Consider the following 144,179-nt stretch of genomic DNA (forward strand, 5'->3'; position numbering starts at 1 on the left):
AAAAATTCAAATAAACCTGAAATATATGAAGTAAAAAGTGAAAGTTCACCCCTCTCTTAATGCATTAGCCACCCAGTGCACTTCTCAGAGGTGACCACTGTTAAAAGTGTGAAAAGTAATAAAGACAAACCTCCTTTAAAATGGAGTCGGGAGGCTAGGAGAGAGAACTCTCAAGCCAACGCCATTCACTGCAGACTACTGACCCTGACAGGAAGTGGCCCTGACAGGAAGTGATGTGCCTTGCATCTCTGGTAGGAAGTGATATTACTTTACTATCTCAGCAGGAGGAAGAAAAAGAGTCTTTCCTACCAGTAACAGCCCAGCCAATGGGAGACTGCCATAGTTCAGCCAATGAAAAGTCACTATACTTGGAACTTTCAGATTCCTCCAATGGACTCTAGGTTTACAACAGCCCCTCCCAAGTCCATAAAAGAGTTCCCAGGCTTTTGTTTCTTTGGATTTGCAAGTGGTTCCCACCTTATTGCATGTCCTGCATTACAATTCCTTGTTCCCAAGTAAACCCATTTTGCTGGAGAATTATCTGGCTGTATATTTGTCTAAACTTAACAGAAGTTTTATGAGTATCATCTCAGAATTCCCCAAACATGTAAATATCCTATCTAATAAAGAGGGAATATGCTAAGTGACCGTCACACCCTCACAAAATGGCAGCGCCCACAGCCACAAGATGGTGGCGCCCAGTCCCCTCAGCCCCACCTCATTCAGCCTCAGTCCCCCAGTCCCCTCAGCCTCGCAGGGGAAGGCAGTTGGGGGCAATTGGGCCAGCAAGGGACAATCATGCCAGCAGGGGAGCAGTTAGGCATCAATCAGGCCGGCAAGGGAGCAGTTAGGCATCAATCAGGCCGGCAGGGGAGCGATTAGGGGGCTATCAGGTTGACAGGCAGAGTGGTTAGGGGCAATCAGGCAGGTAGACAGGCAAGTGGTTAGGAGCCAGCAGTCCCGGATTGTGAAAGGGATCCCAGATTGGAGAGGGTGCAGGCTGGCCTGAGGGACAACCCCCCCTTGTGCACGAATTTCGTGCACCAGGCCTCTAGTCTACACTAATAAAAGAGAAAGATACAAATTGACCATACCTTCGTGACGCCCACCAGCCAATCAGGAGTATGCAAATTAACCCAACAAAGATGGCGGGTTAATTTGCACACACAGGTGCCGAGCGGCCGGGGGTGGGATGCTTGCATCGTTGCCATGGTGACGACACAGGTGTTCTGCACCACCCCAGCCGCTCAGGGCCTCTGGGCAGCGTGGGTGGCAGACAGGCGGCTCCAGCCAGAGTAAGGTGGTGCCAGCAGCCAGGGGAAGGAAGGCCCGTTCTTGCACGAATCTTCGTGCATCGGGCCTCTAGTCCTATTAATAAAAGCCTAATATGCTAAGTGTCTGGTTGTCAGGTCGGCTATTCAACCAATCAAAGCATAATATGCTAATGATATGCTAAGGCTGCTCAACCTCTCACTATGATGTGCACTGTCCACCAGGGGGAAGACACTCCGACCGGTAGGTTAGCTTGCTGATCAGGACTGAGCCAGACAGACCGGACACGCCCTGGAGCCCTCCCATGGTTCCTCCCTGGCTGGCCAATCTCCCGCATCCCTCCCTGGCCCCAATCGTACACTGGTGGGGTCCCCTGGCCTGGCCTGCACCCTCTCACAATCAGGGCTAAGGGACCCCCCTCCCCCATCAAGTGCACGAATTTTGTGCACCGGGCCTCTAGTGTATACATAATTATCATACATGTACACAAGTGTATTCATATGCAAATTTGAGATAGTATTTTTAAGGTAACACATGATTATGAAGAAATTTCAAATAATATAGAAACATAAAAAAATGGAATGATCAATAGTCACATACAGTTTTTGTGGGGGTATTTGAAAGTAAAGTTAACACATGGTTATAGAGAAAACACAAATTTTGGTAAAATACAAATTGTAAAATCTAAAGTGAAATCTTCCTTACCCCACATTCCCACTACCTAAAAGTGACAACAAATGTCCAAAGATCTTTTGTATATGAGTGTGTATCCTTTGTAAAATTGGCTATGAATACAGAGATTATATATCTGCTTAATCTTATATAATAAAAGCCTAATATGAAAATTATCCCCTCGGGCAGTCGTTTGACCAGGAGTTCACCCAACTCACTATGATGTGTGCTGACCACCAGGGGGCAGCGCAGAACATGGCGGGCATTGGCGATGTGATGCTGGCAGCGGGTGGCAGTGGAGGCGCTGTCAGCCCAATGGACCCCGACAAGAGCAGGACCACATTGGGATGATGGAGCAGGTGAGCGGGCGGTGCCAGGCTAAGGTTGGTGCGAGCGGGGGCCGATTGCCCCACCGATCGCCCCACAGACGGCAACCAGTGGTGGTGGCGGGGGGCAGGGCCGCTGCCCAGCTCCCAGGCACTGAGGGAGCTGGGTGGGGGGACCCAGCACCAATTGATTGCCGCAAGTGGAATGGTGAAGCAGGTGAGGGGGCGGTGCCAGGCCATGGCAGGGTGCCAGGCGGGGCTGCAGGGCTGCAAGGCTGGGGGCACAAGCTGGGGCTGTAAGCCTGGGGGCACAAGCTGGGGCCCGATCCTTGCAGGCCACCCCGAGGGACCCCACCCATGCACGAATTCATGCACCGGGCCTCTAGTATAGTTATAAAATGACAGTTTTTATTTTGAAATCTAATATACACATAGATAAGTGTCCAAAACAACAAAGTAAACCCTATGGCCATCACCATCTACCCTCCCTCTCAAAGGTTTCCACTATCCTAACTTTTAATCAATTCCTTATTTGTTTGTTTAATTTTACTGCCGAAGGATACATCACTAAGCACTATAACTTTTCCTGTTTTTAGGTTTTCAATAAGTGGAGTTATATCATATGTATTCTTCTGTGTCCAGCTTCTTTAATTTGAAATCTTTTTGTTTATTTTTAGCTTAATACATTTTGGGCATCTTAGTCAATATATATGGAATTACCTCATCCTTTTAATTCCATAATATAAAATTGAACAAAAGTCCTGATAAATAACCAAATTATTTTTACTTGGTCATTATGAATAATGTTGTAAAAGAACATCTTAGGCATTCATCTTTATAAGTCAATTTTTTTTAATTTAAAATGAATCCTACTGTTAAGGTAAAATAAAGTGGCATGTTAATTATTTCAGAAGTCTTGAACAAAATTCAGTTTCAATACAATAAAATTTTAACAAGTAAGTTCCTATCTTCTAAATTTTATTTTGCTTAGAGGCAAGGAGACAACTTTAGTTGTGTCACCATTGGGGACTGAAGGGTACATGGGAATCTATGTACTATTTTTACAATTTCTTGTGAGTCTATAATTATTTACAAATAAAATTGGGTTGTTTTTATTTTGTTATGTTTTTTTGAGGGGGAAGATGAGGATATGGAAGGGTGGTTCCAAAACCACCTTTTTTTTTAGATTTTATTTTATTTTATTTTATTTTATTGCCTTTATTGTTTAAGGTATTGCAAATGTGTCCTTATCCCCCCATTGCCCCCCCACCCCACCTCCCAATCCTGCTCTCATCCTCACCCCCTGTTGCCAAGACCACCTTTGACATCAGCTGGGAACTTGATAGAAATGTAGAATCTCAGGTCCTATCCCAGATCTAAATTAGAATTGGCATTTTAACAAGAACTTTGACAAGGTGATTCGTATGCACATTAAAGTTTATAAGCATTGCTATACAAGAAGCCAAAGTGATATTCAAGTATTTCTTATTCTTTCAAAAAGACAGTTTCTTCATTTTCTTGTCAGAAAGGATTTTCCAGAGGCTCAGGGCCTAATTCATTAGTATGCAGTTAGTTCAGCCACACTGGGTACTGGCCCAAAAGACTCTCCTCCACACAGTGAGGTTTAATAGTCTGTCTTGAAATTCTTAATTTTATTTTTGCCTTTGTGTTTTTTAAGTGAAGTTCTATGAGACCACAGAGCATGCACTAGGAGCTTCACACCTCAGCTTACCCAATAGCCCACTTCCCTGACTCACTGGGATGGGGTTCTAAGCTGCCCTGGCACTTTGGAACCCCTCAGTCTCCCCTCTCCCAGTCCTCATCTGGTGATTGCTGCTGACCTTCAACAGAGGTCTGTGCGTAGACAGAAGGGTTGCTGTTGCTCCCTGAGACATCTCAGGGCGAGGTTTGACAGCACCCATTCTTGTCCCAGACTGGCAGCACTATGGGGTGCTTACAGGTGACTGGTGGGTGGAGAAGAGCTTCTTACCCACCTCCAATACAAGTACTTAGCACATTCTGGCATGGACGTTACACTACCCTCAGAGGGTCCCTCTTCCACTGTGGATTCCCAGGCACTGGGCCCAGGGATGCCTGGCATGATTTCTCCATCTCCTGCCAGGACATGAGCTTGTCTAGAGGCTGGTGGAAGGGGAACCCAGTAGCTGGTGGGTGGCATATGTAATAGGGCCCTGTGACACTGCATTTGTCGGGCAAGTGTGACCATGCCTGAGGACACAAAACATTAAATAGCAAATAAAAATGCCATTACAGATGGAGAGAAAGACTGCGGAAGACAGGAAACACTTTATATTTTAATTTTCTTGGTCTTTATATAAGGAGCTCCACATTTTCATTTTGTGCTTGGCCTGGCAAATTATGTAGTCAGTGTTGCAGAGGCCACTGGGAATGAAAAGGTGAACTTCTAACACCCTGATGAAAGAAATGTTTAACATCTCTGCAAATGGTGAACTCTAATGGGTACTGAAAGCAGCCTTCATTACAAGATGGTTTCAGGAATCCTTCTGCAAAATAAGGTATGCTTATCTCTCTTTAAAGACTTTCCACCATGGAAAATATAAGCCTGCACCAAGCATTGTCAGCACAAATCTCTGAGTTATTTGTGTTTATACCTAGTATCCAGTTATACTTCCATATTTTCTAAATTTTTAAAAAGATATAATCAGCAGTAACCTTTTTCCACTTTTAAAATTTAAAATTCCTGAGTGGCAGAACATTTAAAAAAAAAAAGTGAGACTTTGGAATAAGTCTGGAAAGAAAAAGAAAGGATTTAAAATTTTAGGAAATATGTTTATATTCCTACTAGAGGCCCAGTGCAAGAAATTCATGCACAGATAAGGTCCCTAGGCCTGGTTGGTGATCAGGGCCCATCTGTGGGGCATCTGGCAGGTCAATCGGGGCCCCCACTCACACCCACATTGGCCTGGCGCCGCCCATTCACCTGCTCCACCATCCCGCCATGGTCCCGCTCTTGTCAGGGCCCATCGGGGCGGCAGCGCCTCCACTGCCACCCGCTGCCAGCGCCCACCGTGTTCCGCGTCGCCCCCTGGTGGTCAGCACACGTCTAACTCCCTGTTGGTCGAACTCCCACCCGTGGGGACAATTTGCATATTTTATTATATAGGATGTATTTAGCTCTTCCTTAATCCATCCCTACACTAATTATTCATTGAGCCACTCCCAAAAAGATTACTGGTGAACTTAACCCAATTTTCTCTGAAGCAATTTTGAGATCCCACACTTTTTCTATATTTTAAATCTCTGCCTTTTTCAACTCTTTCCCATAAATAACTTATTATTGAATAAAAAATTACACAGATTATTTATTCCTCATTGCTTGTTTCTCTACCTTGAGTAATGTCAATCATCCTTTTATTTACATCCTTTATCTTGAACTTATCAATATTTAGCTTATCTCATGTATAACTGAGGAGAAAGCAAAAGCGTAAAAGTTATTTTGTCTTGCAAGTTTTATCTGTACTAAGACCCCATTTTAATCTCATTAATATATAGGGTGTCCCAAAAAAATGTATACACTCCCTTTGAATAATTATTAAGGCAGTGTTTATTAAAATACATTTCAAAATTGAGCTATCAGTTGTTAAAGTGCATATACATTTTTTGGGGGGATACCCCGTATATAATTGTGGCTAGGAGGAGCTAATACATAAAGTTCTTAATATTGGTTGTTTTAGGGAATAGAATTATAGGTGATTTTTGTTTACTTCTGTTTCTCTATACTTCCCTAGTTTGTCCGCAGTGAATATTAAGGGGACATTAGCAACATTATATGATAGGGCCCTAATGCCTCTGATACTCATTATTCTTTAATATGAACTACTTGGATTAATTTCAGAAAGGAAGGGAGAGGGAGAGATAAAAACATCAATGATGAGAGAGAATCATTCATCAGCTGCCTCTTGCATGCCCCCCACTAGGGATGGAGCCCACAACCGGGACATGTGTCCTTGACTGGAATCGAACACGGGATCCTTCAGTCTGCAGGCCGACGCTCTATCCACTGAGCCAAACCGGCTAGGGCTAATTTGATCTTTTGGATACTGCTACCAGTTCACTGACAAGACTGATAAAGCCAAGTGTGAACTTCCCACATTTAAGGGGTGTTAATTCATTCAATAGCCCAATTAAGTAACTACCTGATAACCCAATTCATTAGAACGTATCAGATTCAAAACACATGTAGTTAATTTACTCTTCTGCTCTACATGAGCATACATATCCTGTCTTGGTTAACTGAATCATGAAGTTTGATATATATTGATTTCAGAGAAGAAGGGAGAGGAAGACAGACAGAAGCATCAATGATCTGACAAAAAATATAGGTATAATTTTGATTACTTCACACCAGACAGCTATTGTTGTATCAGCTGTTGTCATCTTTTAATTTGACAATCTAAGGGGAAAATGGTCAGTGTTCCTGACTAAACAGTCAGGTATTGCATATTTTAAAAAATTCTTTCGGTATACCGGTTGAAATTGCTGATCTAGTCTAGTGGTTCTCAATCCTTACTGCACATGAGAGTTCCGTAGAGAGGTTTTTTTCTCTCCAAACTACAAGGAAAATTTATTTAGAAAGTTACAGAGGTAGTAGAAGTGAGCCAGCTGGGCTGTGTAGGCTCAGGAAACAAGTTAAAGAAGCAAAACAAAGGTCCTCTGAGCTCCGGGAAGAGAAAGGCAAAGGTAAAGAGCCTGAGGGGAAGAAGGGGAAGGGAAAGGCGAGAGCTTACTCCTCAGAGGGAGAGCTCTAGAGTTCTTTAAATATACTGAAGCCTGAGCCCCACCCAGATCAATTTAATCAGAATGTTAGGGTGGGGCTTGGGCATGGTATCTATTTTATGTATTAGTCACCATCCAGAGAGCCTTTACATATGTTAAATCATTTAATACTATACCTCATGACAAGTACTATTATTTTCTACCTTTTACCTGTAAGGAATTGAGGTTTATCGAGGTAAGTTGAAGTAAGTGGCAGATCTAGGATCACACCCGGCTGCATCACAGCCTGTATAATGCTATACAATCTCACAACCCTTCAAACCATCATTCCAGAGCCTGGAGCACTGCCATACAATTCTTGGTACTGCAGAATTCTACTGGACAAGATATAGCCAGAAATAAATAATGCAGAGAATGCAGACTGGTTTTAGGAAGAGCTAAAGGCACCAATGCAAATTGGAGAGATGACAGAAATCTTGTAAGATATCCTGAAATTGTTAAAATTAAGATAGCATGGTCAGGCTGGTGATGATAAGGTCATGCTATCATTTGTTGAGTGCTATTTTATAGAAAAGAAAACTAAGGCACAGAGAGGTTAAGTAACTTGCCCAGGGCCACACAACTAGTAAGTGACAGGGCAAAGATCTGAACTGAGGGAATGTGACAGCCAAACCTATGCAACTGGAAAATAGCGAATGAGAAAAGACATCTGCCAACTTGACAATCCAATTCCCCAATCTTTATTTAGGTCAAGTCAACGTAAGAAACTTCCAAATCTGTAGAAAATTTTTATGCGTTTATTTGAGCCAAACTGATGATATATGCTGGGGAGCAAGATCTCAGATGCACCAGAGAATAACAGTTATGTACTTTCTTTCATGCATTTGAAATTAGGAAGGAACTAAGAAAGATTACATGAGGGTAGGAGAAATGGAGGTGGGGATCGGATTACAGGGTAGTTAAGGTTATGTGTTCTATGCTTTAGAAGGAGAGGTCTGAAAGGGGGCATTTCAACAGTATGTTAACCTAGGTGCACAGATGGGGCTTGCTTAAGACAAAGATAAGCCTTTTATAAAGAAGTTATATGCCTGGGGCATGACTATCCACCATGACAAGTCCCATTAGGAATTTATGATCAAATCACTCTGTGTTTACCATCCACAGGACCCCTTTAGTTGTCCACAATCAATTATGCAAAATAAAGCCGTCTTCCTAAAGAAACTGAACTTTATTAGTATAATCTTATGGTAATTAAAAATGCATATTAGTAATATAGAAATAGCTGACAATTAAGTGAGAGAGTTAAAGTAGAAGCAAGATGAGATTTAAAAATTAGGTAAGTGGCCCTGGCAGGGTGGCTCAGTTGGTTGGAGCATCATCCTGTATATCAAAAGGTTTCAGGTTTGATTCCTAACCAGGGCACATACCTAGTATGTGAATTAGATCCTGGTTGGAGCACATATGGCAGATAACTGGTCTATGTTTCTTTCTCACATCAATGTTTCGCTCTCAAATCAATAAACATATCCTCAGGTGAGGATTTTTTAAAAATTAGATAAGTGATGAGATTGGATGTTCTTTAAAGTACCTTCCAACTCTGGCAGATTCTATGAATGTTATTTGCTTTGTCAAGTTTTGCTTTGAAAAGTTAGAAAAGTTTCATAAGGTACATACATGAACCACCAGCACAAGACTTCCAAGGAGGGAAAAATAACCTCTGCCCTAGCTTGTGTGGCTCAGTTGGTTGTGTGTTATCATGTGCACTGAAAGGTTGCCAGTTCCATTCCCGGTCAGGGCTCATGACTAGGTTGTGGGCTTGATTCCTGATAGGGTGCATGCAGGAGGCAGCTGATTAATGTTTCTCTCTTTTCCCCTCTTCTTTCCCCGCTCTCTAAAAATTTAAAAGTAATCTGTCTTAGTTGTTCTAATTCTGCAAGCTGCTGAATTTAAACACTAGGTCAGTTAATCTTATTTCCTTTGTTCCATACAGGAAAACCAATTTACATCCTATCATTTTCATTTATGGAGCTGCTCTGTGTCCAGAAAATAGAAAAGCTCCATTTACCTAAGTATCAACAAAAAGAAGGAGAAACTCTTGTTCAAAATATATTTAAGCTATTGGTGTGGACAGATGGAACCATCCAATGCTAGATGTACAGAATACCTGGAGGAGAATCTGGATTTGATTATTTGCATTTGGTGGGATTTTTAGATTACATTTAAAAGTAGGTCATAAGTGCCTGCCTAAATTAGAGGAGAACTCTCTAGGGACTCCTGTTGTCCTAGAGAGAAATCTCTTAAGAACTCTCCTTTGGAACACAGGTGTCTTGTCCTCAGAAAGGACAGTACCCTTTGAAGATTACAGGTAACAATTTCTATCTTGTCTCCAATATGACCAGAATGGGATGAAGCTACAGGATTAGACACCCCCTGGCTATTGTCAAGGGATCAATTACAGCTAACTTAATGGGATCCTGAGTAACATCATTAAGGGCACAGCAGGCTATAAATGATTCTAAAGAACCTCGCAAAATTCCCCAGGTATCTATGCCTAGTCTACCTCCCTTATCTAATGCCATCTGTGGATGCATAGATGACCTGGAAATGGAAATTGTGTAACTAATAACTTCTAATTGAAAGAAATCTAACTTAAGTCTCTGTATACTGCTCATTGCATATATATCTTAGTTAGATACCTTTGGTATCTAAACTATTTATTGCTAACCTCTTTGGAACTCTGAAGCTCAGTCATCATTAGGTTTCATAACACCTACTTGTGCTAAGTGAAATAGTATTTTAAAAATTCAGTTGAGAGACAACAGTTTTTGTTTGGAGAATTCTGCAGCTTCTTTAGAGATGACTCAGGGTGTGAAGTGAAGTTGTTATTAAAATGCAGATTCTTGGCCATTCACTACTAGACCTACTAAATCCAAACCTTTTAGGGCTGAAGCCCAGGGACCTATATTTTAACAAGCTCCCCAGGGGGTTCTTATGTACTTTGGAGAACTTTTGCACTAGAATATCACAAACCCAAACCTAAAAATTACTTGTTACTACCAAATGTTATAAAATGTTCAACTTCTGCCCGGCTGGTGTCGTACAGTGAGCACTGACCTATGAACCAGGAGGTCATGATTCCATTCCTGGTCAGGGCACATGCCCAGGTTGCAGGCTTGATCCCCAGTGAGGGGTGTGCAGGAGGAGGTTGATTAATGATTCTCTCTCATCACTGATGTATCTATCTCTCTCTCCCTCTCTCTATGAAATCAATAAAAATATATATTTTTAAAAATCAATAGAAATATTTAAATTTTTTTCTTATATTGTTCTTTCTAGTGTATTAATTGACTGATTGGCACAAAAACTTGTCCTGATAGTTGCAAACTTCTTTGATCTCCTAAGAGATATTCTGCTTTGAAGTAATATTCATAAGTCTATCTGAACTAACATAATTGCAAAAAAAGTGTGTGTGTGGGGGGGGGGGGGGGGGGGCGGGGACAAGGTGAAATTGGCTTCAACAGCCCAAGAGAAAGACCATATCCTTAAGGTATAGGAGGTAAGGCTATCCTCTCAGGTGCTCAAGAATGCTTCACCAAATCCAAAATGGAACAAGACATAAATATTTTGCTCAGAGAATATTTCAGCTTATAAAACTATTAAAGAATATTTATTTCAGGAACTTTTTTTTAAGAAGTATCCATGCATATTCGTTTTTCAGGAAGAAGTAACAGCCAGTACAAACACTTGATGAAAACAACATTTATATATCTAACTGAGCTGACACAGACACTGGAAATTGGAACACACTGGTTAAAAATGAAAAGTCCAATTGCTGAAGCACTAGAAATCTTTCAAAAAGGAAATTCTCCCAATCAGACACTATTCGGACTGGCTCTATTAGCATCACTTCTCAAAAGACAGAAATCTGAAGTGGGATGAATCATAACAGCTCTAGTTAAGTGCCATAGTTCACAGGGATCCCTTTCTACCCAGAGCTATGGCCCATTCTGAGTTTATAATCAATATGTAAATTGAGTAAAGATAGGAGACATTAAAATTGTTGAGAAATAATACATTTGTTTGGATAAGAAGATTGAAAAGGAAATTGACTAGACTGCCATAGAAAACTTGTTTCTACCAGAGATGTTTAAAGTTAATTCTACTCTAAAGCTACAATAATCATGACAATGTGTATTATTAGTGAAAGGATATACACAAAAATCTTCTATGTTCATATGTGTGATATGTTTATTCTCTCCTTTTTGCCATATCATGTTTTAGAAACCATGTTATAAAGTGAGTGATATTTTCCCATGGGAACAAACACTCATTATCAAATAAATCACAGATATAAACAACATGCAATAAAAGCAAAGTTACAACAACTGTAAACCCTTATAATTTAAAATGATATGGAAATTTTCAAATGGGCATCTCTGACTGTATATTTGTTATATCAAGCATTCTAATAGATCATAAATTATCTATGCCACCTATAAAAATAAAATTAGCTTTCATAAATCTCACTAAAGTCAATATGCTAGCTATAATAAACAAATGCTGAATGGATCGTTTTATTTGCCTTCTTATTATTTAATTGTATATCTGATGTTTGTGTAGAGGAAGTGATTCAAATGACTTTAGTCTGGCTTTCAACACCGACAATAAACCAACTCCCAAGCTGCCCAAAAAGGTAGAACCAACCATTTCCTCTTTATTAATTTTACTGTGACAACCTGACATGTTCAGTATAATTTCTCAGAACTTAGAGCCATGTTCAAAGATAGACGGGCTACATGGGAAAAAGGAAATCTTAGGATCTGACTACACTCTGTCACTTACCAATTGGGTGATATAAAGCCTATATGTGAGCCTCATTTACCTCAAAGGTAAAATGAGTACAAAACAATGGCTACCTCACAGAGAGAACATTCAAGGAGACATGTGACTTGATTGCTGTTAAACTGCAAAACCCCATAAAGAATAAGCTATTATTAATTACCAATATTATTCTTGATGTTGGAGTTTGACCCACTACTGATATATTTAAAAGTGAAAAGCTGAAGCTGAAAAGGCATTTTGCCCCCTTTTAATCTTCCTACCTTCTCAGTTTATTGAGAAATACATGTGCTCCTTTTCAGTACAAAACAACATGGAAATAAAAGTTGTGAAGTCACTCTTTATCATTCTTCTCATTCTCAGAGTTTGTTTATCACTTTTCAAGGCACTTTGCAATATGCTGAAAAGCCATAAAAACAATTATATGGGAGAAAAGGCCGCTTTGGTCATTATATTGTGCAATTCTGTAGACCGGATGTTTTTTCAACCTTTTCAAATTACTGTGGTGGGCTCATAAATACAGAGAATAAATTGAGGGGCCCCAGATGGGAGGGAGGTTGGGGGGATGAGTGGAAAAGATAAAAAGGATTAAGAAATACAAATGACCAATTATAAAAATAGTTACGGAGATGTAAAGTACAGCATAGGGAATATAGTCAATAATATTGTAATAATCATGTTATGTCCTGTCTTACTGGGGAGATCACTTCATCTTACCTAATAATAGACAAACATGTAAATTGACCATACCTCCGCTACACCCATAGCCAATCAGGGTGAGTATGCAAATTAACCCAACAAAGACGGCGGTTAATTTGCATACATAGGCGCCCAACGCCTGGATCCTCGGAATATCCTGGCACCCAGGTTACTCTGAGGTAAGCCCCACATGCGCCCTGAGCAGCCTGGGAAGGGCCTGAGCCAGGGGGCTCCTGGGCAGGGCCAAGCCTGCAATCAGAGCTGAGGGGGCGGGGGCAGAGCCAGTGATCGGAGGGATCTGGGGGGCCAGAGGCTTTAGGCCTGGGCAGGGGCAGAGCCAGTGATCGGAGGGAGCTGGAGGTCCCCTGCCCAGGCCCAGAGGCTTTAGGCCTGGGCATGGGTGGAGCTGGTGATCAGAGGGAGCTGGGGGTCCCCTGCCCAGGCCTAAAGCTTCGGCTAGAGGCTTTAGGCCTGGGCAGGGCCCAGCCAACGATTGGTGTGAACTATAGAAGAAACACCTTTTCTGACTGCTCATTGGCTAAGCTTCCTGTATGCCACTGGTAATATTCTTAGTAACTTGGATAATAAGAATCCAAAAAGATGATCTAGGGTTTTTCCACCACACTTCTGGGGGAAAAAACGAAGGTCTGCTGCTGGAGGGCTAAGAAATGTCATATCCTGCCCTAGCCTGTTTGGCTCAGTGGATAATGCCTCGGCCTGCTGACTGCAGGGTCCAGGTTTGATTCTGATCAAGGGCATGTACCTAGGTTGCAGGCTCCTCCCTGCCCGGGGCCCAGGTCAGGGCTCATACAGGAGGCAACCAATCAAAGTGTTCCTCTCACTTTGATGTTTCTCTCTGTCTTTCTCTTTCTCTTCCACATTCTCTAAAAATCAATGGAAACTTATCATCAGGTGAGGATTAAAAAAAAAAAAGAAAGAAATGTCATATTCTATGAAAGACACATCTTGAAAATGCCTAAAGAAAGTTGTCATTTTTTCATGGTGAAGGGACTGGAGTCTGTGTTGATGAAAACACCTTTGTGGCTGTGGTGACTGGCAGTGGCTACAGCAGTGGGGTGATAGGGCTGGTGCCTTCCCCTGATCAGCCTGGTTGCCTCCCCCAACGGGAGGCCAGACTGGGGCTTAGGCCCGCTCCTTGTAGGCCTTGGCATGGGACATCCCCTGAGGGCTCGTCAGTAGGACATCCCCTGAGGGCTCCCAGTATGTGAGAGGGGCAGGTTGGGCTGAGGGACTCTCCACCCCTAGTGCACGAATTTTGTGCACCGGGCCTCTAGTAAGGTTTATAAATGTCTAATCATTAGGTTGTACTGATATAATATTGTATGTGAACTGTAACTGTAAAAGAAAAGAAACAAAAAAGAAAAGAAAAGAAACCTTAAAGAAAAAAAGAGATTTGAACTGGAGGTAGGGGAATGTCAGGAGGATGGAGGGTACTTTACTTACTCCCAGATCACATTATTTGAAATGAATCAGACTGTTCCTAAGAGGGGGAAAGCACTTTGGAGACTAAAGAGTACAGAGGTGGAAGTCTAAGAGTATGATAGTTTCCCCCATGATTGGAAAGGGGCAGAAACTGCCAATCCCAGGAAGGGTACAGCCCAAGTCCACTGTCCTTTCAGCTCCTCAAGAAAGCACACATCTGAAAATGGTGATTGGACCTGGTATCCCAATGCTGCCAGTCTCAGCAAAGTTCTCAGATGAGCTATACCTTTCAAGAAATCATGTAGACCATCCTCACATATGTTTTGGTGCCAATAGTGGCTAGGGAGAGTTTCAGCCTCCCTTCTCATAATCCCTATCAGTTCCACCCTCAATCCCACCACCAAATAAATGTACAATCTAAGTAAAACTGGTATGTTTGCTATATAAACACAGTTTCAATTCAGATGGTCTGGTTTCTTCCATCTAAATTGTACCCAATTCCAAACCCTTCCTAAAGAGAAATTCTTGAACTTCTAATGGATGAAATCAGCAGTGATGGACATAGATCAACGAGACCTCCCCATATATTCTAGGACCTTTGTAAGACCTGTGGATTTATTGTTCTACTACACAGTGAGATGGGAGGGGGGGGGAGATTCCTCAGAGCCAGATTTAGCAATGGTGATAATGATGATAATGTGATATTTCTTACACTTAAATGGAGAGGAATAAAAATAATAGCCATACATAATGCAATAATTGTACAGCTTAAAATTTGTGTGTAGGCAGCATATATTTATGTGTCTCCTGTAGATATTTCACTTTTACTATCTGTAACCATTTGGTGAAGTTTTTGTTTGTTTGTTTGTTTGTTTGTTTGTTTGTTAATCCTCACCCAAGGATATTTTTCCATTGATTTTTAGAGAGAGTGGAAGGGAGAGGGAGGCAGGGAGACAGAAAGAGAGAGAGATCTGATGTGAGAGAAATACATCGATTGGTTGCCTCCTGAAAGATAGAAGACTGGGATCAAACCCGAAACCCAGATATGTGCCCTTAACTAGAAATCTAACACCTAGCAACACCAGCCAGGGCTTTAGTGAAGTTCTTTTAAAACTATCAAGCTCCTACTTCAGTTGTGTATAAGGAAAGAAGATTTTTGCACAGGACTGAGCAAAGTCTTGACAGGAGAGCAGTGTAATGGTGTGGAATCAAACACAATGGGGCAGAGGGCATCAGGGAGAATTCTAAGGGGGAAAAATTTCCACCTGGAAATTCTTCTTCCAGAGAGCTTCTGTGCTATCCTATATAATAAAACCCTAATATGCAAATCGACAAGTGCTGGAACAACCAGCGGAACGACCAGTCACTATGACATGCACTGACCACCAGGGGGCAGATGCTCAATGCAAGAGGGAGCACCGCTCAGCCAGAAGCTGGGCTCATGGCTGGCTAGCATAGCGACAGTGGCAGGATCCTCTCCCACCACAGCTGCAGGTGGGTGGTAAGGAGCAAGGGGCCCAGGACTGTGAGAAGGATGTCTGACTACTGGCTTAGGCCCTAAGCCGGCCGGCGGGCATCCCCCGAGGAATCCTGAACTGCAAGAGGGTACAGGCCGGGCTGAGGGACCCACTCCCCAACCCCCCACCGCCTTCCAGTGCATGAATTTCATGCACCAGGCCTCTAGTAACTCCATAAGATTGTGTTTTCTTATCATAACAGAGGCCATTGCCTTGTATTAAGACATTAGTACAAACTTTTTTATAAGTGGCTTTAAGAACTAACTCACAAAACTATTAAGACCAGTATAAGACAGAATGACCTTTTGTACTGGAAATCACTAAAGTAAAGGTTGGAAGCTAGAAAGTTGTGGGCTAACTAGGCCCAAAGACTTTTCATGCCCACAAAATGTTTATTGAAACTTTTAGTTAGCCAACAAATAAGAATCAAATAAATCTGTAATTCCAAGCTTTTCTTGAAAAATGAGAAGATTGGACAACACTGGACCCCTGCATCTTCTTCTGGCAACAATCAGTTATACCTGAAAACCACTCAGCCCTTCAAACATCTCCAGTTCACAGTCCAGCACCTTCTGTTCTTGAGGCATTGTGTATGGCCTGCTTCAATCATTTTGGGTACCTACTGGCCTCTGAAGGCATCTGAATTGGTGACCTCAGCTCCAAAGGATAAGTGAGAAATGGTCAATAAGTATGTAGCAACCAGGAATGAGGGTGGCCCAGCATTTGAAGGCCAGCAAAGGCCTTGATGTTCACACATCCTCCTGCCTGCATTGTATACTAAACATCAGAGATGAAACAGGCCCTGCATCAGATTACTTGTTTTTTGCCTTTTCCTTGCATTGAATTACTTATTATGTAAGACATATTTTTCTCAGTTATTAAATCAAAACAGTAGCCACTCGGTTAATATAGTGACTAGAAGGACACTTAAACAGCTGATTTAGACTATCTCTCCTGGTTGTAATAAGTTATGTAGTATGAAAATGAATGGAGGAAGCATTCAAATTGGAGTCAGGAAACTATGAAGGGAGAGCTCTGATGCACTAACACTCATGGAAGCTTAAATAGCCAGCAAGATGAAAGATTTCTTCCCTGCATGCCTCAGCATCAGTAACTGCTCTCCACTTGCTGCTAATAAAAAACTGCCACGACCTTGAATTCTCCTTTTCCACCGTTAGGCTCCTGTTCAAAACAACTCTCCCTAATTTGAAACCCAATAAAAGCTGACCTCCCTTATCTTTTTGTACTTGCCTATGGTTTGCCATAGTTTGTAAGTCCCAAATTGCAATTCCTCTGCTATTCTCAAATAAACTCACTCGATGCTTGAATAACCTTTGCTATTTAAATTTAAAGTTTGACAGCTAGTTGCTTTTAAATTAATGGTGTCTCAATTTCCTCATTCAAAAAATGAGTGGGTTCACTTAGGATGATCATTAAGATCAATTTTAGTTGGCCTCTCCCCATCTACACCAACTCCACTTATCTAGAATCTACTCTGCACTTGAGAGATGTTTAAGTTTCACCACCTCCAAAAAAACCTCTCCAGACTTCTCCTTTCTTTGAATTTTTGAGCTTATCACCATTACCACCCATATTAGCATTTACTAATTCTCTACTTGCTTTGCTTTGAGTATTTTCATTCATTTGCTATATTAAACAGAAAATTCCTTTAAATAAAAGACTATATCATTTAAAAAAGACTATATCATTTAATTTTTAACCCCACAGCATTTTACAATTAATTGGCATTCAATAATTATTTGTTAATCATTTAAACTGAATAATAATACAGAAAATATCTACAACACGGCAAACTTCCCAAAGAGCAACTTTCATTAGCCCTCTCAAAAGGAATTATCCTTGTATCTCAACTTGACCATCTGATTCAGTCAGTTATAATGTGTACTATGCAACACTACTAGATTATCGTATTACTTTGTATATGGTCATTGCTTCCTTCCATAGTGGAAAAGCTCAAAAGAGGAAAACTACAAACAATAACCCACGACAATAATTTATTACCCAATGAAAGATTGTTACCCCCTAAAATAGGGAATGACATGAGAAAATTTCTTCTACTACAATTAAGAAAATAAAATCAATTACTAGAAAGTGACTGCAAGTCAGACATTTGAAAACTGCAGTGAAAACCACCCTTGCTCCTCCCCCACCCCGGATGTCATCAGAAGTTCTGAGAAAGAGAAGGCCATATTAAGATGCCATGTGGGAGGGGATTTACCCACCCTCACAGGAAAAGCAGTGGGATACAGGTTTTACTTGTTCTGGTCAAGCTCCTCCCCCTGACAAATAATTAAGGCTTTAGATTTGTCAAAGTAAATAGTTGCCTACCAAAGTAAAGCACACACAAGAAAAAAATTCAAGTATAAACTTATTTTTTAAATTTTTTTCTGATTCCCTTAATTTCTCTATTCAATGAATTTAAGATCATTAACACTCCAGTAAACTAAATTAACAAGTGCTAATCATGTCTTAACAGCTAGCCAATGCTAGTGGTTTGAAATTAAGTCAACTTTTTAAATGCTCTCCTGTGATGTAGCCAACACTTAATACAGGTGTTTCCAACTTAACCCATACTCTATAACTGAAGAATTACTTCTGTAATTCATATTGCACACATACAATGTTTGAGGTTCTGAATCAAGAGGTACTGTACCTGTGGGCTGAGGAAGGAATTTATTCAGGTGCGGGGACGGGGAGGGGGAGTACTGGGGCGGTAAATCATGAAAAATTCCCATTTGGACTTTTTTGGAAAATCTAGCCCTATCCAATTTAAAAGGACGGGAAACACTGCCTGTAATTTTTTCTGGGGAATCCCTGTAAAACGCAACAAGGTTTTTACAATCTGAGAAGAAACAACAAGCGTCCCGATATTTTTTTTTTTCAGAAGTAATCTTTAAAAACTGCTTTTCCACATTTCCAAGCCTTTCAATGGCTTGTTTTTTATCTGGTGTTTCTGATCACCCAGTTGATTCATCCTCGCTGACGCGAAGCCTGTCAGTCGATCCACACACACAGCCTCCAGAGGGCTCCTCGTTAGGTCCCCGCCTCTGGCCGCGCCCACACGCGGAGCGGCGAGAGGAATGGAAAATATGCCCGGCCTTCGCGCACCCTCACACCCCATCTTCCCCACCTCACTTCCATCGCTCAACCCCCAGCTCGGTGTTCCCACATCCCTGTCCGATGAGATGGACGGAACTCCAAAACCAGATCATGAGAGGTGTCCAAGTTTCTTTTGATTTTAGGTGGAGGCTAGTTCTCCTCTCCCAGGATCCTTTACAAGGAGGTCACCACCCCAGCCAAGAACACCCCCCCTTCCCCCCGGTGAAAAGGCACACACCACCCTGCCCCCACGGCGAGCTCCAGAGGAACGGAACCTGTTCCTATGGGATCCCAAGCGGGCATGGCGTGGGAAAGACGCTGACGTTCTCTTGGCTGTAACACTATACCCACCACACCAAAGGCATCCAAGCCTGAGTCATGATATTGCACTTAAGCCGTTCCACACAATCCAACACAAACCTAAAGTCTAGGGTCGACTCCCGAATTTCAGGTTTAGGGTGAAAAGACCAAGAAGGCGTCCTCCCCCAATTCCCTCTGCTCCACGGTGCTACGCGGAGTTTGGAGGAGCAGCCCTCCAGGGACGCCGCCTGCTGCATCCTCCCTCAAACGTACACACCCCCCAATCTCGGAAGGCTTCCCGTGGCCGTCGGGGGACGAAGCCCTTACTCAGACACACTTGTGGGGTTTGAGGGCCCTCCTCTCTCAGGACTCTTGACTCCCAAGTAAACGGACCAGGCTACTTGGACACCCGATTAGCAAGGGACCCCCCCAACCCAGCCGGCCCTATCGTGGCCGAGGAGCCTAGACAACCAGACGTGACGTAAGACGTGATTAAGTTTGCGCGTCACCTCGACGTCAGCCTCTCACCTCTTGGATGTCCCGTCCGGCGAGCAAAACTCCAGCGACTTTGGGCCCCGCCCCTGGGAGGGTGGCGGCCAATGAGGGCGGCTCTGCGGGGAGCCGGGCCAGTGAGACGAGCTGGGGGCGGGGCCCGGGGCAGGAGGTGGGGCGGCGGCGGCGGTGGCAGCCCGAGGTCTCGCTGCGCGCAGTCTATGACAGTACGTCAGCCGCGGGATGGCCGTAGCTGTGGCGGCGGCTGCAGGAGCCCGAGCAGCCGCGGCCGCAGTGGAGACTAGAGCCGGAGCGGCGTCGGCGGCGGCACCCCGGGGAGTTTAAGATGGCGGCAGGGGGGGCGGCGGGCCTGCGGGAAGAGCAGCGCTATGGACTGTCGTGCGGGCGGCTGGGGCAGGACAACGTCACCGTACTGCATGTGAAGCTCACCGAGACGGCGATCCGGGCGCTCGAGACCTACCAGAGCCACAAGGTGAGCTGGCCGGGCTCGGGGAGGGACAGGGCGCCCCTCACAGCCTGGCCGCGCCTTCCCCCGCCCCCGGCACCCGTCGCGGGGCTGGGGGCGCCGTGACTCGCCGCCGCTGCCGTCAGCGCCCGTGGCGGCCGGGCCGGGCAGGGTCGCCGAAGACGCCGTCCTGGGCCGGCCGGGCGCTGGGGCGTTGAGAGGCGGGCGGGCGGGCGGCCCCTGGCGGCGGGGCCGAGGCCGCCGCTGCTCTACCTTGGCTGCGCCGCCGCCGCTGCGGGACTTTCCGACGGCGCCCGCGGGTTTCCTGGCTTTTTCGGTCCCAGTGAGGGAGAGAGGTACCAGGAGTCAAGTGAGGAAACCACATTGCTTGGCCGGGGGTGGGGGTGGGGAGGACCCGCGGGCACAAGCCGTCTGCGTTTGGGGGTGACAGGCACCGTAGACCCGGAGAGACGGGACAGAGGCGGTCCGCTTATGGAGGTGGGACACACCGTGTACTCGCAGGGACTTGGGGACACAGGCGCTTCGTGTCTGGCGGGGCACACCGCGTACTCGTAGAGATGGGGGCACCGGCACTCCGCCTATGCGGGCGGGGGGGAGGGGGACACATCCTGTACCCGCAAAGGCTGGGACACAGGCGCTCCGCGGACGAGTGGGGAGGGGGACACATTCGTGCCCTGCACTCCCAGGGACTTGGGGACAAGGCGCTTTGGGCTCCCGAGACGCACGAACACCGCGATCCAGGGAGCTACACACCCAGCGCTCTCCCAGGAGCTAGGCATCGGTCACTGGGGGCAGATTCGCGGAGGCTCCTCGTACCCGAAAGATGCCCCGCATCTCTGGGGGGTGGGGGGGGGGGGGAAGAAAGGGGGCTCAAGGACGTAGAGACCGAACGAGATTAAGGGTGGGGGGAGGATATACCGCATCCAGCGTCTTACCCCGCACCGCGTTCCGTACACAACTCGAGTACAGCGAAGGCTCTCGTAGACACACACGCCGCAATTGGAGTACAAATCTCACGTTAAAAAAAAAAATGAGGGACAGAGAAGAGCCACTGCAATCTGGGTGCATGGAGAAGCCGTTTATGGACATGTGTGGATGAGGGAGACCGGAGTGGACACATCGCATAAGGGGAGGTATCTACCATATGTGGACGGGTAACATTTACTCCCAAGAGGAGAGACAGTTGGAGGGAGATACAACTCCCAGGGCATCCTAACAAATAGCTCAGTCCATATCAAGGAACCACGCTCTAATTAACTGATGCCAGAAAACAGGCACAGAAGGACACTCAGATGCAGACTCAGTTATTCAGATAAAAGTGGAAATTGAACATCTGTTGAGCTCCCACTAGTGCCAGGCACTTTAAATGCATACAAGGAAGACAGAGGTAGAGAGCCACAGGAGAGAGGTGAACCCTGGATCACGGGGAGCATGTGGACCTGAGCCACGGGAGACTCACACTCAGAGAGGCCCCCTCCATAAACATGCACACAGCGGGAGGTGTTCAGTTGTGCACTGCCTGGGGAGTACATGAACTCACACGACAGTGTAGGTGTAAACATCAGGAGAGAGAGAGGTGAGCGTGGTCTCAGGAGGGCACGCACAGAATTGAGTGGACACATGGATGTACACATCAGGGCACATATGTTACCCTCCAGAGAGGCATAAAATGAGAAACACTCAGACTTGGGAAGGGAAGGAGTAGTGCAGAGGGAGAAAGTTACCTTTACCATGAAATCCCAGGGAAAATGTCTCATGTGTGGCTGAGAGGTCAGCGTACACTCAGCAATAGGAATGCAATGAGAGACAGGAAATACAATACTGCATGTGTTAGTTAGTAGCTACTGCCAGACAGGTGCACCTGCAGGGAAGAGACCAGCATCAGCATGGAGTGTGGAGGCCCATATGGGGGAAGCCAGATAGGCAGGCTGAGGGACAGAGGCAGACAGGAGAGAGAAACTCAGCCCTGCAAGATGGAGATAAGCTTGCCTGTTCCGAGGGGAGGACGTGGGAAGGAATGACAGTGGGAAGAAGGTAGGTCAGGGGATGTAAAGAGAAAAGCACAAAGGCCGGAGACGAAGAAGCCAGCAGGAAGAGGCTAACCTCCAGTCGGAAACAGATCCAGGGAGCAAAGAAAGACTGACACACAGGGTGGAGAGGCATCTCTGGGGACAGTCGGTCAACTCTGGGAGAACAACAGGTAAACTATACAGTCGATTACAGCAAGATTGACAGACATTATACACTTGGCAAGGATGAGGCGCATGAGGAGGCCCATAGGGGAAAGGGATGGTACCCCAGGAGAGTGAGGTGACAGGCCCTCAATGCTCACTGATGTGTATGACCACTGGGGCTCAGGGAGGGGGTGAGAATGTTCATTCCTAATGGTTGAAAAGTAGGAAGAAACTGGAGAAAAAGAAATGAGGGACCCTTCAGGTGACTATCACCCTGTTGGTACTATTGCAGGGTCCTCTGGCACGTTCAGATAACAGTTGCCAGCATTAGGCTTCAGGCTGAGCTTTTATCATCCAGTAGAAGGATACTTATTTGGTATTTTACACCTTCCACCCTTATCAGAAGAAGGGCTCTTGACTTTAAATTGTAGCTGCTGTTTGGAAATGTGTTAGGTCAGTGGTCGGCAAACTCATTAGTCAACAGAGCCAAATATCAACAGTACAACGATTGAAATTTCTTTTGAGAGCCAAATTTTTTAAACTTTAAACTTCTTCTAACGCCACTTCTTCAAAATAGACTTGCCCAGGCCGTGTTTTTTTGTGTGTGTGGAAGAGCCACACTCAACGGGCCAAAGAGCCACATGTGGCTCGCGAGCCGCAGTTTGCCGACCACGGTGTTAGGTAATTGGGAAGAAGTTTCTGATGGTCAAGCCTATTCTCTCTGGGGGGAAAAATGACTTTAATTTCTTACATAAAACTGCCCTTATTATTCCTGTGTTTGGGAAAGTGCATAATGCTTGACAGGTGGCCTCCAAGTGGCTTTGGCCTGTACAAGATTATCACTATTCCTCCTCCTCTTCTAATGACTTTCTAAGAGCCAGAAATTTCAACAGGTTCATTTCCTAAATTAAGCACCAGAGAGTTATTTTTATCCAGATTATTTTTGTCCATTGGGTTTTGTATTCTAAATTAATCCACTGACCTAAGGTTTCAGGGAGGTAAATTCAGGAATTTTAGGAAGACTGTGTTTTAGACAAAATACAGTAGTTCTTTAGATATAATTGAACAAGTATATGAAATTATTAAGGTTCATGAAAACAATCTTTAATTGGAAACAAAACAAACAAACCTAATTGACCTTCATTATTTAAGTTTTCTATTTTTAGACAAGAAATGAAGAATGCTAACTTGAGAACCTTTTTAAGTAGGGATTGGGGTGGGGGAGAGAGACATTATGAGTGCAGGAATGGTAGCTACAGTTGGAGTAAATATCTCCTAAAGGTTGTTTCTCCACTCAGTTTGAATACAGAAATAGTTTCAAATTGATTTTATATAAAAAATGTTAACTGGAACATTATTTTCATAGTTTGCAGAATAAATTTAGACATACTGATACTGATGTGGATATATTGCAAAGTTACTTTCTCTTTTTACTATAGATTATTTTGGATGAGGGAACAAGTTGCTATAAAAAAAATAAATAAAATCACAAATTATAACTTTATAGTCATCCTAAATTGATATCTGTGATTGTGTGGTCTATATAAGTTCTACATTTTTTTAAATGAGCATATATTACTGTAATTACATATTTCTCCAAAACGTATCCTAAAACTATATTTAAAATTAAAACCTAAAATTCTAAAATATATCTTAGCTAAATTTTTTCAGTAATGTAGCTGGCTTTATTTTGACATTTGAGTAACTTATTGGTAGTAATATAAATCTTATCAAGATAGTCTAAGAAGATTCTAACATCACTGAGCCTGTCAATTTTTTTTTAATGTTTACCTAAAGCTTCAAATGTGGTGGTTAAAATAATATTATGTTTATCCAACTATTACATAAAAAGTCTTGCATAGATGCATTTGAGGCTAGGGGCTTGACCATTCATTCTCTATGTCTGAGTATCAGAAAGTAAATGCCTTTAAGAAGGATTGTGTTAACACATTCTCTTGTCAACTCTATTGGCTTAGTTTTCTTGCCTTGATTAGTGTCTTTTAGGAAAATAATCGTGTTTTGAAAGTTTGTACAAATATACTTACATTTAATTTTGCATGAGGAACTCAATCTCTCTCAGTTGCCAGATACTATTATTTACTATCAAAGCAAAAAGTCTTATTTAAACCTCCATAGTAATATCCTTCATAGTACCTCCCTTTAATGTGTTCCTTGATCTTTTAAAATCACTGATCTCACAGGTCATGGATGGCAGGTGATTTCCTCTCTTTAGCCTTTCATTCTACCAGGATAACTTTCCAACATTTCATTAATTGTGGTTCAAGGCAGAGAAAAGACTCATACCTTATTTTCCCCTTACCTGTTCCTTTTTTCGCTTGTCCTCAATTGTGTGTGTATGCGTGTTGTGTGTTCAATAATCTACCTTATAAATACTACAGAAGACCCCGTACTCCCAAAGGCACCATTCTAGCATCCAGACCTGCCAGCACAGAGCTGCCACTGTCATCTGACATGTAATTAAGTAAAACAATGAGGCCTGCATTAGCACATTCCTTTTGTTGCACTTTTTAAATGTAGCCAGGTTTAATTTAAATAAGTTAATCTTACTGGCTTTTAACTTAGACCTATCTTCAAGCTGAACTTGATCTTAAAATGCTTTTTAGCAAGGAAAGTCAAGTTTGTGCCCCATGTTGCAGTATGATTGAAAAGTTTATTCAAATGATCAGGTGCTCAGGGCAAAGGAGGGGCCTCCTCCCAGTGAAAAGCAGTAGCCAGATTGACTAAAAAGATAGACTGGGGATCTTGGCACCAGAGTTGGGAGAAGAAAGAAAGAACATATGTGAAGGATTGGAACATGTTCAAGAAAAGAATTTAAAAGGAAAGGGGCGTAGAATTCTTGGAATGATTTACAGAAAAGCTTACTGGAGGACGGTCACCAGATCTGCCTTTGCATTTGCTTTATTTGCACTGTGGAAGTTGTGCTCAGAGCACGTATTAGGTAATTTGTGATAAAGCCAGCAGAGGGAGGAAAATGAGAATTTCAGCTAAACCAATGCTGGGTCATTTTTAATAATTGGCAGACCACATTGAGGCTCAGACCTGGCACCAGAGTTTAATCACACTTATTTGCCAGTTTGGGCCAAATATATTTGGAGTACTTGAGAAGATGTCCCTAAAATGTGCTTTTTGGGGCATTTATGCATATAAGATGAGCTAAGTTTTAGAATAAAGAAAACAACACGTATATAACCCCACATTTGACTCTCCTGCATACCTTTAACTCCATATGACATTTCCTATGACTTAAGCAAAAATCTAGAAAAATGGGTCTGGAATAGAATACAATAATTTAATGGCCGTGTCTCCATAGCCAAATTGAAGCTGAAATCAATACATGGCATAACTCAGGTTAAATTTACAAGAATTGCTCTGTTGTTTTTTTCTTTTCCTCCCTCCCTCCCTTCTAGTTTATTTACCTATCTATAAATATACTTGCTCAATTATATCTAAATTAATTAGGATATGCTCCTTAAAGATTCATGAATCAAATTACCGCCTTGAATAGTCTCTACAGTCAGAGCTTTTGGCTACTAGTTGCACAGAGCTAGATTGTTAGACAAATGCCATAGTTTGTTTCCTTTTGTGGGGTGGAGGGTCCTGTATGTTATTGGTCTACAGATCATGCTGGGGTCTTAAAGGATTTTATTTTAGCAAGATTTGAGCAGGCAGAGACTAGATGGGGGACCACATTTCCAACAAAGGGAATGGCACAAGCATGGAAAAGCTATAACAGGCTTCGAGAATTGTAAGGAAGACCCTGTTCCACTTAATCTGGAGAGAAGGAGAAAAATGTAATTGGATTTAAAGAGGAAAGGCAGATTGGAGCAGGTTAGATTTTATTTTGTCAAGACTGGGGAGACTGAGTAGAAATTTAAGGTGATTTGAGCTATGCTTTCAGATTATTCTAGCCTCAGTGTACATGATGAATATAAGGTAAATCTGGAAGGAAATAGACAAGTTATAAACAAGTATGTGGTTCAGACCAGAGATAATTTTGGTCTAAAGTAGATGCTTGTGGGAGGCATTAGAGATAAATAGAATCTACAGAATTTAACAACAGGTTTTAAAGGAATAGGGTTGAATTGAGATTTCTAGCCATCGGCACTAGCAGGAGTTAGGTACCCTTAGTAGAAAAAAGAAAATCAGAAGCAGTTGGGAGAGTAGGGTGGGGTTGGAGATAAAAAGATGATGTGTACCAGGTTAATGAACATTCACTCTGTCTTTTGTTTGGTGATTAAGAGACTTAGGTTTGATTAGATGTTTTATATTTGAGAAGTATATTTCGGCGTTTGAGGCTAGTCTAGAATAACACTATATTGTTTACATGTTTTATATAAACTTACATTTGGATAGAAATTTGAGGGAAAATTGGAATTATTATGTGGAAGAAATTTATGGTTTTAAGCAGGAATTTTTAAAGTTTTGTTTGTATTTTTATGGACTTCCTTTATTCAATAACCTTCTCTATAAATTGCACTTAAAACCATCATAGAACACAGATAATATGAAAAGCAAATTTGATTTTAACATGAAGATGAGACCTGTGGTTTCTGTCCCTGTCGATTATTGAAATGTTAACTAACTCTCTATGATATACCTGGATGTACATTTCAAGCATCATTTTGAAATGATTTCTAAAGGTTTTGAAAGGGTCAATGTTTTCACTATTTCTACATTAACTCCATTTCTGTTTTAGTGTTTTCATTATCTTCTTTCTTTTCTGATTGACAGTTTCATTGTGAAAAACAAAATGAAAGATCATCATGAGTACATAATGCTTTTGTCATACATACACATTGTCATGCACTAGTTAGGAGTGCTTAGTTCATGGTCCATGAGATAATCTTGGCTAGAAGACTTTTTCACTGAACAGTGAGCTTGTTCAAGGGTGAAGCCAGGCGTGTCCTTTCTAATAAGATTCACTGAGATACATTAGAATCTAAATATGCTTACCTGGAAACTTAAGTGTTAGCATATTTTAGAATAACATTTACTTAGTATCATTGCTTTTGGTTTCAATTATTGGAAACCCTTTTGCCTCAGAGAACCAGAAAACATATCCATGTAATAAAAACTCAGGTGAATATTTTAAGATGTTTTTTCTTTAATAAAAGATTAAGAGGTAGGAGTCAGAATTATAACTACCAAATACTCATTGATTCATTTAGCAAACATTTATTAATCTTCTGACATGTGCCAGGCATAGAACTAGGCACTGGAGATGTAAAGATTAATGTTATGGGCAGTCCCTGCCATCAAGAAAGTACAGACGTATGGAAGAAAAATTCAATAAACTCTTTCCTCAAAGGGGACATCTATAAAGAGAATAATTATGTTTGAGGATGTGCCTGAGAAGCAGTGTCTGCTTCTTCACTTCCCACCCTCTGCTCAGCCCACTCCAGTTGGGTTGTCTCCACCACACTCCTAAGACTGCAACTGACTAGGTCCCTTGTTACCAAGTCCAATGTCATCTTTCTGTGCCTGTCTTACCCAACCTCAGCAGCATTCCATCCTGTTGTCCAACCTCTCCACTTAGAAACTATCCTGATTTTCCTCCTACCTCCTAGCCCAATCTCTCTCACTCTGTTCTGCTGACTAGCCTCTGAATGCTAGAGGTTCCAGCCCCTTCTCTTTATTCACTCTCCTTAAGTAAGCTCATCTAGCCCTATGAATTTAAATGCATTTATGTTAATGATTTCCAAATATTATCTCTAACTCTGATCTCCCTCCAACTCCAGGCATTTACTTCCAACACCTCATCTCCTTATTAAAGTTTAATAGGTACCCCAGTCTTAGCAGATCCAAACACAGTTCTTGATTTCACTGCTCAAACTTACATTTTCCTCAGTGTTTCGCATTTTTGTAAGTGGGATTAACTAGTAGTCCTTTATGTGTCTCTTTTTTGACTGATCCATCCGCAAGTCCTGTCAGTCTTCAGTCATCTAAAATCTAACTCCATCATCCCCATCACCAAGCAAATGAAGACCAGCATCTTAGCCTAATACACCGCCCCTTATATTCAGGCTCCTGCCTTCTCAGACACAGCTCTCATTAAGTTCCTCAGAGCACATTGTACTCCAGTTCTAACCAATTATAACAATGTTGTTTTGTATTTCTGCCCTTTTTCAATGTGCTCTATACCAGAAATGTCTTTCTCCCAAACTAGCCCACACTCATATCTGACTGTTGTCTGCTTGAAAAATTCCTACTCATCTTTCAGATCTCACTCACTCCCCACAACGATTTGACTACCCTGTTCTTTTCTCATGACACTAAATCACTTCATTTTAATTGCTTGCTTGCATATCTGCCTCTTCCTTACCCAATTAAATTTTATTTTTTTAATTTGTGATTGCACACCATCTGACATTTTGCCTGGCACATAGTATATATACTCAATAAATGTTTGTGGAATAAAAAAAAACCCACAAGAAAAACAAAATAAAACCTAACTCCATCAATCACCACCACTCAAATCCCAGGCACCATCATTTCTCTTGAGGACCACTGCCATAGACTTCCAGCTAGTTTCCAAGTTTCCACTCTTCCTCCCATAATTTATTCTCCACGCAGGAACCAGAGTGATCTTTTTAAAACATTAAGTGTAATCATGTAGTTTTCTGATTTTTACCTTTCTAACAGCTCCCTTGTAAAACTGTTTTTAATGCTTCATTTTAGAAACTTCTAGTATTTTAAAAATAATCTCCATCTTTGAATCCAAGCTTATTTTATTACTCCTCCTTACACTTCTGCTCTAGAGATTATGATCCCAGGGGATAAATCTTCATTTACATTTATAGTCAGATTTGACATGTAAGGTTATTATACCATTATTAGAGGCCCAGTGTACAAAATTTGTGCATGGCGGTGGGGGGGGGGGGGGGGGGGGGCGGGGTAGGGAACGCGCCTCAGCCTGGCCTGCATGCAATCCAGGACCCCTCAGGGGATATCGGGCCTAAACTGGCAGTCAGACATCCTTCTCTCAATCCAGGGCGATGCATGCACCAGTGACCATACTTTTCATACAGGTGAAAGGCATCTTACTGTTGTATGGGTAGCTACATATTTTTGCCCTGATTATAAAAAGTAGTGCATAACATGATCCTTCTGAGGCACCATTTTCCCCATCTTATGGGTAGAAAAACTGAAGCAGAGAGAAGTTAAGTAATTGGCTTTATCACACAGTTATAAGTGTCAGAATCAGGGCTGACCACAAAATGTGCAAGCCAGAGTCCATGCATGTCATCGCTGCATCATCCTGTTTTTTCAGTGTTAGAGTAGCCTTGCCAGGTTTTAATTTTTAAATCTAAGAGACTGTTCCCAATATATGGCGTAGGGTCCCTAGGCCTGGCTGGCGATCAGGGCCATCTGTTGGGCAACTGACGGGCGGGGTGATAGGGTGGTTCCCGCTGGCACCCACGTTGGCTGGTGGCCTGGCGCCGCCCACTGTCCGGCCCCACCCCCCGCCACCACTGCCAGTCATCGCCTTACTCTGCAGGGCAACTGGCAGGCGGGGCCATTCGGGGGGGGGGGGGGGGCCTGGCACTCGCTTTGGCTGGCGACCTGGTGCCCCCACTGTATGGCTCTTCCCCCCCCCCCCCATGGCTGCCGCCGGTCACCTCCCTCTTGGAGGGCAGACACACAACGCAGGAGCGTCTTGTAGTCAATGCACGTCATAGCGACCGGTCATCCCGCCATTAGGTTGCTTTGCATATTAGGGTTTTATTATATACTAGAGGCCCAATGCACGAAATTCATGTACGGGTGGGGGGGGTGTCCCTCAGCCCAGCCTGCACCCTCTCCAATCTGGGACCCCTCGAGGGATGTCCAACTGCCCGTTTAGGCCCGATCCCATCGGGCCTAAACGGGCAGTCGGACATCCCGCTCACAATCCAGGACTGCTGGCTCCCAACCGCTTGCCTGCCTGCCTGCCTGATTGCCCCTAACCGCTTCTGCCTGCCAGCCTGGTCACCCCCTAACCACTCCCCTGCCAGCCTGATTGATGCCTAACTGCTCCCCTGCCAGCCCGATTGCCCCTAACTGCCCTCCCTGCCGGCCTGGTCACCCCTAAATGCCCTCCCCTGCCAGCCTGGTCGCCCCTAACTGGCCTCCCCTGCATGCCTGGTTGCCCCCAACTGCCCTCCCCTGCAGGCCTGGGTCCCCCCCAACTGTCCTCCCCTGCAGGCCTGATCGCCCCCAACTGCCCTCCCCTGCAGGCCTAGTCACTCCTAACTGCCCTCCCTTGCAGTCCTGGTCCCTCCCAACTGCCCTCCCCTGCTGGCCTGATCACCCACAACTGCCCTCCCCTGCTGGCCATCTTGTGTCCACATGGGGGCATCCATCTTTGACCACATTGGGGTGGCCATCTTGTGTGTTCGAGTGATGGTCAATTTGCATATTACTCTTTTATTAGATGGGAGGATAAAGCCACATTAAGCTCTGTTTTGGAAAAAAAGTGATAGGATGTTATACTTCAAGTATTATTGGTTTAAAGGCTGGTTCACAGTAACTAACTTTTTAGCTGGTTGTTCAGATTAGATTTTTGCCTTCTATGTTCCTTTAAGAGCTATTTGAAATAGAAAGATTTAAGACAACAGTAATGTTTGTAAAAATTTGGCCTGCATCAGCTACAGTTTGCCAGAAGCTATCTTTCGAAACAAGGATTGTGTTAACTATATTAAGTTTTTGACCTCTTCTCACTACTGTTTTGGTAAGCCTTTTTATATTTCACTCTTTTCAATGCTATGATGGCCAGAAAAAGTTTAGATTGACTCTCAAAGCAAAATACTAGATTTTGTGGAGCTTAATGACTCTTTTTTAGGGGGTGGGTATCTAATAAAAGATTGGGGGCACAGAAGGAGACAGCCTTTGGATTATCTCTAAATTTCACATTCATGCTATCATTCTAAACATATTACCAGTTTCTGACAAGAGCTGAGTATATTTGATTTCTTCATGAACAACAGTCTGATTTTCTGTGCTGTTTCCTGCTTTAGCTCCAATTTCCTTTCTCTTCTCTCCCTACCTAGATTATTTTTTGTTGTTGTTATAGCAGTTAAAATATAATAGTTGTGTAGTTTTTGCTTTCTCTATTAGGAGATATTTTAAATAACAGAATAAAATAACTTTTTAAAGTAATAAGTCATAAGCACAAGTTATTAAAATGGTATTGTACCTCTTTTAGAAAAGAAATATAGTCTATCTTATACAAATTGTATACCAGGGAAATAAATACTTTTTGCTGTTTACTTGCACAGGTGAAAACAAATTCAGGTGTCTGATATTTTCCTTAAGCTATAGTGCAAAACCAAAACAAGTGATTCCCTCAAAGGCTCTCAGTTCTCATCTGTTATTAATATCCAGCTTTCAGACGTTTCACTTTTTATTTTTATTTTTTAAAATACATTTTTATTGGTTTCAGAGAGGAAGAGAGAGGGAGAGAAAGATAGAAACATCAGTGATGAGAAAGAATCATTGATTGGCTGCCACCTGTATGCCCTTTATGGAGCTGGAACCTGCAACCCAGTCATATGCCCTGACCAGGAATCAAACGGAGACTTTCTGGTTCATAGGTTGATACTCAACCGCTGAGCTACAGTGGGTGGGTAGATCTTTCACATTTTATATAACTGCTAGTGGCCCAGTGCACGAATTCATGCACATTGAAAGGAAATTAATGAGAAGAAATATTTTAATATCGCTATCTGCCCTTTTTCTATAATAGAAGTGTCAACCAAATTCACAATCGACAATGACAGATTGAAACACACGTGCGATTGGCGCCAGCAAGAGCTTTATATGTATCACGCATGTGCAAGTCAACTTAGCCTTTTATATATATAGAATGAACTTGCTTAATTAGACCTGCTTTCTAATGTAGATAAACTTTTTCCAGCCCAGTGAAGCACCCCAACTTCTCTTTCAGGTAATTGTCAGCAACACAGCAGTAAATATCAACATGAAGCAAATTATTATTGTAGATCATGCAGGGAGAACAAAGGGTAAATATTTAACTGCAGCAGTGTTTGACTATATTCTGCACAGTGAGAAAACCTGAAGTCATTTTCAAGGTACACCATTTCTTACTCTTTTCAGTTGTGTCAAGTTTCTAAGCTTTCTAAATCTCCATTTTATGGCTAATGAAAAGAAAATAGGATTCCATCGAATCTCCTATCTACCTACTCCAGGATTTCTCTGAGGATCAAATGAGATGAGGCATGGGAAAATGCTTCACAGACATTTAGTTAAAGTGTGAAATGTTTGCACCTGGCTATAAAGCAAGTCATGTTTCTGGGCTGAAGAAACTCCAAGGAGGCTAGTCGCTAGGGAGAGGAAGCTGGGTGTTGCTACATGACGTCATTACCCGGCACCCACAGCTACTATTTTAGGGCTGGACTGGGCTGTGGGCCTCATTTTGCGCCATGGGGTTTTAGCAGCAGCAATTGCGATTTCATGGTGTGTCGCTCCGGGGTGGTGGTGGCGCCTGTGTCCCACTTGGTGGAAGCTGAGTGTTGCTTTGCGGGCGCCAGGTCCACGTTGCCGTTTCTCTGTAAATGGCCAGTGCACATCATGGCAGCTCCTGCATTGAGCATCTGCCTCCTGGTGGTCAGTGTGCATCATAGCGACCGGTTGGATGGACACTTAGCATATTAGCATTTTATATATATAGATATTAACAATTCTAAGGAGGGGGAAGAGAGGCTAGCTGTATAAAGTGTGGGTGGAACACAGTTCTTAAAGTGAGACAGGCCAGGGTTTAAATCTCAGGTAACTTATTAGCTATGTAACCTTAGGTAATTCATAAGATTTATCCAAGAAGTGGAAATAATAGTACCTACCCCATAAGAGTGTTCTGAGAATTCCCAGAAGTGTTAATAAAAAATGGTTGTAGTGCCTGACACATTTTAAGCACTCAATAAATATGACTAGGTAGCTATAATTGTTTCTTAAAACACCCCACTTAATGTACTCACCATTTATAGAGTTTTCTGGTTTTGGTAAAGTTCCAAAACTATTTTTGACTTTAGAATTTTTTTTTATCACTGTCTTTATCATAACTTATAAGGCAGCTTAAGTATTCAGGTAAATATTTGATATTTACTAGTAATAGATGCTTGTTTGTTGATTTGAAATAATTTAAGAATTCTTAATTAGTTTAAGAATAATTCAAGAGTTAACTGAGTTAAGTCAAAGTTCCATGATGGATTCAAAAGGGAAGCGGAAGGTATTTTGAGTACATCTCTAACCTTAGAGAATAAAGTTAGAAAAAGTCTCTATAATGATTTTCTTAGAGAAACATGCTTTCTTAGACCAAGAATGCCATTTCTTATGTTTGTATATTCACAAAAACAATGGTAGTTGATAGAGTAAAAGTAACCATAGATTTAATTTGTCTACATGCATAAGTAATATATAAACAAACAAGAGATGGTTATAACAACTTTTATAGGATAACTTTCTTTTGTTCAACTCCAAAGAAACCTGAGCTTTGCTCCTACTCTTTTACCCTAAAAGAATTATGTCAGAAATTAATATTCAGTAAAATTAAGATTACCTAGCAAATTACTTATTATTTTTATAGTCCCGATATATTTGAGGAATAGTCCCTGAAAATAAGTGGACATAGAACAATTTTTTGTTGCAGTGGAATTGGCTTGTAACAGCACATGTCAAGAGTATAATCAAACTTTTGAGCATTTTAGCATTGCCTACACCAAGCATGTCAAACTTGTGGCCTGTGGACCGCATGTGGCCCACAACGAATATTTTTGCGGCCCAGCCAATATAAAGATATGTAAGAAACATTTTAATAAAAATTTCATAACTTAATTTTTACAATATCCTGTTATACATAATTATTAATAACGAACTACAACATTCGCTAATGACTGATTACTGTAATTGTGTTGCATTCTTTTCCCTTACATGCCTTACACTCAGGCGAACCATTTCTCTCTACTAATACCAGCAGCGAATATTTTAGCAACCGATTGCCACGCCATTAGTCTTGGACTGACTTGTTTGGTGTGTGCAACAGGAAATATTTTGCTTTCGGGGAACAAGAAAAATAGGTTTATTTGCATTACGCTTACTTGTGCAGTTATTCCGTGTCTGGTAAGCTAATGGTCAAGAAAAAATTAATTTTTATTAAAATGTTCTATTTATGTTAATGATAACTCATTTATTTCAGCCCTTTGTACTCAGCATGTCTCTATCGAAATAAACCTACGTTTCTATGAAAATTGAAGCTTTTGTTTTTTTGCAGCCCACATAAACTTAAACCTTGTTTATTTGGCCCAAGTTAGCCTTTGGACTAAGAACTTAACAGATCTTTTGATTGCAAAACATCACCTTTATCAGGTTATTGAAGCATTTGTCAAAAAGAGTTTCCCTAGCTAGTTCCAATTTTGCATTGTTTCTTGGCTGGATGAAGATACCTAATCACAATCTTACTTAGATTATAAGTTGACTACTCTACTTAAACCATATAGTTACTTGATTTTTAAAAGAGCTATTTGGTGTCAATATTTAATTAAAGCTGAAAAATCAAAAGTTGAAGCCCTGTTGAAATTTATTTGTAATGGGAATGTACTTAGTGAGTTAGACATTATTTTAAAACATGCCATATCATATTTGGCCACCTATATTTACATGATCATTTAAAAAATGTGCAGTGAATTCAGTTGTGTTTGTGCAGTTAGGCTTAAAAACATTTAGATTAAAAATTAACTGCTTGAATCATTTGCTTTTTGACTTTTAGAACTTATTCCTGGTAGCTATCCCATTAACACACTGGTCAGATGCATAAGTGGCATAGAGTTCTAGCTGCCTTTTGCATTTTTTAAAATCTAAAATTGGGGTTAAAATCAATAAAGCATTTGAGATTATCTTATGTATTTTTCTTTTCTAGGTTGTCAGATATCTTAAGGGAGTTTTTTAGTAACAGTAATCTTAGTTTTTCCAGTTTGGATAAGCACACAACTATTTTTATTTTTTTTATAAATGAAAAATGCTAGCACAAATATTTATTATACATGGTCCTTATAGCAAAACAAACAAACAAAAAAAAACACCCTATTATTTTTCTTTTAATCCTTACTGGAGGATATTTTTTTCCATTAATTTTTAGATAGAGTGTGGAAGAGAGGGAGGAGGGAGGAAGAGGAGGAGGAGGAGGAGAGAGAAACATCCACGTGAGAGACTCATCGATTGGTTGCTTCCCACATGCTCCCGGATCAGGGGCAGGAATTGAACTGAAACTGAGGTATGTGCACTTGACTGGGAATTGAACCAGAGACCCTTCAGTCCTCTGGCTGATCCTCTAACCATTGAGCAAAACCGGCCAGGACCAAAACCCATTTTTTAATAAGAAACTGAACTTTAGAAATTGTAGTGGTTTCATGAAAATTCATTTTCTTTGGAAACAAAATGCCAGAATAACTGAATAAGCATATGGGCTTTTAAATACTCAGCACTATGCGATAACCAGCTGTAGAGGCAAGAAAAAGAAAGGGATCCAGGTGGCTGGATTTGAGGTCCAGCTCTGCTAATCCTTAGTTTGATGACCTTAAGCAACACACTTTACCTGCTGGACACTCATTTATCTCCTCCTCTGAAATGGGAATAATGATACCTTCTTACCACCCAGGTTTGGTTTTAGGGGGCTCATTTGAGACGATGGGTATAAAAATGCTCTGTCCATTACAAAACTTTGTAAACAGAATTATCATTTTTGTTGAGGAATCAGCAATACAAATAGAACAATAAGCATATCAGGAGGTTAGGTTCTAAATTCAGTGATAAGGCAAAAAAAAACCACACTAGATAAAGTAAAAATTACTCTTAAAAGTTTCTAAATTGATGTAAAGCATAGTTGTATTGTTTTGTCTATACAACCCTGAATAGTAATCTGTAAGGTATACAAGTATATCATGTGTATCACATATATAAAGAGAACATGGCCAAATAATTTTATAATATTTTTTAGCTGAGCATAATGCAGAATGAATACTTGTAAGCTAAATATGTGTTGGATTCCTCTCTTTCATTATAACTAGGAGTAAGACAATCTATGAAAAAATACACCCCAATGTAGTAGAATCGTAGACACAGGCACCTGAAAAAACAACAGCTAACAGGCGTTAATTCAAAGTGGGTATAGGTCAGAATGAGCAAAATGGTGGCAGCAGTGTTTTATTTGGCCTGAAAAAGATTTAACTTTTAAAAATTTGAATCCTCTCTAGGTTAGGCATTTATTCTTCAGGTGCTTACTATTCCTTATTGCTTTACACCCTGTCTCACATTTACTGCCTTGTGTTATTAAACACATTAAGTCTTCCATTCCTGATGTATCCAAAGGAAGGCCTAGGTGAGGAAATTAATCTTAAACTTGAATGTTAAGTGAGTGATTAACATGGATTGGCAAAATGTGTTTGGGAAGGTATGCCAGGTTGAAGGAACAGGAATAAGGTAGGATAATAGAAAAGAAAATGTTCACAAAACAAACAAACAGACAAAAAGGTTAGCATGGCTGAACCACAGTTTAGAGGAAGTGTAGCATGAAATTGGTTGATTCTGTAGATGGCGGCGGGTCTGTTTTCTATGTGGAGAAGTTTGCTTTGCTTTGATGGAACCCATTGTAGGCTGTGAAACATACTGAGAGTGGTGTCTGAGATAGCTTCTGCTAGCTATTTGAATGATGAGCAGCATTTGGAAGGAATTGAAGGTAGGGAGGAAGGCCTTTATCTAGAGCAGGGGTAGGGAACGTCCCCTTCCTGGAAATCATTTGGTCTGGTCCTACCTAGGCATTAGAGGTGAGTTAATTAAATGTTTGCCCAAATACAGCGGGCTAATTTTTAAGTTGGTAATTTTGCATGGCCTGCGAATGATGTTGTAAGTATCCAAATGGCCCTTCACAGAAAAAAGGTTCACCACCCCTGATCTAGGTACTTGGTGATAGGGGCTTGAAATAGACAGAGGTTTTCAAAGGTGAGACTAAGAGCTTAATTTGAGGAAGTTTGGAGCTAACTGGCCAGAGATGATGATTGGGACCCCTGGAGCCACCTTCACTTCATTTTTCTTTGGTGCCTGGTAGTCAAGCTTTCATCACATTTTCTCTTTCTTCCATCAGAATGCTTGCTCCAGATGAAGTAATACTAATTTAGGCCCTTATCACCAGAGTATCGCTAAAGTATCTCCTGGAGCTAATCCTTTATCCTAGCCCCAATCCATCCATCTCCATCTTTCTTACACATGACTGAAGGGACTACTTTCCCTGAAACACTTCTTTCAGCAACTCCCTCTCTTGTTCCAAAACTTAGATGAGTCTCCAATTAGTTATCAGGTCTAAGGCCCTGCCTGAGAGGGTCATGGAGAGGATTAGGGTGGGGTTATTTCACAGGGTGATAAATCTTTTTAAATCCCAGAGGTCTGAAATTTAAATTACTGTATGTCCTATTTATTCTGTAGTGGATAGAAGCAAAACTGAAGACAAATTTTGAGCCCAAGGAAAGATTAGACAGAGATTTCCAGGTCCAGTTCTTATCCTTTGTGTAGTGTTTCAAGTATGAAAGAACTCTACACAGAGACACACTTGTCCTCTGCCCACATAGTACTCATTCCTGTCTCCTCGCTTTTCTATTCAGGCAGAGCACTTCTCCCTGGAGTTAGTCTTTTCTAAATTGCTACCCAAGATCCACCCTTTCCACAAGATCTTTGGCTTTTCTAGTATATCTTATAACCCATAATCTCCCTTCCTTTTTGAGAGTCCTTATTACACCTCCTGGTAGTACTTAGCCTAGTATTTAATCATTCTCTAATATTCCCTAACTAAAATGTGAACTGTCTGGCATGAAGGAATAGGCCCCCACACTCTTGAATCTCCCATAGCAGATATGTGTGGAACACAAAGTAGTAGAAGAAAAGCAGCATGACAAAATAGGAGGATTGAGTCCTGAGTTCTGGTCCCAGCTTAGTTAGTAATGGGACACATTGCCTAAGGGGAATGGGCATTAACTATATTATCCCTAGAATCAGAATTAGGTGATTCTAGTGGCCTGCAGTTGACTGATAGAATATAGTGGGGGTGAGGAGAGAGAAGACTATAAATTTAAGGTTGTGATCCCGGATAACCAAACAGATAGAAGTACCCTTGATAAAAAAGTAGGAAAGAGGTGCCAATTTGGGGGGTGAAGTGGGGTGGTTTAGTGTTTGCCAGTTTTGCTGTCATTGAGTAAAGGAGGAAAAGTGTAACCAGCTTCAGAGATGTTCAATGTTTGTGGTTTGAAAGGAGAGCCATGAGGTAGGACTGATGGAAATATTGTGAAAACTGGAGCCTAGACCTGTGTTACCCAAATTGTAGGGCAACTTCTACGGAAGAAAGGCTTCTTTAGGCTTCTGCAGGCTCACTGCTATTAGTTCAGGAAGAAGTTTAGCTCTGAAAGGTAGGTTTGGGTGGGGTTTTCTTTCTCTAAGGAAATTCTAGCATTAATCTATAATTTATATATTCATAAAAGACCACGACTTAGAATGAATCACTATTAAAAATTATTTTACAGTTTCAATCATTACCCTTTTATCTTCCCTTTAAAAAAACCAAAACACCCACTTCTCACACACCAAAAAATGAATTTTTTTACAAGTAGTACTTTGAGCCTGCTGATAAGTCTGAAGTTTAGTGATCATTTTAGGGTAGTAAAACAATGATAATAGTATCTATTATAATGGTTTTTTTCCACGATGTTTATCCATTTATATAAATAATAATAGAATGGTTAATGCTACCATGTGCTTTTATATTTAGATAATCTATCTTTTAAGAAATACTCATCATTTCATCTAGCTCTTTAGTTTATTGTAATGAAGCATCCATCTTATATAAAAACTGCTGTTTGAAATGTTAACCCTGCTATTTTGGCTTCTGTAAACGCTTGCTTGCTTAAATAATAAGGAAAATAAGACTACTCCCATTCCAGAGAGGCCATAAACTATACCCCAGACAAAGCTGTCAGTGCTGGCACCAGGCCAGGCCTTGAGATATGGTCTCATGGCCCCTTCCAGCACGAAGGCCTTCTTTCTCAGAAGGCCCGGAAGTCTCATTACAAATTTGGGAGACAAAGAGCTAGAAAAAGTATAAATAGAAAAAGTTTCCTCCATGTTGGGGGGCTCAGTATTTGAAAGACACATTTTTCTCTAGGCCTGCGTATAATTATAATAAAATGTAACTCCCCTTTCTCTAAGCATTGCTTGGTTTTTCTCCGGTCTTCTGTAACAGTAATACGGATTAATAAACCTTTAAATCTGCAGAGCAGTTTTGGAAAGTCACTGAAAGTAGTAGGTAATGTGCAGTGGCTGAAGGGAGGGGCACATGGGTGCCTGGCTCTATTTTTATTGGAGATCAAGATGAGACCAGAAACCACTGTTTCTGTTTTTGTGTATTGTATTTGGATATAAGGATATAAGGAATAGTTTACAGGTTGATATGTTGTTATTAAATGTTACCCATATCTGATTTCCTTGTAAATTTCTGTTAAAAATTTAGAAAAGCATTCCCATAAAAAACATTCCGGTAACTGTAGATATAGGATATCATGCCTGAGACTATGGTAGATATTTATAATTATAGCTTTTCTTAAAATATTAAAGCTATGAGAATTCATTATAAAACAAAATATTGTTGTAGAAATTATAGTATTCTCCTAGTGAGCATCTTGTGAGAAAATTGGTAACCTGTTTGACCCTTAATAAAAAACTGATCTCTGGTAAAATGTGAGAAAATAGAAACAATCATTCAATCTCAAATACTTTAATTTTATATTTCTTTTAATTTTTAAGTATTTCTTTAATTTTATATTTCTAGTGTCCTATTAGGGTTTTGCAAAGTTCCTCCAATTTCTTTCCTATTACCACCTCTTTTAAAAAACATATGAAGAGCCCTAGCCAGTTTGGCTGCATGGATAGAGCATTGGCCTGCAGACTGAAATGTTTCAGGTTCTATTCTGGTCAAGGGCACTTGCCCGGGGTTTCGGGCTTGATCCCCAGTAGGGAGCATGCAGGAGGCAGCCGATCAATGATCAATGATTCTTTCTCATCATTGATGTTTCTATTTCTCTCTCCCTCACCCTTCCTCTCTGAAATCAATAAAAATGTATTTTAAAAAATATGAAGAAACTAAGCCAGATTATGATTTTTCTATGTACTAGTAAAATTGAATCTGTATACTAATCATATTTTTACCAAATTGTATCAGTCATTTAAAAAAACCTGATCAGCTATACTACCAAAAGATACCTTTGGTTGTATTATTCAGAGAAATGTCAATAGTGTGCTTCTGTTCATCAAGGCTTCTTAATAAAATGACGTGTAAACCTATGTACACAATGAAAAGGTATTTTCACAGACTATACCACTGACCAAATGCAGATTTAAAATTTAAACATTTAATTCTGTGTCACAGTAATCAAGTTTGACCTGTTTTGTTTTTTATGTTTCTTTTAACAGAACTTAATTCCTTTTCGACCTTCAATTCAGTTCCAAGGGCTCCAAGGGGTGAGTACTCATTGATTTAGCAAGAAAATCTATTTTTCTCATACATTGTTTTACCTAAGTCTTAAAATTTGTTTTCACCTGTGCCTCTTAATGTACTGTCACTCATATTTTATGAACTTTGTGACTAAATGTAAATTTCTGACACCTTTACAACACTTGAATTATCTTCTTCTTTTTAGTTAAAAAATAGTTAAGATATACTTATTGACAATAGATTTTTGCAAGTCATGGGTTATTGCATTTTTAACTATTTTATTGCAGTATAACATATACAAAGTATTATGAGAATGTCTTGTTTACCACAATTAAGTTATAAGGAGTTATTAATTTCAGGAAAATTCTGATTATGTGATATTGTTTTCATTAACTATTCTATTTCATTTCTTTGATTGTGCATACTAGGAAATTAAATATATAAATAGAAAATTGAGTTTTTCCAGTACACAGAATAAACAAAGGGTTCTATTTTATTGCACATTTAAAAACATAATAAATGATAACTCCTAATAAAATGCACCTATGAATTTTCTGTTCATAATAGATGATAGACTTTACAGTACTGTCAGTATCATTTATTACTATTAATATTTAATATTAAATAAATAGGCACAGTCATTCCTTCATCTAAATTAACATGCATTTCTGAATTTGTCTCTGTATAGGATAGTATGGAGAGTTGGAATATCTGTAAATAGAGTTTAGCCTATAGAGAAAAGGCAAGTTGGGAAGGAGGGGAGATTATATTTCTGCTTACTATAAATCTACATACTTATGACTTTTTATCATGTCACAAAATGCAAAATTCAATGTAAATAAATCCAATCTTTCTAAACTTTATAAATTGAAAACATTTCAAGAGTCAAGAGATTAATTATATCATTCAACACCAAGTAGGAGTACTTTTAAATTTTGTACTCCTGCTGACTTGAAAGAGATGTTTTGTGTGTAGATGTCAGAGCTTTACATGATAGCTTAATAAGAGCATCCTTTTTTTCTCCCAAGTTACCGAGTGATTGTAATTGGAACAAGGTTCTCCTGAATTTTGTTTTATAGCTTTTTAGGTAGTCTTTAGCGAATGCTGATTCTGGGTGTGTTTTTTTGTTTGTTGTTGTGTTGGTTTTTTTTTGTTTGTTTGTTTGTTTTTTAGTTGTTTACTTAAGGCTTCTTGAGTTTTCTGGAAATTTTCAATGGTATTAGTTATATCTGAAGAGATGTTCCAGAGGCAGGCCTGAGTCCATGAACCCTGGAGGGCTCCACAGAAACAGTAAAGGGTTATGTTGACACAAGAAACACCCAGACATGTAAGAATTTTTATGCATTTATTTGAGCCAAACTGAGGACAATTGCCAGGAAGCAAAATATCAATGGATTAAGAAAATGCTCCGAAAAAATGGCAGGTTTTTTGTTTTGTTTTGTTGTGTGTTTTTAGTGTGTGTTTATTAAACCTGGGAACAGTGAAGGGTTTAGGATAGAAGAAGCAACTGGTAAGAGCCTAAGTGGGGCTTCTTGGCCCACTGGGAAGTCAGAGGAAAGGGGGCCTTGGAGACAGGTTCAGTGGGTTAGCCCAGGACAAGCTGCCGCTGCCTTGTGCTCCCCTGATTGTAAGTCTTGTGGGGACCCTTAGAGTTTAGGAGGGAAGAAAGGCATGGGCCTGCTCCCAGGAGGGAGAGCTCATCTAGTTTTAGCACTTATTGTATACATCGGAATCAAAGGGGGAGATGTAGATGGGTTACATGAAATTTGCTGGTGATTAGGGAGACTAGAGAAAACAAAGCAGGAAATCTCTGGGTTTGGATACAAAGTAAAAGGAATGGACATACACATCTTTTACATAGGTGGATGTAGGATAGATAACAACACAATAACAGTAACAATGAGGGGCTCTGTAGTCTCCTGCTCTGGTGGGAAATAGTGCCCTACCAGTTGCCCTCAGGCTGTAGGAATCATTGCAAAGCAGGCAGTTTATATTTGAAACCTTGGACATCCTTTTCTGAATTCTACCTACTTCCCCAAGCTTTTCTGTCTCAGCTTCCCCAGTTTATCTATGTAAGCCCCATTCTCTCTCCCCATTCTATCCTCACCTGAGTATAGTTCATGATAAAAGTAATTTGGATATAAATGACTGATAGGTTTAAATTTTAATAGGTGTTTTCATTTTAGCAGATAAGCTTTTTAACCCAAATGAACGGTTATTGGATTTCGTAGAGTAGAAGGTGGAGGAGTGGAAGGGGAGGAATTTGCAGACTGACAACTGTGGGATATGTGGCCCAATCTTGCTTATTCTGAGTTCTGTCTCCTTGTCCCCTCCACCCCAACTGCTGTTCACTTTTTATTCTAACTGGGAACAAAATATATGGACTCAGCATTGTTTCAGAGCCTGCAGCTGCATTCCATCCACCCCTCCCCCTTTCTCTTTGCTTAGCTCTCACCAGCCTTTTGGGACTTAGTGGAAACAAAGAGTCATTAAGGGGGAGAGAGTGGGTTGGCACTGCCCACAGGGAATACACAGGGCCACAAGTGTGAGGGTCTCTGTACAGTGCTCCTCTGTTTGTCTAGAGAGGCAGGATAATTTAACATTGCCTATGCTGATTGCTCCAGAAACTCTTGGATGTACACTTACAGTTTTCCTATGTGGAAAATGTTTAGGAATTTAAATGGAAGGTTTAAATTTAGGTTTCCCACAAAAGATACTTTTCCTTAATGAGAAATTTTAGTTCTCTTTTACTACAGCGTTTCAAAAACTTTGAAAATGTTTCTAGAAAGGATTTAGCAAATCTAACAAATTTACAGTTTTTACATCAAACGTGATTGAAAATATACAACTATCATGATAATGTCATATGTAGGCATATTTGAAGCATAACTGAAGCATTGTTAAAATATCATTTTAAAAGTGAACATTTACTGTTAAAAATATATCCTGATGCTGAGCACTGCATAGTTATATTGTGCCTTGTTACTAATATAGGATTTCCCCCCACTCAGTAGTGTCTTTAGAAGGTCAGAATTTGAGTTTTGGAAGGTTAGCTTTTAAGCATATTTACTTTTGTGCCTGAATATGTTCTCTTAGGTTGAAATTTTCTTCTAAAAAAAAATGCAGAGTGTTAAAGTATAGCAATATACTGTTAAAGAGTAAAAATTCTGAGAATCATTGATTACCTGGATTTTTATTATCACAGCTGGGCAGCAACTTTTATAGCATAAAAAATGTAAATTGTATCTTTCACAATTCATCTCACCCCTTTCCTTTAACAGGGGTGAGGAACGTCGAGGTGGGGAAATCATTTGGTCTAGCCCTGCCAAGGCATTAGGAGTGAGTTAATTAAATGTTTGACCAAATATAGCAGGTTACTTTTTAAGTTGATAATTTTGTATGGCCCTCGAATGATGTTATAAATATCCTTGGCAGAAAAAAGGTTCCCCACCCCTGCTTTAGAGGAAGAGGGTGCTCAGGAAATTGAATGGTCATTGAAGGCATTTTATGGATTCAGAAAGAGGAGGAAATACCTGTAGGAGCAGTTGATTGTGATTTCTAAACTCGTGATTATCAGGAGCTACATAAATCAGCCACAAAAGTCTTGTTGAGTCAACTAATTATCCTCACAGTTTTAATCCATACCTATGATGCTCACTAACTAAAGGTTTCCTAGGATTATACATCCTGTAGACCATTTCAATTAAACAGAAAAAGTATCTGGTAAGATTCACGTAGGCTACAGTATTGAGGTGTTCAGGTTACAACATTCAGAGGAAAATGCTACATCTTTATTGTCAGGTAAGCTTTATACACATCAGAATAGTTCTGTCTCTTATATTTTAACGGAAATATACTGAAATTGTGACAGGTGGAAATTTTCTCAAAAAGTGTGTCTCAGTGCAGTTTTAAGAACTAAACCCTGTATTTTTTTGTTTGTTGAACATTTCTTGACTGAAGACACAGATATGGAGGCATATAGTATTTGTATATGTAGCTGTACTGTAGGTCTCCACATCGCCAGGGGAAAGTTCTCGCTATTACTGCAAAGTTTTAAAAGGAGAGGTACCAGAAGCAAATTAAGTCAGTGTTTTAAAGTAATGGCAGTTGTAACTGATGAAGTTATCTACTAACATAATTATTTTTCACAATAAACTGTCATCAGTGGATGTGCTAATAGTTCTATTGTTCTGCTTGTTTCTTATTTTAGGACACATTCTTTTAGCCCCTATAGTTCCACATACTCTGCTAAGTGTTTAGTGTGCAAAGATACAGGGGTGGGTAAGACATGGGCTCCGCCCTTAGGGCACTCCTGACAAACATACAGGCTAATACTCAGAAAAGAATAATAAGGTAGAGCATATCCAGAACCCTCCACTGGGAACTTCTATAGAAATAGGGGACTGTCAGGAACGAGGCTTATGTGTATATTTCTGATTGATATGAATCAGCATTTTAAACAAAGTTTTCAGTAGATGCAAAATACTATATCCTGGAGTAGGTATGTAAAATTCCAGAAGGCTCCTTAAAATCCATGTGCACACATACACAAAAAGGTAGATCTGTGGTATGTATATAATTCGGACAAAATCTGAAATGGCAAGGTTTTTTGCAGAAAATAAAGGCCACATACTCTGGTGTGCGGCAGCCTTGCAGAGTGGACTTGCCTGCTGCCTCAGGGACTCAGGTGTGCCGGGAATGATTGCCACAGGGCAATGAGAAACAGTGTCAACTTTGTCATAGCAAATGGGATCCCAAACTCCTGTACTAACTCAGTATTTCCTATGAGAATGTTGTTCCAAATTCTTTCAAATTTAAGCTTATTTCAGACTCAGCAATCCCAGAGGCTTTAAAAAACAGAATTTAGAAATTACTTGTAAGAAAAGGACTGAAAAATAGAAAATATTTTCTATAAGTACCATGTAGTGTCTCCTATAAAATATGGAGTCACACACACTTTTCCAAGAATAAACAAGGAATAGCCAGCCAAACAAGTTTTAAATGTATGTCTTTCTAAAAGGCATAGTGACTTGAAGATTAATCAGCATTTAACTGTTAACTTTAAAGGCTTAAATAGTGCTATAAAATTCTTGAAGTAGAGTCATTGATGCTAAAGAACAGAGGTTGAATTTTTCTTCTCTCTCTTTTTTTTTAACTTCCAAACTTAGCAAAGTGCTTCAAGTTTTGTTTTTTTAATTGTTTATTTTCCTTTGCCAGGCTGGGGAGAAGATTGGGTCTGAAAAAACTAAATTACACAGTATTTGAAATTAGTAGGCAATTTCAGCCCACCTGCAAAGGCTTCCTGAACACTATCCTTCTCTAACCTACTTGATACCTGGGAAGCAAAGATAACTTTCCACTTGAAATAGCAACAGGGATAAAAATAAATCCCCAACACTGCCATTCGTTCTTAGATATGCCTGCACTCTGACTGCTTTCCCTGCTGATTTTGGTTTGGCTAGCCCACTGGTTTTGCCAACAGTTGTGTTTAGTCAGTCTGCTCAAAGGTTGTTGACTAACAGCTACCTTTATACACCCTGCTCTGAATGTAGTTAATACTAGAAGGATGCTAAAGTTATATCCTTTTGTAATGCTAGTTCTGTTTGTTTTTTTTAATACTAACTGGCTGACGTGTAAATAACATTTTAATATTTGCATTGAATTATAACTCTTTAACCACATGTTAATTTACTAAGGTATTAATACAATAGAAAATTATCTAATTGGAAAGAGTTAACTTTGATATATATCAAAGGTTATATTACATAGTATATATTATAATTGTATGTATAATATGTAATATATCTATACTAATAAAAGGGTTATATGCTAATTAGGGTGGATGTCTTCCAGACATCCATCCGGACAAAACCACAGCGGCTGTGAGGCCCAGGGCTCAGGCAGCCATGGCTCAGGCAGCCGTGGGCTCAGGCAGCCGTGAGCCCCGGCGGCTGCAAGGCCCAGGGCTCGGGCCTCACAGCCGCTGCAGCCAGCAGTGGCAGCAGCAGTGGGGTGATGGGAGCAGCACCTTCCCCTGATCAGCCTGGTCGCCTCCCACAGAGGGAGGTCAGACTGCGGCTTAGGCCCGCTCCCCACGGTAAGGCATCAGTAGGACATCCCCTGAGGGCTCTCGGACTGTGAGAGGGGACAGGCTGCGCTGAGGGACCCCCCCCTAGTGCACGAATTTTTCATGCACCAGGCCTCTAGTAAATGTATAATTATACATGTATATGTAGAATCTCATATTTGGCCAGGGGAATGGTCTGACATTCTGGAAACTCATATTACTTCAAACAATAATTAAATCATAGTTTGAAGTTATTGTAAATTGACCAACTTCTCTATTTTATGTTGCCATACTCCTCTGCCCTCTTCTTTCTGTATAAGAACTAGCCATAGGGTTTCTCAAGGAGAGTAGTGAGCTAAATTCACTGTCTGTATCTTCACAACTCAGCCAAGTACCACTACAGGCACCAGTGGCATAAGGGGGACCTAGCCCTCCTCCTGCCATGGAAGAGTGCAGAATGGTGGAGGGTGGGAGGGTAATTTTGTGTGTTTGTGGTACCTGGGGAAACTGTTTCAAAGTACTCATGGACCACAGCCTCACACAGGCTCCGTGTGGACTACAGCAGATCAAGCTTCCCAAAACATGATCAGGAACAGGAGTTGAAGGTGAAACCATCCTGCTCTGCCCTTCACCAAACTGTAGTCACTTTGGAAATCAGCAACTAAAACTATTATTGAAATCTACATCTGCCACATATACCATAAATTACATTCTTAGCAGTGAGTTAAGCTTACTATCATTATTCAGTAAGCATTATGCATTCTCACTGTGTACCAGGCACCATGGTAGACAATGTATAGACCAAGGTAACTGGGACCTTGAAATACTAGCTCTTGTTTCTAATTGACATCACCTGTTTGTCAATAAAATCTGCCATGATGGCTTTGCTTTCTTGTTTCCCACCAAAAACTGAAACTTATGAAGTTGAGTCACCTATGATACAGACATTGTCACTTTAATATCACTAATTTAAGCTTGGAAAATAATATTTTTATCATTCTACTAGAAGCCCGATGCACGAAGATTCCCCTGGCTACTGGCACCACCTTCTGCCTCTTGCCTTGTTGCATCAATTTGCATATTCCATCCTTATTGGCTGTGGGTGCTGCCATCTTTTGTCATGGAGTTATGGTCAATTTGCATATTCCATCTTTATCAGATAAGATAACATCTGTGGTTCTTACAGCTAACCCACCCTTAAATTTAAACCATGAGCATTATTTAAATATCTTTTGACCTCTTACTATGTGTATGGTCCTATCCTAGGCACACAAGATGAGCTTATAAGAGCTTTCTTAAAAGGGAGTCAAAATTTAAAGCAGGAAAAACAATTTAGCATAATATGTCCAAACCCAAGATCTTATTTCAAACAATATTTAACCCACACGCATACACACAAAATACTATATGCTATTGATTTCAAGGTGTGTTTTATTTTTAACATTGAATGTCTTTGGAATTGGAATGCTTCTCATTATCAGTGGCATCTTAGTATTGTGTCATAGTTTGTAAGCATTTTATACAGTGGTGCATAAAATCATGAATTGTTTTAAAATTGCTGGCATCTTAGATTTAATTAACTATAGTCATGCAGTGGAAGTAGAGTTCCTATGTTCTGCAATAAGAGTTTATCTAAATAGAGTATCTTCAATAGTTTTATTTCCTGACCTCCCCTACCCCCAACCCTCTTGATTAGCTTTCTTCTTAGCTCAATATGTTAAATAATCTGGAGAACTTATAGGGAAGGTATATTTTTATAACCATCCTTGAATTGTGATGTAAACTGTAAGGAACAAAACTATAGAATTAAAATGTTCTCATATTTGTGTTTTTGGCTAAAAACCTTAACTTATAAAAGTTACTTGTTTTGAAAACAAGTTTAGAAGAGAAAAGTTATTGACTTAAAGACTTGAAAAGCTCACAGTCTTGCTTTGAGGCTAATGAATTTGCCCTTACTAGCCTAAGAATTTTCAAATCTCTCTAGTGTTATGATTAGTACCATATTTAGCATAAATGCATAATTATCTATTCTATTATTTTGTATATAGATTTCAATTATTTTTCTTTCTTTAAAAAAAAATTTTTTTTTGATTTCCAAAAGGAAGGGAGAGGGAGAGATAGAAACATCCTATCTAATAAAAGAGTAATATGCAAATTGACCATCATTCCAACACACAAGATGGCTGCCCCCATGTGGTCAAAGATGGCTGTCCCCATGTGGACACAAGATGGCCGCCACAAGATGGCCAGCAGGGGAGGGCAGTTGGGAGGGACCAGGCCTGGAAGGGAGGGCAGTTGGGGGCGATCAAGCCTGCAGGGGAGGGCAGTTAGGGGTGACCAGGCCTGCAGAGGAGGGAAGTTGGGGGCGACTGGGCCTGCAGGGAAGGGCAGTTAGGGGAAAACAGGTTGGCAGGGGAGCAGTTAGGCATCAATCAGGCTGGCAGGGGAGTGGTTAGGGGGTGATCAGGCTGGCAGGCAGAAGCGGTTAGGGGCAATCAGGAAGGCAGGCAGGCGAGCAGTTGGGAGCCAGCAGTCCTGGATTGTGAGAGGGATGTCCGACTGCCCGTTTAGGCCCGATCCTACAAGGATCGGGCCTAAACGGGCAGTCGGACATCCCTCAAGGGGTCCCAGATTGGAGAGGGTGCAGGCTGGGCTGAGGGACGACCCCCCCCGCCCCCCGTGCACGAATTTCGTGCACCGGGCCTCTAGTCAAGGATAAGAGAGAATCATTGATCAGCTGCCTCCTGCACACCCCCCTGGAATGTGCCCTTGACTGGAATCAAACTTGGGACCCTTCAGTCCACAGGCTAATGCTCTATCCACTGAGGCAAACCAGCTAGGGCTCAATTATTTTTCAATAATTACAGCTAAAATTTATTAAATACTAGAGGCCCGGTGCACAAATTCATGCACGGTGGGGTTCCAGTGAGTCATGTGGTTAGATTTGCAATTTAACATGGTTATTCAGTAGCTACCTTGACTTAATTATTCTTTATATATGGGAAGGAAGGAAAAGGAGGAGTTAAGGATGGCTCCATATATATATGACGAGCATTTGGTTAGATAGTGAGGCCATTATTCAAGATCTGAAATAGATGAAAGAACAGATTAAGGCAGGAGACATGGGGTGTGTTTGGTTTGGGACTGCTGTACAGGTGTTCAGATAATACACCACACCTCATTTTATCAAGATAGAACTGTTCAGAAGGCATGGGGATTTAGAACAAAAACGGTTTTCAAGAAGCAACCCCAAAAGGACATTTAATAGGATTTAATTATACTTGGAGGCCCAATAATGAGAAGAAAAAAAGGTATATTTACAGATGGAATAAAATCATAGTTAAGGGTGTTGTTGTTTTCAACTGTCAAGAATATTGGCTTATTTGTGAACACTTTTAGGAATGTTGATACTTTAAATTACTGACACTTAGGGAATTTCCAGCTCCTGGAAATTTGTTCACACTAATTAAGAACAATGGCAAGCTAATAGAGATAAACCGTGATATAAGTACACAATAGTGAAAGACAGTGATTTACTAGTAGACTTTAAATTTTAGAGTATACAACATGGCAGTGAAAGCCCTAGTGGGAAGAAGACTACATTTGATGTGACACCACTTTTTTAAATATATATTTTTATTGATTTCAGAGAGGAAGAGAGAAGGAGAGAGAGATAGAAACATCAATGATGAGAGATAATCATTGATCGGCTGTCACCTGCTCACCCCACACTGGGGATCAAGCCCACAACTGGGGCATGTGCCCTGACTGGGAATTGAACCGTGACCTCTTGGTTCACAGGTCGACGCTCAACCACTGAGCCACGCTGGCTGGGCTGGTGTGACACCATTTTTATAAAGTTCAATAAGAGGCAAAAATCAAACAATATGTTGTATATGTATATGCACATGTGATAAAATTATTAAAAATAAAGGATGATAATCACAAAAGGTAGAAAAGTTATTACCTCTTGTAGAGAAAGGCAGGCAGAAAGGCCAGGAGAAGAACAGATGGGTAGATATATTATTGCTAACTAGTGACCCAGTGCACAAAATTCATGCACAGGAGGGGGGATGTTCCCTCAGCCCAGCCTGCACCCTCTCCAATCGGGGACTCCTTAGGGGATGTCTGACCGCAATCTGGGACCACTGGCTCCTAACTGCTCACCTGCCTGCCTACCTGATCGTCCCTAACTGCCCTCCCCTGCCAGCCTGATCTTGCCCCCAACTGCCCTCCCCTGCTGGCCTGATCTCGCCCCTAAATGCCCTCCCCTGCTGGCCTGATCTTGCCCCAATGGCCCTCCCCTGCTGGCCTGATCTCACCCCCAACTGTCTCTGCCTGCCTGATCACCCCTAACTGCCCTCCCTTGCCAGCCTGATCCCACCCCCAACTGCCCTCCCCTGCCAGCCTGATCTCGCCCCCAATGGCCCTCCCTTGTCGGCCTGATCTCTCCCTTAACTGCCCTTCTCTGCCAGCCTGATCTTGCCCCCAACTGCCCTCCCCTGCTGGCCTGATTTCACCCCAACTGCCCTCCCCTGCCAGCCTGGTTGCCCCCAACTGCCCTCCCTTGCCGGCCTGATCTCGCCCCCAATAGCCCTCCCCTATCGGCCTGTTCTCACCCCCAACTGCTTTCCCCTGCCAGCCTGATTTCCCCTAACTACCTCTGCCTACCTGATCGTCCCTAACTGCCCTCCCCTGCCAGCCTGATCTTGCCCCCAGTGGCCCTCCCCTGCCGGCCTGATCTCACCCCCAACTGCCTCTCCTGCTGGCCTGACCTTGTCCCCAACTGTCCTCCCCTGCCGGCCTGATTGCCCCTAATGGCCTCTGCCTTGGCCCCCACCATCATGGCTTTGTCCAGAAGGAAGTCAGACGTCTGGAAGATGGCTGGTTGACCTGGTCTAATTAGCATATTACCCTTTTGATAGTATAGATTATATAGGATAGGATTGCTTAAATGGGGTGGGGGGGAGCCTTTTTCATCAGGAGGAGATGCTCTTGGCAGACAAAAATACATAATCCCTATATCTGGACTGATAGCCAGCCATATGCACTATACTGCCAAACAGGTCATTGAAAAATTGAACCGCTTTCTTACACCTTACACCAAACAGCTGTTGCCCTTAAAACCCCTCTCAGGCCCCACCTTAGGTTCTGCATTCACAGTTCACCCAGATTAGGTTCTGATTGGTCGGTTTCTATGCCAGTCAGCGACAAAAGTTCCGCCTCCTAGGCAGCCATTGGCTCCTCGCACTTCACCCAGATTTGGTTCTGATTGGTCAGTTTCTATGCCAGTCAACGTCTCCGGGCCTATCAACAGACCTGATCAGAGAGGTGGGGCTTATCAACAGCACCAGCGGAGGCCCGAGAGAGAGGTGTGGCTGCTGGCCAGGCCCCGAGAGAAAGAGAGAGGCAAGGGCTGATCAACAGCTGCCACAGAGGCTACAGATCAGACCCTGCTTCTATCTCCAGGCTTCTCTTTGGGCCTGATCTGCAGCCCCCTTGGCAGTCAGTGCTGGGTCATGGCACCCACAGCAGCAGGCAGTCAGTACTGGGTCGTCACGGCAACCCAGCATTGACTTCCAGTCAGTTGAGCCTTCGGTCATTTTGGATGTTATGGACCCTGGGTTTTTATATATTAGAATGTTCTGTTTCTTAAGTTGGGAGGTGAGTTCACAGGTGCTCATTATGTCATCAATCTTCTTAACTATCAAGCTGTATTTGTTTTGTAGAAACAAATATTACATAAACTAGTTTGTTTTCATTATGATTAACTTTAAATATAATTTGTCATCTTCATGGATTAAATGAGGGGAAAAATTATTTCAATAGATGCCAAAAAGGCATTTGATAAAAAATTGGTATTAAATCTGGATTAAAACTTTAGGTAAGTAACAGAAAGAATAATTCTTCCTTAGCATGATGAAAAATATCTTTGTCAAACTAATAGCCGGTTACCATACTTAGAGATAAGACAATATAAATAGTCTTATTAATGTTAGCAATAAAATACAAATGCCCACTATCATCTCTATAGTTTAACATTGTTCTGAGGATGTTCAGTAATGTCATGGAAAGGAAATGAAATAAAAGCTATGGATAATAGATAAGTGGGAGCAAATTTGCCAGTATCTGCAGATAACCCAAGTAACCAGGTTAAAAACTTACAAGATTTTCTTCAGTAAGGTGGTCAGTTCAGAAATAACTGTTTGAAAAAAACTAGCAGCCTAATAGTGGGAGGGTAGAATGAAGAGAAGTCTCTTTTTAAAATGGGAGGAATATCAGAATGTTTGTAAATTGATGAGAATGATTTATATATATATATATATATATATATATATATATATATATATATATATATATATATATATCAACAGCTGCCACGGAGGCTACAGATCAGACCCTGCTTCTATCTAAAATATATTTATTTATATATATATTTTAAATATATATATATATAAATAAATATATTTTAATTTACTTCAGAGAGGAAGGAAGAGGAAGAGAGAGATAGAAACATCAATGATGAGAGAGTATCATTAACTGGCTGCCTCCTGCATGCCCCCTACTGGGGATCAAGCCTGCAACCCAGGCATGTGCCCTGACCAGGAATCAAACCATGACCTCCTGGTTCATAGGTCAATGCTCAACCACCGAGCCACACCAATTGGGCTAAATTATATACTTATATTCATTCCACATAAAAAGATATGATATTTATCTTTCTCTGTCTGATTTATTTCACTCAGTATAATGTCCTTGAGGTCCATTCATGATGTATGTGTACACATGCACACATATACACACACATCACAATTCCTTTATCTATTCATTTACTAAGGGACACTTAGGTTGTTTTCATATCTTGGCTATTGTAAAAAATTCTGCAATCAATGTAGGGGTGCAGGTTCTTTTTGAATTAGTGTTTTCATTTCCTTTGGATAAATATCCAGAAGTGGAATTACTGGATCATATGATAGTTCTATTTTTAATTTTTTGAGGAACCTCCATCCTATTTTCTATAGAATGGGAATGTTTTATATAGTGGCTGCACCAATTTATTTTCTCACCAACAGTACACAAGAGTTCCCTTTTCTCCACATCCTCGTCAAAACATGTTATTTCTTGTCTTTTTTATAATAGCCATTTATTTAACAGGTGTGAAAGGGACATCTCATTGTGGTGTTGATTTTGATTTCCCTGATGATTTATAATGTAGAGCATCTTTTCATGTACCTATTGGCCATCTGTATATCTTTGGGAAAATGTCTATTCAGATTTCATGACCATTTTAAAATTAGATTGTTTGGTCTTTTGCTATAGCATTGTATGAGTTCTTTATATATCTTGGATATTAACCCATTATCATATTCATGATTTGCAAATATTTTCTCACATTCAGTAGGTTGCCTATTAATTTTGATGATGGTTTCCTTTTCTGTGCAGAAGATTTTTAGTTTGATGTAGTCCCACTTGCTTTTGCTTTTGATATTAGATTTTTAAAATTACCAAGACCTATGTCAAGGAGCTTATCATTTATATTTTCTTCAAGAAGTTTTATTGTTTTAGTTTTTCCATTCAAGTCTTTAATCCATTGAGTTCATTTTTATGTTTGATATAAGATAGTGGTCCAGTTACATTGTTTTACATGTTACTCTCCAATCTTTCCATTATTTATTGAAGAGACTATCCTTTTCCCACTGTATATTCTTGGCTCTTTTGTCATAAATTAATTGACCATATATGCATGGGTTTGTTTCTGTGCTCTCTATTCTGTTCCATTGACCTATGTATCTGTTTTATGCCAGTAACATGCTCTTTTAGTTATAGCTAGTATGTGATACAGTTTGCAACCAGGGAGCATGATGACTCCAGATTTGTTTTTTTTTCTTTTGAATTGCTTTAGCTATTTGTTGTTGTTTTTTAATGTTCCATACAAATTTTAGTATTTGCTTAATTTCTGTGGAAAATGCCATTGGAATTTTGATAGAGATACATTGAATCTATATTGCTTTCAGTAGTATATGCATTTTGACAATATTAATTCTTCCAGTCCTTGAGCATGGAATATCTTTTTATTTATTTGTGTCTTCTTCAATTTATTTCCTTAATTTCCTTTTCCTTAATGTCTTCTTCAATCAAAGACATAGAGTGGCTGAATGAATTAAAAAACAAGACCAATATGTATGCTGCCTACAGGAAACTCAGGTCAGATATAAGAACACACAGAGACTGAAAGTAAATGGATAGAAAAAGATATTCCATGCAAATGGAACCAAAAGAAAGCTGGAATAGCTATACTTAGAGAACACAGACTTTAAAACAAAGACTATAATTAAGAGACAAAGAAGAACATTATGTAATGACAAAGGGACAAATCCAATATGAAGATATAACATCCTATATAATAAAAGCCTAATGTGCTAAGTGTCCGGTCGTCTGGTCATCTGTTCAACCAATCAAAGCGTAATATGCTAATGATATGCTAAGTCCGCTCAACCGCTCACTATGACGTGCACTGACCACTGTGGGGCAGACAGTCGAACAGTTACTATGATATTCACTGACCATAAGGGGCAGACAGTCGACCAGTCACTATGATGTGCACTGACCACCAGGGGCCAGACGCTCCGACCGGTAGGTGAACTTGCTGCTTGGGTCTGGCCGATTGGGACTGAGTGAGACGGGTCGGACGTGCCCTGGAGCCTTCCCATGGTCCCTCCCCGGCTGGCCAACCTCCTGTGTCCCTCCCCGGCCCCAATCATGCACCAGTGGGGTCCCTTAGCCTGGCCTGCACTCTCTTGCAATCTGGGACGCTTCGGGGGATGTCAGAGAGTCAGTTTTGGCCTGATCCTGCAGGCCAGGCCAAGGGACACCACCCCACCCCCCGCCCCTGTGCACGAATTGGTGCACTGGGCCTCTAGTTTGTAAATATTTACCAAACATAGGAACACCTAAATATTAAAATAGATAAGGGAGCAATAGACAGCAATATAATAATAGTAAGGGGTCTTTAATACCCCATTTACATCAATGGATAGATCATCCATATGGAATTCAATTAAGAAACAGCAGCCTTAAAGAACACATTACCAGGGGTCCTCAAACTTTTTAAACAGGGGGCCAGTTCACTGTCCCTCAGACCGTTAGAGGGCTGGACTATAGTTTTAAAAAAACTATGAACAAATTCCTATGCACACTGCACATATCTTATTTTGAAGTAAAAAAACAAAATGGCAAAAACACCTGCATGTGGCCCGCGGGCCGTAGTTTGAAGACGCCTGCATTTGACCAAGTTTATTTAACAGATGTTTACAGAACATTCAATCTCAAAGCAACAGAATACACATTCTTTTCAAGTGTACATGGAACATTTTCCAAAATAGATCACATGTTAGGCCACAAACAAGTCCTAATAAATTTAAGAAGATTGAAATCATGCAAAGCATCTTTTCCAACCACGATGGTATGAAACTAGAAATTAATTCATGGGGAAAAAAAGGAAAATTCACTAATATGTGGAGGTTAAACAACATGCTACTGAACAACTAATTGGTCAAAGAAGGAATCAAAAGAGAAAAAAAATACCTGGAGACTAATGAAAATGTAAATACAACATAACAAAATTTATGTGATACAGTGGTTCTAAGAGGGAAGTTAATAGCGATAAATGCCTACCTCAAGAAACAAACAAAAAAAATGTTTCTCATAAACAACCTAATTTTACACCTGAAGGAACTAAACAAACAAATAAAATCCCAAAATTAGTGGAAGAAAATAACAAAGCTTAGAGCAGAAATAAATGCAATAGAGACTAAAAAGATAATAGAAAAGATCAATGAAACTAAGAGCTGGTATTTGAAATGATAAACAAGACAGACAAACCATTAGCTAGACTCACCAAGGAAAAAAAGAGAGAAGACTCAAATCAGAAATGAAATACACGTTACATTCAATATCACAGAAATACTAAAGATCGTAAGAGACTACTGTGAACAACTGTATATTAACAAATTGGATAAGCTAGAAGAAAGGAATAAATTCCTAGAACTATACAACCTACCAAGATTGAATCAGTAATCAAAAACCTCCTGACAAACAAAAGTTCATAGCCAGATGGCTTCACTGGTGAATTCTACCAAACATCCAATGAAGAATTAATATCAGTCTTTCTCATACTCTCCCCAAAAATACAAACTCATTTTGAGGCCAACATTACACTGATACTAAAACTAGACAAGTATGCCACAAGAAAAGAAAATTATAGGCCAATGTCCCTGATGAATAAAGATGCAAAAGTCTTCAACAAAATATTAGCAAACTGAATTCAACAATACAGTAGAAGGATCAAATATCACGATCAAGTAGAATTTATTCCAGGGAAGCAAGATGATTTTTAACATCTGCAAATTAGTCAGTGTGATACACCAGATTAACAAAATGAAGGATAAAAATCATATGATCATCTCAATAGATGCAGAAAAAGCATTTGACAAAATTCAACATCTATTTGTGATTTTAAAAAAAACAAAAAACTCTCACCAAGACATAGAGGGAATGTTCCTCAACATAATAAAGGCTATGTATATGCCAATCCACAGTTGACATCACACTTATAGTGAAAAGCTGAAAGCCTTTTCTCCAAGATCAGGAGCAAGACAAGGAGGCCCATTCTCACCACTTTTATTCAACATAGTTTTGGAAGTCCTAGCCAGAACAATTGGCAAGAAAAAGAAATAAAAGACATCTAAATTGGAAAGAAAGAATTAAAACTGTCACTATTTGAAGATGACATGATATATACAGAAAACCCTAAAGATTCCATTAAAAACACAAACAAAACTGTTAGAAGTAATAAATGAATTCAGTAAAGTTGCAGGATACAAAGTCAATATACAAAAATCTGTTGTGTTTCTATACACTAATAGAAATTAAAAAATAATTCCATTTACAGTTATATCAAAAATAACAAAATGCCTAGGAAATAAATTTAACCAAGGAGCTGTAAGACCTGTATACCAAATGCTGTATACAAAATGTCATAGATGGTTATTTACAATACATATATCTATATTTACTATATATCTATATATTTCCTAATTGTTCTAATTACATAAAAGAAATATTTTGAGATATCAAGTTTAAATATGTCAAGAGTCCAGGAGAAAGGCTTAATGAATATTCAAGGTTTAAAAAACAGGTTGACAAGGAAAATGGAAAAGGTAGGTCTTGAGAAGTTATCTATAGCTAGACACCAGCTAAATATTTTGCTAGTCAACTACTTGATAGAGTTGCTTTGTCATCTATCAGTGGAGAAAGAAAATGTTCTCCCCATCTGTGTTCTTTCTCCCAAGTAGAAGGAAAGTACAGGCAGGAGTGCTGGTATTATCAGTGGCTTGGAAGAAGAGGCTACTTTCCTTTCTGAGTTAACAGTTGACATTTTGGAGCAGGAGTATTGTGAAGTCCCCTGAGATGGGTCAGATCTAGAAAGGTCAGATTGTAGGAATGAAAAGTAGTAGTCAGTTGGAATTTTAAAAGATAAGGTTTTTAAGGACCTTCGGGTAATAAAACTCAGAATGCAGTGGAGAGCTGATTGAGAATTAAGTTTGGGCCCACAATATTAGTTGAATTGATACCTAAAGCAGCCATAGTAAAAGGGCAGTCTTTTATGATACTTAGAGGATTTAATAATCAGTTATACAGGGGATATCTTATTTTAGAGTGAGACTATAAGGCATAGCCACATTGATTTATATATTAATATTCTATTAATACTAAGAAATTCTTTCTAATGACTAATCTGAATGCCTTTTAGTTTTCTCTTAATCTAATTGTTCTGGTAATTCATTAAAGTCAGTCTTTACAGATTAAGAAGGAGGGAAGATACTTGAGAGTGTTCCATTTCCACTAAACAATAAAGATGTTGCTGACATTTCCACAGATGTTTGAGAGTTTTGTATTTGACTAAAGAAAAACCTCCTACTAGGGATGTTTGTTGTTTGTTTTTGCTTTTTGTTTTTTAAGGAAGATAGTGTTCTGTTCCTTCTTCAGAGAACTTGAATAAGAATTATGAGTCAGGATTAATTTTGGATAGTCTTCTAGTATTTCACCATTTCTGAGTCTGTAAAAGTAATTTTTTCAAAAACATTTAAGGTGATTAAGTCATAAAGAGTAAATGTCATGTGAAAACTTAAATTCTAAGTATTTTTAAAGCAGAATTTATTGTTTTTCTGATAGAAAAACAAATGAATGCACATTTGAAAATTATAAAAGTACATTCGAGGATAAAGATGAATAATAAATGTCTCTAACAGTGAAAAACATTTAGTGTTGGATTTCTTCTAGTTTTTGGGTTTTTTTTCACATTCACACATACCTTTTAAAAAACTGCAGTGTACTCACTGCTTTTTTATATCCTGATTTTTTCATTTAACATATGTCATGAGAATTTTCCTGACATTAAATAGTAAAAATTACTTTTAAATAGCTACCTAACATTTTATTTTATAGCTGCACTAGTATTTCTTTAGCCATTACCTATTACTTAATAGTTTCTATATAACAGTAAGGGTATGATGAACAAACAAAATCTTTACTTCCATTTCTAATTGTATCTTCAGGCTAGATTCCTAGATGTCGCATTACTAGGTCAGAAGGTATGAATGCTTTTAAAGTTATTTATAACTGTCTCCCAGTTGCCCACCCCACTGCCACCTCCACCTCAACCCCAGAAAGCTGCTGCTGCTATTTTCACCGCTGTTTTAAGTGCCTGTCAGGAAGTGTTTCCCCTGGCCAATAATGAATACATGTTTTTTAAATTTCAAAAGTAATTATTTGATAATGTTTAAAAACTAATAGTATGATTTACTTGAAACTATCTGGCATGGGTAACATGAAGTATCATCAAATGTGTTGTCCACATCTGATATTGCTAGGAGTGGTTTTGAGTTTTTAATTTCTTTCTTTGTTTCTCCCATTATAGTGGGGAGAAGTTTTTATTAATTCATGGACTTTCTTTGAAATAGTAACTCTATTTCTCTAAGTTTTTAAAATAGTTACTCTATTTCTCTAACTTTTTACATATTTTGCTATTTTGTCATTCTATTTCTTTAAATATCTTTCTTTCTTTTCCTTTAATTTTTTATTTGCTCGATTTTAGAGAGAGAGGAAGGGAGAGAGAGAGAAGATCTATTGTTCCACTTATTTATGCATTCATTGGTTGATTCTTGTATATGCCCTGACCAGGGATCGAACCCATAATTCTGGAGTATCAGGACACACACTAACCAATTGAGCTATCTGGCCAGGGTTGCCTGTCTTTCTTAACAGAACATCACAAACTTCTCATGAACCCATCTTTTTTATGGGGCAATGAAGTGAGTTATTGGCAAGTGGATAAAATGTTTTGCTACCTCATATAGTTACGTTGTTCTAGAGCAGTGGTTCTCAACCTTTCTAATGCCGCGACCCTTTAATACAGTTCTGTAGAGCCTAAGACCATCGGAAAACACAGATATTTACATTACGATTCATTAACAGTAGCAAAATTACAGTTATGAAGTAGCAACGAAAATAATTTTATGGTTGGGGGTCACCACAACATGAGGAACTATATTAAAGGGTCGCGGCATTAGAAAGGTTGAGAACCACTGTTCTAGAAGAACATTGGTGTGTATGAATCTGCCTTCTAACAGAATTAAATAATTAAAAGATAATCAAGCAAATGCTTTACAATATGAATTATCCGAATACAGTAATTACCTTAGCTGTCTAAATGCAAACCATTGTCCTTTGTCAACATATTTCTTTCTCTATTTGAAGACATATCTTTGATGGGTTTACCAACAGCTTAAGCATACTATTCTTTAAAATGAATATTTTTAGTTCTGTATTTATTACAGTCATAAAGCAGTTGATCTAAGAGACTTGACAGGCCCTCTTATTTACATCAGAAGGACCAATTCTCTTAGAAATCAGAACTGCTGGGTTTTTTTCCTTTTCAGTTACCTAACCGTAACCCTAATACTGTATGTCCATCAATATTTGCTTTATAGTTGCTCCTATGTTGGGTGCATAAATGTTTACAAGAGTTAGGTCCTCTTATCATTATGAAATGTCATTTTTTTCTTATAGTTTTTGTTTTAAAGTCTAGTTTTGTCTGATATAAGTATTGTTACCCAGCTTTTTTTCCCTACTCCTTTAATTTTAGTCGGTGTGTGTTATTTGATCTGATTTGTATCTCTTATAGACAATACTAGAGGCCTGGGTAGGGTCCCTAGGCCTGGCCAGTGATCAGGTCCGATCTGTGGGGCAACCAGTGGGGTGACCGGTGGGGCGATTGGGGAGCCACCACTGGCACCCACCTTGGCCAGCCGGGCACTGCCTGGCACTGCCTATTCGCTGGCCCCGCCCCTCACCGCTGCCAGTTGCCTCCCTCTTTGGGGTGACCAGCGGGGCGATCAGGGGGCCCCCCACTGGCACCTGCCTTGGCTGGCCTGGCACCTGCGGGCTGGGGGCAGCTCCTGCATTGAGCATCTACCCCCTGATGGTCAGTGCACATCATAGCAACCAGATGTTCCACAGGTCGTTCCACCAGTCGGTCGATTTGCATATTAGGTTTTTATTATACTAGTGGCCCGGTGCACGAAATTCATGCACTTTAGAGGGGAATTAATTAGAGGAAATATTTTAATATTGCTATTTGCCCTTTCTCTATAATAGAAGTGTCCAGCCAGCTCCACCCCCAGTGGGCGACACCAAGACCTGGCTGGCCCCACCCCATCAAGCCCCATGAGGAAGGGAACGCAGCCTCACATCCCGGCACTGGGCTGGGGGGGCGCAGCATTAGGTCCCCCTGCCCCGGTGCCAGGGTGGGAGGCGTGGCCTCAGGGGGACCCCCGGCCTTGCCCCACAGAGCCGGAGGCACCAGGACCCACCACCAGGTCTCCACACACATGCAGCCTCCTGGTGATGGACTGTGATGGCGTGAGGGCATCATGGTGTGAGGGTATGATGTCCATTTGCATATTAGCTCTTTATTATATAGGATAAATATGGGTCTTGTTTTCTTATCCATTCAGCTATTCTATATATATTTTATTGGGCATTTAATCCTTTTACATTTAAAGTGTTTATTGTTAAATATGTAGTTATTGTCATTTTATTATTTATATTTATGTTCCTTTATTTCCCTTTTTCCTAAAGAAGTCCCTGTAACATTTCTTGTAGTATTGGTTTGGTGGTGATGAACTCCTTTAGCTTTTTCTGTCTGGGTCAGAACTGCAATTTTTGTCTGGGTTGGAACTGTGTGTATAAATAGCTTTATACATGTAAAATCAGAAATAGTTTTACTTCTTTTATAGTCTTGAAGGATATTGGCACGTGAAAACTGACTAGAATTACATTTTATGAAATGAATCTTACCTAAGGAACATATTTCCAGGATAGATGTTTTGAAAGAGATTTATAAAATATAAAATACTGTAGGCTTTGACATGAGCAAAGAAACACAACCCTTAAAATATTGTTTGCATTTATGAATATTGAATGCTGTAGTCACAAAGTTGTGTTTCCCATGAGAATCCTTAATTCTATTTTCTTTGTTTCTTTGTTGTACTGTAGCTAGTATCTGGGGCTCTCTGGGGCTCTGAAGGCAGCGTTTTCTTTTTCTGGATAGGGCTCAGGGGAAGCAGTGTTTACTACCCTTCTAGAGTAGCAGCAGGCACCTGCAGTTTTTCAGCCTTCCATAAACACCTGTTGTGACTTATTCATTCTTGTATCTTTTCTCTCTGCGTTTAGAACAATTAGAAATATTGCTAGTCTTCTGGTTTGTTTGCCCAGATAGCTTCTTCTGGCTTCTGTTTAAGCTAATCCTTAAGTTATGACCTTGAAGGTTTCCAGCCCCTTACTTTTGTAAATACCAAGGATTCAGAATAAGTGTTGTCAACTTTTGCTTATCCATAAGGCACTTATTACCAGTCCTTTACTACTTGAAAATCACTTTAAAAATCAAAAGCGTAATTATGTTAAGGAAGGCATGTGTGTGCTTGAATCAAACAGGCTGAAATCAGAGTGTGAGCTCCCTAATACTGTCTTTACATCATCAGAGCAAAAAATTTTGGACACATACTATGTGCTAGATATTTTGCCAAGTACCTTAGATGGGTTATCTTTTTTCTTACCTATTCTTTTATTACTAAGCTATAATTGACATATAACATTACCTTAGTTTCAGGTATACAACATAATGATTTGATATTTGTATATATTACAAGTGATCACCGCAATAAGTCTAACATTTATCACTACACAGGATTAGTTCTGATTCAATCAGAGAATGGTGGTGAGATAGGTTTATCTTTTTAAACATCACAACCATACAAGGGAATATCAATACAACCACATTGTACTGATGAGGAAACAGGATTAGAGAGGTTAAGTTACAGGTAACGCAGATAGGAGACTCTGGAGTCAGACTTGGAAACTGGGCAATTTGCTGCAGAGCTCATGACCTAGCACACTGGTTGTAGTCTATTTGCACTTCCCCCTTTCATGTGTGTGTAAAAGAGTTCTTACTTTTTTCTTCTCATAACATTGAGGGAAACCCACCTTTGAACTGGAAATACAAGCTGATCCAATATTAAAGAAAACATTTTTTAAAGCAAAGAGAACAAGGCAGTAGGACACCGTTTCCTATCTTTGGAATCTTTCAAGTATTTGGCACTAATTAGCATAAAAAAGGCAAAGAAGAGTTCATATTTTGTAAACAATCTGTCATGTTCATCATTTAAGATGTGACTAAAATTTAATTAATACAGTTATATCCCCTGGCTATGGTACATCTTATTGCTATTTCTTTTTCCTTAGTGTAGAGCCGTCATTTTGTGTCTTTGGTCCCTAGCCTGGAGATTTTGTGATGTTATCATTGAGGTTGCCTTAGCATTCCCAGTCACTCACTATTCCTTTCCTCACCCAGAGAAGCTCTGACTCTGTTTGTAATATGTGGTTGGTTTCCCCATAAGATTTTGGTTTTTTAATATATTTTATTGATTTCAGAGAGGAGGGGAGAGAGAGATAGAAACATCAATGATGGGAGAGAATCATTGATTGGCTGCCTCCTGCATGCCCCATACTGGGGATCAAGCTGGCAACCTCGGCATGTGCCCTTGACTGGAATAAACCTAGGACCCTTCGGTCCACAGGCTGACGCTCTATCCACTGAGCCAAACCAGCTAGGGCATCCTCATAAGATTTTTTAAAAATATTATTCTATAGCTTTTAAAAAGGTTTGGCTATTATTGATGTTAAAAAATGGAGAATTAAGAGTTAAATATACTTCCAAGTCTGTATAGAAATAGTCTTCAGACTTAAATATTATTTATGTTACTAAAGTTACAAGTTTTCGTGTTAACATTGATTGAGTTGGGGTGAAACCATGTGTATTGCAAAATGTAGGGCCTGGGTCTCTTTCAGCAACTTAATCTTGAGGGTTCACAACTGTCTCTGACGGCCATGTGTCAATTTTCTTCCCACTGATGTTTCTGTAGCAGTTCCTCCTGGTATGACAGAAAAAGAGCTTTCCTCAAGACTCCAAGAGAGCAAGAAAAGGAGAAGATTGGCAATGAATTTGGAAATTGACAAACACACTTAAGATATTTTTCCTTATAGAATTCAGGTTTGGGTTTTGTTTTGAAGAAACAAATCATTTTTAAAACAAAATTCTGCTTCCTGCTTGACCAGGAGAATTACTAAATTGATAATTACTTACTGTGGTTTCCCTAAATCCTTTAAAATATAAAGTGGCTTAAGGATGCTGGATCATTATTTTCAAATGGAATTTGGGGAGGCCAGAGTATTTTGTGAGTATTTAATAAAGATACTTAAAAAAATGAAACTTACAAATTTAAGTTCCACAAACCCAGGAAGCCACTTGGTCTAGGTTTTAGGGCTAAATATAGCACAAGAGAGGTCAGAAACACTCTCATCCTGATATTTGTACCACACAGTAGGCAACTGTGTGGGATTTTTTTTCTTCTCCTTTCATTTTGTTATTTATTTTTGCCTTCTCTGAAAGATCTGGTTTTCCACCGACTCTTAAGTGATCTATTTCAGCTACATCTCTACTTTTTTAGTGTCCTTATCATAAGGCTTCTTCTGAGTGAACTTAATCTAGACCCAAGTTTCTTCACATGAATCCAATATATTTTTATTAGGTATTTACTGTGTCCCAAATACATGTGAAAGTAAGACTATGGTCCTTGCCCCCAAAGAACTTGGAAGTCTGGTGGGGAGGATGACACCTACACAGATACTTGGCATGCAGTCTAGTGAAGGCAGCCATAGAGATGGACCCAGAGGGCTGTGGGAACCCTGACGGGGCTTCTAAACCTACCTCCCTGGCGAAGGAATTGCTCCCTGAGGGAAGGGTTTATGAAATGAGTCTTAAATAAAGGATAAGTTAGCACAAGCCAAGATAAGAAGTGGGGACATTAAATATAAGCTGAGAGTCAGGCCCTTTTTTTTGAGAAGGAACCTCATATGTTCTATTAAGGAGCTTAGACTATATGGTATATATGTAGTAGGGAACCATGAAGAAATAAATTATTCTTGGGACTGACATGGGCATTTTATGAGACTAGTTTGGGCAGCTGAATGGTTAGAGGAATGGGACCAAGAACAGGCAGAAGTGGAGATTGAAAGACAATTGTCCAAGCAAGAGGTGATATTGACCCAAAACAGAGGAAGGAGATGAGAACATACATTTGAGAGATCATTTAGGAAGTAAAAGCAGTAGGGCTATGGTTATCTGGATGTTGAAGAGTGTTCAGTGGTGTGAGAGAAGTGTCCAGTTGACTCCCCAGGATGCCAGTAACCTCAGTCACTAGATAAATAGCAGTTTATGAACTGGGAGATGGATGATGTGGGAGGGTGGGCAGATTTAGGGATAAGATGGGAATTCTTTTCTATATATAAGCATTGATTCTAAGGACTATACTTAAGTTTTAGAAGGGACTGATTAATAAAATGAAAATGAAAAGCAGTTTTATGATAGTTACAGAACTGAATGAGAGGTTTTAGTTTTTGCTATCAAAGGAAGACTTGTGGATTAATAGCCATGAAGTTTGAACAGACTTCAGTGGCTTTCTCACTTTCCTTCTAAAAACTACTTTGGCGTTTAAATCAGTTTTACAGTAATTTTCAAATACAGATTTTCTATTCTCTCATGCTTCATAATCCGTATACCTTTCCCCTGATACAGTATCTCTAGTATTTGCTGTTTGCATATTTCCTCTGCCAATAACTGTCAAACACACACCTACCTTCTTCTTTATCTTTTTTTTTTTCCTGGAAATACCCAGCTACCAACCAAAAGACCCAGCCACCTGGTCTTTTCTAAATAATTTTTAGCCATGACACTACAAAATGAGTCATAACACAACTCACTTTGAAGCCCCCTTTTTAGCTGGTGAAACCAGCATTGGTCATTTGTATTTTAATGTACTTACCTAGCATGGATTGATTTAGTTATATTAATACTTATTATCATATTCAAGATACTATATACACATATATAGACACATAAATATATTTGTACACACACACACAACTCCATTCTTTTAAGGGAAAATACATTAGTGTTATCCTTGATTTCTCTCTTTCTTACATTCCTCACATTCAGTATGTCTAGGAATCTTGCAGATTGTATCCCAAATCCATCTACTTCTCCCCATTTCCTGGTCCAAGTCACCATCATCTCACTCCTGGATTCTATACATATGTGCCTCAATGCAGGGATCTTTGTCAATTTTATTTATTAATGTATCACAGAAACTAGAATAGCGCCTGACATAGTGGGCACTCAGTTAATATTTATGGAATAAATGAATTAAATGAACAAATCCATCAATCAATGTCATCTTATGAGACACATTTAGAAGGCTGATTTCATATTAACAGAGCCAAAAATTACTCAGGGGAGTTGTTATTTTTGTGTGTGTTTTTGCTTTTTGTTTTTAGTTTTAATTATATAGTAACTTGGGTGTATTTGACTTTTAAAAATTAGCACTTTATTTCTATAAATGTTATTGCTTATTCATAACCAATTAAAATTAGTTTTGAAATATTGCCATCAATGGTTTCTCCAAAATGGTCATGAATTTGAAAGAATATATTAGGGATGAAAATACAATTCTCAAGAAATGATTTTTCTAATAAGCCATATATCCTATAGAAGTAACATAACCAAGAAAGCTCAATATTATCTTATTCTATCCTTTCATCAAGAACTTTGTAAGAAATTTTAATAACTGGATCTAAAGAAGTTATGTGAAGAATAATAGGGAAAGATATTGTACTTTAATTTTTCTTTAATACACATTTTGTTAAACACAAAGAATACAAGGAAATAAATGGACTTACTTTTTCCTGAATTATACATATTCATTGCTACATGGCCTGAATTTTTTTATAACTGCCAGTATTTTCTTTTTGTGCTAGAAAATTTAGCATTTTGCACTAGTTGTCTCAGTAAAGTATCATGTGGAAATTTCAGGTATTTCTAGCATGTATGGGACCCTATCTACCCCTGCCATTCTCTGTCAGTGGGAATATTTATTTCTTATTGATTTCTGTAATGCTACTTAATGTTTTCTATTGCCAGTGAAAGATACCCTGCCTTTCTTGCTCTCCCAAACCCACCCCTTTGGTTTCCACATCTGGGCTGATCTGAGAGGCCTTTTTGTTTTCCTTCCTAAACCCATAATGTTAGGCCTTAAGTCATAACTACAGCTCTAGTTTGAAAAATAGGGCTTGTGGCTTTCAGGTTGAGGTTTCTGTTTTCTGTTCCGATTCTAGATGTTTTATGCTGCCCCTGAACTCTGACACCTGAACAGTACATGCAAATGCACTCCTCTAGCTAAACTGACAGAATCATTAAAAGTGTGGAAAGGATTTGAGAACAATGAGGAATTCTAAAGTTTAAATGTTTATAGCAATCTTTATCTATATCCAAAGTAAGATATATAGTGTATATGTAGCAAAATAATAGATATCGTAGTCAAATAATACTAAGAGCCAAGTTGGCCTCGTGAGATATCAGAGGAGATGGGTTCTGAGGTCATACAAATTGGGAAATGACTAATTTGAAAGGATTTATAGCAAAGAAAGTTGTTTAGTTTAACCAGGCACTTCCCAAATTTATTTGAAGATAGAATCCTTTTTTTATATAAGGAAACTTTTCAACATGCTTTGGAAATACTGGTGGAAAGAGCAGACACGTTAGTTGTTCTAGAACTGGCTCAGGCATTAATCAGCATTTTCATTCATTCAACAAACATGTATGGAGTGACTACTTTGTACCACACATTGTTCAAGATGCTGGTGATATATACAGGGAACAAACCAGACAAAAGTCCCCATCTTTCTAAGAACTATATTATAGTCAGGGGGAAAAGAGAAAAAACATACTTTGTGATTTCGTGCAGGTACTAAGTGCTCTAGACAAGCATGGGGGCAGGGTTAGGAGGTCAGGAGTAAGGAGTTGCAATTTTAAATAGAGTCATAACCCTTGAGCAAGTCACTGAACCTCTCTCTGTTCCTTTTCTATGAAATGAAGAAATTCATTTAGATGATTTCTAAGGCCTGTCAGCACGATGAGTCTGCTTTAAAGACCAAGCATTATTATATCAAGCTGTGGTACTGCTAGGTCACAAGCATCTCATTGTGTGTTTATAGTCACCTTAGCAGGAAAGGCTCGATATTAAAACTCACAGAATTACTGTCCAAGAAAAGCTTCTGTAAGTTTAAATCATTTGTAATACCCACAAAAGAATAAAGCATTTATTTTAAATAAATGTTAAAGAAAAACTTGATGGTATCATTTTTAATCTAGTGTGTTACCTCAATCTAATATTAAGTAGAAAGTATTTGACTTAAGGGTAAGTAACCCCTGCAAGTAAAGGTACCAATGGCTTTTAAGCAGAAGTTAGCACACCCATGTGAGAAATTTGCAGCAGTGTGCACATTGCATTTCTGCCCTACATCCTTATGTAAATAGGAGATCTGTGACTTGATGTTGAAATGACCTTTCAGACAGTATTCCATTGCCACATGCCTGAGCTTGTATCTCAGAATAATTAGAAGCCTTGACTTACAAATCTCAGTATACAGTGTTTATGTTAATTATAAATGTCTGAAAGTTTCCTGAAACTTTTTCTTCAGAGCTTTTTATCAAAGACAGACTGGAGTTTGGGAGGAGGGTTGTGGAATGTGGTCCTAAATCTTTGATTTTCAATCTTTCATTTTTGGAATGAAATTTAAAATCTACTTTTCCAGTTACCCAGAACATGGTGGTATATTTTTATATTCTTCATCTTGAATAAGAAGCTGTTTGGAATCATAGTCTTTGATACTTTTAAAATATTTCATTCTTAAGGCATTTAGCTAAAAATTTCAAGCTGACCATATTTAGAATATCTAAATATAAAGTTATTCCCACTTACCTATAGAAAAAGCTTAAAACACTATAATTAATTAAGAAGTTCCTATCACTTGGGATACTCTTCCAAGATGGCTTCTAAATCAGACTTCAGAATTTCTTTTCCCATGGTGGCTAGCCCAGTCCCTAGAAGTTGACCCTAGGCCTACCAATAACAGTAATTTCATTTTCATCTCCCTTTCATATTCCGTAAATTCAAAGGCCAGTTGATAAGAAAATGCTTTGTGACCATTCTGAAAGAAAGGACTGACTCCTATTTCACTGTGGAATAGGCTCCTATATGTCAGAGAGATGAGTGATGAGTATTCGCAAGTTTCCTCACGTCTAGTCTCTGAAATGTCTCATTTATTGCCCTTGATTAGACAAGCTCTCAAATCCCACCTTAGCTGTGGCCTTAACAGTTCCACAGTTCCCTCTGAGGTCCCCTTGGTTTAGTTCTGAAGTCTCCATTCCCCCCACCCTACCCCACCCCTGCCTGCCCAAATTGTCATGCACAACCTGCTCTTTCCACTAAGTCAGTCTCCTATTTTACTCCCCATGGGACCAAACTGTTATGCAGACTTACCAGCTATAAACATTAGTACTCCTTTGTATATCCATTTTATTTATAAGAGTATATTTAGATATTGATACAAATAAAAATTGAATCTAATTTGTACCATCTTCAGGAAATTAGATACACTACATTTATAGACCATGTAATTTAAGCTTTTGAAATTTTGAAGATATAAAAATCACTTGATGACATCTTATTCAGATCTTTTCCAGCAAGTGCCTGAGATTAGGTCAGTCTGTACCATCTGCATTGCTGCAGCTCTAAAAACCACTGATGTAGAGGTCATACATACTTATACTTACTAGCACATTTATGAGTGTGTGTATGTGTATGTGTATGTGTATGTGTATGTGTATGTGTATGTGTATGTGTATGTGTGTGCATGCACACACACCCGGCAGCCAGTTAACTCTGAGTCTTAATCTTCCAATCATGGAAAGGACAGATGCGGGGAGAAGAATGAGAATTATACAATACTTTCCCCTCCCAGTTTTGAACTAAATTACTAAGACTATGTGTATTTGGGGGCTGGACAGCAGGATGTCATATTTTACATTTGTGCCAACAAATCCTTTTTGTAATTGTCCCCATGATGGCCCCTGCAGACCCAAGGGAAGAAAGGTTTCAGGAGCTGGAAAGGGTGGAACAGTTGAAAGACAGTGAGAATGTTCCAGTTCATTTGTTCACAGATGTTTATGAAGCTTCTACCATGTGCCAGGAATATGATCCTGGTGCAGGGGCTCAGTTATCTAGAGCAGTCCTATCCCTTCCCTCATCTAGTAGAGAAACCAGACTTTGAGCAGGAGCATGGAAAACATACCCTGTTTCAGTGTTGCCCGGGGCTCAGCCTCAGAGTGCCTTGCAAAATCATCTCAGTAGGCTGCTGACCCTGTTCTATGAGCGTAAGGATGAATGAGGGGTTCATTTTGCTAGGAATGTAATTATGGCATTCACCTTATGCTGCTAGATATTCTTCAAAAATATCACTCAAAGTAGCAAGATTTAAATTAAATATGTATATATATTAAGACAGCAAAAGATTGGGACATTGACTTTATATTAGAAAGCATTTAAATGTGTTTTTAAAAACTGATTTTAGAAGGAGAGGAAAGGAGAGGGAGAAACATCAATGTGAGAGAAACATTGATTGCATCCCAACCAGAGACTGAACCTGCAACCTGGGCATGTGGCCTGGCCAGTAATCGGACCAGCGACCTTTCAATGCATGGGATGACACTCAACCAACTAAGCTGCACAGGCCACAGCTATCTTAGAGAGCATTTAAATATCTAGAAGCTATTCAGCAAGGGGTTATATCAGCCAAACAGATCCTGTGTAGCTCAAAAGAGGACAAACTTTTTGGCCAATTCACTAGTAACTCTTTCGTGTGAACTATAATTATTTGCTTATTTGCAATGAAAAGGGTTCCTCTCATAAACTAATTGCTGGGTAGAAGTGATTACTGGCACTTTAGGGTAAAGAGTGGACACGAGAATATGGTGAGTTATAGATATACTTGCCAGATTTCTTAGATGATTGGGTAACTTAAATGCAAAATAGGGCTCGGGTAAAAAGTGAACGTTACTTGAAAGACAGTCAGCCATCAGATCATTTTATAGAAAATTTATAATTTGAGGTGTTTTTCTCTTTTTCTCTCCTTTTAGCTTGTCAAAATTCCCAGAAATGATCCCATCAATGAAGTGCATACATTTAACTTCTATTTGTCAAATGTGGGTAAAGACAACCCTCAGGGCAGCTTTGACTGCATTCAGCAGAGATTCTCCAGGTAAGTACATTTCAGGGTATGCTAAGGGGAAAATCATTTTTCTCTGAGGGTTTTTTAAAAATTAAACAATAAAATACATAGGAGTTATTTATAAATATTTATTGAATTGAATGGCAAAGCTCATTTATTTATAGTATTTGAGAAGTATTGAGTACCTATTCTGTACTAGAAATTATATTTGTCACTGTGGGCAACGATCACAAAAATTTTAACATTCTTACTCTCGAGGGATTTTTAAAGTACAGATTTTTTTTTAACTTATAAAACATGGTTTATTTGCTTGTTTTATTAAAGACAAGTTTGGGGATTTAAAAAAAGTTTATATTCACTGCATTTAAATAAGAGTGCTTTTTATAGTACACTCAAGACTAGTATTTAAGGGTAAAGGAGGAAAAAATCCTATATACCTTGCATATTCTTTTTCTTCTTCCCTATGCAAGCCTTATTTTAAAGTAGATTTTAAAAAATCTTTATTCTGCAGCAGAATGAAAACAAGAAATTAACCCCAGCATAGCAGTCATTTCTGATTTTTTTTTTTTTTTAAAGAAAGAAAACAAGAATACACACCCACATCCCAGGGTACCATGGAACTCTTATCTACTTAGATTCTCTACACAATAAGCTACTTGTTTCACTCTTCTTTGCTGTGGTTGTTTCTGATTAAAGAATGGGCCCCTTGAGAAGGGGGAGTTGTTCCGCCTGTGGATAAAGACAAGGCCTTAGAGCCCCCAGCCTTCCAGGAGTCACTGATATTGGCCCAAAGTGCCCTGGGCCATCCATCCCTATCTTGTCTGCGCTGCACTTGAAGCTGTGTTTATGCTTGCTGTGCATGAGAGAAAGATGAAGGGGAAGGTGTGTTTCAAGTGAGCAAAGTAGGCAGAGATATAAAATAAGACACATCACTGAAAGAGTTTAAATTTCTCCTCTCGTTTAAGGTGACTACCTTTTAATCTGTCTTTCCTCCTGAGTATATGTTAATTTTGCTTTCTAAAAATTGCCTACCTCCAAACTTATATTTTTGGTATAAATTGCATGTTATAAATTTTACAGACCTGTCTGCACTATTCGCTGGGATAGCTACTTATCTTTAGAGAATTATTATATTACTAGGGGCCCAGTGCACACATTCATGCACCTTGAAAGGAACTGTAGGCTAAGAGGCTGCGGTGGGCACAGGGGTGGGTCTCGGCCCATCCTCTGCACCCTCACCCAGCCTCTCCCACCGTGGCCTGGGTCCCCTGTCTGCTTGCAGCCCCGCTCCCACTGCCACCGCTCCCACGTGCTGACGGCACTGGCCCCACTTGTACCCCCTGACAGCGTGGAGTGTTTGGTGCTGGCGCCAGCAGTGGGTGCAAGTGGGGCTGGCACCATCATCAGGTGCGAGCGGTGGCTGCTGCCCTGATTGCCCCTCAGGAGCAGGGGGAGGTGGAGAAGCCCTCAGGGGTGATTGGGGCTGGCAGACACCGCTTGCACCCTCTGACGGTGCCAAGCAATCGGGGCCAATGCTGGGCACCAGCAGCAGGTATGAGCAGTGGCTCTGGCACCGGCTGCGGGTGCAAGAGGGGCCATCGCTGGCAGCAGGCATGAGAGGCAGCTGCCAGCCCCGATTGCCCCTCAGGAGCAGGGGGAGGTTGAGAAGCCCTGAGGGGCGATCAGGGCTGGCAGCCGCCACTCACACCCGCTGATGGCACTGAGCAATCAGGGCCAGCGCTGGATGCTGGCAGCAGGTGTGAGTGGGGCTGGTGCCAGCAGCAGGTGCGAGCGCCGGGCATGACCGCGGCGCACGGGAGCAAAGAATTTTCAGTAACTACCAGAGGCTCTCCCTGATGATAGCGACCGGTGCCCTGCCTTGGTCTGGCGCCCCCACTCACCTGCTCTACCATCCCACCGCAGCCGACACCTGCCATGTTCAGTGCTCTGCCGCCTGCTGCCAACACCCGCCATGTTCCGCGTGCACCTCCTGGTGGTCAGTGCATGTCATAGCGACTGGTTGTTTGGTTGGTTGGTTGTTCTGCTGATCAGTCTATTTGCATATTAGCCTTTTATTATATAGGATAGGATAGGATAGGATAGGATAGGATAGGATAGGATAGGATAGGATAGTGATATCATTTTGACATCAAATTGAACTATGTCCCCTTAGGAATTTTATTAAAGAACTTAATTCCCTCTTCAATACCAGTCATATCATCATAGATGATATGGTTTCTCCTTTACATCACAAATATCCTGTGTGCTTATTTCTACTTTGCTTGTTGGAGAAGGATTTAAGGTCACTTAAAACTATACATGATGCAGCAAGAGAAAAGAAATAATTATTGTGAAAAAATTTGGGGCAAATGCAATGCTATGATCCAAGTGTGCTGTATAAAAAGTGTGATCCAAGTATAAAAGTATGATTCAAAGTGCTTTATAAAGTGGTGTGGTATGGTATAAATTGAAATTTGCCACTAAAAAACCAAACGTACTCAAACTTTCAGTTCTCAACCTGGCAAGCAAACCTTTTTAATCTGTATCCACCTTTCTATTCGATTTAATTTTTATTTTTCCAATGGATCCTGTCTTTCATGCAATTGTGCAAGCTCCTCAAAGGCAGGGGCTTTCTTATACCCTTTTTCTAGTCTTATAATGCTGGTGGAGCTCAAATTAAATACTTAATAAATAGATGGTCAAAAACTACATATTAACTAGTCTCCTTTCTTTTCTTTCTTTATAAATCTCCTTAAACCACACTTTCTCCTATGTAAAATGGAGGAAATCCCAAAGTCACATTTACTTTTAAAAAATTCCTTAAATTTGCTCATTCACAGACCTAGTAAAAATACATAGTTTGGGGCACTCAAGTATAGGAAATAGTGAGCTAGGATAGAGAAAGACCATAGGATGTTTATATACATACTAAAGGCCCGGTGCACGAATTTGTGCACCAGTGGGGTCCCCCAGTCTGGCCTGTGGGATCGGGCTGAAACCAGCACTCCGACATCCCTCGAGGGGTCCCAGTTTGCGAGAGGGCGCAGACCAGGCCGAGGGACCCCACCAGTGCACGATTGGGGCCAGAGAGGGACGCGGGAGGTTGGCCAGCCAAGGAGGGACCAGGGGAGGGCTCCAGGGTGTTCAGCCCATCTCGCTCAGTCCCAGTCGGCCGGACACCAACAGCAAGCTAATCTACCAGTCAGAGCGTGTGGCCCCTGGTGGTCAGTGCACATCGTAGCGACTGGTTGACTGTCTGACTCCTGGTGGTCAGTGCACGTCATAGCGAGTGGTTGAGTGGCCTTAGCATATCATTAGCATATTATTATTTGATTGGTTGAACAGATGAGCAGACGACCAAACACTTAGCATATTAGGCTTTTATTATATAGGATAGGATGTCAGCATATTTGAACTTTTAAGGTACCTCAGTTGAAAAGGGATGAATGGAGAATTCTAGAGAGTACCTTCTTGCCTGCAGGGTTTAGTTTTCATGTAAAGATCTGTTTCTTGATCTTGAATTATGCAAGTTGAGAAAGTTGTATTTCAAGTGAGCACAGTAGGCAGAGATATAAAATAAGACACATCACTGAAAGAGTTCTAACTTGATCTTGAATTGTGCAAACTAAAAACTTCATTGTGATTGGCAACACGTTCAGCTTATTCTCACTATGTAAATTACATAGTAAGTAGTGGGAGATCTTGGAATTCAAACTTCCTGCCACCTGTGGTCTTTTCTGTACTCTACTGCAATGTTCTATTCCTCTTTTTCTTCTCCATCCTGATTCCCCTTAGGCTTAAATCTCTCCCTCCCTCTCTCATTCCCCTCCTTTATCAGTTTCTCAGCATTCATACATGCTCAGGTGAGTCTCATTAAAAAAGAAAATAAAGACAACCTCATTTGCAGTCACTTCTGGAGCCAAAGCGTGGCGTCAGTCTCCACCATTCCACTGAAACTGCTCCGTCATGGGAGTCCTTGACCTCCTTGCCCTGAATGCAGTGAATGCTTATTAGTTTCTTATTACTCTAGACTTGTTGCCAGCATTTCACACTGTTGACCACTCTGATTCTTGAAGCATTCTGTATCAGTGGCTTCCATGACACACTGCTTTTCTGGTTTCCTTGGCTTACCTTTTTGGCTTACCTTTTCAGTCTCCTGTGGTCTTTTCATCTTCTTATTGCTTATTCTAAATATTAGTATTCTTCACAGTTGGTTCCCTCTTGAGATGTCTCCTCATTTTTTCAGTCACCATGTCCAACACAAAACTTATTTTCTCTCTTCCAACCCCACCCCAGTGTCTCAATAAGTGTCAGCTCCACACTTGGTAACCTGGGCACAATCTTTAACTTCTATTCCCCACTCTCTTCCTTTATGGCCAATGACTGACTAAATCTTATCAATTCTGCCTCATTATCTCTGGAATCTGTTTACTATTTTGCATTCACACCACCCTGCACCGGTTCAAGTCATCACTTCTTGCCTGTATTTCTTCAGTAGCCTCCTAACTGCTCTCCTACCTTCTTCCTCCCAGTCTGTTCTTTATCCAAATTGATCTTTCTACAATACGAAGGAGATATTTTCAGCTTCTGTTATTCTTGGGATAAAGTCCAAAATCCATACCAGGGCCTCAAAGCCCTGTGTATTGTACTTCTCATGCCCTCTTCAGCCTCATCTCTAATTGTCCTTTATAACACTGTTTGGCTTAACTGAAAAACTCTTCCTTGTTCCCCTGGGTCTGCACAGGTTGCTTATCCTCCTAGAACATTTCTGTCCTTCTCCCCCTTTGTCTAGTCATCCCTCTAGGTCACTTGGGCATCACTTCTTCCAGGAAGCCTTTGCCTCTCTCCTCTCCCACACATCCAGATGCAGCACTTCCTGGGAGTTCCCTACCCATGGCATTTATCACATTGTGTCATAATTTCCAGTTTGTTCATCCTTGTCACCCATTAGACAGAGAGCTCCTTGGAAGAGGGACCACATCTGTCTCAGTCCTTGTCATAGCCTGTGTACTCACACATTGCTGGCATGCAGTCCCTGCTCCATAAATATTTATGAGATGAATGAACTGATTTTTTGAAAGTATTGTACAGTTATTAGCAATTTACAAAATTTTTATTAACTTAATTTTTAGCATTATAGCAAAGCTATTTTCAAGTAAGTTTGGAAATCGAGTATCAGAGCTACAATGGCATTTTCCTTACTTTTATAGTCCAATCTGTTTTAAGGCCATGGTAATTATTTCTGACAAAAATCTCTTATCCAGTATTTTCTTCAATATTTGCTATATAAATAGGTCAGCTTATATAGAGATTTAACAACACGTTAAATATAAATTCTACAAATGTTTAGAATCTTTGGGCTAATACTAATAAAGTTTTAATGTGGCAGTATTTTAGCTTTAAAATTAATATCTTATTAATAATCAAAAGAATTGTGGTGTGTTTGTTTCATTTGGTCTTTCTATCAACCATGTATATTATGGTTCCACTAAAAGTGAACTTTTAACATTTCTCATATCAGTGGTAGCTAATTCTTAAAAATATTTGACTGTTAAATGAAAAAACTATAGTGCCTATCAAGATTCTGGTATTCACTCCAAATGCTGATTTTCCCAAAAAATTTCATGGATTTGATCTCTGAGAGCTCACTTCATCCACTCTAGTCACAATAATAATAATAAAAAAAGTGACATGAAATGAAGAGAAACTCAAATATTTTAAATAATCTTTACAGTTAAAAATTACTAATATTAGTTATTTTAGGATTTCAGTTCTTATTTGGGCTACTGATTTTAGGATTGTACAATTCTTTCTTGTACTTTATTATACAAAATGAGGCACGTCTAACAAAGCCATCGCCTTACTTGACAGCTCTGGAGCCTCCCAGCTCAATTGCCTGGGATTTATACAAGATAAAATTACAGTGTGTGCAACAAACGACTCGTATCAGATGACACGAGAAAGAATGACCCAGGCTGAGGAGGAATCCCGCAACCGAAGCACAAAAGTTATTAAACCTGGTGGACCATATGTAGGTTTGTATAGATATCTTTCTTCTTCTCGCTGATTGATGGGAATATTGCAAGATCACTGTAGGTAAATACTGGTAATATTAATTTCATGAAAACACAAAAATTATTTTTCAGTACATTTTAGATAACATGGTCAAAAATCATTTGTTCTCTTCAGACTACTGGTTAATTGAAGAACAGATTTAAAGCTTTTATTTCTTTCATAAATCTGAATTCTATGTTGGATATTGGTTACTATTTTATAATATTGGGATCTGGTCAAGTTATTTTACTATGTGAGTTTGTAAGAATGGTACCATTGTGTTTTCTTTGTCATTGGATGATGTAATTTCAATGGCAGATTATTTTGCACTTTTGTAGGATTATTTTTACAAAAATCTTTTGGTAGGATTTATGAATTGATCATCTTTTTGTTGTAGCTTTTGCTTCCATTTTCAGAGGATCTTTGCATAATAGTGAATTTTATTACAAAAGTATAAGATGTGCTTATAGCAAGCATTAGGGTTATGCCTCCTTCGTACCTCAATTGTGATGTCATTTATGGATCCTCATCCTCATCCATTAATTAAGAGCCTGCCCCACTTCCATTATGTTTATCATCAGTTCACTCATATGCATCAGATTGAAGGGAAGGAAGACCAGACCAGCAAGATGAGTCTCTCCTTTATGAGCAGTGACCCTAACAATTTTAGGGTTCATTCACAGTGACGGTTAACAGTAATAAAGGGAATTGTCAAGAGAGAGAATGAACTCTTTGAGGCTTTGGTCAGTTTAGTAACATAAGTCACTGGATAGTAAATGATGAAAGGATATTAATTTGGAAACAAATGCTCACAAAAATAGTCTCTTGAAGAACCACATCTCTTAATCAATATATTTCCATAGTTTGTTAGAATCCTGCTTCTGTAATTTTCCCATTGCTGACCTAACTACAATACAATCAGCTTTGAGAAGCTCCACTAGTGTCTTTAATAAGTATTTCTTTGGAACAAAGCCAGTGCTCTTGGGACCTGGTGCTTAGCTTAGATACATTTAGTTTGGTTTAACAACAATTCATATCTATACCCATGGGGTCCAGTTCCCTGCCCAGTAAGTTACCAGCAATGAGATTTTTCACCTTCCCTTTGTTGCTGAGTGAGGTAGCAACTTCCAACCCCCTTTCTTTCTCTTTTATCCTTACTTAACTTTCTGTATTAGCTGGCTAAATCCAAAATTATTTTTAAAATGCACAAGATCTGCTGCATTTATATTTAAGTACAAACTATGAATTTGCTATCCCTGTCACTTTAAATATATATATATTTTTTTACTGTCCACTACCACCATTTTAGAAATAGTGAGACAAATGGTGTGTTTGACAAAGGAATAGAAGACTCAAGCCATCAAAATCAGTTTTTCCCTCCCAGTATAACTAGCTGAAAAACCTTATGTTGAATTATTCCAAAGCTGGAAAGTCAGCAACGATTACTACACTTTTCCATTGAATGATCCTTGGGTGCCCCCTATGTCCCTGTGTTTTTGTTTGTTTCGATAGGCTCAGGTACAGTTCATTTGCAGTTTACACAACAGACTTTTTAACACCCAGAACCCCATAGACCAGTGGTCGGCAAACCGTGGCTCGCAAGCCACATGCGGCTCTTTGGCCTCTTGAGTGTGACTCGGCGTTAGAACCACTTCTTCAAAATAGACTCATCCAGGCCGAAACCGACTTCATGGGCCATGAAGTTTCAGTCGCACTGTACGTGCGCACCCGCACGTGGTATTTTGTGGAAGAGCCACACTCAAGGGGCCAAAGAGCCGCATGTGGCTCGTGAGCCGCGGTTTGCCGACCACTGCCATAGACCATATACTCCATAATGGTATGGGGATTTTAGAATTTGCAAGGTTTCTTACAGGCACTACAAATGATTTATATTTTTGGGAGTGGCCCACATAAGATTTTAGGTTACCTAAGTTTTAATCTGAACCACATTACATCTACGCCATTCAAAGAAGAGCTGGCCCCCCTCTTTGCACACATGTTCCCACATCGGGAGCCCTGCAGTGGCCTCTGCCAGGCCGAGTGCTCTGTCGAGTCTTCTCCTCTGTGCTGTGTCCTCAGTGCCCCAGCCACTCACCATCACAGCACAGTATTTTTCTCTGGTCTTGAATCTTGTCATTAACCTCCTCAGCCTTTTATTCTCTAGGTCAAATAACCCCAGCTCCTTTTAACTTTTCTTAATATGGCCTGTATCCCAACCCTTTAATTATTTTTATTGCTTTCCTCTGTACTACCTCCAATTCTTCACCTCAAAGTTCAAAACTGGACAAGCTACTCTTAAGAAAAGTCTCATCAACTCTGAACTGAGGGGAGCAAAAGACTAGTATCCAGATGGGCTTTTCAGTTATTGTTGTTTTTTATATATTTTTTACTGTTCTTTGTTATCCCATGTTTTGATTTTTTTCTTTTAATTTTATCCATCATTAGTCCTTTACCATGTTTCTTTCCTTCTATGTATCTCAATGTATATCTTTCTGCTTTTTTCAGTATCTCAAAACTATCTGACTCATTCAGCTCTCTAAAATGCAATCAGTCACCCTTCACTATTAATATTACCCAGCCCTTATTGAGTACTTGTGATGCTTAAGGCACTGGTTAGCATTTTACATGTCTCAACCACCCTATGAAGTAGATTATGATTACCTCTCCACCTCTCCTTTTATATATCAAGTTGTTGGTATCAGCAAGTAGCAAATGATATGAATTTGGCCTCACTAACATGTTATTTTCTTAAGACAATAGGAGATACCTCTTTAATTCATAATTGAATATATCATATAAAATGACACCAAAAGTTCACTTATGCCAACTTAGAGGTACCTGAAGAATAAGGTTTCTTTCAACAGTGTCAGCCTAGCTAGAGGATAAATGGGAATAATGCTGGTCCCACTGTAGGATTATGGTGGCATAATGCCAGGCCTGGCCTCTGTCGGTTGAATTAGGGCACAGGCCAAGTTTAAGGGAATGCATTCCTAGGGGTCACCTGGCTTAGTCACCCAAGAATATGAGCTTTGGAAAGCCTCTTGAGGGCTGAAAAGAACAAAAACCTATTTTGCCTGGAGAAGTGCAGTAGAAAACATTATTTCTTCAGTCAATTTCTACTTCGAGTCATGGCATTTATATCAGTGGTAAGCACTGTTGTGTTATAATCCTTCTGTTTGTTAAAAAGGAAAGAAAAATCACTACCATTGCTTCAAGTGTACTAGTATCTTAAGTCTGCTCAGTGACTCCTACCAAAATTCTAGAATTGTACTGAATTACAAAATTTTATAATGCTAATATTTATTTAGGTATAGAAAACAACCCAACCAATCTAATTTCTCAGGTTCTGTTCCCAACGTTCCTAACTTCTGCCCCCATCCTCCTCATTTCTTATGAGTTAATGCGTGTTTGAGTGACCTCGGACAAATCATTTCACCTCTGTGGACCTTAATTTTCTCAAATAATAATTATGGGGATTTGAACTACATACATCTAGGTTCTTTGTAGTTCTAACAGTTTGTATCTGTTGTGTAAATGTATTTTGATAGTAAATCCTTTGAAAAGTGATCACAAATGCCACATGGTGGAGATGGATTCCACTGCAGTGGAGTATGTATTTAACCATGGCAGTCACACCATCATCAAAGTCCTACCAGTGTTTTAAAGTCTTGGGTCAGTGTTGTCAGCGCTTCTGGTCAGATTCCACAGAACAGAAAAACAACTGCAGGAGATGGCTACAATCCCTGCTGTCTTTCTGATGTACTGTTTAAAGATTTACCTTCCGATTTACTCAGCCATTAGATGAAGGGATAGATACTTCTACCATCTCATTAAATGGAGAAGCTAGAAGTGAACCCCTTGTTATGAAACAACAGTTTAGATATAGTCCTAGATTACCCAACCCTATCAGGCCTACTGCTGCTGTTTATGTAAGGAGCCCAGGGAATTGATTAGCGGTTGCGTCTGGGAAGAGAATTAGGTTCTCCCATAGGCTTTATTAAAAGGGCTTTTCTGAGGCAAATGTAAGAAATAAAAATAAAGCTTTTCTTCCGTCCACTTTGACCCTGACATTTTCCAGCTTTATTTTTTTTTCTTCATTTTCTTTAGCATCTGAACTCTTTAACTACTTACAGCACTAATCTGTAGGCTCTCTAACCTTAACCAGAGGACTCCTTCCTAGTTGAATAGGCACAAATTGATCGCGAGTCAGTGAGCAAGTAATTTTTTGCATAAAACTAATTGGCCCAGTGTGGCTGGATTGTTCTTTCAGCATTTGAAAGAAATGGGTTACCTCATGACTGGCAATTTAAAAGAAAAGTGAAGAGATTCATGGACTGATGGATGACAGTCTCACATTAAGCCCTAGGTGACTCTAACACTGTCATATCCCTGTCCAGATTCTATTTTCTATTCAAACATGATACTTATACCCCTCTTAAGGGCAGAGTGAGCCTCATTTGTCTGCTCTATGTCTGCTTCAGGGAGGGGTGCGGGTAAACTCAGGAGACGTTGGGGTTCTCCTGAGACTGAGGATCAGAGGTAGGATCAAACGTACAGAAGAGTAAGATAGCCCAGAACACAGAGGTAGTACTGTCACTTTGTGTTTTCAATTTTATTTGCCTGTCTTGTGGCTTGAATTAATTCTAAATGACCAATCATAGTGTGTTGAGCTTAACTAAACATTCTCTGCCCACCTCCCTCCCTAGGAAATAGGGGTGGGGGTACTCCACAGTAATCTTGTTTGGGTCAGAGTAAGTTAAAAAGGTTTCAAGGGGAAGGGAGTTTGAAATTTATAGCATTTCCTAAACTTTTGTGACCCCAATTCTTTCTCTCCCCCCACTTCCAAATTTCTATTAAAAATTCAGGGAATAGTACTGTTTGTTAACACTATTGCAACTGAGAAATGGTGGATTGAGAGGTTTGCATTTGCCATTTTAGAAATTTCAATGTCTTTCCATTCTTGCAGTCTGGCAGTGTGGGAACACACACCGTTTTGATTCTGGCTTCTCTACTATCTAATTGTTCTCTTGCTTTCTTCACTTTGACACTTTGCTAGTCTTTCACTTTGCTAGCCATTACATTCTGAATCAAGGTCTGCTGAGGGACAAAGCAGCCACAGCCCTGCCTGCATGGAGCTTGCAGCCTAACATGAAGCAACAGTGGACATTAGGCATTTGTCCATGAAACCTTTCCGCAAAGAAGTACAAGTAGGAAAACTTGGGTATTTATCATAGAATCCTCCAGATGCTAAGAGAGCACTTTACCATTGAGCTTATCCCATTGAAAGCAGTGCCCTCCCCAACACATAACTGGTGCATGATCACCAGTTTGTTCCCAGCCCATCTGACTTTGATCTAGCCGTCTCTAAATTAAGAAAAATTCAGAAACCAGATATAAATCTAATTCCAAAACTCTAATTGCACCCTAATTTAACAGCTTTTCTTATTGTGGGACAATATCCCTTTAATGTTGAATTCCTTAGTTGTGCAGTATTTTGATCTGATATTTAAAATTAGTTAAGTCCAGATAGTAAAGAACAATAAGAGCTAGTGACATGTTCATCCTTTCCCCTTTACCTTCGGTAGGATGGTTTCAAACAGTCCCTCTGGCCAGGCCTCCGGAGCCTAGCATGGACAGAATTATTCAGTAAATCTCCTGCCCCATTAAGCCAGCCATTTTCACCCTAGACCATAGCACTTAAATGACTTCTTTTACTTAGTCATTATTTCTAGTTGCTAAACTTGTACCTAAAGCAGTTGCCCCTCATTGTATGTCACTATCAGTTGTTTCCATTCTTTAACCAGAGTGAGCAGTTAGGGCCTTAGAGTATATTAAATGAGTTATAAGATTACACCTCAGACATTATAAAATGAGGGTCTTATTCAGTTTCATTCTAATTTTCCTTTTCTAGGTGTAATTTTAGAAATAATATGTAAAATGTTTAAGTTCTGTAAATTTCCATTTAACATCAAATACCTACATCCTTAAAATTTCCACTTTGTTGCTATGATGTGTGTCACTAATTATTATCAATGCATAGCTAAGTGGCCAAAATACTTTTATAATAAATATTTATTTCAATAAATGATTTCATCAAAAAATTTCATATTTTAATATGAAATCAAATAATTCATATTATTACCCACAAATGTGTAACAAATGTCGTTTCCACTGGACTGTAGGGAAAAGAGTGCAGATTCGGAAAGCACCTCAAGCTCTATCAGATGCAGTGCCTGAGAGGAAACGGTCAACCCCCATGAACCCTGCAAATACGATTCGAAAGACACACGGCAGCAGCAGTGTTTCTCAGCGGCCATATAGGGACAGGGTGATTCACTTACTGGCACTGAAGGCCTACAAGAAACCTGAGCTGCTGGCTCGACTGCAGAAAGATGGTGTCAATCAAAAAGACAAGAACTCTCTCGGAGCAATTCTGCAACAGGTAAGAACAACAGTTCCTTCCACCTACCTTCTTATTGAGAAGTTCATTTAAGAAGGCTTTTTTTGCTGTAACCATTATTATTATTGAGGTAGAGAAAGTTCAGGATCATTTTTGCTACATGAAATATAACTCCTGAATATTATGTTAAAGCATTTGTTTAAACAATTAAAAACTAATTGAAATGTAGGCATTTATACTAGGATTTATAAGTTAGAGGCTTCTGAGTTGTTAAACAATATAAGTTTTGAGTCATTATCTTCATTTGGGTTAAATAAACTTTGCCTTGAAATTTTATTTTAAAAAAGTAAGCAAGACTCTCTCATTGTCTGTTTTTAATATTGAATCACCTAAATGATTGTCATAATTTTTATTGGTTTATATAGGTGAAGTTGTACAATGTATTACCAGGCTTTAGTTGGTATAAACTAGAATATTTTTACCTACTACATAGTTTGTGTCTTGCCTGGTATACTACCATTGCGTAGGTTGAGATCACTTGTCTTCATTAAAGGATATGAGTGTATAAAGTACTAGTTCTGATCAGTTATCTTATAATCACAAGCTTAATTGTAAAAGTAGGTCATAAATTTAGTTAAAGTCAATGGTTTGGAACTTCCTATATTTTTTATACTGACTTTGGGTCATAAATGTTGATTAACATTCAAATCTACCATAGATGGTAGTCCATATGTGATCTTTTTTTCTAAAGCAGAAACATTTCCAAAGTTGTTCTTAAATTTCATCATTAAAAAAAAAACACAAAAAACCCTGCAGGTTTTCATCTATTATTCAAAGAATAACACTTTTAAGTCTATTTTTATCTATTCTGTCTTACATTAAAGGCATGATACTAACTCTTATGAGAGAGTAAAAGCATAATCTTTAGTTTTGGGGTGTTATTAGCATGTGTAGTACCCCAGATAATAGGAACTCTAAGGATTGTTATATTATTTAACTTTGAGAAGTCTGATTGTATCTCATGTCAGTTTATTTGCAAATTTAAATTTTAAGATAAGCCTACCGTTACCTACTTTGTGACAATATTAACATATTAGTACTAGTGCCTCGGTGCACGAAATTCGTGCATGGGGTGGGGGGTTCCCTCAGCCCAGCCTGCACCCTCTCCAATCAGGGACCCTTTGGGGGATGTCCAACTGCCGGTTTAGGCCTGATTCCTGACATCCCTCTCGCAATTTGGGACTGCTGGCTCCTAACCGCTCACCTGCCTGCCTGCCTGATTGCCCCTAACCCCTCTGCCTGCCTGCCTGATTGCCCCTAACTGCCCTCCCCTGCCAGCCTGATCTTGCCCCCCAACTGCCCTCTCCTGCCAGCAAGTTTGGTTCTGATTGGTCAATTTCTATGCCAGTCAGCATCAAAAGCTTCCCCGCCTAGGCAGCCATTGGCTCCTCACAGTTCACCCAGATTTGGTTCTGATTGGTCGGTTTCTATGCCAGTAAGCATCTCTGGGCCTATCTCCAGGCCTGATCAGAGAGGCGGGGCTGATCAGCAGCCCCCATGGAGGCCCAGAGAGAAACAGAGGTGCAGCTGCTGGTGAAGCCCGGAGAGAAAGAGAGAGGCAACGGCTAATCAACAGCTGCCACGGAGGCTGCAGATCAGACCCTGCTTCTCTCCTGGCCTCTCTTTGGGCCTGATCTGCAGCCCTGTCGGCAGTCAGTGCTAGGTTGCTATGCCCGCACCGGCAGCAGTCAGTGCCTAGTCGCCACGGCAACCTAGCACTGACTGCAGGACTGACTTCTGGTGTTCGGTCCAGCCTTCAGTCGGTCTTTACAGACCCTGGGTTTTTAGGATTCTGCCGAGCTGTGAGGAAAGCATATACTATCCTACTATATTTAATAGTACTTACACAGAAGTCAAGTTATTAAAAAGAAAGCCTTTCTGGTAGGAATTGACAAGAGGAATACTTTTCTGCCAGCCTTAAAAACGACTCTCAGTTTGATTCCTCAATCAGTACATTTGTGTTGTTAATAGAATTTAGGCCTGGACACTCTAGGAATTGTAGTTAGGGGATAAGAAAAGATTACACTTGGGAATAAACTGGCAGGCTAATAACAGTAATTGTATGTCATTTGAGAGTTATTTTGGTTTGTTTCCATTTTTTGGAATTTCAAAGACTTTGAATAAATGGTTCTTATTATCCAAGAAAATGACAAAGTTGTCAAAATTGATACTATTTATGGAGGTAATTTCTGTTGATTACTGAAGGGAAAGTTTGTAACCTAACATTTGGGCACTACTTGATTTCTACTTAATACAAGTGACTAAGGAATCAAAGTAGATAATAATGATAACAGTGATGTTGATAATATAACTGTTTTTGGATTCCTTTGACTAGAAAAAATTTATTTTAAAAAATCTTCCTCTACTTTTTGCCTAATGTGGGCTTACTATTTGATTAGAAATATGACAAGTGCGGTGGCCATTTAGGGGGAAATTTTTTTTAGCTATTTACATAAAGTTTTAATTCCCCAAATAAAGTTGAACAGCATTTATTGAGATCAGGTATATGCAAAACGAGCAGTCCCTCTGTGGCCAATTGATGCAGTTATTTTCAATATAACTCCAAAAGGTTACCTGTTTTAGGTTAGGAAAGAGCAAAAGAATCTAATGTTCTGTTCCATTTTCACACCATGTATCAGGTAGCTAATCTGAATCCTAAGGACCTCTCGTATACCTTAAAGGATTATGTTTTCAAAGAGCTCCAGAGAGACTGGCCTGGATACAATGAAACTGACAGACGTTCATTAGAGTTCGTGCTCTCAAAGTAAGTTTCTTTTCCTTTAAAAATGATGCATATAAGATTATTTTAGTCATTGTTATTTTAGTGTTGAGCTGGGAAAAGAGAAGCAAGGGTAAGCTTTCTATCATGAAAATTCTCTCCATAACTGGAACATGTGTGTCCTTTACAGAAAACTAAATCCATCTCAGAATGCTGCCAGCACCAGGCGTTCAGAATCTCCTGTATGTTCCAGTAGAGACATTGCGTCTTCTCCTCAGGTATTGCATAGAATTACAGTCATAGTCCTAAGCGGACCTTGGGGCATCTAGTTCAGTTCCTCTATTTATATGTGAGGGAAGTGAGGCCACAGAAAATGCTTAGCTTGTCTGCCCAAACTCACATCGCTAGTTTATGGCAGAACTCGGTCTGGAATTCAGGTACCAGCTCTCAGCCCAGAACTCTTCTCCACTGTACTACAGTTCTTGTCAAAGTACTTAATGTTTACCTTGCTTTTCCATTTTTAAAGCTTACATTTTGTTGTAAGATTATCTACTTTTCCATTTGGTCACTAACTTGAAGACCTATCCAAACCTATATGTAGTCTCATATTATATAGAAAATTGAAAATATTTAATTTTACCTGAAACACGTTCCAGAAAAATATTCTTGGGGAAAAGTTTTTAAAATAAGCAAGCAAAAAATTCTTGCCATTTTTATTTTCTGAAAACAATTTCAATTCGATCCCAAGCAGAACGCTGCAATTAGAATTTAATTTGGCTTGGTTTCCCCTAAGCAATTCAATTTGTCTTAGAAAAAGGTACAGAGATCCTGGATAGTATTAGAGTTCAAGTCTGCTTGGTTCTCAGAGGGCCTGGCCAGCCTTGAACTCTGTTTCCCAGGTCTTTGGGACTGACAGTGGCACAGACCTCTTTATCCCAGTACTGCTGGCAGAGTGCTCCTCTCTCTTCGCTCCCCTCCAAAGGATTAGAGAGGCAGGACAGATGTGTGACAAGCCGTAAGCGTGCTCTGGGTAAAGGCTATTCATGTCAGAAAATATTAGCAGCCTGTTGTGAGGAACAGAGGAGGAACAAAATAAAAGCATTTCTGACCTTGCATGTACATTATCTATAGAAGCCTCAATTGTAATGCCACTTACCACGAAGCTGCTGATATTTCTGATCTGATTATATACTGGGTGCCAAATCAATGGTGCTAAATTGAAAACAGATTAAATTAATGGGGTGATTAACTTATTTTATCTCAAGCTGCAGTTTAAGCCACAGTATTTCATTGGATGTGTGCTTTATACTTTTCAACTGTCTGAATTTTCTTTTTAATTTAAATACTATTGTTGCTGCTGAATTAGGCTAATCTTAGTGTTTTTTTAAAAATGTTTGAAACAGTAATTCCATATCATTTTTATGGACCAGTTATTAAGACTTATTTTCTAATCCAGTGAAGGGGAAAAAATGAATAATATTTCAACAATGAATAGTATTTCAGAGATACTTGGAGAAATTACTCTGAAGGTGCTGACTGTTCCCATCTCCAGACAGGTGAAATAATAAATGACAGTCAAAATATTCATAACTGGAGCACCTTACATTAGAGATTAAGTGTAGGCTTATTGTCTTTTACCAACCCTGTTCTGATAGAGTGAGATGGTACAAACTGCGTCCTCCTCTCATTTATTATAAGTAGGTCAGGAGGCCACTTCTGTTTAGTACTCTCCTGAGTGGTGTAATTCACATAAATTGCAATAGTCTCTCAAAGAACTTCAGGTGGGGCTGTATGATAAAAAAGATAAGAACTCCAACGAACATATACAGGGGTGGGCAAAAGTAGGTTTATAGTTGTTCATATGGAAAAAGACATGCAGCTTATGATTATTACAATAGCTTCATTAACTCAAGAATGTCACCATGGCACAGTAAACCTGTTTTTGCCCACCCCTGTATTTGCCAGATTCTACTTCTTTACATTAGACATAAGAATTTATGTCACTTGTGTTTTTGTGGCTTGTTTGTTTGTTCTTGCTTAAGTTTGGAGAAAGGTTTAACTTGACACCAGTGATAAACTTAAGTATGAATAAAATTATTCAGTTGTTCTTATGGTAACCAAGGATGCATATATTGAATTTTAGTGCAAACTGGCTCATATTTTTTTCTGTTCCCCCCTCCAGAAACGGCTTTTAGAGTCAGATTTCATTGATCCTTTAATGAATAAAAAAGCTCGAATATCTCACATGACAAATAGAGTGCCGCCAACATTAAATGGTCATTTGAATTCCACCAGTGAAAAATCTGCAGGCCTCCTGCCGCCCCCTGCAGCTGCTGCCATCCCCACCGCTCCACCACTGCCTTCAAACCACCTGCCCGCCTCCAACCCTCCTCAGACTGTAGATTCTAACTCCAATTCCCCTAGCACTCCAGAAGGCCGGGGGACTCAAGACCTACCTGTTGACAGTTTTAGTCAAAACAGTAGTAACTGTGAGGACCAGCAAGACAAATATACCTCTAGGACTTCTCTGGAAACCTTACCCTCTGATTCAGTTCTACTAAAGTGTCCAAAGCCTATGGAAGAAAACCATTCAATGTCTCACAAAAAGTCCAAAAAGAAGTCTAAAAAACACAAGGAAAAGGACCAAATAAAGACACACGACATTGAGATGAATGAGGAAAAGGAAGAGGACCTTAAAGGAGATGAGGAAATTGCCAAGCTGAACAACTCCAGTCCAGATTCCAATGAAGGTATTTTATACTTGTAAAAACCAACTACACATGTAAATTAATGGGAAAGGGGACTGTCATATAAGTGTGAGATTATGCTGTTTATAATAGTATCAAAGGAGCTTCCATTTAGTTATTAATCTTAGTATTGTGGTTTTGAGAAGGCTTTTTTTGGTCTTTTTTTATACACCTATTAAATATGGTTTCTATATCTATCTATATATATAAAAAGCCAGCGACTATAACAGCATCATGATCAGAATGACCAGAGACCAGAACACCGCGGCCCCTCGCCCAGGCCGGCCCGCCCCCAGCGGGGACCCCCACCCCAATCGGGAATGTGGCAGGCCTGCAACGCCCCAGTGGCCCCTTGCCCCAGCTGGCCCTACCCCTCAGCAGGGACCCCCACCCAGATCTGGGGCCCCAATTAGGGCAGGCCAGCCGGTCCCCACCCATGCACCAGGCCTCTATTCCTATATAATAAAAGCGTAATATGCAAATTGACCCTAATGGCAGAACGATCAGAATGACCTCTGGCCCAGTCACTATGAGGTGCACTGACCATCTCTTGGTCTCTTTCCCCAGCCGGCAGGCTCTGATCATCTAATGGTGAACAGGGAACTGTGGGTGGGTGGCGGGGGATGCGGGCAGCACCAGGCCAAGGCCCCGCCCTGCCAGTCACCCCACACACAGAGGGTGACCTGCAGCAGGGGTGGGGCCAATGAGCAGACAGGAACAACCAACCTCTCAGTCCCTTCCCCCCGCTGTCAGGCACCGATCACCTGATGGTGAAAGGGGAACCCGGGGTAGTTGGTGGCGGGGGGCGGGGCCGGCCGTGGGCAGCCAGGGAAGATGGCCTTGATCACAGGCCAGGCCTAGGGACTGTACCCATGCACAAATTTCATGCGCTGGGCCTCTAGTCCTATCTAATAAAAGAGTAATATGCAAATTGACCATCATTCCAACACACAAGATGGCCGCCCCCATGTGGACACAAGATGGACGCCACAAGATGGCCAGCAGGGGAGGGCAGTTGTGGGCGATCAGGCCAGCAGGGGAGGGCAGTTGGGAGGGACCAGACATGCAAGGGAGGGCAGTTGGGGGAGATCAGGTCTGCAGGGAAGGACAGTTGGGGGGGGGACCCTCACCTGCAGGGGAGGGCAGTTGGGGGGAACCAGGCCTGCAAGAGAGGGCAGTTGGGGGCAAACAGGCCTGCAGAGGAGGGTAGTTGAGGGGAACCCAGGCCTGCAGGGGAGGGCAGTTGGGGGGGACCAGACCTGCAGGGGAGGGGTGGGGGGAACCAGGCCAGCAGGGGAGAGCAGTTAGGGCAACCAGGCTGGCAGGGGAGGGCAGTTTGGGGGGGACCAGGCCTGAAGGGGAGGGCAATTGGGGGCAACCAGGCCTGCAGGGGAGGGCAGTTAGGGGCAATTGGGCCAGCAGGGGAGCAGTTAGACATCAAGGCTGGCAGGGGAGTGGTTAGGGGGTGATCAGGCTGGCGGGCAGAAGCAGGGGCAATCAGGCAGGCAGGCAGGTGAGTGGTTGAGAGCCAGCAGTCTGGATTGTGAGAGGGATCCCAGATTGGAGAGGGTGCAGACTAGGCTGAGGGACACACACCCTCTGTGCACTAATTTTGTGCACCAGGCCTCTAGTATATATATAAAAAGCCAGCAACCAGAACACTGGAACAACTGGTAGCTATGATACCCACTGTGGCCAGCAAACCACCTGATCAGAGGGTGGGGCCAGCCAGCCAACCTCCCACGGCCCCTCCCCCTGGCCAGCCCGCCCCTGATCAGACTCTCCCACCCCGATAAACAACCGCCCCCCCCACGGCCCTTCCCCCCAATTGGCCTGCCCCTGATCGGCCCGCCCCACCCCCAATGGGCCCCCGCCACCCTGATTGGCCCACAACCCCTCTCCCTGGCCAGCCCCGCCCCTGATGGACCCCCCCAACTCCAATATGGGGTGGGGCCTGCCAGCCAACCTCCTGCAGCTCCTCGCCCCACCCCAGATCGGCCCCCCACACCCCAGACGGGGGTGGGGCCCACTGGCCAATCACCTGCGGCCCCTCCCCTCAGCTGGCCCAGCCCTTATTGGGCCCCAATCAGGGCAGGCCAGCCAGCCAACCACCCACCGTCTCCTCCTTCCAACAGGCCTGGCCCCGATCCACCCTGATAGGGGCTGGGCCAGCCGGACCCACCCATGCACGAATTCATGCAGAGCCTCTAGTTTGTTAATAAGATGGTGAATGACATTTGGAAATGACCCTATCATACTCAAGACCCCTTTAAAGAAGGGGGACTTTGCTGCCCTTTTCCATACTGTGATGGTGTTATGCAACCTCAACATGACCTATTATATGCCATTCTTGAACTGATTTAGCCAGGCACACGATTAGCAATAAAAATATTCATCTCCTTCTATGCCAAAGAAACAGGGTCACCCTTGCTTTAATTAATATTAGCACAGGGGAAATATCAAATTCTTTATAGAACAGACAAGGTAAAATTACATTTACAGATTCATAAAATCATCTTCATTCAGAGTAAAAGCAATTTGAGTATACTACCATCAGTTGTTATTAGTAAAATTAATCATTTCAAGATTTGGAGCTTTAAAAGCCAAATATCTAGAGACCCAAAGAAGCTTAACATAATGCTTTACCTCTAAAGAAAAGCTAACCAATAGGATTGCTTACCTGGGATATAGTGATTTTTAAAACCTAATAACAAAATTGGATTCTTTTTTTTAAGAGTTGTCTTCTAAAGCATAATGTCATACATGCCAGCACATAGAAGACCCCAAACACATCATTTAGCATTGCTGCTCATTTTAAACCCAACATAACTAAGGCAAAATTCCCCAGGAAAATACAACTTTAGAAAAATTATTTTAATGAATAGAGTTTAAGGAGTATTGTCTTTCTGAAACTTGCCCTCAATATTTTAAGTATATAATACTTAGATTTAACTACTGTTTTTACCATGTGAGAAGTTTGATTATAGAATAGTATGTTATAGTGCCTTTATTGACCTGGATTGAATATATTGCATGTCATGGTATATCTGTTGAAATATTGGCATCATTATCGTACTATATAGTGGGCTAAGAGATAGGTGTAAGCTTTTTTCCTCAAACATTGTCGTATGAACACAGGTCAGGAAAGGCAAGAAGTAATACAACCTCCTGTTTAGAGTTAGTACATCAGATCCCTGAGTATGCCCCACTCTCTACACTCCCCACCCTCAGGTGGTGATTCTGAGTCAGAGGTTAGTGCTGGGGGGACTGTGTCCCAGGATGTAGAAACCTTCTTAAACTTGGAGGCCTGGAGAAGTGGACTTTGTCTTTCTGAATCCTTCAGTGAGGATGTGGCATCTTTCAAAGACAATTGAGATTATCCTACACTGAGGAAAGGTCAGACCCACATCCCCTGTACCTGTTTGTTGGAACTTAGTTGGTGTCTGTGTCGGGGAGAAGCCAGGTGACATGCACTTGATGCCTTTTCCTTTAAGACGAAGGCTGTTGTAGAAACAAGCTCTTTTACCCTGTAAATCAAATATACAGTAGTCCCCTTTATCTCCAGTTTTGTTTTCTGTGGTTTCAGGTATCTAGTGTCAACCTTGATACAAAAAATATTAAATGCAAAATTGCAGAAATAAACAGTTCATAAGTTTTAAATTGTGTGCCATTCTGAGTAGTGTGATAAGATCTCATACTGTCTCCCTTGTACCGACCAGGAGGCAAATCACCCCTTTGTCTAGTGTCCCCACCCTGTATACACTACCTGCCTGACAGTCACTTAGAGTTGGCTGGGTTATCAGATCGACTGTCTCTGTATTACAGGGCTTGTGTTCAAGTAACCCTTATTTTACTTAATAATGGCCCCACGCACAGAAGTAGTGATGCTGGCAATTCAGATGTGCCAAAGTGAAGCTGTAAAGTGTGTGCGTGTACAGGAAAAACAGTATATGTGGGATTTGGTACTATCAGGGGTTTTAGGCACCCACTGGGGGTCTTGAAACATATCACCTATGCTTAATGGGGGACTACTATATATATATCTGTATATGTACATGTACATGAACAATAAGTCCACAGAGTTTGCATAATTTGTTTAATATACTTTGTCCTTTAAAATATTAAACCAAAAAATTATCAAATACTCACTTTAGTTTTATATTGAACATGTATGTTTTGCCAGCAGGCAGGGTTATGGCTTGAGTTATTACTTTAATTCTACTTTGAATGATAAAAAATTACTCAAGTAAACAGTGTAAACATACCTTCTGGAAATGGTGCATTCAAACAAATGAAATACTGAGGGATTTTATACACTTCATAGCATAGTTCTGAGTGACTAGCACTTTATCTATTTACTTGTCCTTTTAAAAACAAATCTATTATGAGGGTTAGTGATTAGAGAAGTGTAAGTCGGTGTTAAGTAATAACTTATTTTAAATTACTTTAAAGCGACAGGAAAATTTCCTACCCGATTCCACTGTCTGCATACAAAAAGGGTAGCAGTAAAAATACAGTGACCGAAGCAGTCTGCTACCTGACTTCACTGTCTTATCTGCCTTGTTTGAATCCTATGAAAAGTAGATGTTAATGTAAAATTTTATCTCCCATTGTCTGGCTGCATCTGCCACCACAGACTTTGAATTGCTGGGCAGATGCCACAACTGTTGCGGAAAGAATAGAAGATTGACCTTGGGTTAAGATGGAATTCCTTTATTGTGCAGACACTGCAGTAGCCAGGGTGCTTTCAATGCCTGGCGTCGGTTCTGCTGGCGCTGGTCATAGGCCTCCATTGTTCGTGTTCAATTGTATTCCTTGCTCACTGTTGCTTATTGAGATGGAAGAAGAGAATTTGAGGAAAAGTGTTCCAGATGTTTCTGATCTATTTTATAAATATAGGCATTTTATAACCATACTGTTGGTGAACACTTGAATTTTTTTCTTCGTAGGAGTTAAAGAGGGTTGCACTGCCTCCATGGAGCCTTCTTCAACAATTGAACTCCCAGATTATTTGATGTAAGTTCAGATGTCTGCCATTGAGAGAGACCTGTTTAATTTTAGAAAGTTTGCAAATTCTTTTCCCATAATTTGCAAATCAGAAAAGTAAGAAGTTCCAGAAATAGTGTCCTGGAGCCACCCCTGCCATTGAAAGGCTGCCATTAAGCCTGCTTGTCCCAAATCCACCCAGTCGGCTTCAGCAGGTTGTGCCTCCCCCTGCTCAGAGCTCTGCTCGGGGGCTTTAAGTATAGAGAAGCCTGTCCTTTGTTCCGGGGCCAGGCCAAGCTTTTGATTATGGAAGATTTCAGGGATCGGACTCTTCAAAGCTGACAGTCTATCAATGCACAGACCTTCTCTGCATGTGTTACTGATAAAGTGCTTAAACCTCTGCAGTTAATACAAAGTAGAGATAGATTGATTTTGTTTAAACAAAGCTATGCTATCAAATTAACTTTAAGAGAATAGTAAAATTTGATCATCTCACTTTACTACAGGTTACAATGTTTTTCTTGTTGTGGCAACAAGTTGCTAAACGCTGAGCTGGGGACATTTTTGTAACTGGCTATCACAGAAATTATAACTTGGACACATAATTCTAGCTTTTTTACAGACTCAAAGGCTTCCTAAGAAGAAAATAATTAAGTTGCAAGAGCCTGGGAAAATGGAGAGTGAAAGAGCAAACAGGTCTGACTGTCGATAGCTTAAAAAATGAACAAACGTGCAAAATAGCTTGAATGTAGAATAGAAAATGGAATCTGGGCTGTATGAATAGTTTCTCTCAATTTAGTACCATCTCATGATGGACAAAGTTGAATTATGCTATTTAACCCTCAATGTCCCATGAAATGTTCATTTTCGGAGTAGAGAATATTTTATACATAAATGTGTTACTTTTGCTTAACAGTAGTGTGAAAGCTATATTTATTGTCGAATGATACAGCAGAAAACTGTAAGCCTGGTTATCATCTCTTCTTAACTAAAAAGAAGCCATATTTAGTACTTTCTCATCTGAATTAGTGTATGGTTTTGGATTCTGTGCAGGAGCTTTGAAAAGCAGGCACCACTGAGTTGGCCCAGGAAGGGTCGGTTGGGGGACAGCCCCTGTCTCCACCAATGATGGGGGGTTCATTTCTCCAACTGCAAGCCCGTTTCTCCTTACGAGTGCTATGGAAGTTGTCACCCCCCTCAAACAGCAACTGCAGGACTGTGCTCTCTTTCTCTCGTGATGGATTCTGAATTTCTCTTTTTTGCCCTAGTGATATATACCTATTATATATGACAGATCATGTAGGGAGACTGAAAAATAATTCTGACCTTCACCCCAGGGAGTAAGGCTGTGTTTTTTCAACTTAATCAGTTAATTCTATATTTAAAAATTTTTTTTAACTTACTGATGATGTATCTGCCTCATCAGTGCATTTCTGTACCCTTATCATGTTTTTAGCTCTTTAAAAATTACAAAAATACATAAGCTATGTGATTGCTTGCTTTATTTAAGTAAAAGCAATTTATTTTAACAAAAAACTAAGTCTTGTATATATACCAAAAAAAAATTCTAAAAATGGTGAGAAACATGAATTTTCAGAAAAATTACCAAAACTATAAAAATTAAACTTAACTTGCTTTCATAAGAAATTGAAAGATCATACTATAAAACCTTAATGGTCAACTTCTGAATAATGCATACTTAATTACAGTATTCCTAATTTTTATATAATAAGAATACTTCTACTTCTGGTTGTGAATTGTCCAAACTGTTTAAAATTTTATTCCATTCCTGCATCAAGAACCAACTGTAGAAATCATACTTTTTGATAAAAATAGTAAAATGCTTTTTGTTAAAATGCCAGTATAATCAAATAATCTTCTGTAATAGCAAAACAGCTGTTGGTCGGTTTGTAATTTTCCTAAGGAATTTATTAAATGAAATATTGAGAGTGTGGTTTTGAGAAAGCAGAATGAGTATTTTGCATAACAGAATGAACCTGAGTTTCACAATCTGTTTAGCCACCTCCTCACATGCTGTCCCAGGAACTGTCTCCCTAGTGGCTCCCTCTGCAGCGCGGTGAGGACATCCCCATCTGGAAAGGATGGCTTCCTTGCTGGGCTGGCGGTGTTCCTTTTACAGCACACACACCAGCAGGGCAGCTTTAAAACAGCACATTATCGTAGTCTCCATTATACTTAGAAAATTGGACCTCCGCCCTAACTCAGCATGAATAAAAATATTAATGAGGACATTAAGGTTGCTCACTGCATTACTTTTCTCACATTTCCAACTAGGTATCTGTGCTGTTACATTTTAAATATAACTGGAAAGTTATCTGAAACTATTTTGGAGAGGATTGAACTCCAAGGTTTTCCCACAGTGAAGAATATTATGCACCCCCTGGGGCTGTTTGAAATTGCTTTGAAATCTCAATTTTTATCTCAATAAAGTCAAGGGATTTTCATTCCACGACAGAAGCACAGAGTGCAAAGGACCCTGATGTGATCCCAGTCCCTGGATCCACAAACAAATAATATGAATATTAAAATGCTGGTTTAATTTACTTACCACTGAGTAAACTGACACTCTGTGAAAATGGTCTTCATTCACCAGGTCCCTAGAAGTGTTCATACCCCAAAGTAAAACAGCTTTATGGCATTTTTATTAAGAAAGTAAATTAGACTAATAGCACAACACTGCCTTTCTGTTACACAGGTTATACTGTGTCATTTTTTTAAAGGACAGTTTCCCTTTTGTATTTTAAATATTTGCCTAATCAGAAAGGGAGAAGGGGAGGAAGCCTGAGGCACCTTGGTGGCAGCAGGTGTGAAAGGCCTAAAGACAGATTCCCGCATAATTCCCTCTGTCTTTTTAAACTAATTCTCCTTCATGGAAGCTCTTAAGCTCTTCGTGGGAGAATTTCACCTGGAAGGTCTTGGAAGGAGTGACATGGCTATCTTTTATACTGTTTTCCTTATTAGAAAATATATTGCTATCGTCTCCTATGAACAACGCCAGAATTACAAGGCTGACTTCAATGCGGAGTATGATGAATACAGGGCCTTGCATGCCAGAATGGAGACCGTAGCTAGAAGATTTATCAAACTGGATGCACAACGAAAGCGCCTTTCTCCAGGCTCAAAAGAGTATCAGGTAAATGCATTTGTTCATAGACGGCTGACTTTCATGTTTTACTTTTATCTCTGCCTGGCCCAACCCCCAGGCATCCTGTGAGCCTTCAGAGTAGGTCTTCTTGCTGACCAGCTTCTCTGCAGCTTTTAGCTTCCATTTAAAGTTAGCTGGTAACTAAATATTTGAACTAGTGCTTCAACCTGTATTTCTGTCAGTGGAAAAAAATAACCTTCTATTTAACATAATATGTATAAAACATGTAATATATGCTTAATACATACAGTGCTGCAGCAATACATGTGCAGTGTATTGCGAAGAATACCAAACACAAATAAATAGGAAAACAAGTTGGATTTTGGATTCATCAAAGCATTTTATTGCATTGTCAACTCAACTCAGGCTACAGCTCCAGATCTGGCACTGTTCCCCAAAACTGCAATTCCAAGTCAATAATTTAAGTAATTTTTAAATAGCCTCAGTCTGGCATAGAATATGGAAGATGTAGACATAAAATATAACAAGGGGCTTAATACCACAGAAGTTTGAGGTTTAAGTGAAGAAAAACATGGTGCTTCCAGCTATTCCAGAGACAGACATTTGTTAGCAGGTAGTGATCACTTTTCACTTTCCTACTTTAAGTGGTAATATTACTACAGCTCAAAGACAGCAGAAGCCTGACCTGAGTATTCTCATGGTTCTTAGCAAAAGGATTAATATAAACGAGTGTTTCCTTGCTTGCATAGACCAGATAACTTCGTCGCACTTCAAGGCATAGATGGTGCCGCCATCCCGGCCCACTGCCATTGTTCTGACAGGAACCGAGCGAGAGAATGGATGAGTTTTCCCACAGGGGAGCGCCTGTGCCCTAGATATCCATTATGACTTCTATTAGGAGGCCTTACTCTCTTAAACAAGCCACCTAGATTTATATATTTTGCCAGAGGAGTTGGTGTTTGAGGATTCGAGAAGACAGTGATGTGTGTTTCAGGTTTGTTGTTTTCTATGTAGTTATTTACCAGCGTAGCATGATTATATTCCAAGGATTGTTTGGTGGTTAGGAGTAGCTCCAGAGCCAGATGCTGGGTTTGGTTCCAAGCTCCTACCATTTAATACTTTTGTGACCTTGGGCAAGTTATTTAACTTGCCTCAAAATCCCCATCCATAAAATGAGGTGACTATAGATTTGTGCAGAATAAATGTCAGCATTTGGAACCTGCTTAGATCCATCGCACATCAGGTTACATGATACTTAAGGGTTAGCCATTTTCCCCAGCCACCCAGGTTTCCCCCCTAGAGATAATCAGTAGTGCTGGTTTCCAGTGTATTCTTTCAGAGGCATGTATGTGTGTGTGTGTGTAAGAGGTATATACACAAGCAAATCCACATAAATACGATATATAATTAAATCTAAAAGGTGTAATGATAAGATACACTATTGTGTTATGTTCAAGTAAGTTAAACTATGATACATTTTTACCTGATTTCATTAAGATGAGAAGAAATATGCATCTTGGAATTAATGAAATTCTTAGAATATAATATTCTGTTTCCTTCTTTTAAACAAATGATGTCAGTTGTATAAATTGTTCTGCACTTTGCTTTTTTAACTGAACAATACAATGCATCTCAGAGAATTTTTAAATATAAGTACATAAACACTTCTTCCTTGTTTAATGCTCTCAGTATTCCTTTGCATGGATTAATGGACACTTAGATGTTGTTTACTATCTTTTGCTTTACAAGCAGTGCTGCAGCAAGTGACCTTCCACACACATCATTTCACTCAGACACCAGTAAATCGGAAAGGAAGTCTAAGTGCCAAGCCAGTTTTGCATTTGCTGTATTGATAACAGTTGCCAAATTACCTTCCTTAGTAATTGTACTGATTTACATTCCCATCATCAATATTTCCCCACACCCTTTCAAATGTGTATTAACTATATATATTGAAAACAAAAAAAGTTCTCTTCTGATTTCTAATTTTTAATTTTGTAGAATGTTCATGAAGAAGTCTTACAAGAATATCAAAAGATCAAGCAGGTAGGTATCATCACTGTTGGTTTTCTGACATGAAGTTGGGAAGTAATTACAAATTATGTAACCTGATTCCTCCTGTTCTTTTCCATCCACAGTCTAGTCCCAATTACCATGAAGAAAAATACAGATGCGAGTATCTTCATAACAAGCTGGCTCACATCAAAAGACTGATAGGTGAATTTGACCAACAGCAAGCAGAGGCATGGCACTAGAGCTCTGCTTGGACCAGAAGATGTGAATAAACTTAAGCTTATTTATTTAAAATTCCAAATGAGTTGCTCTAAGATTCTAAAAAAGGAAACTTTGCCTGTCGAAAGTTTCAGTATTTGTCAACTTGAGTTAACTATTTTTTTCTTTCTGTCCCCCTCCCCACAACCCTCAATTTCTTTGCTTCCCTGCAATTTTGAAGCTGCTTTTTCTGGTCCTTTTTTCCCCCTCAAGACTTGTGTTTGTCAATAGAAGTAAATTTTTTTTAGATATTGGGGATCCAGTATCTATACTTTAAATCAGTTTGTTTTTTTCTTATAAACTTGTTTGTAATTAGCAATGATTTTTTTTAGATATTGGGGATCCAGTGTCCACACTTCAAAGTTATGTGTGTTAAAAAACAAACCAGTAATGTGCAAGGTGAAATGCGTTTGGATAAACATAAGCCTATTTTCTGACCTTTCTTAATGCAAACTCTTTGCCTTAAATGGTAGAATATTTAGAAATTTGCACAAAATACAAAAAAATTAAAACATTGTATTGGAGGGTTAAGAAATAAAAAGGTCTATGAGTATGTATATGTGTGTAGCTACACATACACACACACACACACACATATTATGTGTGTGTGTGTGTGTGTGTGTGTGTGTGTGTGTGTACACACACAGGCTGACTTGATCTAGAACGGTAAAGTGCCCTGCAAGTTAACCCCCCATTGCAATGGTTGCCTTAAGGTGTTTGCTAGTTATGTATATAGTGTGGTTAATCATTAGCTACACTGCTTCCCACCTGATTGGAGCAACGGGAAGCACACTGTGGCCTACCAGCGTCTGAAAGCGTGTGCGCGACCTGTGTGTGTGCGGAGGTGGTGTGGATGTGAGCGTGCGTGAAGGAAAACAAGCTGCTACTCTTAGTAGGCCAAACGCTCAGGTTAAACAACTGACGAGTGTTACTGTAGGTTTTTGTTTTTGTTGTTTTTTGTGTGTCTTTTTTTCAAATTGCTACTTCTATTGTGAAAGACAAAAGCATTTCCATTTCAACTGTTTGTCAGCTTTGTCGTTGGGCAAAATTGGTATGTTATGAAAATGAAACGAATCTATAGTTTTGGGGCAAAATTATAAAATTAAATATGTAGGTAACCTATTTATATACTGCTATAAAGTATTTTTTGAGGAGAGATGTGCAAAGAAGTTATTACCTACATGAAATGTATATTTAAAGATTTTTTTCTTCATCCTGGGTGCCAGGAATTTAAAAAAGAGTGGATATATTTAACAATAGCATACTGTGATTCATCAAACAGCACAAACTTTCAGTTCATGGAGTTTATCTGTTGACGTTGATTTAAACTATCACTTGTTTTATCATGTGGGAACATAAGTTATGTCAAAATGTAAGGATTTTGAACTAATGTTGATTCAAGTTGTGTTGTCTTACCGTATTGTCTTTTCAAAGTGCTGCCAGTTAAAAAGGGAAGCATTATGTTTACAAATCTGTTTTGAAATGTTTGCCAAATTTTGGTAGTATCTTTAATAAAGATGTTTGTCTCCAGCATCCAAAAATAAATAAATAACTTCGTTGTGTATCACTATAAACCAGAAAAATGTTATTATCTAGAAAACCTGAGAGAACATGTAGATGAACTTTCTCTTTGGAGTTCTTCTAAAACATTAACTGGAAAGAGTAGATAATGTAGTAAAAGTACACAAACTATACCAAGACTAAAACAAGACCCTCTACACTATACCTCTATAACATTATTGCAGAAACTTAATTTCTATGTAGCATGGACCTCCTAGGGAATTCGATTTCTTTTAGCATCGAGATCCCTGGTGCTCTTCCTTTTTCCTAAGAATTGGTACAATCATTAGTAAATGTTCATTGATTTCAAACTTTCAGTTGCAAAAAAGATAGGAAAGGAAACTTAATTGGGGGTAAATTTGGTCCTCATATTATTATGGTGGAGTCTGCTGAGGGATTTGTCTGTAGATAATGACCTCAGTGGTGTTTAATCAAAGATTGTGTGCTGCTATTGCTATGAGTGGTGTTTCTCAAAAACAAGGTGCTTGGACCACTTACATCATCCAAATTAGAATCTCTGGGTGTAGGGCCCAGGAGGTCATCCACATTTTCCTAAGTATCCTCCAGGTGACTTGCAAGCTAAAGTATGAGAACCATTGGCTTGGATGTAGTGCTAAACCTTAGGTCTCTAAATCTCAGTCTTGAAATGAAGTTCAACTGTTGCAGTTGTGTTTTGTTGTTGTTTGTGTGTGTGTGTGTGTGTGTGTGTGTGTGTGTGTGTGTGTGTGTGTGTGTTTTTAACCATCTATCAGCAGGCACACATCACTTTTTTCCTCTACAAGATGAGAGGCACCTTCTCAATTGTTTCACTGCCAACTCTTATTTCAGAACTTGTTTACAGACAAGTCTTCTAGTTGGTTAATTGTTAGCCCTTAGAGTTCCTACCCAACTACATCAGCACGTCTTCGGGTTTACAAATTGGGTAATAGAAGCTGGAGATGCTTCACAAAAATCCAGCACTGTATACCCATAGACTTGACCACCAACCTATAAAAGCCTTAAATTAGACATTTGTTGTGTACCATGGGCAGATCCTTATAAAATGTGTATCTATCAGTTATAAATCTCTGACTCTGCTGCTACCTGAGGCTGCATCTCTTTTGAAGGTGGGCATAAGCCTATTAAAATATTTATATCATTTTTCATGTCCTACTGTTAGATTTTTAGATACTTTCAAGTCATTGCTGCAGGAATGTGTGGTCACTTAGTTACTTTGGTCGAAGAATCTATTTAGTTTTTTTGAAAGACACAGTGTAAAAGAGCATTGTCAAGATGAGTGAGTTATGTTTTATCACATTTCATCTAAAATAATTTGAAGCATTCTTGAAGATTTTTACCAACACTCATAAATTGATTCTAAATTGAATGAGCAGCTAATTTAATATAAACCAAAAAGAACATTAATTAGATGTGGTTTTGTTTTTTATGTGGGGATTTCATTTTCTATCTTGTTGGGTTTTATTTCTCATGGAGTAATTTAGAGGGTTAACTTTCACCTCTAGTGGTAGATGTTAGGACTGGCTCTCTCAAAAGTAATTGGTGTGGACAGTTTCCATCATTGCTCCATTCATTGATTCCAAAAATTCAGTATTAATTTGCGTTCATCTCTGATGGATCTTTTAACTGTTAGAGTTTTCTTTTCCCTTAAAGTATTTCACTTTATTATGAAAATAAATGCATACTTGCATGTTGAAAGCAAGATGTTGAAATGAGGTTTAGCCACAAATGGTCCATTAGTTCCAACACTGCTTGGTTGCCTTACCTCTTATATTACTTTATTCTTTGCTTTTGGAACTTGCCTGAAACGCTTTAGCAGTTCATTGTCTTTCTGCAGGGTGAGTGTTGTCATGTGTGCTTGGTATATGCCTTTACTACTTCTGAAGTTCTTACAGTTTATTACTTCCCCAAGTGTTACTAAATCCTTTTATTACATGTACCAGATTGGGGGAAACTTATAACCAGCACTTTGAGAGAAACATTTTGGGAAAGGATATTTAATGGACACTATTAAATGAAGGCAACAGGAGATATTATTCACTTTCTATGTAACCTAAAAAACTGAACAAGGCTGTGAGGCTCATTTCAAAATATTTTGAAGTGTTAAAAACTACATATATACTATATACGCTGTTTCTCAGTTCCATCCAAACCATGTTAGGACTCTCGAAGGTAAAATGTCACAGGGACTTTTCAGTTGTTACTGAGCTCAGCAGCTATGGTGGCCCCTGTTGTTCTACACCAATTTCAGTTCAATAAAAATGTTAACATTGCACTTCTGGTATTTGTTTTGCCTTTGTCTCATTTCAAGCCCTTAACGCTTAACTTTGTCTTAAAAAACAACAACAAAAAATTCCCCACACCAAAGTGCTCTCTGATGCCCTAATGTAAATGATCTTCCTAGGACAGCTATTATTTATTGGTGACTCTAGAAAGTGGGAGCAGGGTGTCCGTCTGCTCCGGGACCCTGCCTGTTTATAAGTTTAGGACATACCCTCCACAGGCAGCACTAGGGGAACAGTCATCATAGTTAGCATTTGTTGAGGGTTTTCCTGTGGGATGCATACCCTTTTGCATCCACTGTCCCATTTCTCCTCACCACAGCCCTGTTATACTCATTTTGTTGGTGAGTAAAGTAAGGTTTAGAGAAGTTAAGAAACTTGCCCATCACGCAGCTAATAAACAGTGGAGCCTAAGAAACCTGATCCCCACATCTGTGTTCTTAACCACTTCTCCATGCTAGCCCTCATATGTTGGTACCGGTTTAGGGTTAGAATAATCTTCACAAAGTAATCATTCTAGTAACATCGGACGGGCTAGAAAAATGTTTAGATTCAAAGGAGACTAGAATGTGAGTGTGATGTCTACTGGATTATTCTCAGTAGGTTGATTTTATCAGAATTGATAAATTTGAAGGAAGGCCAAAATACTTTTTAAGAAGGTATGTTTCTTTTCTTCATGGCTGTGTGTAGTCTTTTTTTTTTTTTAATATATTTTATTGATTTTTTACAGAGAGGAAGGGAGAGGGATAGAGAGTTAGAAACATCGATGGGAGAGAAACATCGATCAGCTGCCTCCTGCACACCCCCTACTGGGGATGTGCCCGCAACCAAGGTACACGCCCTTGACCGGAATTGAACCTGGGACCTTTCAGTCCACAGGTCGACACTCTATCCACTGAGCCAAACCGGTTAGGGCAGCTGTGTGTAGTCTTAACGAGGCTGTTGGAAGGAGACTAGGCAGTGAAGATAGAGACAGGAGGCAGGGGTATGGCCTTGGAATCACACCATTTTCTCTTCATATGAAAAGGCTGTCTCCCTAACAACAGACCAGCTCTAGGATCCCCGTCTGAATTAGTCATGAGGACATTCTCCTGGCTGGATCCTTATCCTCCAGTTTCTGTAAGTTTTCTGTAGGAATAATGGAAGATGAAAGGAAGAAAGTCTCAATGAAGCATTGGTGTTAAAAACCCAGAATGGTTAGTGCCAGCAGTGATTCTGGTTAGGCTTACACGGAGCCTCACAGACTAATGAGATTCCTAATGTAATTGTGGCAGCAGCCGTCTCCCACCAGACCTTTAACACGTGCTTGTCTTTTGATTCCTTTCCTCAGCTGTAAAGTGGAAATACGCCTTCTTACTGGGTATGAAAGAAGCTTAATTACTGTTTATAAAGCACTTGGGTGTTCCATGAAAACAGCTATCTAAATTATATATTGTCTGCTGAATGCATAGGGAGACTTGGGAGCATTCTTTTCCAGGTGACAATGGGTCCATTTTGGCTGATGGCAAAGGGGACAGAGGCAGAGAGAAGAGAGAGGCTTGAGGTTTCTAGGTGAGTGCCTGGGGTTTGTTTCACTGAATGCCAGGCCTTCACGTACCTGCTCCACTGGTTTTACCTTTCTGACACGGACAGGAGGCTAGCAGTGGCAAGAGATGGCTCTGCTATTTTATGATTGCTTAATTGTCATGTTGGGGTCAGATGATTCTGCTGTGTGTGACTGGAGATGCGTCATTCACAACTCCCGCCTGCTTAATTCAACTGGCCAGCCAGGCTGGTTTGTCTTACTGTAATTAGATACTTGGTACAATGTGGGCATTTGTAGATGGACGATAAAAATTCCATATCTGGGTCTGCGAAATGTAGGAGAACGCTTCCTAAAGATAAGCTCACAGAATGAGCCACCAAGTCTGAGTTCTAAAGCTGGGGCGTGTAGGGGAATGGCTGGCTGCCTTTCTATGCTCAGGACCCCAGTGGGCTTACAGAATTCTAGACAGGCAGTGGGAGCCGATTTGCCAGTCTCGTCTCCTGCTACACTCACTCTCTGCCACCAGTCACACAGGCCTGCCCACAGGTTTTCCTATCTCAGGCCCTTACGGTCACTTGCTGTTTCTTTTGCACCACCAGCCTTACCTTCCAGCCCTTCCTCACTTAGCTCATTCCTCCTTACCCTGAAGATCTCTGTTTGAACGTCACTTCTTTCCAGAAAGCCTCCCCTGACACCTCAGACAAACTCAGGTCACCATGGTATATGCTCTCATTTTATACTTCTCCTTTAGGGCATTTATTATAATTGTAACTAAATGCTAATTTTATTATTACTAATTAAGTAAGTTGCATGGAAGTAGAGACTATCTTGCTCACGAGGGTATCCCCAACTCCTGGCCTAGTGCCTGGCATGCAGAAGGTACTCAGTAATAATGGGTTGAAAGAATGAATGAAGCAGGCTATTCGTATACGTCACACAAAGTTAATGTTGCAGAGAACTTGGACCACTGCGAGAGTCTGCCGTGTCATTCGCTGTGCCCTGCCACCTCTTGCCCTGAAGTCATGATTGAGGAAAGGCTCACCGACCTGACTTCGGGAATCCCTTTGCCATGGTTAACGAACTGGACACCTTCAAAGGTGACACATCTTTCCAACATTGGATTCACTCCTCCAGTCACCTTTGGAATATGAGCATCTGCATTTGTCTATCATGGTTTGGAATGTAAAATAAAATGATTTCTAAAAGTTACTTTTATTATAACTGACATATTCTGATTCACTTCCTAATTATTTTTTTCAATAGTTTTTCTCTCACTTCTCAACGATGTGGGAGAGGACAGTGTTGAAGATAGTGTTGCATATCATTTTTCCATCTTCGTTAAAGCATGCCTCAGCTGTGATGAACATAGAGTTTTGGCTTCTATATAAGACTAGTCTTATTAGTTACTGAAATGAGACCTATGCTAAAATTGACCACAGGACTTATTATATTAGAGTTGTCCTGGAGAAATTATAAGACCTGGCCTAGATTTTATTGCTGAGGGTAGAAACAACCTGATGTTTCTTTAAAGTCAACATGTGTTTTTATTGAAACTTATTTTATGCCCAATACTTCTGGAACCTCCCAAGGGGTATGCATATAAAGGATTATCCAAGGGTTTGGGGATTCCTGTAATGACAGAGCTAACAGAACCCATCAACAGTATGAGGCACGACGGCCTTCCCTTCACAGATGATGAGATGGAGGTGTTTGAATGACAGCCCCTGGCAGAGCCAGGTGACCCCAGCAGCTTACACTCTTCCTAGAGAGAGGCTGGCAAAGTGCCAAACAAGATGGGCCACTCACGCAGTTCAGAAAATCAAGCCAGAAAGCCTGGCTCGGAGTCCAGGGTCTGCCACTCCCAAACCACACACATGGGCAAGCTTAGACAGCTCTCCGGCCTCAGTTTCCCACCCATGAACGGGACAGTGCCCACCTCAGGGGGTTGTTGTGATAACATATGTAGAATGGTACATGGCACCTAATAAGTTTCCTATACGTATTTTTATGGTTTATTTTCTAGTGATTTCTTTCCTTTTATTTTGATTTGGACAGTTTTTAGCAATATACCTGATTAATAAGCAGCCAGCCAGAACTGGAAACCCTATTGGGCTAATTAAGATTTTTGCATAACAGTGATGGAGCCCGTATGTTAGATCAACACATCCCAGATCATTTTAAGAGTCTCTGCTCCCAATTACTCTATGAAATAAGTTTTCTCTGTGAATCTTTCCAAGTGCCACATTAGTGGCCCTAAACAGCATGGATACCAGTAACTTGGTTATAGTGCCGATGCATTTGTTCCAAACTTGAACATACTCTCTATTTATCCTTTTTTCCAGTTGTCTTCATAGGGGAGAGTTTGTAAAAGGGCCTTGTTTTCTGTAAGTTTAAGTGCTTCTTGGCCCCTCGTTACTAGAGGGGGTTGACACGGTTCATTTCAGGTAAGATGCGTTGTGAAAAAGTCTGCCGTGAACATGACTCTGTCCTACACCTGTAAGCTTTTCCTTCTCTCAAGGATAGAGTTCATTTAAGTCAACTTTGCCAACGGAGTGCCAAAAGGGTCTCCAGGGGTCTCAGGCCACCTGAGCTACAGAACTCTGCAGCTGAGAGCAGCTATAAAAGGACCCTGGGGACTGGTGCGAAGCCACCTCCTATCTACCCTCATCCTCCCTGCCTCTCTCTCTGCCCCAGCTGACACATTTTTATTGCTGTGGTAGCCAATTACTACCACCCCACCTGCTCCTCCCTTCTCAACTCACTATTCTCACCTGAATGAACTATGACGGCTCCTCCCTTCCGTTAATGTGCATATCTTATCATTTTTCCCTCTGTCTTTGGTTACAGATGACTTGGCTTATAGATAGTGAGAAAGAAGGCCAGTTCAGAACCAGGGACCTACAAGCAAGACACAAAAAGTTTGGGAAGTAAAGTTGAAAATGCTTTGCGTTGGAGAGGGCAAAGAATGGAACATGCAGTCCTACACCTGGGTCTCAGTCCTAGTTCTGAGATTTACCAAACTGGGACGCAGGGCAATTTGTCTAAACCCCTGAATCTTCCTTCCACCATCTCTTATAAACTTGGATAATACCTACATACCGTGGCTAAGTGAAGATTAGATTGTTGCATTCAACTAAAGGGACTGGGTAGGGCACTCACAAAGCAACACTGTTTATTCTCACATATGTCCCTAAAAACCCACCTTGGTGGCTGTTTCTCTACCCCCAGCAATAAAATCTAGGCCAGGTCTTATAATTTCTCCAGGACAACTCTAATATGATAAGTCCTGTGGTCAATTTTAGCATAGGTCTCATTTCAATAACTAATAAAACTAGTCTTATATCGAAGCCAAAACTCTGAAATGCAATTAAAATGAAAGCTGTTCCACTCTTTCAGCTTAGGCCTGCTTTAGGCGGGAAGCCAAGTGTTTCTTGCCATCCTCCCACCACGCAGTGCCCCCAGGCTGAAGGAGCAGAAGGTAGGGCGAAGAGATAAGGGGCAGGGAGTCTGGTCTTGGCTTCCTGTAGGCATTGTCAGAGCCTGTCCTGACACTTGTACCCTTTGACCATCACCTCCCCATTTCCCCCACTCCTCTAGCCCCTACTGATCCCCTTCTACTCTGCTTCTATGAGTTTAACTATTTTATATTCCACACATAAGTGAGAAAAAAAAAACAGTATTTGTCTTTCCCTGGTCTATTTTATTTAGCATAACATACTCCAGTTTCATTTATATTGTTGCAAATGGTAGGATTTCTTTTTTTAGGCTGAATATTAGTCCTGTGTGTGTGTGTCACATTTTCTTTATTCATCCATCAGTGGACATTTAGGTTGCTTCCATATTTTTGACAATTGTGAATATATTGCAATAAACATGGGAGTGCAGGTATCTCTTTGAGGACTTAATTTCCATTCCTTTGGATAAATATTCAGAAGTGGAATTTTTGGATCATATGGTAGTCCTATTTTAATCTTTTAAGTAATTTCCATACTGTTTCCCATTGTGGCTGCCCAGTATACATTCCCACCAACAGTGCACAAGGGCTTCCTTTTCTCCACATCCTCACTGACATCTAAGTGGTCTTCAGAAAGCCGCTCTCATTAGCCTGTGGTAAGGGCAAGCACACTCCCTGCTCTATAGAAACCCTCTGATTTCCCACATCAGTGACTTCTCAACTTCAATCCCTTATGCCGGTGAGGAGCCAGAAGCTAAAGGGAGCAAACCTGTTTTTTTTTTTTTTCACAACCTCCTATGGAAGCCCTGCATGTGTGGTCCCGCACCTTGCTTTATATTGTGGGGGTAGGTGGCATTCATTGTCTGTGACTTCAACCAAAGCTGTCAGAGTCCTGGTTAAACCCTGTTAATTGCATTGTGAATTTTAAGGTATAGCATTTGTACATTCAGCCGACAAATATTTATGTGTTCCTAGGCATTGTGCTCGTTGGTGGGAATACAGCAAGACGAATGTGAATGATGTGGTAAATGCTGCAAAATAAAAGGGCAGCCATGCGAATGGATGATAACAGGACACAGGACAGGGAGGGAATGGGGCAAGGCCTCCCTGGGGAAATGGCATGAAACTAATCCTTGAGGATGAATAGGAGGTGGCTGAGAAGAGAGCGTACCAGAGAGAGAACGTGTTGGGAAGGCCTTGAGAAGAAGGCCTTTAGCACTCACCGAACACGTGTTTCTCCAAATCACTTCTCATTTACAAAAACCATTTAGGGTCTTGCTTTTGTGTAGAACTTGTTCCCTCCATTGCTGCTTTGCCCTTACAAGTATTTCTGGAGGCATGAAGCCTAGACACGATTTCCTCTTGAGATCCAGGCACTTGGGTTTTTGCTTATCAGAGACATCTTGGTACTTAGGGTTCTTATCTGGTGGCCAACTGATGTTGCTAATAAGTTCTGAGGAAAGTTTCCAAAATAGAGGGATGTCAATTTAGTGGCATACTGACCTCAAACCAATCTGTGAACTTGCACATGGAGAAGAACTAGGGAGAAACAGTGACTGCCTTTCCCAGGAATTGGTGAGCCCATCGTCTCCCCGTTGGAGGCTGGTGCAGAATGAGCACAGAGAGCCAAGATGGGGAGGTGCCCTCCATTGGTTATAGTAAGAAATCTTAGCCACAGTGATAGAGCCCTATCAGCCAGAGACAGTTTCTCTGAGAAAAACAATAAAAAACATCTGTACTATTAAAATTACCAACCAGTTCTCTGTCGTCAGCAGCCAGGCAAATCTGTGTGGTGAGGCTCTAACAAGGTAATTGGTGGGCAAGCAGCAAACCAAGACAAGAGTGGTGAGAGAAAGATGCCAGAGAGTCCAATAAGCTACAAAAGAGCACTTCTGGGAATAAAAATGAGCAAAAGTAGGGGAGTGAGGTGGATACTCTCTTATACACCACTTCACAATGTACAATGTTTTATGCTGTTTTCAAGCATTTTCACAGATGTTCTCAATTGATCCTCCCTTTAATCCCTTTACAACAGGGGTGGGGAACCTTTTCTCTGCCAAGAGCCATTTGGATATTTATAAAATCATACACATGCCATACAAAATTATGAACTTAAAAATTAGCCTGCTAGTCCTAAGAGGGAAGTTTATAGCTCTACAGGCCTACCTCAAAATACAAGAAAAACTGGTAATAAATTATCTAACTCTACAACTTAAAGAATTAGAATGAAAGCAACAAGAAAATCCCAGAGTGAGCAGAAGGAAGGAGATAACAAAGATAAGATATGAAATAAATGACTTAGAGACCAAAAAAACAAAAACACAATACAAAAGATAAATGAAACCAAGAGCTGGTTCTTTGAAAGGATAAACAAGATTGATGAACCTCTAGCCAGGCTCACCAAGAAGCAAAGAGAGAGGAACCAAATAAAGAAAATCAGAAACGAAAGAGGTGAAATAACAACAGACCCCACAGAAATACAAAGGATTGTAAAAAAAAAAAAAAAAATACTATGAACAACTCTATTCCAATAAACTAGACAACCAAGAAGAAATGGACATATTCCTAGAAAAATACAACCTTCCAAAACTCAATCAGGAAGAATCTGAAAATCTCCATAGGCTGATAACTATGAAGGAAATTGAAGCAGTCATCAAAAAACTTCCAGCAAACAAAAGCCTGGGGCCAGATGGCTTCACAGGGGAGTTTTACCAAACATTCAAAGAAGAACTAAAACCTATTCTCCTCAGACTATTCCAAAAAGTTCAAGAGGAAGGAACACTTCCAAGCTCGTTCTATGAAGCCATCATTACCCTAATCCCAAAACCAGATAAAGACACCACAAAAAAAGAGAACTACAGGCCAATATCCCTCATGAGAATAGATGCCAAAATCCTCAACAAAATTCTAGCAAATCAGATCCAGCATTGCATCAGTAAGATCATCCACCATGACTAAGTAGGATTTATCCTGAGGATGCAAGGATGGTACAATATCCGCAAATCAATAAACGTGATACATCACATAAACAAATTGAAAGATAAAAATCCATAGTCATATCAATTGATGCAGAAAAAGCATTTGACAAAATCCAACACCCTTTCTTGATAAAAGCCCTCAGCAAAGTGGGAATAGAGGGATCATACCTCAACATAATAAAAGCCTTATATGACAAACTTACAGCCAACATCATATTCAATAGGCAAAAACTAAAACCATTTCACCTAAGAACAGGTACAAGACAGGAATGCCCACTTTCACCATTCCTGTTCAACATAGTACTGGAAGTGCTAGCCATAGCAATTAGACAAGAAGAAGAAATAAAAGATATCCAAATTGGAAAAGAAGTAAAACAGTCATTATTCGCAGATGACTATACATAGGAAACGCTAAAGACTCCATAAAAAAATTATTAGACTTAATAAATGAATTAGGCAAATGTAGCAGAATACAAAATTAATGCCCAAAAATTTATGGCATTTTTATACACCAATAGTGAACTTACAGAGAGAGAGATTTAAAAAACAATCCCATTTACTATTGCACCAAGAAAATTAAGATACCTAGGAAAAAACTTAACTAAGGAGATAAAAGACCTGTACTAGGAACACTAAGGACACTGAAAAAAGAGATAGAGGAAGACATAAACAGATAGAAGAACATACCATGTTCATGGATGGGTAGAATCAACATCATTAAAATGTCCATATTCCCAAAGCAATCTATAGATTCAATGCACTCCCCATTAAAATACCAACGACATATTTCACAGACCTAGAAAGAACTCTCCAAAAATTCATCTGGAATAAAAAAAGACCCTGAATAGCTGCAGCAATCCTGAGAAAGAAGAACAAAGTAGGAGGTATCTCAATACCAGATATCAAGCTGTATTACAAAGCCACTATTCTCAAAACTGCCTGGTACTGGCACAAGAACAGACATATAGACCAATGGAATAGAATAGAGAACCCAGAAATCGACCCAAACCACTATGCTCAATTGATATTTGACAAAGGAGGCAAGAGCATACAATGGAGGCAAGACAGTCTCTTCAATAAATGGTGTTGGGAAAATTGGACAGATACATGCAAAAAAATGAAACTAGACCACCAACATACACCATACACAAAAATAAACTCAAAATGGGTAAAGGGTTTAAACGTAAGACAAGAAACCATAAAAATCTTAGAAGAATCCACAGGCAGCAAAATCTCAGACATACGCCAAAGCAATATCTTCACAGATACAGCTCCTAGGGCAATGGAAACTAAAGAGAAAATAAACAAATGGGACTACATCAAAATAAAAAGCTTCTGCACAGCAAAAGAAACCATCAACAAAACAACAAGAAAGCCCACTATATGGGAGAACATATTTGCCAATGTTATCTCTGATAAGGGTTTTATCTCCAACATTTACAGGGAACTCATACAACTTAACAAAAGGAAGATAAACAATGCAATCAAAAAATGGGCAACAGACCTAAATAGATACTTTTCAAAAGAAGACATAAGGAAGGCCAAGAGACACATGAAAACATGCTCAAAGTCACTAATCATCTCAGAGATGCAAATCAAAACAACATTGAGGTACCATCTCACACCTGTCAGAATGGCTATCATCAACAAATCAAAAAATGACAAGTGCTGGTGAGGATGTGGAGAAAAAGGAACCCTCATGCACTGCTGGTGGGAATGCAGACTGGTGCAACTACTGTGGAGAATAGTATAGAGCAGTGATGGGCAACCTTTTGAGCTTGGTGTGTCAAACTTCGCCAAAAAACTGAGCATAACTCGGGTATTGTGTCACTTTGAGGAAAAAACACTATTTCGCAAATGTTTCATCCTTGGCATGCGGCCGCCTCAGCGGCGCGTGTCATCAGAAATGGCTACGCGTGTCAGTGCTGACACGCGTGTCATAGGTTCGCCATCACTGGTATAAAGTTTCCTCAAAAAACTAAAAATGGAACTCCCATTTGACCCAGTGATCCCACTTCTAGGAATATATCCCAAGAAACTAAAAACACCAATCAGAAAGGATACATACACCCCTATGTTCATAGCAGCACAATTTATAATAGCTAAGATTTGGAAACAGCCCAAGTTTCCATCAGCAGATGAGTGGATTAAAAAACTGTGGTACATCTACACAATGGAATACTACGCTACTGTAAAAAAAGTTCTTACCGTTTGCAACAGCATGGATGGAACTGGAGAGCATTATTGCTAAGCGAAAGAAATCAGTCAGAGAAAGATAAATATCACATGATCTCACTCATTTGTGGAATATAATGAACAACATAAACTGATGAACAAAAACAGATCCAGAGACAAAGAAGCATCCATCAGACTGTCAAATCTCAGAGGGAAGGCAGTGGAGGGTGTGGGGAAGGGGAGAGATCAACCAAAGGACTTGTATGCATGCATATAAGCCTAACCATATGTAATACCTTAATCAATAAAGAAAATAAATTAATTAAAACACAAATTAGCCTGCTATATTTGGTCAAACATTTAATTAACTCACTCCTAATGCCTTGGCAGGGCCAGACCAAATTATTTCTCGGGCCTTATACAGCCGTTGGACCAGACATTCCCACCCCTGCTTTACAGCATGAGGTGGGACAGCCTACCAAGGAGAAACAGGCCTGGGAGTGGGGGGGGGGGGGGGGGGGGGGGCGGGGAACGGGTCACATGGTATCTGCACAGGAACAGAATAAAAATCTTGTCACTCTACTGCACCCTGCTTCCTGCCATTGTGCCTCGGGAACTCACCATCTTGGACTTGGTGCTGATCCCCAAGACTTACCTGGTGACTGAGGGAACCCAGAACACAGCCCACTCACACTGTGCCTCCATGAAATTTAGTTTTCCTCTAAGAGTATTAAAGTAAACTCCTACTTAGAGGAGGTAAAATTTCCGTTCCCTTCCCCATGCTCTAAGCCAGGTATTCTTTATTGCCCTGGCCTCTGCAACCAGCTAAACACCTCTGTGTGCTATGAAAATGCCTCCTTTTCTGCTACCTCCATCCTGAGCCCAGGCCAGCCTTCCCAGGCTCCCATCCACTATTGTAACCATCGCCTCCTGCTGTCTTCTGCCCAAAGGTGGAATGTACTCCATCATGGCCAGACTGAGTTTCCACCTGGCAGTGGGGACAGAATGTTCAAGGCCACTCCCAAGCAAATCAGTTTCACCAGATGATCTTTCTGACTCACCAACCAGGACTATTATGGCCATCCAATAAAAAATTAAAGTTTGTCCTTTGTCCTTTTCTTAATCTGTTGTAAAAAAAGAAAGTTATTTCTGCTCTAAGAAAAAATTTCAAATAGTAAATAAAAGAAAAAGCAGAAGTTCCCTGTTCTCATTCACATACCTCAGGCTCCAAAAGTAAGCACTAAGAATACATATCCATGTACAGTTTTCTCTTTTTTAAAAAATATATTTGTTTTTATTGATTTCAGAAAGGAAGGGAGAAGGAAAGAGATAGAAGCATCAATGATGAGAGAGAATCATTGATCGGCTGCCTCCTGCACACCCCACACTGAGAACAGAGCCTGCAACCCAAGTATGTGACCTGACGGGGAATCGAACCATGACCTCCTGGGTCATAGGTCGATGCTCAACCACTGAGCCATGCCAGCCAGGCTACAGTTTTCTCTTTTGTTCAAAAAGGTATCGAAGTAGATCTGCAGCTTAATTTTTTATTTAACAACACTACTTGAACATCATCCCATCTTAGTCCCTGTTGACTTAGTTCATTCCTCTTACCAGCTGCATGGTATTTCATTGTTTATAACATAATTTCCTACTTTAATCACTCTGATTGAGATTCAGAGTATTCCTAATACTGAAAAACTGAAATCATCACCAACATGGCCAGATACATTCTCTTAACCAAGTGGTTTAACATTTTCATCACTGTCCCTGCCGACAATCTCTACCTTTCCAAGTCCTCTTAAAGAACAAGAAAACCATAAAAATATAAAGACTGTTTAGAGGATGTTCAGAAATCATTTACAAATCCAAAACTTTTAAATACTGTACATCAATTTCTGTAAGCTACCAAGTACATTCTGTTTCTTGAATTCAGAAAACTTTGATCGTAGCTATGGCTCCATGCTATGAATGAGGAGAGAAGGAAAAAAGCTAATTTCCTTACTGATGATTTTGGATTATTATATGTTTATGTTATTTTTTATGTTTAGGATTTATAATAGTTGCACTCTATTCTTTAACTGTAACTTTTCATGCATTTGGTTTATTTCTATAATTAAATGGACTCAAGGCTCCAACTCAGTCCTGTGACACTAAGCCTTTCGCCTTTCTTCAGACTTTATTTTGATTCATCTCATAGTTAAGTAGTTGTCTCCTTTTTTCTCTAATTGAATTTCTTTATTGAGAAATCTGAGGTCAGCCCGCTCTTTTCCCTCTCAGGAAATACGCTTTTTCTGCCTACAGGCCCATGGGATTCTTCTATTGGCCTTCAAGTTACTTGACCTACTATGTGTCTTTGTGTTGATTCTTCTGTTATCAGGTTTCTTTCCTTTAGAATCTCTTTCAATCTGCAGATCTATTTTATTTTAGTGGAGTTTAATTTTATTTTTGACATTTTTATTTCCTGCCCTATTTGTTCTGTTCTCTATTTCGAGGATATAATTATTCCATACACTGACTGGCTGTTGGCTGTTTTTAATAGCGGACATATTCTCCCTACTTAATTTTTATTTATCTGGGTTTTCCCCCTGTAAATGCTATTTTGTTCTCTTTAGTCTGACTTCTACATCATGACTATGTTTTCAACAATATCTGTCCTATTGTGATTTTCATTTCTAGGATGGTTTTATCCTCAATTTTTTTTTATCACTCTTAGCTTACTTTATCTTCTTTGGCCTATTCTGGTTTGATCTCTTATATTTCACTTACAGATTATTCTACGAAGACATGTATTTTTAAAATTCCTTTGGGAGTGGAGCTAAATTCGCATCTTCAGATATTTCTTTGTTTGCAGGAATTATTCTTTTTAAGAATATTATTCTTCATCTGCCTTCTGATTGTTGGATTTCTTTCCTCCTTTGTTTTTGTCTTTGGTTTTACTTGCTTTTGGTGTTATTAATATGCCTAAATGCTCATGAAAATATAGACTCTGTTCTGAAGGGAAAGTGGTTCTCTCCTGGAGTGGAGAGAATTGTGGAGAGGAGTCAAGGGGTAAGCCGGGCAGCTGCAGGCTTCAGATGGGACCTGATTGCTCACAGTAGCTTCAGCCACATTTGCCATAGTCTCTGACCTTTCGAGAGAGTGGATCACCCAAGCAAGATGTCAGTAAGGGTCGTGGTGGTGATGCCCACTCTCCAATCGTTTGTTTGTTATTTGTGCTTATTTGTAGTTGCTTGTTTGAATCTGATCAACTCCTACAAAGCTGGTTGCCACTGCTACTTATTCATCCTCCCTGCCTCTCCTCGTAAATAGGAATTCTACTTTGAGAGAAAATAAGTATATTTTGCCCAATAACTTCCTTCCATCTGTCTGACAATCCTCTCTTCTACGCAATGCAGAACAACCCTCCAGAGGGAGGTTCTGTATTTCTCATGTCCCACCCACACCTTCTAAGTAAAAGATCCTAACTTAGGCCCCTTATAGCAACTACTTTTAGCGATACCAGTGTTGTAGTTGGAACCCAGAAAGTGTGTTTCAGCTCTCGTAGCCTCCCTTGAGTCCGTCCAGATTTGCCATATTTGGCAGATAATGTAATTTGAGATTTTAGCTATTTCCTAGTCTCATTGCAGATGGACTTTTCCTATCAAAATTTCATCCTTTTAAAATTTTTTCCATCCTTTTTAATTTTATCCGTTTAGTAGGTTTTATGAAAGAGGGTAAAGAAAACATAACTTTATTATTTTTTCAATATATTTTTATTTATTTCAGAGGGAGAGATAGAAACATCTATGATGAGAGAGAATCATTGATTGGCTGCCTCCTGAACGTCCCCCCCCCCCCCCCGCCGCCCCCACCACCACTGGGGATTGAGCCAGCGACCCAGGCATATGCCCTTGACCAGAATTGAACCCGGGACCCTTCAGTCCACAGGCTGACGCTCTATCCACTGAGCCAAACCAGCTAGGCATACATGACTTTACACCACCATCTTTTAGCTAGAATTCCCCCCCCCCCCCGCAAACTCTCTAGTTAATAGGTTCCCTGGATTATAAACATTTTGCTTCACATAGTTTCATTCAAAAGTTTTATTGAGCAGATATTAGATACAGTACAGTATGTAAGATGTTGCTTAAGATATAAAAACGAGTAAGACTCGAGACCCACTTTCAAGGAACATGTGGCATAGCATAGGTAAGAGGGGGAATCTAAGAGTAAGATGTATTAAGTGGGGTCTATGAATCATCACCATAATGGTGGTAATGATGACAGGAGCTATGGAGAGTGTGATCACCTCCAGTCAAAGGAATGATGAAAGTTAAAAGGAAAAAGAAGAAAGGGCAGGCAATATTCATCCTGAGTAACTTGAGGTAGGGTGGTCTGAGGGCAAGACAATGGGCTTTGGAGCTATACAGACATGGGCTTCCCTCTCAGATCATGCCATTACTATATGCCCTCAGTGAAAGTAGGCCTCCCTGACTGTCAATTCTTTTCTTTGGTAAAATATCTAGTACTGCCAACCTGTTGTAAGGCTCAAGTGGAATAATGCATGTCAATATTGTTAATACCCTTGCATAGTGCCTGGCTCTTAGTAGGTATTTCATAAATTTTTATTTTCTTTCTGAATTAACTGTACTTGTTTATCATACGTTAGCCCTTATTTGCCATATCTGTTGTATTAACTATTTAAACACATAGGTAGTTTGTGTGTGTTTTTTCTTTAAGATGAGTGTTCTTACCCCTTGTTAATTATATATTATACTAGAGGCCCAGTGCACAAAAATTTGTGCGCTGGGGGACAGGAGGGGGGTCCCTCAGCCTGGCCTGCACCTTCTTGCAGTCTGGGAGCCCTTGGGGGATGTCCGACTGTGGCTTAGGCCCACTCCCTGGGGAGCCGCAGTCGGACATCCTTAGCGCTGCACTCGCCAGCCTTCATCCCGGCTTGTGGCTGAGCGATGCTCCCCCTGTGGGAGCGCACTGACCACCAGGAGGCAGCTCCGGCCCCGGCCCCCATCGCCCCACCACCACCACTGGTCGCCACCACCACCCCGATTGCCGTCCCCTCCCTCTGCCCACTAGCACCTGCCTTGGCTGGCCTGGTGCCGCCCGCTCGCTGGCCCTGCCCCGTGCCAACCTGTCATTCTGCTGTTAGGTCGATTTGCATATTAGGCTTTTATTATATAATTGTATAACTTGACTATATCATTGCTCTATTACGCTTATCTCTAAAAAATCAAATGAGACGATCATCAAAGTGCTCCTCAAACTGTCAGTTAATAGGTGGTGTGAGGAAATGGTATTATCATTATGTATGCCTTATGTCCTATCCTTTCAAAAGAAATCTCAGCACCTCCTTTGAACGGAAGACACCTTTCACAGGTTTTAACTGGCTTTTACCCTGGTGTGTACTTAGGCAATTTCTCTACTGATTGAAGGCCATTTATCTGCGACTCTTTAGCGTCTGCTTGAGGCTGGCTTGTGACCTTGCCAGTATTTTCCAGAGAGGTGCAATATTATACACACAGAAGGAAAATAGGTCAGAATCTCCTGTAGCGTGCTGCCTGGCTCCCGAGCTAAAGGTCATTCTTAATCCTCCCACAGGTCCCAGAGCTGGTTTTGTTTGCAATGTTCCAGGAAGGAAATGGCGTCTATAAAGAAAAGCGGGGAATAAAATGTTCTTGGGAGCAAGGGACCCCAAATGTTTCACAATTGTACTTAAGACAAAAAGATGAATTCTAGAGAAACTTCACGGTGGTGCTTTTCCTATAGTTAAGTTTTGAAGCTGCACCCCTGGATAGAACCATGGCTGGGACCTGCACCACAAACCTGCTGTGGACGGGAGTGGGTAGATGAGAGGATTCCGGGAGCCAGTGTCAGCACACATGTGTGCAGAGGATGGTGTTAGCCCGGCCGCAGACTGTCCACTAAGCCTAGTGACCGCTGAGCCGAGGCCAAAGCAAGACCATACTGCTCTCGGAAACGTCAAATCCAAAGGTAGCAAAAGAAACTGTGAGAATGGCTTGGGGCACGCTCAGGTTGCTGTGAAAATCAAGGCACTGAACAGAGCGCCCAGGTAACAAGGAGACCACCTGGAAAGCTGCCTCCTGCCCCCTGGCATTGCCACTCCACAGGGAGCAGCAGCCGCTCCCAATCTCTGCCGTCAGCCAACCGAGGCCACTTTCCTGGGACACTGGCAGTTCCCCCATTTCGGAAAAGTGCTTATTTTAAAAGTAAATTTGAACCTGTGGTCCATCTACACAATGGAATACTACGCTGCTGTAAAAAAGAAAGAACTCTTACCATTTGCAACATCATGGAAGGACCTGGAGAGTATTATGCTAAGCGAAATAAGCCAGTCGGAGAAAGAAAAATATCACATAATCGCACTCATTTGTGGAATATAATGAACAACAGAAACTGATGAACAAAAATAGATTCAGAGACATAGAAGCATCAAACAGTCCATCAATCTTCAGAGGGAAGGCAGGGGAGGGTCGGGGTGGAGGGTAAGAGATCAACCAAAGGACTTGTATGCATGCATATAAGCATAACCAATGGACACAGATACTAGGGGGGTGGGGGCATGTGCTGGGGGGTGGGGGTGGTAAATGGGGGAAAAAGGAGACATATGTTGTTCTCTCTAAATGATCTCATTTCCACATTTCCTAAAACTATCACACCACTTGAATTCCCTTTTTTCTATTCATAGCCGTTTCCTCATCCAGTTTCGACTCAACCTTTAACAAAGCATGTGTCACTCCCTTAGACATTTGTCTGGAAATACTGTGTGCGTGACTGACTCAGGAGCAACCAAGTAAGTAGACGTGAGCACTTCTGGGTCATCCCTTTGGTTTTCTATCCTTTATTTTCTAAAAGTGCTGCTTTATCCAGGTATTAGCCAATACCACATATGAAAAACTATACATATACACATACAGATGCACATGTATACATACATATATAATGCATATTTTATAAATATGCATGTATATAAAATTTGGCTGATGCCAACATAATGCACTGCAAACATTATATATATTAAAAGAAAAATATTATAGCAACATCTCCTTTAAAAATATCCCAATTTATTTATTGATATAACATGAGGGAAAGGGATAATTTTCTTTTTTCTTTTTAAAGTCTCTATTGTTGAAAATATTACATTTGTCCCCTTTTTTCTCCCATTGACGCCTTCTAGCCTGCCCCTACCCAGCCCTCCCCTGCCCCCGCCCCAGGCCTCTACCACCCTATTGTCTGTATCCATGGGATATGCGTATATGCATACAAGTTCTTTGGTTGATCCCTTCCCACCTGCCCACCCTATCCCACCTTCCTTGTTTTATACTTTTAAGAACATCATTCCGAGAAATGGTCCATAGGCTCTACCCAAATTCCAAAGGGGGCTATGGCTTAAAATCAAAGTTTAAAACTCTGCACTAGGGTCTCAGGGATGAATTTGACTATGTATAAACATATTAATTACAATAGGAACATGGCCTATGATAATGATGAATGCTTAAGGAATATGATCTAGGCATCTGTTTCTAACAGGTGTTCAACCCTGCTGGGTCAAGAAACTTCAATGAAAGGGTTGGGAGAAAGAGAAACTATTGTCAGCAAGCTCTCAGAACTGCAAGGCCAGCCATTGCATAACTACAGGCTTGATTCACTGGCTGGCCTCCTTTAGTCAGCTTGCTGAGACTAGGATATTCTTGTCTTCAAGGATGATTATTGGTTACTGAGCCTGCAGGTTTAAAACTGCCCTCTGCAGCTATTTGTAAATTTTTCTGACTCTCTTGCCTATTGAGTTCCCTGGTTCTTTGCCCTAGAAGTTCTAGCTGTTTACTTTGAGAGTTTTGTTTACAACTTTACAATGCAAAGAAGGTTTTTTGTCTTCAACAGAAGTTGACTCCATCGAGTCAGGTCCTACTGGACTTGAGATGATTCTTCCCTTTCAGCTGATTCATATTCTCAATGGCTGACTCAGAATCATGACTCAGTGATGACATTATTTTATACTTATAAAATTTGAAGAGAACCATGGACAGAAATAGAAGAGGGAAATGTAAAATGGATGATAGGATAAAAGAAATACCAAATTAATGACTACCTTTGTCTTGGAATAAAATAGAAATTTTACTAATAATAGCACATAATTTAAATTTGAGTAATGCTTTCAGCATCATTATTTTGTTTGATGTTCAAAACTACTCTGTACACAGTTACAAAAGCTTATCTCATAAATATCACATGATCTCATTCATTTGTGGAATATAATGAACAACATAAACTGACGAACAAAAACAGATCCAGAGACAAAGAAACATCGATCAGACCGTCAAACCTCAGAGGAAAGGTAGGGGAGGGTGGGGAGAAGGGGGAGAGATCAACCAAAGGACTTGTATGCATGTATATAAGCCTAACCAATGGACACAGACACCAGGGTGGTGAGGACATGAGTGGGGGGGGGGGTAGTAGGGGGCAATGGGGGAATAAGGACACATATGTAATACTTTAATCAATAAAGAAAATTAAAAAATATTTTAAAAAGCTTATCTCAGAGAACCTAAAGGACCAGCCATAGGCCCAAGACTAGAAGTGGGGCACCAGCCAGAGTAGGGGGCTAGGCTTCCTGCTCTCAGGACATGGGCTTCTTCTCACAACAAAATCTGAAGAATCCAGAGCCCCTGCAAGTGCTGCTTGAGGAAAACTAATAAAGCAAACAAGAACTATGCGCTGATTGAAACCTAAATGAGATTCAGGAGCAAAGCAGTAAACAGAGGTACAATTCACATGTTTTCTGAGAGACAATTTGTAATGTTTGTAACACCCTCTGAAGATAGAAAAGAATAGAGAGGCATTATTAGCCATTCTAAGCCAGAAAGAAAGAAAGAAAGAAAGAAAGAAAGAAAGAAAGAAAGAAAGAAAGAAAGAAAGAAAGAAAGGGAGGGAGGATAATATACACAGAAGATAGGATCCAGCAAAAGAAACTGAAGGTCAAAAACAATTGAGAATCTACTTTAAGTTATATTTCCAATTTTTAAGAAAGTTATTGCTGATCTACTCATAGATTTGGTATATATATATATATATATATATATATATATATAGCATTACCCACTAGGTAGCATGATCTATGATACAAATCATGTCTTGAATGGCTTTTAAATATATTTACTATACAGTTTTCTGAATAGTAATGTCCAACAAAAAAATATTATGTAATGTTTTTTATTATTATTCAAAAATAAATAACTTCAGCTTTTGCTTATTCTTGTTTTATTTGTTTTTAAATGATCTCTTTCCCAATTCCAGGGAAACCTTAGTGCTCATAAAAGAAAGAAAACAAGAAAGAGGATGGAGGGACCTGGCTGGTCTCTAAGCATTGTGCATGCAAGCGGTTGCTACACAAGCTTCCAGATCCTGAATTGAATCTCAGGGGCCAGAGCTGTGTGAGTTCCACAAAAGGCCCTTTGAAACTCCTTTCCCTTCCTGGGCTGACAAAGCCCGAGATGGCTGACCTTGAGGGACAGACACACTGGTTTGGCTTGGCCTCTGATCTCCCATGAAGGACGGTGAGCTATGCTCATCTGTCTAGAGTCTGCTGCCTACTTCCTCCATTATATTTAGCTCTTTGGTTGTTTTCCTAGTGAGCTGTCTGTTTGCTTCCAGCCTTCCAGCCAGAAAATGAATGTGTGCAAATCATCAGCTAAGTACTCAGTGCTTGGGACCTACAAGGAGTTGTTTTATACATTTTGAAACCCACCCACTCTAGAGCTCGGGCTTGGTCTTTCTCTTCACGCCAGTTGCCCCGTGGCTGGACAGGTGCGACTCTAGCTAGAGCTATTTACGGCCTCGCACCTCCATGCTCTCCAACGACCTCCCCCATAACTGCCCTTCTCCACCTTGCTAAGTTTGCTAAGGTAGCTAACAAGCAGACGAAGCATGTTCTTAGGGCAGCAGCAATTCAGAGAGAAAGTAAAAATTAGAAATATTTGAATTAACCAGGTAGCTACCCTGGTGATAATTTTTTACATGTATATTGTGGCTTCCAGTAGTCTTTATTTTGAATTACACATGGTGGTGTGGGGACACATGAATCTTAATATTTCTGACTCATGGGGACTCTAATGTCATCGTCAGGCCCTGCTCTCTAGTGTCCTACAGCTTGGATTTTGCCATTCCCCGCTCCCCAGTGAAACATCCACCCAGAGTCAATGTAACTCGGAGAGGCCAATTCTGCTAGAATCTGGGACACATTGAGCCTCCATTTGCATGAATATGAACCATTTAGCTCCTATCCTTCAACCCTGCATGGCCCCAATTACCTTAGGAAATTGTTTAAAAGTCAGTACTTTCAGCCTTTAGAGCCAAATGATAAGACCAAATGATAATTTGGTGATGGTTTGGAATATGTCTTTTCATAGAGTTAATGAACCCCAAAATATATATGGTTATCTTTTCACACATGTGAATACTGCAGGACTCCTACCTCTCATATCTTCTAAAGAACTTCTGTGCATATTTTAATTAGGTCCCACAAGACCCACTCTATAAAAAGGACGTTGATTATTTGTTATTTTAAGGCCTAGGAGGTGCTATGTAGCCAAGCTCTCCCTGAACTATGAAGAGCAGTTTGCACGGCAAGGTGGGAAAGCCCACCATCTACACGTCCCTGGGCGTGGACGTGGACGGGCAGCCGCTGTGTGTGTGGTTTTCTGTTTGAGGCAGCACCAAAGGGTGAAGAACCCTTGAAAAGGCCTGGGTTTGGTTTGGCTGCTGGTAGATATCGTCAAATACTGCATGAGTGCTTGATATTAAATACCTTTGATATATCAAAAGTATATAAATTGGCACACACAAAAATAAACCAGGTGGAGAGTGTACATCTTTTAGAGGATTCGCAACAACACTCCTTTAAAGGAAAAAAAAAACCATACATTGCCTAGAGCATTTAAAATATAGTTTAGGTTTTATGTTTTAATTTATATATGGCTTTTATGAATAATTTTGGGGGGAAATAAAACTATATGCAGAAGACCTAATGATTTGGTTTGCAGTGAGAATTTTAAAAGGATATTTTCAGAGTTCAGACAACCAGTACATGCCCTCACCCCCAGCACCCCCACCTTTACGTATGCTTTCCCCGTCAACTTTGTGCTGGGCAGGCACGAAGGGACAGGAGTCGTGAGGTCTACTGACATTCTGTGCCTCCTCTCCTCCTGCCCTGGCAGGAAGAAATCATGGGGCCTGGAATTTTGTAAACATGAGGTTCTTGCTCAATGCCCTAGGGAAGGTAAACCCGAGCCCTGGCTGAGGGAAGACTCCGCCCAGTTTCCAAAACTGGACAGTCAGGCCTAGTTTGAACCACAGGACCCAGCTGCCCCAGCGTAAGCCTGGGTGGCCACACTGTGGCCACATCAAAGCCAAACACACAAGCAGTTTGGGGACATTTCTCCTGCAAGTGTTGGATGGAAAGGCTGTGATGGCCCCAACCCTTACCCTCCAGGTTCCTGGTCACCTTAGGGTTCCAGGATAAACCGCCCCCCCCACCCCCACCCCCACCCCCACCCCTCTCTGTGGTTTCAAATTCGCTTTGGGAGACAAAGGGTGTGTTCAGCTTTCATGCATGAATGAAGAGCAGACGGAGAAGCAAGCCTCGCGGACCGCTGGGAGCCTCACTCCCCAAGCGACTTCTCTCCCACGCCCCTCACAGAAAGCCCTCCACCGAAAAATCAATCTCCCGGTCTTTAAATCAGAGGTTGCCAAGCGTGAGGCATGCCGGGGGCTCCAGTCAGCAAACAGGGCCCGAGCAGCCGGAAGGAGCGAGCTGCTCTCTGAAAGCTTTTAAATGCTGTTATATTTCTAAAACCACTTACTGAAGAGGTGAGTTATTTCCTGCTCCTCCTTCCCCAGAAGCACAGCCATTAAGGTTACCTGGAAACCTGTCCAGGAAGCATGTGGCAAACAGCAGCCAGGCAACAGAAACACCCCCGGCCGTCCTCTTAACAGGAGATGCTATCGGCAAGGTCACCTGTGGGGCGAGGTGGGACAGGACTGTCCATCAGCGCGCCTGGCCTGGCTCTCCGGGCTGTCTGGCTACTTGTGCATTTGGGAGGGGGCTTGGTTCCTAGCCCGTCAGGGGGCACCTGGTTGGTCTGGGTTGGACATGAGAGAGAGAGCTGAGATTCATTCGGCGCCTCTCACGGGGAAGACCACCCCGTGGGAGAGGAGTAAAGCGGCGGAGAGGGCACTGCCCCCGCTCTGGGGGAGCTTCTGGTCTGGCGGGCACGCGGTGTACTCGGACAATAACCCCACAACCATTTTTGTTTTTTGTTTTTAAGTTTCAGAAGCACAATAATGTACCATGAAGAAGTGTGTAGTAGGGGGACAAAAAAGATTTCCCAGTGAAGGTAATTTTGAATAAGGTCTTGAGAGACCACGAGAACAGCAAAGAGGACGTGAAACAAAATAACTAGAAGATGCGTGTTGGTAGGGTGGGACATTTCGTGTTGTTTATTTTGATATTTTCATTTGAATGACTGTACGAGTGGGAAGGGGAGATGACTTCTCTGTTCTCTTCATAACCTTAGCTCCAGACTTTTGGAAAAAAAAAACAAACACCCTGCATGTTATGAAAGCATTTTCTGCTGGGTTGGCTTTTTTTTTTCTTTTTTTCTGTTTCTAATGTGTATTTCCAACCAACACCCTTTCTATGTCAGATGAGGTGATAAACTCTGTAATTATAGAGGAGATGCAAAGCTGTGACTCAGCTGTTCCGCCGGCAGCGCTGCCACAGACGCAGGGCTCCAGGGCTCCAGCTGGCATGAAGAAGCAGCCGGGAGAGAAAACGAGAAAACGGTGCGTGAACATTGGCTGCACCCATTCCCTTTTGCTTTACCCCAGAATACATCCTTTTTCCGATCCAGCACGAAGAAAGGTAACTAATGAAACACCTGTCATTCTGGAAGATGAGCTATCTGCAAAACTTGTGAAAATCCGCTGCAGCCCATAAGACACCCTGGGACAATTCCCGGGCTTCCCACGCCGGCTGCTTCCCACTCGACAGTCATCAGTCCTATCGGGGGCATCGGGGAGTCTGCGTGAGTCAGTGAAACATGGTCACGGATACTTAAGCAAACATGGAGCATTCGACACTAAAAATATAGACAGGAAATTGCCACAGTGCAAACAACCCCCAGGAAGGGAAGAGGGTTGTGTGTGATAAAACCTGGCTGACATGCCAGACTCCTCTCAAATTACGTAAAACCAACGCTGTCAACTGAGAATATTGAGCAATATTCTAGCCAGTCTCCCCGCCTGCGTGTTTCACCATTGCTGGGTTCATCAGGCACCATCACCCCGGAAGCACCCTCACTCACCTGAGCATTGGGGATCGTGCCGTGGTCTTGGCAAGCCTTCTCCAACTGTAGGAGGTACTCGACCTGAGCATCTCTGAAAATGGAAAAGGGCATTTATCAGACCTGCACCCGATCTTTCCCAGTCACCTCATCAAGGATAAGAGGCAGGAGTTTCGAGACATGAATTGGAAGTCAAAAGTCTTAGTATGCACCCCTGACATACTATGGTCTCAAAATTTACCGACGTCCTCTGTGAGTCTCAGTTTCCCCATCTCCAAAATGATGTAAATCTGCCTTAACTATTCTACGAAGTCAGATATTAAAAGTGCCACACCAAAGCACGTTTCCTCGTGTACTAGTGTCATGTATAGATAACAGTTTGGGGGTGGGGGGGTTGTTCTTTCTGGGGGGTTGACCTCCCTGTCCCTGAAGCACTGGATTCAGCCAGGGTCCGTTACTTAGCAGAGTTTCTGTTTGCATTTGTTTCCTCTCTCACATAAAACATATTACACACAGAAACATACACGCTCATAAAGAAGCAGAATTGTTTTCTGTAATCCCTGTGTTTCTCCGAGTGAGGAAGAAGAGGACAGAATTTACATCACAAGCCAAGAATTACTCATAACATTTCATACATCCACGAGGATATATCGCACATATGAGCACCATTCTGCCTGCGTGACCTGAGGGGTAGGGGTGGGGATGGGGATGAGTTTAGCGGGACAAAGCTAAACTCTGCTAGCCGTGGTTTTCCAAGTGTTTGGGGTGTTTTTTTGTTTGTTTGTCTCTTTGTGTACTTGCTCAGTCGCCTGAAACGTCCCTATCCTTGTGTCTGAGAGGTACTCGGTGCATGTACGCACGTCCGTCCTGCTGGCCTGCATCCAATTCCACCAAAGCCAGAGGTCAGCGGGGCCGCTGGAGGCCCACCCCCACCCCGGGGCCTGGGAGGAAAAGAGGCCACAAACAGCTTCCTCCCGTCCCTTCTTCAGGACCAAAACCGAAAAAAAAGAAATGAAAGCACAAAACCTTCTAGCAGGCGTCGGGATTTCTGTGGGAGAACTTGGAGGGGACAAGATGTGGGATTGGCTACCAGTGGAAAGGAATCCTGGGGAAGCAATGAGCTCAATGAGCAGAAACTAGGAGCGGGAAGGCAGGGAGCGGCGGGGACCGGGTTCCCTGTAGCCGCGGCGGAGCAGAGTCAGGGGCCGCGCACCGGGCCGGGCCGAGGCAGGAAGACAACCACCTGGTCCTGCGTGGCCAGGGACGCGCCCGGGCGCCTTGCAGCGCCTCTCCCCGCCCTCTCTCCGAGGGACCAAGAGCTTCCCCAGCCCCCCCCCCATCCTCCTCCCGGGGGAGCTCTCCAGGGGCGCCAGCTGATGTGAACCCAGGTGTATTCGGGCTCCTCGGGCTCTCTCGCTCAAACCCTCCCAGGCCCTCCGAGGACCGCTGTTTCTTTCCAATGCTAACTCCACCGCATCTTCTCCACCCCCCCCCCCCCCCCCCCCCCAGTATCAAAAATTTGACCTAATTCTCAGAACAGATCGACTCCGGTCACCTACAATTTTTCTTTTTTTTTCTTTTCTGTGAATAGAAAACTGGGCCTGGGCCGGTCTCCGTGCACTTCCTCCTCGCCTTCGTTTCTTGCTCCCATGACTGGTCCAGTCATCCTTTCCATGAATAATCCCCTCCGAGGCTTCCCGCCAGAAAAGTATTTTGCAAGTTTCACTTGTTAAAAAATAAATAAAAATAAAAAATGTTTCTACGCGGCCTAGGTTTAAACAGGTAAATAATGCATACGGTTAACCAGTGTTTATAGCCAAGCGTGGCGAACACCTCAAAGGATGAATAAATGTGTCCCAAAGTGCCTAGGCAATGCTCCGGTCCCTCCCGCTAGCACACATGCACGGGGTGGCCTGAAAGTGGGAGTCCCGGCCCACGGTGAGGGGAAGTGTCCGGTTTACAGAAAGTGGATCTGAGTCACGGCAAAATCCTGACATTTCACATGAACTCACTCTGCCTGTAAATGCCCCAGAATCCGTGGTGAGGAAACGCGGGCGCCCCAGGCAGGCAGAAGCACTCCGCTTTCCAGGGCGCGGTGACGCCAGAGCCCCGCCGCTTCCCACAAAGACGCCGGCGAGCAGCTGGCGTGTCACCGTGTCACCGCGGGCGCTCGCGGGGGCCCGGCTCCGCGGGGGTGCGCGCAGACCCACTTCCCGGCTTCCCAGCAACCGGCCTCCGCGGGGACCAAGACCGAGGGGCCCGGCCCGCGTGGGGGCGCAGCGCCACCTGCTGGACGCCGCGCGATCCAGCAGCCGCCTGGAGCCGACCTCGGAGACCAGAAGTCCCAGCAGTGAGTGCCCTGTTTGCTCTCAGGCAGCACCCTGGCCTGACTGGAAGAACAAAAGCACTCGCGGAAACGTGCATCCTCTATCCAAACCCGTCCTCAGCGCCCACACGCCACCGTTTCCTCACCACGGAACGCGGCGTGGTGTGTGCGCGCGTGCAGGTGGGTGGAGGTGCATCTGGGTATGTCTGTGCGGAACCTCTCAAAGGTAGGAAAAGGGATGCCCTTGTCATCCTCCTTGTTGGATGGGCAAGGAATTCGACAGTTGGCAGACTTGTGCATCAATGATGCCACTGAATTCAACCCCCACTACTCTGTCCAAGGAGAGAGAACAGCCTCAACCAAACGAACTGGCAGCACCTTAGCTCTCCCAGGAGAATTACTCATAACCTACCCACCTTTGAGAACGACAGCTAACTAACGAACTTCCCCTTTTCAAGAGACTTCACCCACATGGAAACAGAGACGGGCACACCCCCAGCCAGGCAGACGGGCCATCGGTGTGGAGACTAAGGCTGTGTCTGAGAGGAAGACAACGCCGCCAGCGGTGGGAAGAGAAGTCTGAAATCAAACCTCAGGGGCTTCCAAGCAGCTGGTAGTGGGCGTGTCAGAGAACACACAAGCAGGCACGTGTCAGTATGTGCCAGGACCGCCTTGGCTCTTTCCAGAGGAGCTCACGTACGTCACAATCACGAGGTGACGTGCCCTGCCCGAGAGGCTACTAACCTACCAGCAGGGACATTTGCTGAAGCAGGAGGCCCGGGAGACGAGGCACGGGGCTGCGGTGGGAGGCACCACCGCTTCGTCCACGGGGAAGTGTTTGCTGACAGTTCTAGGAACACCGGTGACCAACAGATGGATGCTTTCGGATTTTCCTGACGATTGACTAATAAAAACTACCGTAGGGTGAGGGCTTACTGTGCCAGGCAGTAGGCTAAGTGCTTTACCTTTTTCTTTCTTTCATGTACTCCTCACAACTGCTCCATAAGATATGCAGTGTAATCAGCCTTCTTTACAGATGAGGAAACTGTAGCCCAGAGAGGTTAAGTGGCCTGCCTAAGGACACACAGCTCAGAGGAACACAACTAGGACTCAAGCCCAGGTCTCTTTGGCCCAAAGACTGTGCTCCTAATGTTTACTGCCTCCCAGTTGTTTGTCCCCTGCGAGGCCCTGAACGATGGTATATTTTACTGTTTATTTCAGGGCCAACGTGACTCATCAGCCACATGACACCAGTTATTTTCACTGACCCCCCCCCCCCCCCCCGAGTATGAAAGCAAGGCTTAAGGACAGAGCTTTCGTTCACTTTGTTTTGAGCTCGGACAACAGACTGGGGAGTGGTTGGAACAAATAGTTCTGGGTCAGAGGTCAGGGGACAGCCTGGACAATGACAGCAACAACAAACAAGACCTGTCACAGTAGCTCTCCGTGCCGCGTGGGGACCCGCAGGCTGAGGCTGGGGCACGTGTCTCTGAGTGGGACGGCTAGGTCTGGGGGCGGCCTGGCCCGTCCGGGGGCAGCTGGGGAGGATGAGGAAAGCACTGTGCTGGATTCAGCCTCCGGTTCTGCCACATGCCAGCTGTGGGACTGTGGGCAGACGCAGGGAGCAGCCGACAGCAGCGTCATCTCTGAGACGGCAGGGCTTCTCCCTGCGACGTGGCAACAGTGACACCTGCCGCGCTCAACTGTGGTGGGCAGCGTGAACCGTCGTCGGAGAAAGCGCTGCCGTGCTCCGGGGCTCTGAAGAGAGTGAGCTTCCTGGAGATCAGTCCCACGGAGAACAAAGGTGCTGTTATCCTCTTTAATTCTGGGCTGCACTCACATGAGACACGACACGGGGATTCGATCCTGGCAGTCTTGCCTCTCGTGAACGCTTTCTCGGCGGATTTGCATAGTTTGAAGTCTCCACGGGGCAGTTGACCTGAGCGGGTGGTCCGTGACACGCTCATCACAGCTGTCCTGCCAGCCCAAAGTCACGTTCACCTACACCAGCGCTCTTCTCCCCGTTAAGCCAGCCGTCCTGAGGGCAAAGGAAACTCCAGGAGCGCCCGTGGTCCCCGGGGGATAGGTTCCCAGAGGATCCCTGAAACCACAGATAGTACTGGACCCTGTACAGGGGAGGGCACAAGTAGGCTTACAGTTGGATGTGAAACACAGAGTTTATTCTTATATGCTTATTGATTAATTATTGTATTATTTCCATATGAACAACTGTAAACCTAGTTTCGCCCCACCCTGTAGATACTGATTTCCCCATACATACGTATCTTCGATAAAGTTTAATATGTGAGGCACAGTAAAAGATGAACAGCAATAACTAATAATAAGATAGAACAATTACAACAGTATGCTGTAATAAAAATGATGAGAGCTGAAACTGGTTTGGCTCAGTGGATAGAGCGTCGGCCTGCGGACTCAGGGGTCCCAGGTTCGATTCCGGTCAAGGGCATGTACCTTGGTTGCGGGCACATCCCCAGTAGGGGGTGTGCAGGAGGCAGCTGATCGATGTTTCTCTCTCATCGATGTTTCTAACTCTCTATCTCTCTCTCTTCCTCTCTGTAAAAAATCAATAAAATATATATTTTTTAAAAATGATGAGAGAGGTCTCTATCTCTCTCAAAATGTCTTACTTTACTACATTCATCCTTGTGAAGTGAGCTGACCGAGTGCCCCTGTGAGGAGACGCAGCAAGGCGAAAGCCGGAGGATTGTGACCTAGCGTTAGGCGACTGTGGGGGTGACTTGACCAAGCCCTGCAACGACACCTGACCGTCTCCTAACCAGGGTGGCCCCCACGCGACTAACGGGTCGGGAGCACACGCAGCATGGACACGCCAACACAGGGATGACTCAGATCATGGGCAGGAGGGAGCAGATGCCGCAAGATTTCATCAGGCTACGGTGACCAGCACACAACTTAAAACTCACAAATTGTGCATTTCTGGAATTCTTTTTCGTTTACTAATTTTCAGACCACGGTTGGCCGAGGGTAACGGAAACCTCAGAACGAGAAACTGCAGAGAAGGGGGACTGCTGTCGTGCCAGGTTTACCTCGGAGGCTCTGAGGGGCCGCTGGATGGATGCGCATCAGCCGGAGTCTCCCTGTGGGAGCAGAGAAGCTGCAGCCCAGCCAGCCTCCCCGCTCCCTGTCCCCCCCTCCCCCCACACACACACCCCGGGAGAGCCCAGACCCGTGCTTTGGGGGCAGCCCCAGGGAAACCGGCACTTGCTGGGTGGCACAGGCCTCAGCCTACAGACAAAGCCTTTTGTCTGGGAGGTGCTAGGGGACACCATACACTGCTTCTTCCTAAACTGGTTTTTTCCTTAATGCCATCTACATCCTGGAAAGCTATTTCAACTGATTTTAAAATATCCTATGTGACAAGTGAAAAAACAGCCAGTAGTATGAATGTCCATCATTAGGGCAATGGTCAAGTATAGGCTAGTGTATCTATGATGCTCCTGAGTTTACCAGCACGTGCAGGAGGGGAGCAGTAACGTAAAGGAAGGCTTGTGTGAGGCTTTGGCATGAAAAATAGAGAGGAAAGCTGCATGCTGAAGTGTGTAATGGTAGGATCTGACAATATAAAGGATAAATGGTAACCCTAATCGGTATGATACTGTAATGGTGGATGCATGGTCTTATTTATGCATTTGTCAAAACCTACAGAACTATGCCACACAAAGAGTGAACCTTAATATAAATGATGAACTTTAGTTAATAATAGTGTTTCGATATTGATTCATCGATTGTAACAACTGTACCAACAAATGCAGGATCTTAATAACAGGTGAAACTGTGTGCAGGAAATGAGGATATATGACTAATATATTTGTACTGTCTGCTCCATTTCTCTATAAACCCAAAACTATTCTAAAATATGAAGTCTATTACTTTTGTTAACTAAAAATAAATAAACAAACAGGAGAAAATAAAATCAAAGTGTTAATAGTACTATTTTTGGATGATGAGATTATGGCTAATTGTTTTTTCACTCTTTCAATTTTCTACATTTTAATTTTGTTTATATTTATGTGTCATTTGATCAATCAGATTAAACAAATGTACAGTTTATGTATATATTTTTAAATAATTAAAAAATATATTTTATTGATTTCAGAGAGGAAGGGAGAAGGAAAGAGATATAGAAACATCAATGAGAGAGAACATTGATCAACTGCCTCCTGCACACCCCTACTGGGGATTGAGCCCGCAACCCAGCCATGTGTCCTGACCAGGAATCAAACCGATGACATTTTGGTTCATGGGTTGATGCTCAACCATTGAGCCACACCAGCTGGGCAAATGTACAGTTTTGAAATCTTGTCTGGGTGACTATTCTCCAAGGCAAAAACTGTATATGCTCAAAGTGGTCAGCTGTCTAGTCCTTTACGTACAGTAGGAACTTAATAAATTTGGGGAAGAAAACATTAGCACCTTTAACCCTTTGCACTCACTTGCTTTTTTCTCGATTCCTTTATTCTAATGCTAACCGTGTCGAGTCACACTCAACATCCGAGTGCAAAAGATTAAATGTCTTCAACTCCTAGCTTGAAAATTAATTGCCTCATGGCTCAGGTGAAGGCAGCAGATTCAAGTAATAATTGTGAAAGGAAGGAAATGGAGCCTTCGAGGAGTAGCTGGGTGCATCATTGTAAATTGAAAAATCTCTTCTTAAGTAGAGGCCTATGTGAGCACCTTGACAAGCATCTATTAAATGGCATCGATAGGCAGAGGGTGATGGGTGCTGACATAAAATAAAAAGCATTGATTCTACTGTGTTCTACTGTGAAGAAGTTGCAGCAGTAGAGTTGGTTTGAGAATTGGGGATGATTATGCCAGAAAAACTTTTAGCTGCATTCTCGATTATTGGTAAACCAGTCAATAAATGAATTCCGATATTTGAGAGCATTAGAAGATGTTGGTATATCCTAGTTTTAGTGTTAATCCTTTATATTATGGTTGTTTTGCATTTCACAATGCATCTTCGCATTGATTTCATGTACTGCTTTCATTTGTTTGCTGGTCGTGTAACCTATGTGACTATGAGCATCTTGAAGATAAGGCCTTATTTATTCTTGTATTTCCTGCTTCTGTGTATGCCTGGCCCATAGTTGGTTCTGCTGGTGGATAAAGGATGGCTGCAAATTCTTTGACACTTCCCATCAAGAGGTGGAGTCTCTTTCCCCTCCTTTGGAATCTGGACTGGCCTGTGGCTGCTTTGACCAACTGAGTACGCGGGGGGTGGGGTGGGGGGGGTCATATTATGCCAGCTCCAAGTTCAGCCTTAAGGTTCTCAGAGCCCTGAGCTTTCATGTAAGAAGTCCAGGGCCCTGCTGGAGAATCCATGTGGGGAGGCCTGAGACCCCATGAGTATGAAAGGGTATAGGCCCAGCTGAGCCCAGCCTTCTAGTCATCCCCACCAACAACAGGCAAATGAACCCTCCAGGTCAGATAAGTCACCATCTAAATGTCCCAAAGGACTCCAGTAGATTCCACATGGGGCAGAAGAGTCACTCAGCTAAGCCCTTCCTAAATTATTGAGTTACAAAATCATGAGATATAATAAAACGGTTGTTTCAGCCACTAAGCTTTGGGGTGGTTTGTTATGAAACAATAGATAAGTAGAACAGCTCTCAATAAATGTTTGGGGATGGTTGGATGGATGACTTAGAAGGGTCACTGTCTTTCCTGGAGGAATGATGCCCAGAGAGATAAAGCAACTCACCAAAGCTACCTTAGCAGACATTTGTCATTCTCCTCCTCCCCCAGCATCTGAACCTCCTCCTTCTGGAAAATCCCCTACATCAGTGGTCGGCAAACTCATTAGTCAACAGAGCCAAATATCAACAGTACAACGATTGAAATTTCTTTTGAGAGCCAAATTTTTTAAACTAAAAACTTCTTCTAACGCCACTTCTTCAAAATAGACTTGCCCAGGCCTAAAATAGTATTTTGTGGAAGAGCCACACTCAAGGGCCAAAGAGCCACATGTGGCTCGTGAGCCGCAGTTTGCCGACCACGGCCCTACATCATACATATATCCACCCCACATCATAGAGGCTGGAAATGCCAAGTGCCCACTTTCCCAGTCTTCCTCCAAGCTAAGGTACACACGACACAAGATCCTGCAATCAGACACCCCTGCCCCAGACTGTGAATCAGAAATGGGTGGAGTCAAGAAGCAAGGACTTCTCAGACTTCCTCCCAGTGAGATGGGGGTGGTGGCCCAGGAACCTCAACAACACGGATCCTTCCAAAGCCTCGTGGCCCCAGCTCCAGGCTCCGTGGTGGCCGTGGGGTGAACCGTGGTTTTGGGCCCAGCCACAGCAGTATCTTCACTGTGTTGTGATTTGGGGCCAATGTTCCTGCCTGCAAATCTGGCCGCTCTTCCTCCAGAGGTGTCGTGAGCTACCTTCTCTGTGTTAATAAATTCCTTTTCTGCCTGTAGCAAGGAGCCCTGACTGAATCACACGGTCAGGTTTCTCATTCTAGATCCTACACTCGATGCTCGACCTGCATACTCTTCACACGGTGTCTCCAGAGAGCAGGGCTCTGCGGGAGGAGCAGGAGGAGGAGAGAGAGTGCAGGGCTCTCATCCCCCAGACTCTTTGGCCAAAAGAGTTCCACTTTGATATTTTTAATACTGTGATCCTCTTTACTTTTTTTTTTTTTTTTTTTGGACAAAATAGTTCTGCTCCTAAAAATTAACTTTGAAAATGACCACAAATACATAAAATGATACTCCACATAATGGATTGTTTGGTGAAGAAAAACAAAAAAATGAACAAGAGAAATGGCCACTGAAATGTCACAATGCGCCCTTGAAAAAGACGATCTTTGTCCCAGAGCAGCTATTTCCAGGTTCCTCCTGCTGAAGACTGGATGTAACACGGGCTGAAACAGGACCGGGGAGGGAAGTCACGAGGGCTGCCCAGGAGCACACATCTAGACCTGGTTATCCAGCAGGTGTGCAGACGGAGTCCCTGGCCCCTTCCCTTCGGGGGTTCACTGTTATTAGAACATCTCAGTGGGTAGCAGCCGCCTCACAGGAGGCCACCAGGCTAGCAGCAACATCAGGGGAAAGGCTGGTGAGGGATGATGGAGTCTGGACTGGTGACCAGGCCGAAGCCCTAGGACAGGGCCTTCTCAGGCTTGTCTCAGTGTCAGGACTAGTACTAGTCCCCTGAACTATGGAGATACCTTGGGGGCAATGGCTGTGTGTGTGTGTGTGTGTGTGTATGTGAGATATAGAACGAGAGAGGGAGAGGTTAACAAAAAGGTGTAACACTAGCAGGAGGTCTGCATGCCTCGGGACTAATTGTCCCTCTGTGCCTCAGCCCTGCAGCAGGGAGCAGGGCCTGTGTCCTACTCCTGGAGCCACCCACAGGCCCTGGAGCAGCACAGATGGAGGCACTGGAAATTGACTAGACCAGTGGCCTTGGGTTCCTTAGACTCATCAGAGGAGGGAGAGACTCTGAGCCGAAAGACCACTCAAACATTCTCGTGGCAGCGATGTGAGCGTGCAAGCCATTAACCTGAAGGAGAAGCACCATGGGAGGGGGCGGGGGAGTGTAGTTAATTTTTAGGATCTGTGTTTTCCTCTTGGTTCTCTAGTTTCTTCAGTGTTGGTTTGGGGAAGGAGCTGCAGCCATGCCAGCTGGACAGTTGGCAAAAAGTAGAGATTCCAAGTGAATAATTAATTTCAATTAAAAGTATAGTTGGCGAAGGAATAAGTCGCATGGGAAGCAGAGCTGGTCCCCAGCTTGTGCTGGCCTGGACGCTGGCTCTATCTGAGTGACCCACCCACCACCTTTGTCGTGCAGTGCCCGGCGGTCTCTCACCCGACCTGCAGGAGCAGGTGCTCTGGCCACGGGGCGGTGGCCGCTAGGGTCCCGAGCTCACCAACCCCATCCATATCTGTTTACAGTTTCTGTGGCACTTGGCGGCTAATTCAAAATTGCCCAGGACCTTTCTGAATTGCTCAGTTGGAACATGTACTATGATTTCCCGGGCAAGTAGAAAGACAGAGTGAATATCAGCTGTGGGCTCAGCTCACCCAGGAAAGCCTGGAGCGGCCGCTGCCAGTGTAGCCCTGGTTGACCAGGTGAGCAGGCATAGGGCCAGCGCTTCAGGTTACACCCAGCAGCAGGTCTAGGAAACAAAAGGGCCTTGTTCTGTATCACCTACTGCGAAGTGTCCTCAATATGGTTGGGAACAAGGGCCCACTCTGTGTGCTGTGCTGGGAGTTTTCAGTGCGAGACCAAGGCCGTAAGCTTTTGAAACAGGCCTCGCAGACACTCATAGACCAACAAACGACTTTTTAACCCTGTTTGCTTAGAGACTTATAATTTTCAAAAGTCCATAAATTAGAGAGAATCAAAATGAATAGTCTTTCAAACTTCAAAGTGTCTGATCCTGAACTTGGACTTGAATATATCAACCTCTTTCCCACTGGAAGGCTCAGAATCCTTCCAGCCATCCCTCTACGTGCCAAATGAGGTGTTCCTAACCACCACACCACTCTGACAAGCTGGGGTTAGAAACTCTATCATCTGAAGTCCGTATACTGCCATGGATGTATACTTTTATAGAGATATAATTTAAAAATTTCAGTGACATGTTGTTCTTACAATGCACACAAGATACCAGTGAGTGAATAAGATAATAATACCTATCACATATCAGTGCTCTACATATACTCATTTATTTATGCCTGTCAACAAATAAAACAAAGACCACCAGAGCTAATAAGTGAAGAGATGGATGGGTGATGGATAAATGGGTGGATGAGTGGGTGGATGGATAGATAGATAGTTAGATAGAAATAAAAAGCTATTGATTTGCCAGATACAGGAACATCAGCTGGTTAAGAAATTCACTAAGTAGAAGTTCACTGACAGGGAAGAGTCGGAGTTTTTAAAGTGCTAGCTTGGGAGGTAGTGTTTTCTGCACTCAGCTTTTCTAGAAAGAAGATAGAAATGAAAATATTATGACTATTGTGACTACTGCTACTACAAATAATAATAATAATGGCTGCTACTCATTGATAAGTAATTAAGCACTTTATCTATATTTATAATTTTTATTTTTTGAATAGATAACACATTCCTTGTCAGAACCCAAAGGGTATAAAAGCAACACAGAAGTAATAAATTTCCTGTGTATGTACATATATATATGTATGTATGTATGTGTGTATGTGTGTATGTATATGGTAGTTTTCTTTCCCTAAGCCCTTGGTTTTCCCCAAACGCCACCATAATTATTAGCTCATTAGGTACTCATCCAAAGCAACAAAACAAGCATGTAGTTTTGGTAGATAACTACATAGGTAGATAGATATATAATCACAGATGGATATTTTCTAATGTTTTTCTCACATAAATTATAGCATCCTATGATACTATTCTATATCTTACTTCTTTCAGCCAGTTATATAACTAAACCTCTTTCTTCTTAATGGTTACATGGTATATATTTCTGGATGTACCAAATTTTTAAAAAATGGGATAGAAAGTTTCTTACAGATCTTTTCCCAATCTCCTACATTTGTAGCACCCTGTAATAATAACTAGTGTTCATTATGACGACACTGACATGTCTTTCGAATCATTAAGAAGGGACTAAAAATTATGCTTAGTATAATTTTGCTTTATTTTCAATGGAATTGCTTTTGGAGATTGAAGATACCTGAGTGCTTTTTATCTTACTAGCCACCCTTTGGAAAGATTCCTGACATTCATCACACGCACTCTTCTTTGCTGCCACTAGGTGGTGCTCCAACCATGATATCGCTACCTGAACCTTAGGAGCCTGCTTGTACCATAGCATCCTAGGTCAGGCCCCACTGGATCAAGGCCAGCCTTAAGAAGTATGTCTCTAAAACCACCAAAGTTTACACCGAACCCTGGCGTGAGCGTGACAGTGGCAAAGCACTCTATTCAGGAAAGTAGAACTCTACCTACAGAGGTAAGAAAATGACCAACACAGACCCCTGTCCCTGGGGTCTACGGGCAGGCCCAGTCTTTTCCTCAGTGAGGCTTTTAATAGTAACTTAATCTCCGAACCCAGGGGCTGGCCCAGGGATGCTGAGAGATGAGGTCATGATCCAGTTCACACAGATATCTTCCATGACTGTCCAGTCACCACGGCCTGGCAACATGTGCACTAGGAAAAGGTCTGCGGGGAAGGACCAGAGTGGGACAGAGGTCTGAGCTGGCCCTGCCTGGTCTGTGCTCTGGGGAGCAGCTCAGCCTTTGTCAGCACGGGCGACTTGCTGCCAGATGCAGAGATCCAGACTTCCCCAGTCTCTGAACAAAGTTTCTCTCCCATTTCCTCGTGTCCTTTTAATTACTTTAAGTTTCCCGAGTAAGTTTGGAGCCACTTCCCCAAAGAAACACATGGATGTGCCGGCTTCAAAGGAAGACAAATGCATATCTAAGTCAGTTTGCAGACATGGTGGGGCGTGTGATATGCTCACAAATGCTACCACGTACAGAAAAAGACGCAATCCATGTGGGCCAGGGTAGTAGACGGGTTTCATGAAAGAGGTGGCACTTAGAATTAACAGAACTGTAACATCTGGAGCTGGGAAGGGCCTTGGGGAACATCTGGGAAGGATGTTTAAAGTGGTCCCTCGGAGTCCTAGGGGTTTGGGGAGCTACCTCAGGAGCCACCCTGGAGGCTGAGCAGGGAGGAGGCCAGCCTGCCACCCCGATTTCAGCCCAAATAACTCCAGTTTGGTGGGTTTCTGCACAAGCTGTGTTTGAACAAGGAATCCTGATGCTTTGCTTTTTTATTTTTATTTTTTTAAGTTGGAACCACTGATCTAGTCCAAACTGCTCATTTTCCAGATGAGAACACAGAAGCATACTGGGGACCTTCCCAAAGCCACACTCAGTGGGGGACCGTCTGGCTATGCTGAAGAAGGGAGAGCAGTGTGCCCACACAGGAACAAGAAAGAGCCACATCTCACTGCACCCCCAGGTGAGCACAGCACGCTGGTCAAACCACGTGAAACTAAAGGGTTGATGTTTGCCTCCCAGGTTCAATTAAGAAAGACATTTTCTCTCACCAGAGACACAGACATGGGTCCTCACACCTGTTTAACACTTACTAAATCCCAAACCCATACCCACAGAACTCGGCCCCACATCCATTCTCATTGTACAACATTTATACTCGTTCTCGCCAACCTCTGTCTCCTCCTTATTTGACACCAGGTGGAATTACTTTCCGACTAGCTTCAGGAGCTCGAGTCAGATGAGTTGGGAAAACCAAGCATCAGCAAGAAGAGATGAACTCTTAAAAAGCAGCAGAAGATGTATAAACCCAACCACGCGGGAAAGGACCCTGCGGCTTTTCTACTCTGCCGGTGAGAAGGAAACAGGGTGTCCCCTCGGTGGCGTGCTGTGTGGGGGTGAAAGAAGCTCACCTCTTGAGCAAACAGGAGAATGCAGCAGCCCCGGCAGCGGCAGCGGAGAAGTGCAGGCTGTCTCCGCTCAGTCAGGGGCAGGTGTTGCATATGGTGTCAGCAGGCCTCTCTCCCTCCCTCTCTTGCCTCCACTTCATTCTGATTGGCCACATCCTCACTGAGTCCTCCTGAAAGGAAAGCAAAACTCCCAACAGTTTTGCAGGCAAACCAACTCAACGCCCTCCAGGAAGAGAGCCCCTGGGTCCCTGTAGCGCCAGGTGTTGGGAGCAGCAGCTCATTGAATTGGGATGTAGCATGTGCTCCTCCTTGAATAGATGGATTTGGTTCTGATTGCTCAGCCTGTGCCACATGCCCGCCCCTGGCACTGGGCGTTGAGAACTTACCAGAGGTCACATCCTGCTAGAACCGAGCCTTCGAAGATGGAACCCAAAGCAAGGGCTAAGAGTAGGGGAGGAGTGGCTCCCAACAGGAAAAGATCGGTTCTGTTGCTCGAAGAAGGGCTGTTGAGACAGCAAAAACCACCGCTGTGGAATCCCCTCGTCTGCCCAGCAATGCCTCTCTCTGTGCTGATGGGATAACGCACACCTGGCGTCTTCCGTGGGCTGGAGAGCAGCTAAGTTACAGGAACTACTAGTGAGCTGGCCTGCCCATTCAGCCGTGTGTTCATTAAACTAATGTTTATTTGCGGTAAGCCACACACTTGGAAGGAGCCCATGGCGGGGGGAGGGGTGGGGATGGGGGGGAGTGGGGGTTGGGGGGGTGGTTACTGGGTAAACTGGCTTCCAGGAGCCACTGTGTCAGGAAGTACCACAGGCGTGGGCCTGGTCACGCCCTCAGGGCCATATTTTGAGCTTTGCCTGGGTGCAGGCCCCAAGGTACCAGCATTTTTTTGTTTCCTGGGAGCTCCTCTTTTCCTAACTCGCCAGGCCTAGGACATGTCTTCCCAGCTACATTTGAAACTCTTGAAAACAAGGAAGAAGATTTTCCTTCTAATTAAAACTGGAGATACACTAAGGATTGGAAAAATTTCAAAGATTTGGAAATCTTATAGTTCTCTTATGGTCATTATTCCTGATCATTTCCCTTTTCAGGTTCCTAAACATAGGGGTTCCTGGACCCATGACATTCCCATCTCCTCTCAGGCATGAGGTGAGACTCCCCGAACCTCGATCCACCATTGGGAATGGGCAGCACCAGCCACCAGTCACGGCGCGCCCACGTGGGGCCAGGCACCATGGGAAATGCCTCGGTGTGTGAGCTCATGTCCTCCCCACCTCTCCTCGGAGGGAGGTTCCAATACCAAATACCACCCACCAAAGAGGAAACTGGGGCTGGAGAGATGAAGTCACTGGCTGATGTCACACAGCCAGTCACCAGTGGCCGGAGACTAGGACCAGGCCTGCCTGACACCGAAGCCGTGCTTTGAACTGCTTACTACCCAGCATCCTCCGCGGCCTCTGCTTCCAGCGTGGAAGCCTGGAGGCACAGAATGATAGCAACACACAAGGTGCACCCGACACGGGCCCCCAAAGACACAGGCAGGCCATGGGCACCCCTGACGACCACAGAGCGGAGGGATTTCACAATGTCTGGCAACGCACGTCTCCAACCAACATACCCAGAAGGGGCTACCATGGGGTTTTCTTCATGTGTTAGCCCCAGTGGTACCTAACCGGAACCACCTCTATGTTAGGTAGTGAGTGTTTCTCAACCTTATTTCATCCACGTGCCCTCTGATAAGAGCAAAATTCTTACCACCACCATCCGAACCCTGGTTTGGTCCCAGTGGTTTCTTCTCTCCCATTCTGCCTTTTGCGTTTCTCCATTTTTGCCGAGCTTCGCTTCCTGTAGTTTGAATTACCAAAGAAACTCCTTTTTATTTTCCATATATAAAATGATGGTGTAATATTGACTATGATTTGTAGAATACACCCAAACATATTTAAAACATCCAACACCTCAGATGGCATGGACCCCGGCCAATCAGAACAATGCTGGTCCTTACAGCCTGATGCGAATACCAGCAGAACATCAGCCCCGCACGTACCTCCTGAGGCCCCTCCCACCCTCACCCCCCTGACCCTCCACCTTCGTCTCAGCTGAGAATGAATGAAATAAGTCTTAGGGTTCCTGCTGTTACTACAGAACTCCACTGGGGAAGGAAGAACCAAAGATAGGAACTATGTAATTCTCTTTCTCCTTTCTTTTGCATAAGCCTTCCTTCCTAACCAATTTATTCTTGTACAAGGGATGACATTATCAAAGGTGAGTAACAACAGCCAGGTGCGTTGCTGTGTGTCGGAATGAGGTCCTACACTCCATCAAGTTGCTATCAGGTGGCATCGCCCTACTGCTGAGTTTCTTAATAGTACTCAACTATTAGGCAACTCAGCAGAAATCTATACATCAGTCACCCACGCATTCCTCCCAAAGGAATTTCCATTTGCTTTTCAGGTCACGAGGAAATGATGAGCTTGGTTTCATAATCCCTGAACATCGACCCAATCCTGGACGAAGAAGCCAACACCCACACTTGGACGTTTCTGCTCTTGCCTGGGTGAGGAGCACGGGGACATGGCAGAAAACCAGCCCCGCTCTCGTGGAACAGGGCGCACAGCACAGAGCTCAGGTGGGGTGAAAGGTGAGGTGCACCGCTCAGCCCGGCAAAACAGCAGCAGGGCCCCGAAGAGATGGAGCTAGAGTGAGGAGGAAGGTGAGAGGGTCGGGGACCGCACGCAGTCTCTGAAAGGACCATGAGGTTCGTGCAAAACACCCTCTGGTTATTCCCAGAAATAACCGGAAGGTCTTTGCAAGGCCTGCAGTTCTGCACTGGAAGATGCAGAAAGAAAACAACAACAGAGAAACAGATGCCACATTTTTGTTCACAAAGAATAAGATATGTCCCATCGAAGTTTATGGAAGGCCAAGAACAGTGGAGGCCCTGCTGCAAGCACATTAGGGGAGGCGGGCCGGGTATTTCTGGGATGCTGAGGAGGGAGAAGCTGGACCGTCAGAACCAGAGATCTCTAGGATTGCCCCGGATCTCCACTTCCTGGGCCCCAGCGGTAACAATTCCTTGGGAGTTTATATGTGTCGGTCTCTGACCTCAAGTTCCTGAGTCCCCTCCAGCTAGCTCTGCCCCCGCCCCCATGGCTCCCGGGGCAAGAGCACGCTCACACCACAAGGACATGCCT

At 41.5% G+C, this 144,179-nt stretch overlaps 1 protein-coding gene across 1 annotated transcript; it reads left to right on the forward strand.

Annotated features, from left to right (window-relative positions):
- Positions 1 to 19,595: 19,595 nt before the first annotated feature.
- Positions 19,596 to 102,244, forward strand: ELL2 (elongation factor for RNA polymerase II 2). The gene is made up of 12 exons (XM_079781389.1): positions 19,596 to 19,931; positions 40,619 to 40,666; positions 71,420 to 71,541; positions 77,383 to 77,546; positions 83,748 to 84,007; positions 86,665 to 86,789; positions 86,935 to 87,022; positions 88,927 to 89,494; positions 94,441 to 94,507; positions 97,460 to 97,631; positions 99,606 to 99,650; positions 99,743 to 102,244. The coding sequence occupies exons 1-12, from the start codon at positions 19,785 to 19,787 to the stop codon at positions 99,857 to 99,859; spliced, it is 1,923 nt and encodes a 640-aa protein (XP_079637515.1). The 5' UTR covers positions 19,596 to 19,784; the 3' UTR covers positions 99,860 to 102,244.
- Positions 102,245 to 144,179: the final 41,935 nt, after the last annotated feature.

This window comes from Cnephaeus nilssonii (assembly GCF_951640355.1).
Source record: "Cnephaeus nilssonii genome assembly, chromosome: 2".
Lineage (NCBI taxonomy): Eukaryota > Metazoa > Chordata > Mammalia > Chiroptera > Vespertilionidae > Cnephaeus > Cnephaeus nilssonii.

What these genes read in the sequence shown, in the direction of transcription:
- ELL2 (XM_079781389.1), top strand. Translation starts at nt 19,785, where the DNA reads ATGGCGGCAGGGGGGGCGGCGGGCCTGCGGGAAGAGCAGCGCTATGGA. An exon ending in TCGGAGCAATTCTGCAACAG is followed by an intron (nt 84,008 to 86,664) that starts GTAAGAACAACA and finishes ACCATGTATCAG; the next exon opens with GTAGCTAATCTGAATCCTAA. An exon ending in CAGGCTCAAAAGAGTATCAG is followed by an intron (nt 97,632 to 99,605) that starts GTAAATGCATTT and finishes TTAATTTTGTAG; the next exon opens with AATGTTCATGAAGAAGTCTT.